This window comes from Aptenodytes patagonicus, chromosome 11, assembly GCF_965638725.1.
Source record: "Aptenodytes patagonicus chromosome 11, bAptPat1.pri.cur, whole genome shotgun sequence".
In the NCBI taxonomy this organism is placed as follows: domain Eukaryota; kingdom Metazoa; phylum Chordata; class Aves; order Sphenisciformes; family Spheniscidae; genus Aptenodytes; species Aptenodytes patagonicus.
This window is the reverse complement of record NC_134959.1, coordinates 1,685,763-1,807,658: the sequence shown is the minus strand read 5'-3', so window position 1 is coordinate 1,807,658 and position 121,896 is coordinate 1,685,763. Positions and strand designations below refer to the sequence as shown.

General features: G+C 56.7%; 4 protein-coding genes across 10 annotated transcripts in view; 2 read left to right on the top strand and 2 right to left on the bottom strand.

Moving 5' to 3' along the window:
- Positions 1–4,801: 4,801 nt before the first annotated feature.
- ACSF3 (acyl-CoA synthetase family member 3) lies at positions 4,802–73,362 on the top strand. 2 transcript variants are annotated; one of them, XM_076348910.1, is made up of 10 exons: positions 4,802–4,844; positions 8,256–8,987; positions 10,443–10,598; positions 20,646–20,800; positions 21,290–21,435; positions 27,006–27,118; positions 42,352–42,478; positions 68,261–68,395; positions 69,044–69,155; positions 72,326–73,362. In XM_076348910.1, the coding sequence occupies exons 2-10, from the start codon at positions 8,286–8,288 to the stop codon at positions 72,441–72,443; spliced, it is 1,764 nt and encodes a 587-aa protein (XP_076205025.1). In that variant the 5' UTR covers positions 4,802–4,844; positions 8,256–8,285; the 3' UTR covers positions 72,444–73,362. The 2 variants fall into 2 exon arrangements, with proteins under 2 accessions (XP_076205025.1, XP_076205026.1); XM_076348911.1 differs by lacking the exon at positions 4,802–4,844 and adding an exon at positions 5,183–5,313.
- A 5,026-nt stretch (positions 73,363–78,388) lies between these two features.
- On the top strand, positions 78,389–84,663 carry CDH15 (cadherin 15). The gene is made up of 14 exons (XM_076348904.1): positions 78,389–78,486; positions 80,269–80,421; positions 80,625–80,780; positions 80,862–81,006; positions 81,093–81,253; positions 81,457–81,585; positions 81,705–81,890; positions 81,966–82,219; positions 82,358–82,500; positions 82,574–82,810; positions 82,894–83,133; positions 83,590–83,726; positions 83,813–83,968; positions 84,055–84,663. The coding sequence occupies exons 1-14, from the start codon at positions 78,436–78,438 to the stop codon at positions 84,250–84,252; spliced, it is 2,346 nt and encodes a 781-aa protein (XP_076205019.1). The 5' UTR covers positions 78,389–78,435; the 3' UTR covers positions 84,253–84,663.
- Positions 84,658–88,248, bottom strand: SLC22A31 (solute carrier family 22 member 31). Of its 2 annotated transcripts, XM_076348905.1 has the most exons (9): positions 87,883–88,248; positions 87,136–87,239; positions 86,900–87,054; positions 86,605–86,773; positions 86,145–86,284; positions 85,921–86,029; positions 85,630–85,844; positions 85,384–85,495; positions 84,658–85,286 (listed from the first exon to the last, which is right to left on the bottom strand). In XM_076348905.1, exons 1-9 carry the CDS (start codon positions 88,246–88,248, stop codon positions 84,938–84,940), a joined length of 1,719 nt encoding a protein of 572 aa, XP_076205020.1. In that variant the 3' UTR covers positions 84,658–84,937. The 2 variants fall into 2 exon arrangements, with proteins under 2 accessions (XP_076205020.1, XP_076205022.1); XM_076348907.1 differs by lacking the exon at positions 87,883–88,248 and having other exon boundaries at positions 86,900–87,057; positions 87,136–87,304.
- A 3,886-nt stretch (positions 88,249–92,134) lies between these two features.
- Positions 92,135–121,896, bottom strand: part of ANKRD11 (ankyrin repeat domain containing 11) — a 160,878-nt gene continuing 131,116 nt past the window's right edge. For all 5 annotated transcript variants that reach the window (XM_076348900.1, XM_076348897.1, XM_076348898.1 and 2 more), the window contains 9 exons: positions 108,930–109,100; positions 107,505–107,708; positions 105,483–105,625; positions 104,888–105,035; positions 97,308–104,041; positions 95,968–96,066; positions 95,718–95,861; positions 94,323–94,415; positions 92,135–93,388 (listed from right to left, as the gene is read on the bottom strand). In XM_076348900.1, the coding sequence (XP_076205015.1) occupies positions 93,203–93,388; positions 94,323–94,415; positions 95,718–95,861; positions 95,968–96,066; positions 97,308–104,041; positions 104,888–105,035; positions 105,483–105,625; positions 107,505–107,708; positions 108,930–109,100 (7,922 nt within the window). In that variant the 3' untranslated portion in view covers positions 92,135–93,202. The remainder of the gene's footprint in view (positions 93,389–94,322; positions 94,416–95,717; positions 95,862–95,967; positions 96,067–97,307; positions 104,042–104,887; positions 105,036–105,482; positions 105,626–107,504; positions 107,709–108,929; positions 109,101–121,896) is intronic.

The window sequence follows — 121,896 nt, the reverse complement described above, 5'->3', positions numbered from 1 at the left end:
ACAGCCCAGTGGGACAGAGCACCGGGAGCACCGGCCGAGGCGCTGGCACACCGAGACACTCCTGCCATCACTGTTTAACAGGTTTACCCCCTAATCAGGGATGCGTTTAATGGGGTTGGCAGGAGACTCCAGGAGCCTTCTATGGGGCAGGACGGGGCCATGTGTGAGTCACACCGGCCCCATCCCAGACTCCTGCCATGCAGCACCCGGTGTCCCCATGCAGTGGCACGTCCCAGCCCGAGAGCCACCGGCCAGGGATGCAGCAGCTCCCGGGATGGCAGCGAGGGTCCACGCCATAGGAAGAGCCCCAGGAGCCGTCCCGGCGCGTCCCTCTGCCTGCACCCCCATCCCCCGGCGGCCGTCCCCCAGCCTGCCCGTGTCACATGTGCGCCTGCCATTTCCTCAAATAAGCAGCTAATCTCCATCAATCATAATTTCGCACAATTATCATAATAGGGCCATTTTGCACTTATCATCGCCACGTGATGCGGGAGGCACTTACGGCTCCACTTCATGCCGAGCGCCTCCGAGCTGCTCCCGTCCCTGGGGAGTCTCAATGGCAATCGCGGGCAGCCACGTCCCCCGTGAGCCCCTGGGGACAGACCCGTCCCCTGCCACCCCGGCATGGGTGGTGGCTCCGGCAGCGGATGCTCGTGCCGGTCTGGATGCAGGTGCGGGGGAACGGTAGCGGGACCCTGTCCCCTGGCTCGTGCCCTCCCACCGCAGCAGCAGCACAGGGGTTAAACCCCGAAACGGGACAGTTAAATCTGGTTTCTCCCACCATATGGCCCTGCCGGCCTGGCTCCCCGCACCGCGGCAGCCTCCCGGTTGTGCCAACGCCATGCGGCATGTGGCGGGGAGCACGGCCGGCAGCCCTGGCTCTGACCCTCCGCCGGCCAGCGGGGAGCAGATTAGGGGGGCCGGGAGGCGGTGAGGCACGAGGGCCGCGGGTGGGAGATTAGGTACCGGCAGATGGATGGAGATCAAATGTTTCGCTCCACCTTGTTTACTACTCCCTCCTCGGCAGAGTCGGGGACCCCAGCACGGGCTCTGGCTCTGTGGGCAGGATGGGGCTGGGGACACGGTGCCCACGGCCTTGGCGTGTCCCAGTGAGGATGGGTGGGCTCCACCCTCGCTGTGCTCCGTCCTCACCCCAAGAAGGGCCGCGGCGGCAGCCCCCGGTGCCCCCATCCCATCCCACCACGGAGCCCCGGGCTGGAGCTGCCGGCAGCCGCGGCGCTTGCCCTGAGCATTAAGCTCCCCGTAGCCCAGCAGTGTTTGTGGTGTTTACACCGCCGTAGTAATTACTTTCCTTTTTTTTTTTTTTTTTAATAAATACGGATGTTGCCACAAGTAAACTCTAATGTAATAAAAGCTTTCTGCTGGATCCATAATTAATCAGCGAGCTGTGCAAGGTGGGGGGGAGCAAGCGGAAAACCCTCCCGCCGGCGCGGGCTGCGGGGTTCACACCCGGCTGGGGGGGGAGGCGAGGAACCGCGGTGGCAGCCTGGGGTCGTCCCAGCGCCCTGGGGACCATTGCAGCAACCCCACGAGCCCCGGGGCCGGGGGGGGGGGGGTCTGTGGGCGGGCAGGGCTGCGGTGCAGCCGGGTCTCGGTTTTTGTGGTGCCCGGCTGCTCCGTGACAGCCGCAGGCACCGGGTGTTTTGCTGCCAGCTGTGGTGGCACATCTGGACTGACCCCCTCCCCCATATGGAGAACGGGGCCAGTGCACCGCGTGTCCCTCCCCGTGCAGCCAAACGCCAGCGCGGCACGAGCTGGCGCTGCCGCTTCTGACTAAACCATAACCCGCTCCCCCAGCGCTGGCAATGGCTGGGGCTGGCTCAGCACCACTGGGGAGCAGCTCCCTCCCTCCCGGCCCCGGGGAGCAGCATGCGGCCCCAGCAGCCCCCGGGATGGACGGCGGTGGCCGGGTGCTGCTCATGGCCAGGGCTGAGCATCATCTCCGGGGACATGGCCGACTCCAGATGGCCGGTGGGCACCAGGTGCCGGGGGACAGAGCGGCAGAGGGTGGCTCGGGGTGGACATCTGCTGCGCACGCGGCCAGCTGGCCCGGCAGCCCGCCGTGGTCAGGGGGGAGCACGGCCCCGTCACCCCCTCGGGGCGGGGGTCCTTGCACAACCTGGAGGGGCTGCGCGGTCGCAGAGGAGCATCCTGCCCGGCGCACGCATCCATGGCTGTCACAGCCCTGTCCCGTCCCCCCCACACACCCCCTGTCCCCGCCAGCCCCTGGACCACTGAAGGGATGATGGCACCCCACTGTCATCAGAGACCCCCCTGCGGGCATGTGTCCCTACTCCCCCCCCCCCGGGGGGGGGGGGTTAATCCCTGCAACCTGCAGGGACCAGGGGAGGCCGGTGACAGATGGCAAGTGCGAAAAGGAGAATGAAAGCGGCGGTGGCAGGGCCGGTGCGGGCGGTGGCAGGAGCCGGGCACATCTGCAGGGCAGCACGTGGGCACGGGGCGCGCTGAACCCTCCGGCGGGGAGATGGGCCCCCGCTGGTGCTGGGGGCCGGCCCGGAGCTGCTGGGTGTGAGGGGTCCCCCCTGCAGCAGCTCCGCACGGGGGAGCCATGCAATGGGGAGGCGTGCAACGGGGAGGGAGCCATGCAACGGGGAGGCGTGCAACAGCCGTGCAATGGGGAGGCGTGCAACAGCTGTGCAATGGGGAGGTGTGCAACGGGGAGGGAGCCGTGCAACAGACGTGCACTGGGGAAGCGTGCGATGGGGAGCCGTGCAACAGACACGCAATGGGGAGGTGTGCAACGGGGAGGCGTGCAACAGCCGTGCAGTGGGGAGGCGTGCAACGGGGAGGGCGCTGTACAACCGGGAAGGAGCCATGCAATGGGGAGGGAGCCTCGCGATGGGGAACCGTGCAGTGTGGGAGGGAGCCGTGCAATGGAGAGCCGTGCAACAGGGAGCCGTGCAACAGGGAGGGAGTTGTGCAATGGGGAGCTGTGCAATGGGAGGGAGCCGCGCAATGGGGAGCTGCGCCACGAAGAGGCGTGCAACGGGGAGGAGTGCACTGGGGCACCGTGCCGCATGGCTGGCACAGGGGTGGTGGGTGCACACCCTGCTGTGGCCGGGCTCTGCCCAAAGCTGGGCTCCTGTCCCCGCTTCCGCTCCCAGCCCTGCTGCGCCTCGCTGGGCTGCCGGCCGCCGGCCCCGGGTGGAAATGCACCTGAGGGAGGTGGGTGGGGGTCGCCCCAGCCGCCCCGCTTCACGCACCGCCGCGCACAGCCGGAAAAACAAAGCTCCAGCAGAGGAGCAGGCTGCGGGGCCTGGGAGGGGACAGCGCCAGGACACGTGCCGCCGGAGAAGGGCCAGCGCATGGCGGCTTGCATGGCACAAGGGCCATGTGCCTCTGCGCAAGGCGCTGCCCCGCTGCCTGCGCCGCGGAAGGACCGGCGGCATCCCCGCGCCGAGGCTGGCAGGGCCGCACGGGGAGACCTGCCCCATCCCACCATGGCTGCGCCCCTGTGCCCATCACCCACGGGTGCACCCCGGCTGTGTGCCAGGCTATGCCGGCGAGCTGCCGGGAGAGGGTCCGGCTGCCCCCGTGCCCCCGGGTGCTGCAGCACGTCCCCTGTTGCTGCAGCAGCGAATGCAAATCTGCCGTGGGACCGGCTAAAAGTAATAAACCGGGCTGGGTTTCCACTCGGTGCCGTGGGGCTGCGGTGGGGGTCGGTGCCGCCCGGCTGTCCCATGCTGCGGCCCCTTCCCGGCTCCCGCCGAGCCCCTGCCCGAGCCCTGTGTGGGGCTTCACTCCAGCCTGGCCGGAGGTGCTGGATACGGCCACGGGGCCGGGGCAGGAGGGGAACGCAGTGCTGCTGCCGCCGGGGAGCTCCCGCTCAGCCGCCATGTGCCACCACGGCGACCTCTGTGTGTCCCCGGGATGTCTGTGTGTCCCCGGGATGTCTGTGCGTCCCCAGGATGTCTGTGCGTCCCCGGGATGTCTGTGCGTCCCTGGGGATGTCTGTGTGTCCCCGGGATGTCTGTGTGTCCCTGGGATGTCTGTGCATCCCTGGGGATGTCTGTGTGTCCCCAGGATGTCTGTGTGTCCCTGGGGATGTCTGTGTGTCTCCGGGAGTGTCTGTGTGTCCCTGGGGATGTCTGTGTGTCCCTGGGATGTCTGTGTGTCCCTGGGGATGTCTGTGTGTCTCCGGGAGTGTCTGTGTGTCCCTGGGGATGTCTGTGTGTCCCTGGGATGTCTGTGTGTCTCCGGGAGTGTCTGTGTGTCCCTGGGGATGTCTGTGTGTCCCCGGGAGTGTCTGTGTGTCCCCGGGATGTCTGTGTGTCCCTGGGATGTCTGTGTGTCCCCGGGATGTCTGTGTCCCTGGGGATGTCTGTCTGTCCCCAGGATGTCTGTGTGTCCCCAGGAGTATCTGTGTGTCCCCGGGATGTCTGTGTGTCCCCAGGGCGTCTGTCCCCCCCGAGGAGGTGCCGCGGGGCCCGGCTCCGCGCGGGGGCCCAGGCCATTCCTCAGCCGTGCCGAGATCCAGCTGATCGGGCACGCGGGCCCCGGCACCCCCGGGCAGGGCTGCAGCTCCGTGACATCATGGACGCCCGCCGTGACATCAGAGGACGCCGTGGTGACACCGCAGGGGGATGCAGTGACATCAGAGGCACGCTGCGACGCCAGCGGGGGACGTCGGCGCCGCGGCGCGACGAGCCCCGCCCCCAGTGGGCGGTTTGGGGCCAAATCCCCATAAAACGGGTGTGAGGGGGGGAACGTTCGGGCGCGGAACGTGCGGGCCGCGGTGTCCGGTTTCCGCCGGAGCCCGTTCGCGGGCGGACCGGGTCCCCGGTGCGCGGTGCCGCCGCCAGGTGAGGCCCCGCCGGGGCTGCGGGAGGCGGCGGCGGGGCGCGGGGGCCCGGAGCGGGCCCAGCCTGTCCCTTAAGCCGGGGCGAGCCGTGGGCCGGTGCCCTTGGGCCCGGCTCTCCTTCCCTGCGCGGCCTGTGGCGGGGGCGCGTCGCCGCGGAGCGGGGTGTGTGTGTGTGGGGGTGGGGTGCGCCGCCGCCCGGTGCCGCGATTAACGATGGCTTTAATTAAAACGTAATAAACATCCCCCTCCCGTCAGGCTGCGCAGGAGCGGCGCTTGGGGTCAGCGGCGAGGCGAGGCTGCGGCTCCGGGCCGGCCCCGGCCCCTCGCTCCCGGGGCACGAGGGGACGCCGGCGCTTTCGGCGTGTGGCAGTGCCGTGCCTCGGCTCCGGCCCGGTGAGGCCAATCTTCGCCCTCCGTAGCTTGGAAATTACGGGGTGAAGGCTTTTCCTCCTGCTGCTGTGAGGTTTCATGTGAGTAGGGTGAGGGGCAGAGCGCTGGGGGGGTGGAAATCCTGTCTGGGGTGAAAGAAGAATAAAGCCCGTCCCGCTCAGGAGGGGTGCGGAGTGTGGGGTCCGCAGGGGTTCAGCCCCACGGCTTCCAGCTCCGCCGTGCTTTGCGGCGGTTCTGTCACGCCGGGAGCTGGTGCGAGCTCCCCAGCCGCTTTCGTTTCTTACTTTAGGAGGGTGGGGGTTGAGCCTCCTCTTTCAAGGCGGCCAACACTCATCTGCTGCGCTGCCACGATCTTCTGCCCAAGGCCCCCAGCAACGAACCTCTTATGCTCTGCCAGGGCGGGTTTGTGTTGCCAGTTATCCCTGGGCAACAGGCAGGGTCAAGGAAACAGCCTCCGCTGTTAATTTGCACGGTCCCAAGTGTCTGTAAGTCTGCACACACCCAGTCAACACTAGTTCTCCGAAGTCCATAAATGCCCGGGCCTGGCTAAAGGTGCTGCTGTTTATTGTTCCATTAAATCTGGACTGGCGCTGCGGTGAGAAGGGGATAATGTAATTTTTGGAAGTGGCTGTTCTGAAGCAGCAGCTAACACCTGCTCTGGAGCCCTGCGAGGAACAGCGAGGACGCCAAGTGCACTTAGCCGCGCTGGCCTGGAGCGCGGCATGATCCTGGCAAGTGGTCGCTTCCAGTTAACGCCCCTCTTAATGTCTGGGGCATTAACATCTCGCCAGCGAGCTGGCCTTGGGCGCAGGTTAGGAGGAGGTGATTTGGTTTAGGTTACGGATGGTATTTTCCTCTTTATTTTATATTTTAGTCTCTACAGAGAAATGGAAAGATGTCATGTGAGCTTTGTCATGACCTGTTTTGGTTTTTTTCCATCCTGATCGTATATGTCACGAGTGCACATGGTTACCACGCTCTGGGTTTAAAGCCTCTCCCCCTCCCAGATGTTTCCGCACTAAATCACAAGCTTCTTCTGCAGAAGCAGAAATTGAGGTCAATATGTAAAAGAAAATACATGCAAAGTCAATGTCTGGCTGGAGAAATACTCTGAAGGTGGATGGGAGAGACTGCGGGGCTCGCAGTGACGTCTGTGCAAAAATAAAGGCTTGCCGCTGTCAGCGGGTGCTGCCCGCAGACGTGTCTGAGCAGCCTGAGCCGGGTTAAGCCCTGTTCAGCTCATCCCTGAGTAGCTGCCGGCTCTCTGGATCCTTTTTGCTTCAGCTCCTCCCCATGGTGGGAAGCTGAGCTGGGAGGCTCTTTGAGTTGAGCCGCTCCACTAACAGGCATTTATAAAAAAAAATTGTAGGGAAAAAAAAAAATCAAGTCATTACTGCCAGCATCAAGGAAGTGTCGCGTACACTCTTACAGAGCGAGAACTTGTCACACTTTGGCTATCTCCTCTTGTCATTGTATCTCTCTGGGGATACCTCGGTGGTGGTGTTCAATAGCGGCCATTAGATAGGCCCTTTTTCTTCTGCCACAGCCCTGCTCTTTCCTCTCTGCTCCCCTCTTGGCGTCGGTGACGGTCTCTGTACAGAGGGGGTGCTTGTTCTTGCTGAGCTTCCAGCTGGTGCTCCAGGATCCATATGCAGAGGGGGGGGTCAGGATTCTTCTGAGGCATCTCCTCAGTCCTCCAAATTTATCGCTTCTTCCTCCCGCCTCTGGGGTACCAGCGGTCTCCCCTGCAAAGTGTTCCTGTAGTCCCATCTCCCCATTATATTCTTACAGGATTTTGCGTAACTGTGCGTTAACTTTTCGTCAGTGAGATGCTCTAAGCAGTGTCCACTACTATTACACAGGCCTTTCCCTTTGAAAGGGAGAGGATGATGAAAAGAGGGGTAAAGAGCAAACTTCAGGGACTTCTTACTGGTTACCACAAAAGCTTTTTTACTAACTTCTCCCATGAGCAGACAGGCTGATGTCATCGTGCTGTCTAAGCACAAAGGCAGAATGCGCAACATTTATGCCAGCCCGTGATCTTCCTGTAAAGCTTTTAATGGCACTGGTACGCCTCCCCGCTCCCTTTTGGAGGTTTTCTCTGTTGAAATGCCCCTGTGCATCGTGTCACCGCTGTGGCGGGGCGGCTGGGCCGGCGTGGTGGGGCGGCTGGGCCGGCGTGGCGGTTGGGCTGGGCTCAGATCGAGCCCTGGCTGCCCAGGTGGGGCCCTGGTGCCACGGCTGAGCTTGTCCCGATGCTCTGCCTGGCTCCGGGTGCTGCCGGGGTTGGTACTTTCAGAAGTAACAAACCCCACAGGTCAGCGTGTGCGGGGCTGCGCTTCCCTGCTGCTGTTTGCTGGGAAAACCAGCTGCTCGGCGTGGGGAGGGCTCCTGCTGCCTGTGGCTGTTTGGGAGCTGTTAACCGCTTGGTCTGTCACGTAAGAAAGCTTTTGAGCTGAAGCGGTGTTTGTGATGGATGACCTGTTAAGTGGGAGGGTTTGGGCACTTTCCTGTACTTAGATGTGCTATTGCTCGAAGGAAAGCTCACTCGGGAAACAATCCTCCGCTGGGCTAAACCTTAGGAGGCTTGGATTTCGTGTCTAGGTCCGTGGTGCCTAACTCGAAGCACAGAGCAAGGCAGTGGTTTACCCAAGTGGTGGAAACTGCAAATTGAGAGCTAGGTACTGTTGTCTTTAATTTCTTCAAATGCTGGTCCCACTGAGTTAGAATGGCACCTCAAGTAGCCACTACTTAGTGTCCTAATATTACCGATCGATGAAAACTATTTCATAATTTAAGTTAGACTGTTTTTTAGGGATGCGGAGGCTGCGTAGGGAAGGGTCTCTGTCTCCTGTTCCATCCGGGCAGGGCCAAGCGCTCTGGGGATGCAGCAGTCTGAAGCATAAACATTAATAATACAGTGGGTATTATTCAAATGAAGGCTGCCACTTTTCCTTTGTGGGAGTAAACCCCTGGGTAATCACTGCACGTACTTATCTGTTCCTATAATTGCTTTCTGCAGAATCACTTCAAAACAAGTGGTGCTGGCAGGATGCTGGTCTCCCTGCTCTTCCCCCAAGTGAGCCGGCCCCTTCGATGCCTCGTCCGGGACTTGCACCGTTGCAGATGGGGGTTGCGTGGGCAGAAGAGGTCTGGCTGTCCCCGCAGGGGTCTGCAAACCGCACGGGCAGCCTACAGCAGTGACGTTACCCCTGTCTTCACTAGGGCTTTGGCTTTCGGTGATAAAATCGCCATCGTTGACAAAAACGGTGAGCACACTTACAGGGCCCTTCTCAGCCAGAGCCTACACTTGTCCCAGGAGATCTGGAGAGCTCTGGAATGCTCCAGCAGGGACTTGAAGGAAGAGAGGATTTCGTTTTTGTGTCCCAATGATGCCTCGTATGTGGTGGCCCAGTGGGCTTCCTGGATGAGCGGGGGCATAGCAGTGCCCCTTTACAAGAAACACCCTGTGCAGGAACTGGAGTACGTGATTCAGGATTCGCAGAGTGCTCTAGTCATCGCAGCAGAGGAATATGTGGGGAAAATAGCCCCTAGCGCTGAGAAGCTGGGAGTCCCGGTTCTGCCGCTTCTTAGGTCTCATAGTGATGAACCCACAAGTCATGCAGCAGTGGAAGAGGGTCCCTTGACAACCTGCTCCTCATGGAAGGACAGAGGAGCGATGATAATCTACACTAGTGGGACGACGGGAAGACCGAAAGGTGTCCTCAGCACCCATGAGAACGTGCAAGCCGTGGTGAGTGCTGCTCTCCCTCTGCAAAGCTCGTGCCAAGTTACGGAGGTCTTGGCCTTCAGAGCTGATTTGGGGTTGCAAACCTCAAAGCACGACACGCCTTGCCACAGTCGAATTCCTGCACAGAGCTGTGGGGCTGTATCTTGAAAGTCCTCAACACTTTTAAGGTGAACACACAGAAGAGTGTTTGAGGCTCTAAAGCTTGTTCTTTTGGTGGTGGTGTGCTGTAGGTACAGCCAGGGGCAGATGGACTCTTCTTGCTTTCCTGGAAAGCAGAAGGGATGAGACCTGTTGCAAAAAGACTGCTTTCTTTGCAGTTTGCTTTTCTTCACTGTGACTAGGAAAGAATCTTTGCCCCTAATTGGAATATAACTTAGCCCAGCCCAGTACAGTACTGTGTGAAGTCTGTGCATTATTCAGCTATATATCCCCAAGGCAAAAAATCCATTAGCTCTCTGAGCCAAAAGGAATTAAAAGTTTGAATGAGCCTGCTGACTACCTCACCGGTTGGTTATCGCTGCCTGCAACTGATAGACTCATGCCATTAGGGAAAAAGGGCAGGGAATACATCGTGCCTTACGGACTCCTCCGAGAGCTTACGTTGTTCTGGGTGCTCAGATACTGCAATGTTGGGAGTGGTATGAAATCCTTGATGGATAGAGCCAGGGCTCGGCTATATTGAGCAAAGAATCTGTTCCCTTACAAATATGCTGATCATTTGGGAGGTGGCCTGAGCAGTCACCGTCTTTTGTGCTGTCTTGCAGAAAGCCTAAAACCTGCTCCCTGCCCTGTGGAAGAGGGTTGTGAATGACATGACTAAATTCCACTGTTCAAATGCTTTTTTATTTTTAGATGGCTGGAAATAAGCTTTCCAGTTGCTAGCGCTGGGCTCTGAAGGGCATTGTTCACCCAGAAGCCTGAGGTCTAACGCTTTAGATAATTATCCCTTCATAGCAGAGTATTTTGGAAGCTTGATATACTAATATTTTTTTACTAACACGAAGCCTACCTTCTCTTTATCAGACAGTGACTTTCTGCCCCTACTGACTATCCCCTCAGGTGCTAAAAGCCCAGTGTCATCGGTGTCCAAACTATGTCAACAGAGTTCTGGGAAAATTAGGTTTTTTGATTACTGTTTCTGCCAGCTCTGCATGTGCAGCAGCAGGCTAATAATTTTGTAGGTCCTACTTAAAATCATTGTTGACTATTTCTCAGTAACGAGGAAGGACTTTGCTGATACATATGAAGACACGTACTGACAAGATGCAGAAGGTGTTCCTCTTGTATTCTACTGTTGTGGTGGGAATTTTGCTCGCGCTGACCCTAAAGGGAAGATTTTTGTGCCCGGGCATCGTTCCGGGAGGTCTGGGATTTCTGGGGCCTGGAGACCTCGGGCTTTTCAAGCAGCAAGGGTCTTTCCTCCTGCCCTAACGCTGGGTTGTATGTTTTCTTCTGCAGACCACAGGGCTGGTTGAAAAATGGGAGTGGAAGAAGGAGGATGTTATTCTGCATGTGCTGCCTTTACATCATGTCCACGGGGTGATCAATAAGCTCCTCTGTCCTCTCTGGGTGGGAGCGACATGCATCATGTTACCCGAATTCAGCGCACAGATGGTAAGCCTGGAGGGATTGCGCGTTGTCTTTGAAATTCAGCAGCAAGACCCCATGCATTGTAATTAGAGCAACTCTGGAAATAAGTTCTGAAAGAATTCCAGCCTCTTTAGCTACTGGCTGCATGCGGTTCACAAAGTGTCTGTTAAAAAACGCTGTTACCCCACTCAGTCTGGGGTAAACGTGCTCTTCCGGAGGCTACAACTTGTTTAAGTGTGACGTACGTAATCGTAACGCTACACTGCCCCTCCTCGTGATGTTGAGGGTCTCTGACTGGAGGTGGGCCGTTCTAAGTACCCACTAAGAGGTTCTGCACCCAGAATAAGGGTGGTTAATTTTTTAGTACCAGGAAAGGTGGAAATACTGGATTTTTCTTTTGCACGTTAGCGGTGTGCTGCTTGAAGCTATGCTGCCTGTTGGATATTTCATTTTTAGTAGCTTGCGTTTCCCCTTCCAACCCTACGTCCTCGGTGTTTTGTATTACATTACATGACAGAACACAGGCTTTAGAGTTTCTTGCAGCCCAGGTAAGAGAAATACTGGTACTCAACACTTGCATGGAAACATTGCTCTTCCTCCGCAGAGAAACAAGTGTTAACAGATCTGTTGGTTTAGACTCGGTGATAAGAGAGAGTTTGCAAATCGAGAGCTTCTTGCAGCCTTGCAGGAAAGGTGGCAGGAGGGAGACCTTACTTGAATGCAGCAGAGACGCTTATAATGTTGTTTTCTAGCTGAGACAGGACATGCCAGTCCCAGTGCTCTGCTTCTCTTTTGTTCCTTGCTGCGGTGGCAGGCAGCCGACCGAAAGAGGGGAAGAAAAGGGACTAGAAAGAGGGCAACCAGCAGTAAGATAGGACAGTTTCTACAGTTACCGGCCCCTGGGATCCAGCACCGTTCATCTACGTCTCCCAGCGTTGGGGGTGGTGTGAGAGACGTTGGACTCTGCAGGGTCACTGTTAAGGGAGCAGCTGGGTTTGCAGGTGCTGGTGCCACCTCGTAGCAGAAAGGAAATGTGCGTTGTCGGTACAGAACTCCCTGGGAAAGTGAAAAGAGGCTGTCAAGCCTGTGCTTTGTAACTAAACAGGCTGCTTTACCTGTTTGTATTTATTCATATGCTGGGCAGCCTCGTCACGCTGAAAGGACAAAGTGCAAAGGTGTGGGATACACCCGGGAGCCTTTGACTGTGCTGCTGTCAGGCGAGGGTGAGCCTGGGCTCTGATCCGAGCGACTGCAGGACCATGTGATTCTTTGTTGCTTATTTCTGCTTCTCGGAGAAGCAACCACAGAGAATGCATGCTTCCTTTCTTGTTTCAAGATGGCCCTGACACCTGAACACCCAGTTGCTGCCCGAGCACTGATCCTTCGCGGGGGGAACAGCCCCAGAATCCCAGAGGGGCAGCTCTGCATTTGCATTTCCCGGGTAAATAAGTAGGATGCTGTGGTAGAAGGAGGCAGGAAGGTCCCCTGGCAGCTGTAGCCAGTGCTGTCTCCTCAATGGTCACTGCCAAATTGTCTTCCCCCGTGTTTAGGGTGTCGCCCCAAAAGCTCAGGGTGCAGCAGGGATGTGTGCCCCACCAAAGCTGGGGCTTGGAGTGTGCCCAGCCCTGGTGATGCTGGTGAGGTGGCAGAAGAGCGTGCTGGTAGCCTGGAAGCAAAGCCAAGCCCTCTGGAGGGCGCGTTTCTCCACGTCCTGTGCCACCGGTGATTGATTGTCCCTTATACCCTTGTGTTTTTCTCTTCTCTCTCCCGACATCTGCAAATCGATGAGCTGACATTGAAGGATGGGTTCAGGTGCGGGGGAGCGGGCCACCCCGCCTGCCTTCTCTGATCAAAGCTCTCCCCCAGACTTGACAACCAAGGGCAAGCGGGGACGGTGCTGGAGGGCATCTGCTTGACCCTGGAGGTTGAACTTGGGCAGGGAGGTCGGCGTGGCAAGCGTGCCTGCCACAGCGAGCGCCGTTCCGAGGGCTCTCGGGTGCATTCGGGCTCTGAAGAACATCATTTGCTTTTCTGTTTTTTTTTATTCCCTTTATTTTTCCGAGGTCCTCCCCTGGGAGCTGAAGGCGGTTTGATCGACACTACAAAGAAAGCACATGAGGGTAAATAAGGCTTTCTTGTGGAGTTTAATGCAAGCTGCCTTTCAGTTCCAGTCTATTTTCACCAGCTGTTTACAAAATGCCCTTTGCTACGGAAATCAGCTTTGAGAAAAGCAGCGGAGTTTCAGTGGAGGATTTTGCAAAAGGAGCCCGAGTTTTGCTGTGTGCTTTTTTTCCTTCGCTGCACCTTGAGAAAGCAGCCAATTATAGTGTGATATAAAGAAACTCGAATGGCAGCTAAAACACTTGACAGGCTGATCAAAACAAGGCTAGGAACTTACTCTCAACCTGCTGCAGACATATTTAGCCTTGAGTGATACTGGCAAGGGTTCAAGAGAAACCGCAGCAGCATGCCCAATGTGTGTTTGGTTTCTAATCACTAACACTTCATTATACAAAATAAATACTTTATTATTACAGTGTTTATTAAATTACGTAATTTGCGGCGTGCCTTATAGTCGTAGATACAGATGCCAGTCTGGTCTCGGTGGTGGTAATAATGCTCTTTTTTTTTTGGTTAGAAGATGTTTCAAGCCCCGGACCAAGGCTTGCTTGTCGTTCCCTGCAGTGCAGTGTTAGGAGGTGGCATCTTTCAGACCCTTCCGTCTGCTTTTGGTAGCTGTCCAAGGAAAGGTTAAAAATCAAGACTGTGGAATAACCCCAGTGTCCTGACCAACATCCGCTCTTTTACTAAAACAGCATCTGATGTCTGCGGCTGCATGCACGCTATCGCTGAGGCCACAAGGGCTCGTTAAAGTGTATTGAGATGCCTCAAGCGTGAAAGTTGCTGCGTAAAATCAGATTCTTCTTATTAAATGAGGACATCCATTACTTTGCACTAGCTACTGTACATGTTATAATTCACTTTATAGCACCATCTGTTAAGACTTGTCTCGCTTAAGCTTTTTGTAGCATCTTTTTATTGTAAGTTATTAAAAAATATGGCTGCATCTATTAATCATTTATTAATAACGGGTTTATAAATAGACCCTTAATTTCCAGCATTACAGTTCTCTCCTGTGGCATGTGAAGTCCTCTGGTGCTTGTACTCCTTGGGGTGCAGCATGCCTCCACAGGGAGCCCTTCTCGGGCCGCTGCCGCGGGCCGTGAGACCGTGGGAGCAGCACCCAGTGCTCCCGGGTGTGCTGCTGGTGCTTGGGAATGACAGCGCTGACGGCCGGGGGAGACGTTTCAGTGCTGCTGTGGGCATGTGGACTCGGAGCGGGCAGGAGAACAGCAGCGAGCCTGAAAGTGCGTTCCTCCCAGCAGCTGTGTGGGGCAAGGGTGGCTCTGATGTTGGTTGGTTTGGTGGTTTTTTTTTTCCAAGGGTGAGAATTGGGAGGGCAGAAACCTCCTTTGGAGCCAGAGCAGGCTGCAGCCTAAGCATCCCTATACGATCCTCCCATCATGACTTGCTTCCAAGCTGAGTTTACTTCTCCAGCTGCACTGTTCCTGTTTGCAGGCAGCCAGCATTTCTCAGCTGCTTCTGAACCTGTTTGAAATGCCTGCCTTTTTTCTTGTGCAGGAGTAGAAATTTTAAAGATGCTGGGTTTGTACAGTTTTTGTGCAAATTGGTGGCCAGAGGAGAAGAGATTAATGCCTCTGCTTAAGGAAGGAGTGCAAGGTGAGCCTTCTCCTTACTGGGCATCAGAGAAAGCCCATGAGCAAGTGCTTTTTTGAAGACCTCTGTGAGCATCGGGGTTTGCACCAAGCAGACACTAGAGCATCCGTTCCCCAGCGACTCCCTCTCTTCATCTCCCTTCCCCGCATCGATTCAGTGATGGCTGCTAAGGCTGAGCACACCCCGTGGTGTGACTGTTACTCGATGGAAATGTCAGCAAGTCTGGAGAGGCAGGCTCGGGGGAAGCCAGGCGTCTTCCATGCCAGCGCTCTTGCCTTGACAGTCGCGTGTCTGTGGCCCCGTTCTGGACCAGGACCCGGCTGTGCCGGGCACCCTGTGGACAGGAGCCTTTCGGAGCGAGTCGTGAGGTCCTGCTTTGCAGGATCCTCTGCTGAGGCTTTCGGCTGACGTGGGCCCACTCTGAGTTTGAATGATGGGAACTGCTTGTCTTTGCCTTGGACCACCTCTGATCTCTCCTTAAGGGAAAGATGTTCTAATAGCAAAAGTCTCCCTGTCAGCTCTTCGCATTGATAAACGTGAGATCGGATCCCAGGAGGTCTTTCAGTCTTAAGTGTGGAGTGGGAAATAAAAGTATTCAAAAGCATGAAGGAAAAAACTTGCTCTGATGAGTGATGGGGGAAGCTTATAGAAATCCCAACTCTGTGTGGCCTAGTTGTGGCGTGTGCTGCCCGCTTGGCTCTGCTGGGCAGGTTTCGAGCTGTGGTGTGCTGCCTGCAGAATGACAGCACTGTCTGTGCCCTGCAACTGCTTCCATGATAAATATGACGAGATGCAGATTTATTGCCCTAAAGTTCCAAAAGGAGCTGTTGTTTTGGTGCCAGCGTTACTGCTTGTCTGACTTAAAGTGCCTCCAAGGATCAAGCCCTCTAAAAATCATACCCGGTTTTACAATGTCACACACAAAGCCATCAAAATCGTTAATTTTATTTGGACCCTTCTTCCTAGGCGTTTGTCCTGATGGGAACGATGAGTGCCCAAAGCTAGTGTGTGATTTGGGTCTAATTCCCCCAACGTGCTGTGAGCGTGCTGTCACCCATGGCAGCTTTTTCCCCGTGGTGGGAGGGTGCCGCAGACCTGATGCTCGTCGAGGTTTTCCATGTGAGGCGTTGCTCCGGGGTCGTTGCTGCATCGTATAGTTACACCCCTGACTTCCTCGTGAAGACCAGCAGCCTGTGCTACACGTGCAAGCAAACTGTTTGTCCTTGCTGCTGCTGTTATCTGTGCGAACCAGGCTGGGCTGAGGCTGGGCGCTGATGCTTTATACCTTCGCTGGGCTGTGCAGGGAGATCTATGGCTCAGCAGTCACGGTTGCCTCCGGGAAGGAGAAGCGTGCACCGCAGTGAGCCTCTCCCCTGGATCTGTCGCTTCTGCAAACATCACTCTGGGCAGCCTTTTTAGTTTATTTTTAAAAGAAAAGCAAATCCAAGTGGAGGAGTCTGATCTCCGATAACCAAGCACGGCTAAGACACTGCTCGTAGCATGCTGGGGATTGCATCTCCCATCCAGTTTCAGCTGGAGAAAGGCAATTGTCTTTTCATGCGTTAATGGGAGGCTTCAGAGGAGTAATTTTATTTCAGACTCAAAGAGGAGTCGGTGGAGGGAGGAGCGGGTCACTAGTGAATGGATTATGTTTGATCACTTCTTGCAGACCTGGCTTTAAAAAGTTAGAGTTTTTCTTCCCGTCTCCCCAGATCTGCCGTCTGTCCTCAGCATCTGTTACGGAGTAATGTCTTTTGATATGTGTGGGGAAATATAAAAAATGGAACTAGAGCCTGTCATATTTACTTATATTACCAGGTCCTAGGGAAAGCACTTGCTCCTTTCAGTATGCCTACAGCATAGGAAGGGTTTAAAAGCTTCAGCCTGGAATGCAGAGGGGCCATCAAACTGCACTGATGAATAAATGATTAAAACCAGAGTCATGCCGAGCGCAAACAGTTTGGGGTTATAACAAACATGAGACGAAGCCACCAAGGGCCCGGTTTCCCTTTGAAGAGAAGAATGTTTCTCTCTCTGCATATTGCTCACGAAGCATCGGCGGCTCGGTCCTTAGCAGAGAGCACAGTTCCCCTTGATGCTCTCCCATCTCACGTCATGCCCATCTTGCCTTTGTCGGGGATAAACCAGCGTCGGGACGTGGGTGCGTGGTCCTGCCATCCCTTCGGTGCTTCTGTAGAGTTAGGGGAGCTTTCTGTCCTTGACGTTAGGCACAGGGTCTCGCCAAACGAGGAGCTGCAGTCGCGTTGCTGCCTGTTGCTCTCGCAGACGTTCCGAAATCGCAGGCAGCCCTCTTCCTCGCCGGCGGTGCTACCCGCACAGCAGCGATCGATGCAAAACACAAACCCATCTCCCCGATCAAAAGGGAAGTAAAGGGATGATTTAACCTTGCATTAGGGGTATTGTTACTTTTGAAAAGGTTTAAAAAAAAATCAGTAACAACTGAAAACGATACAATAATTTTACAGAAGAGAGGAGCTGTTGTATCCATCAATAGAGGCAGCAGCACGGGCTGTCTATTATCTGTTTGCGGGCTGGTGGGAAAATCCATGCTGATATTCGCTTCCTTTTCAGCTTTTAGGCATTTTTGCCTGCATCTCTTCTGGCTGTCTTTGGGAGTCCTGTATCAGGCAAAGTCTTGCAAGATTTAGCATACAAATGGTTGTGGCCGCCTTCTCTTCTTTGTTTGCATTAGAAGATGCCCAGATGTTGATAGATTCGGTGTTTTCTGTCCGGTTTACGGCATTGCGCATCTCCCTCTGAAAGTGAGGCCTCTGCAAAGGAAAAAAAAGTTACTGCCTTTTCTCCTCTGCGTTTGCATCTCTTGCTTCAGGTGATCTTTGCGGTTCTGGAGGCTGGTTGGGAAGGTGGCTGCGTGGAAGGACCATCCCTTGGAGCAGCTTGCACGTTCCTCCGTCCTCGGTCACCGTCATGCCATCTGTGTGCTGGAAGGAACATGTGGGAAAAATCTTACAGCTGTGTCTCACTGGGGTTGTTTTGTACCCACTGGTGTAACTTTCTCCTTTGTTTTTTTTCTTTTACTGATGGCAAAATTCCACTGGCCAGCAAATGGAATTGCCCAGATATGCTTTTGTGGAGTGGGAGGGGAAGAAAATCAGGAATGTCGGGCTGACGGGAAGGGTCTTGGGAACAGAAGGTCTTCCATTTCTTTGCTGGCTCAGGCAGCCCTGTCCTGTAAGGCTGCCCTGGGCTTTCGCTGCCGTTACTGCTGATAGGAAGCTGTTCCCACCGTTGCCTTCTTGCAGTTAGAAACTTTTTGTTTCTAGCCCTTGTTTACCTTAAAAGGAATCTTGGTCCATCTCCTGAACATCTTCCAGCGGAAGACTGCTTCTTCCCTTATGTCCGGTGAGCACTCGGTGCACACTCCGGCAGCCCTGGCACGCAGTGCCGTGTTTGCTTCCAGAATCCATGGCTTTTTAAAAGCACTTGGAAGTATCAGGTGAGCAAAATAAAATGAAATGATGGGCTGCCGATACCCTGTCCACAGGTAATTGATGTGGTGACGGTGACACATGGGATAACAGAGGGGGAGATTGATTGTACTGCTCTAAGCCTGACGGCGTTGGAGGATGCCGTGCACTGGAAGGGCAAAGCTGGCCTCTTGCTATGAGCCTGTCCAAGTCCCGGGTTTGATTGATTAGTCCCAGGTAACGAGACTTTCCCAGATCCTTCTCTCAAACCATGAAGTTGGAGTTATAAAACAGAAATGGCTGTTACAGCTGGCTGGGCAGTGACAAGCCCTCTGCACAGCTCGGGGTCTGCAGAGGGCTTGGGGCTGCCAGCTTTGTACCATGGCTTGGTGCTTAGTACCGTTAAAACACATGGGTAGGATCCAGATTTGGCTGAGCAGGAGCAGAGCAGGTGGAGATGTTTGGCTGTCAGCAGATCACCCCGGCAGCTGGTGGCACAAATCCAAAGGCAGCTGCTTATCTTCAGGAAAGGGGCTGTTGCTGGGGCGAGTCAGACTGACACAGAAAAAGCTGCTCCTGTGGCTGGAGTCGCGGTAGGGAGGATTTTATCTAGGGCAGGAGTTGAGCAGGCATGCGAGGACAGAGGACTCTGGGGTGCAAGAGAGATCTGCTGTGTTTTGGAATGATGGTTTTGTTTTTTTTCAAATCCAAATCCATGTGAAAATAATTCTGCTGCGTGGCCAGACTGGAAGTCTGCCTGCGCTCCCCACAGCTGCTCTGGACTTGTGAAGGCAAAAAAAAAAAATCACATAGCAAGGACTGAGCAGTCCCGAGCATCTGTCTCCCTTCAATTCTTTCAGCACAGTCCTGATCCCTGCTTGCCATCGCCCGTCTCTCCCTGCCCAAGGCAATGGCTCTCGGGAGCACCAGGCTGAGGAGAGCAGGTCCGTGCGTTCGGCCCCTGGCTTTGGAGAGATCCTTCTCCATCTTGCTGCCTCCAATGGGAAAGATATTGGGGGGGTTGAAGAGAAAAAGATCTTTGGGGAAAGAGGCTGGGAGGAGTGTGGTAGGGGTTAGATCCTTCTAAATGCAATTTTGCCTGTTCCGGCTTGTTTTAGGGGATCATGCTGGTAGGTGGGGTTTCTGCAAGGGAGTGCGATGTTCCCTCTCCGGGCATGTCACCCATCGGTCCGGGCAGGTCATGTTCCTCCTCTGCTTTCCCTGATGCCGAAGGGATCTTGCAGCGCTCATGTCCCAGCTCCCGAGATGTCCGGGGAGTTTCCACCGTGTGAAAGGCAGCGTGAACTCCCTTCTGTTTGGTGGGACGGTGCCTTTGTCGGATGTGTCCTGCTCTATTAAGAATAACAACATGGTGGTGGTGGGTTTTTTTTAGGAGCTGATTGTTCTGAAGCAGTGGAGTGAGAGACGCGGGGGGAGGCAGCGCTGAAGCAGCGAAGTAGAAAGTAATGAAATGGAGCCCAAGCAAGCAGGACGGAGGGGAAGGGGGCAGAGTGACAGCATGAAGGAGAATCACTTGTTCACCTTCAATCAATTCCTGCCTTTTCTCGCCGTCGCACGTGCCTGTGTGCAGCTGAGCGTGCGCGGGCAGGGAGGGGAGAGGCGGCGCGCATTGTCAGGAGCTGTTAGGAAATACATTTGTCAACAACGGGGTAGGGACCGGAGCGAAAGGAAAGAGGCGGCCGTCACCGTAGCCTTTTATTTATTGATGGCTTTGGATCGTTCCTGTCTTGGGAAGAGCTTACCTAGGGGGAAGAGTGGCAAGGTGTGGGAGGAATGGGCCCAATTGCAGTATTTATGGCTCCTACCCCTTGCTAACTGCTCCCGGGTAGGGCTGCTCGGCCAGGGCAGCAGCCGGGGGTCACTTGCTCTTCATCCCCCCCAGCAGAGCTGGGTCCTGGAATTTGCCCCCGTTTGTAGTTCCCACAGGTTAGCAGGCGTTACAGCTGAAGAACATCTGTCCCACAGGGACCGTTGCTCTCGGGAAGAGCGTGGTTGGTGAAGCTGCCCTCCTGGCTAGCTGCTGTCTCCTGGCTGCAGCTGTTTTACCTGCAGTTTCTGCTGGCTGATCTGGGCTCGCTGGGGCACATCTCTCTTCACCTGCTCACCAGAAGATGACCATTTCCACTGCAGTGGAGTCTCACAGTTCCAGTGCGTGATATCTCTCTTCCCAGCCCTGCCATCCATCTTAAAAGCATTTCTCCCTCAAAGGTTTGAGTCTGTGGGCTCCTACGTGTGTATCATGTTCTTCGGATGTGGCTTAGTGTCTTTCCAAAGAAGAGCTCCCATGCTTTGAAAAGTTGGTGGCTTTGTGTAGCCTTTGAAGAGCTGTGCATGATAAGGGAATTAACTGATTCTGCCACAAGCTTATGTCTTCATGAGCAAATTCTTGGCTGTAACATGACAGTACTAAAAAATGCCATTTCCATCATCTTGTGCTCATTGAGAGTGAAAGCAGGTGGGTGATCCACTGGTGGGATGAGAGAGTTGAATATTGTGCTTTGGGCATTAAGGGGCATGATGAGGGTTGGGAGCTGTTGTTCTGGACGTGGATGAGGTGCACGCAACAGGCTTCCAGTTGTTTGTACTTTCCAGAAGCCTTAGATAGCAGAGGTTTGACTGTTGTGAGCAACCCAGGGTGGCTTTGCTTTGGACAAGTCTGTTGCACTCCTGTACTTCAGTTTCCCCTTGCACCGTATGAAGGAGCGGTGGTGGGGCTTACTGCCCCACGAAGTGTTTGCAGACCCCTTGCTTGTGAACCTCTTCAAAGGTGCTGAGGAGTTAGCATGACGGCGCTGGCGATTGCTTCCCTCTACACTTTATATTGAGGTGTACTTTTATATGTATATGTTCCCTTCCTTTCTAGGTTTGGAAGAAGTTCCTAAGCTCCCAAGCTCCCCGTATCAGTGTATTCATGGCAGTGCCCACTATCTATGCCAAGTTGATAGAGTATTATGACAAGCATTTCTCTCAGCCGCAAGTCCAGGATTTTGTGCGTGCCTTTTGCCAGGAGAACATCAGGTAGGTGAGCAATGCCTCTCTGGGCAGGGGCTGCTGGTGGCTGGCTGTCCCCGCGGTGGATCTGCCAAGGTTTCTTTTCAGCGTCACCTCTTTGCAGTGCTGGTTGTTGTGCTTTAGTGTCTCTTTGACAAGAACCACGGTGACATTATTTAATTATGAGCCACTCTTGCATGGTAAAGCCAGAAGGGGTCTGCATGCTCATTATATGTGTCACCCTACATAACGCAAGACTAAGGACTCTGTCCTGCAACCCAAGTTTGTACTGCAGTATCTCTCTTAGGAGGCTGTCCCATCTTAACTTAAAACCCATATCAGACGGAGAATCTTCCGCATGTGAGGAACATCCTTGGTACTGGTTAAAAGGCTTGTGGGGCTTCTGTCTTAAGGTTTTACGTAGGAGCAGGCTTTGTGTAACCCTGTGTTAGACTGCAAATTCCCTGGAGCAAAGGTGATCTTGGATACTTTCTTATATGGGGTTTCCTTGTGCAGGTTGATGGTGTCAGGCTCAGCAGCCCTGCCTGTGCCTGTCCTGGAGAAATGGAAGAGCATCACTGGGCACACGTTGCTGGAGAGGTATGGAATGACTGAGATTGGGATGGCGCTTTCTAACCCTTTGCATGGAGTCCGTGTCCCAGGTAGGAGTCTTTAGAGGGTGCACGCTGTTTGGAGGTGTTTGGCTGTGAAGTGGGTTTTCTTGGGTTTCTGTCTCTTGGGTTTTCTCATCACAGAGAATATACATCTAATTGCCATTTGTCATATTTGAGGAGCAGGCTGTGGTAGGAACGACGATGCTGGTAGAAGAATTGGCATTGGGAAGCCAGGAGGGGGCATGGCTGCGTGGGAAGTGGCTGGTGGGTTTCCCTGGGATCATGAGCCATGGTGGATTGGCAAAGCTGTGTGTGTAGAGCCATGGTGGATTGGCAAAGCTCTGTGTGTAGAGCTCACAGTGGTGCATGCTGACCTGACCAGCCAGGCTGGTTCTGTCCAAGAGGCAGAGTACATCCTGATGCTTTATAATGTCCAAAGTCTTAGCGAGTTCAAGGCCGGTGATGGGACTGCATCTTCAGCTCCTGCTCTATGAAGTTGTATTCATGTGCGGTGTTGACACAGGATTCCCCACACAGCAGTTCACGTCCAGCCGATCGGTACTGAACATTTAAAGTAGGATGTCTGCTCACTCTTATTTTAGTACAAGTTTCTTGACTCTTCAGGAATTAGAAATTGTCACACCTCGTTATACACTCTCGTTCTGTTCTCTCCTTGTCTTCCCTCACTTCTCTTAGCTACACTTTGTGACTCCTCTCAATAGCTGTAGTTTATGTAACTTAGAAATAAATTGATCTGAAACATTAAAAATATGAAATGCCTCCATCCTCCCTTTGGTTAAAAACGTGGCCATCTGTCTGCCGAGCAACCCAGCCCACCACTACGCCACCTTCTCCTCCCTGCATGCTGTCTGCGCATGCATGGCACCATATGCACCGTCTTGGTCTCCGACGTCTTGGGGGACCGGTGTTACCTGGGGGGGCTGACCTGGGCGTCGTGGCTTCCCACAACACCCCAGTCCCACTCCAGTGCCCCGGCAGGGATCGCACAGGGAGAGGAGAAGCCACAGCTCCCCAGCACTGGCTCCTCAATCTGAGGACGGCTCAGGGACAGCACGAAATGTAAACTCTGGTTTACTTCTGCAGAGTAACTGTAGTTCCCCCACCACAGCTCAGCCAGTGTTCCCTTCCCCCAGAAGCCCCGTCCCTGCAGGCAGGAGAGGGAAGCAGGCAGGGAAACGAGATTCCCACCTGCACGAGCTCGAGCTCTCCTTGAGCCCCACTCCACAGGGTGACGGTGCAGAGATCATTTGAATGTCCTTGTGGCCTGGTTATATCTGCTTTTCATTCATCTTCAGGAGGGGAAATGAGTGGAGGCTCTAGAAATCTCCCAGGAGACAAAAGAAGAAAGGAAGTAAGACTGAAAGCAACGTGGGCAAGACAGACGTTGGCGCTCAGAAGGGCAGCTCCTATTCCAGAGCTGGATGGCCATGCTCCTGAACAGAGCTGGGGCAGGGTCCCTGAGGGTACGGGGGTCTGCAGGGGAGCTGGGGACAAATCCTACAAGCAGAGGGGCTGGGGTTAAAGGCCGGCTGACTGTCACTCCAGCCGCCGTCCAGGGGCTCGCTGCAGCCCCGAGGGGGGAGAGAAGCATCTCACAAAGGTGTGAATCAGCAAGAGACCTTACAGAAAGAGGGCTATAATTGAATAGGCTTGATTAATTTATTTCAGGAAGTGTCAGTTGGGAAGCAGATGGGTGAAGCTGAGGCATAATTTACTGGAGCTGTGAAAAAGCTTTTGATATAGTACCCCATTAGAGGCTGGGATGTAAGGTCACCAGGTACCACAGAGCATCCAGTGCGAGAGAATCAACTGAGAAATGGAGTGATGGGCTGGGAACAGAGGCTGGGCAGGAGGAGGAGTGAAGTATTCAGAGAAAAGACCTGAGACGGCACCGGTGTTACAGGGACAGATGCTAGGCAGTGGTGACCACAGACCCGTGTGCTGGCCAAAGCGATTACTAGCTTTATTTTGAAAAAGGAGCGCTGCAAGCGTGGCGCTTTACCCTGTGGGTAAGTCCAGGGATCCTCACACTTGCCAGGGGATTTCTCCTGGAGTGGAAGCAGCACACGTCCTTCTCTGCTGCTTCTTGAGCCTCTGAGGAGAGGTGCTGGGGCTTCCCTCACCCGCTTTCACCCTCTTGGTGTGGCTGGGGAAGGGTCGAGTCCATGTCACCCGTGTCACCACCGGTGTCTCTGGTGGTGTGGCACCGCTCTCCCCCCGCAGCACAGGTCTGAAGGGGCAGGGGCGGGTGAGGGCGCTTTAATTTCCAGAAGAAGAAACGATGAAAGATTTGAAAGATAAATGTTTGCTTGTATATGGTTAAAACCCTGCTTAAAATGCCTCTGTTTTCACCAGCTCTCATTCTAATCCCCCTGGTGCTGTTACTGTGAAGGGAGATGAATAATTCATGGATGGAGAATGCCTCACTGGGCCTAATCACCACTTTAATTGGAGGTTTAGATCAGAGGCGGCTAATAGCTCCTACAGCGGGGACTCCGTGTATTGTTGACAGTGAGATCGTTGAGTGCCTTATCGTTGGCCTGTTTCAATTCTCCCAGGACACCACCGCACATAACAGCATCGAGGTCCCCAGATACCGAAGGACACAGACCGCAGGGCCAATTAAATTTATCTGGGAAGAGCTGACAACTTTTTTAAACAGAGAGGAGAACCGGTGAAAGAATAATAGTGTCACTCCTTCCTGACTGCAGCCCGGCTGATGCCGGCTGAGCTGACACCGCGGGCATGTTGCCAGCATTTCTTAACATTCAGGAGTCTGCAAATTGGAGAGAGCTGGGAGGGAGCGAGAGGGGAAGGAGCAGGGATTTCTCCCCGGTTTCCCCTCGGGATTATGGCTGGGGACAAAAGGAAGCCAGTGCTGAGTGTCAACCCCCTTCTGTTCACCCCCGATTGCTGTCTCGGTGAAGCCAGGACCTCCGGTGCTGTTCCTTTGGGAACGGACTCAACCTTGCGCTGACCTGTTGGAGTCGGCACGGCGTGTATCTTGACACGGCAGATGGGCCTGAGAAGCTCTAGTCATTGTCTTTGCACAAATTTTATTAATACTGTCAGGTTTGTGTAGCTCTAATCAATGCTGTGAGTATTTTCAGCCTTTACAGATGTTGATTTCCAAGTTTGTCATTTTTCCTAAATACCAGAAAGCCTTTTCCAGACCGAATATAAGGAAACAGCTCTCCGTGAGGGACTTATTTTACGCGTTGGTTTTACTTTAGCCAAGTAGGAAATAATTTGTAATGGTGATCTGAAACACTGTATGGGAAACACGTTGCCTTCTCTGTGTCTTCAGATTTGTTTGACAGCACTGTGCTGATCTTTGGTATTCCATTCTCAAAGACTGGGACTAGAAGTGGGCACTAACCAGTTAGTCCTGCTGCCCATGAATCAGTCCGTTACATTTCTGCATTGAGGTCAGTAGCTTGCACACAGGGAAGAAGCATCTTCCAGGAAGGCATCCATCTGATCTTGATTTGAAGGTCTCCAGAGACGGCAAATCTGTGAGAGCCCGTGGCAGTTCATCGCACTGGTTGCTGCTCCCTCCATGAGCTTTGCAAGACTGACTTTGCAGTGTCTGCCTGCCGTCCCCTGCCACGTCTCGCAGGCAGGTTTGGAGGCTGTTCACACACAGCATTTTTCACACTGGAGAAAATGTTCCCATAGAAGTCTAGAAGGTGGCTTCAAGCAAGCTTGATGTGCAAACACTTGGTGTGTTTTCCATGACTTGTAACTTGCTTTTTGAGTCCTCCTGGAGTCTACAATGGCAGGTACCAGACTGTTTAAAATACGTAAGTACATGGCACCTCAGGGCACTTCTCCCGGTGACTTCTCCTGGCACATACCCTGGAGGTATTTAAAAGACGAGTAGATGAGGCGCTTAGGGACATGGTTTAGTGGGCATGGTGGTGTTGGGTCGACGGTTGGACTCGATGATCTTAGAGGTCTTTTCCAACCTCAATGATTCTATGATTCTATGATTCTATGTTTCTCCCTCCTTACCCTGCTGCAGTGCTCTGTCTCCGACTCCTGGCAGTGTCTGGCCATGAGATGAGAGCAGCCCAAGCGATGCTTGTGGTAAGAGGAGGACCTGGCTGCGTGTTGGCTGACCTGAATGCCGAAGGCAATTTCAGGCTGAACAGATACACATCACAGAACTGCTGCGTCGCTTTCTGTTTATTTCTTGCCAGATTTGCTAATTGTTCGGGTAGTTTCGCTGCAATAAAATCTCACTCCCTCATAGCCCATCTGCTCTTAGCTGATCCTGCAGGGATGCCATAAATCTGGGCTACGACGACATACCGATTTCCATGGCAACTGACCAATGTAGCAAATAAAATCATGATGTCACAGATATCGGATCTCCAGGACTTGAACAGGAGAACAAGACTAGGATAGGGAAAATGCCACTTGAACCCAAATGCCTGAAATACAGACGACAAGGAGAAGACAGCACTGGGCTCCAGGTCCTGCACGCCCTGCTCTAAGGACTTTCCAATGTCGGGCTGCTCCTGCTGCCTGACCAGCAGAGCTAGAAAGCCCCACCAACTGGAGACTCTGCAGGGGGGGGGGGGGGAAAATCATCTCTTAAAATAAAGAACAGACTTACCAGTTTAAGCCTTGACCCGTCCAGTCCTCCTGAGCCACAGGTTGCTCTGTGCTGATGTCCCTCTGCACCCTGTGCAGGTTTGCGTGCTCACTGTTCCCGGCTTGCAGGGGATGAAAGTCACGGGCTTCATCTTGCAACGAGAGCCGTCTCGTGCCATTGAGATGCAGAGCGAAACCTGCTGAGCCAGCAGATGCCCACAACTCCTGGTTGCTGCCGAGCCTGGAGCCCCCCATCAGACAGAGGTCGCAGGAACAAAGCTGCCCTTTCTTCTGTGCTTTCAGACGCTCATCAAGAAGAGCATGCACTAAACCAAGGGGTGGGAATGCTGCAGGCTGCAGGTTGGGGAGCTCTGGGTCGCAGGACCATCTTGGTGCTTAATAGCAGTCGTTCGTGACACTGTCAGATTCCCTGGCTTTGAAAATTGAAACCCGTGCTTTTCTCCTGTGATGTTTTATGTACAGTGTATTGATGTCTCATAAAACTGAGATAATCCCTTGCAATTCTTACACTGTTAAGCCTTTGCCTTCTCTGTCAGGTCCAGGCTATAGAGAAGCAGTGAGCCACTCTAGTAATCATCGTGCTCTTTCTTTTCACATCTTTGTGTAGGTTTCATGGTGCGTTTTTTGGTTTTTGTTTTTTTTTAAAAGACAGCTTCATTACTGAGCTACGAAGCTGTGCTGATGTCTTCAAAGACTGGCCAAGAGAGGCTGTTCAGGGCTGGAGTCACGTTTGTTTTCCTAGGCATTTCCAACACTGCCTGCTCAGCGAACAACGGCGTATTGCACCACAGTGACATTTGCTTGCAGACGTACGATGTGATCGAAGCCTTCCTGAAGGGTAACCCCCTGCTAGGAAGTTCTTTACTGCCAGCACAGTCTGCAGATGCCATTGATAGACGAGCAGCTGCTCTTCTGCATCCTTGGTTTTGTTGTTTCCCCGAGGCTGTCCACTGTTTCAGTCTTGTTTTCCTTTGCAGGTTCCGTGGGCACCCCGCTTCCAGGGGTGGAAGTGCGCATTGCCACTGAGACCTTGAAAAACGGTGGTCGTTCCTATACCATCCATGCTGAGGGAGATGAAGACAACACACAGGTAGTGCTCAGCCATGTTCTCTGCTGCTTCACTTTGTCTCATGAAAAGTTCTTTCCTCCCCAGCGCTTTGAAGCCCCAAGGATTGAGGCTTGCTCTGCTGTTATTCCCAGGAACTCAGTGACGCTATTTAGAGTTTTCTCTTTCTTGTATTCATTTATGGCTTACTATAGCCGTGGTACTTTATGGACCGCACAAGCGTTGTCCTTGCCTGCAAAGACGAACAACATCTGTGAGAGAACGCCCCCCTGCACGGGGGTGGGAGGGGAAGGCTATGGTATAAGAAGATGATATTATGTCTGCTGAGGCTGTTGATGGCCCAGAGCAAGGTGATAGGTGAAGCAGTGCCTGGCCTTTGAAAGCCAGGTCAGAAAGTAGAAGTCTACTGCAGAAGGTAAGAACGAGGCATTGACAGGAATTCAGATGGAGCCTACTCTGGTCTAAAGAGTCAATAAATAGTCTGGAGGAGAGGATGAGTGCTGGAAAATCTAGAAATGGGGTCTGTGTTTATTTCACTGGGTTTGATCAGGGTTTTAGCAGTGAGGATTGGAAGGGCGGGACTGGTGGCCTTGGGGGTTGCATTCGTTTCAAAACGGCACAGGGGGAAACCCATCAGGTTTCCATGAAAGTCCAGCTCCATGCCGAGCTCCAACTGCCGAGTGATATCTGCACCAGCAGTTCTCATGCCTCAGAAGTCGGATATCCTTGATGGTGAAGCGATTGGGCCCCTTTCTCCGTGAGCTGTCCCCGTGTTGGGGTGCGGTGTGGTCCCCGCTGCAGAAGTAGCCCCCAGCCTGAGGTCCAGGGTGTCCTGCTGCCTCAGCCCCTTTCTCTCCCGCAGAAATGGCTAACCAGGGTCTGCATTCCTGCCACATCTCCTTTGCACCCTCATTGTGGGTGCAGGTCACGTCGCCTCCGGCAGATCAATAGCCAGGTGATGTACAGGCTCGGCTGAGTAGATGGATGCTGTATGTGCAAGAGAAATTACGCCAGCAGTCGTGTGCTGTGTGGGTGGGAGACAGGCAGGCATGAGATCCAACCTGAAATACATGGCTTCACCCGTTCCTCTGGGGAAACAGCTTCTCATCTAGCCACGTACATGCCAAGGGTTCGAAAGGAGCTTCCCGGTCTGTGGCAGGGTATACTAGAGACGCTGCTAGTGTAAGTACTGGTGAAAGCCTCGAGAAAGCCTTTTTTTTTTCTCTAGATTACCTGTGCTGGCAGCTGGAGGAGCCAGTGGGACCACGGGCAGCCCTGCGTGTGGGTTGTGGTCAGGCTGCAGCAGGTTGTGTTCTGCCTTTTGATGCCGTAACGGGGTGCTGGATCCCACCCCAGACGTGCAAAACGAGCCCAGGGGAGAGCTGCGAGGGACCGCTCTGGCCAGGGATTGTGGCTTTTATTAAAAAAAAAAAGGTTTGCTGCTCTTTTTCTCTGTGTCACTGCTCTTGCGTGGCTGGGCGGTGGGCAAAGCAGGAGACCTGGAGCGGCTGCTCCAGTGCAGCACTCAACACGTAGGAAGCCACGTCTCGTTTTTATCACTTCACTGGATGAGCGTTATGTTTCATGGTTTTGTCCCCTCATCCCAGAATTAGATCTTGGCCTTTTTTTCCCCAGTTGTGTGGAACTGAGACATGAAATATAATGTGTCCATTTTAATAATGATCTTATAATGCTTTTTTTACCCTAAGGGATCCCTAGGCACTTTACAAATTAGGTCTCGGGCACAAGAATCCCCAAAGTGCAGCTACTTCCAGGATGAAACGTGGACGTTTCTCTTCTGAACTATGAGAGGAAAAAATACGTGATCTTTTTTTTTTCTGCTCAGTACTCCTTCCCCTTCCTTCTGGTTGTATGGAGTGACCGGAGAAGAAGGGGAGCCCAGATGACCGACCTGTGTCTGGTGCTGGAAGCCCACCACCTCCCAGGGCTTCAGAGTGCTGAGACTCACACAAACTCTTCTCTTTTCTCTGACTGCAGGCTGCTTGAGTTTATATTTGGGGCAGAGGAATTGCCCTTTTATCCCAGCCATTTCTCACATACACCCTTCAGCCCCCAGCGCGGGTGGCTGAGGTCCATACCGATATCTCATGGTGCTCCCAGGAGCTCCCACCAGCGCTGGCGTTGGCCCCGTGCCCCTTGCTGATGGCTGGCTTTCCATCAGGCTCTCCCTTGGGTTTTTTTTTTTAAATGTTCTGGTGAATTCTCAAGACATGAGCCCGGGAGGGCGTGGGGAGGTGGTAGAATTTGCCTCTGGGTGTTGGCTGATGGGTTGGTCCCTCTCTGAAAGGCTGTCCCCATCTCAGTTAAGCTGTCCCAGCTTAACTGGGAGTTTCTTCAGGCTGAAGGGAGAGAAATGGTCCCATCTGCTTTGGGCCACCCTAGGAGACAGCGGCTGGCTGGGTCCCGCCAGGACATCCACAGCATTTCCAGGAGCAGAGCGGAGCTGGCTGCCTCTGTCCCTGGGACTGTCAGAAGGGCCGTGGCAAGGTGGGAAAAACGGTCCCTGCTCTCAGCGTGTCTTGGCACAGACAGACGCGAGGAGATGCCAGGCGTTTGGTTTTTATATGTCCTGGGTATGGAGTGTGACTTCCCATCGCGTGGCCGCGCCGGCGGGCAGGTAGCAGCCGTGGTGGCACACCTCTTCCCCCAGTGACGGTGTAATTTAACTGCTTCACACCTGCGGTCGCAGGCAGAAAGCCTGACCTGCTGCCTGTTCCTGCCCTGAGATGCTGCTGCTGGCACGCTGTGTGCATCATGCTTGGTTAATAATTTATGTCAGAAGAGAGTACGTCAGTGGAATTTATTTAAAACAAGGACGATCTGACAGACTGAGTGCTCATCACACTCCACCAGTCAAAGAAAGGTCTGGCTTTGTTTAAAATCAGCTCCTCCGTGGCGGAGGGGCTGTCCCCGGGATGAGAAGACCCGGTCGGTGTCACCCTCCCTGCCTGTGCCACCAGACAACCCTGGCGTGGCCTTTTCCTTGCCTCTTACGAGAGAGGATAAACACATAGTTCCTCACCTCCCTCGCAGGAGGGCTCTGAGGCTTACAGCACGTTGGTTGACTGAGGGCTGGGAGGTCTGTGGTGGGAAGCCAGCAAAGGCAGAAGGGTCCTGGTGGAAGGACAGCAGTGGTGGGGCCGGTGGCAGGAGGCACGCAGCCCTCCCAGTGCCCGCTTTGCCCAGGATTGATACGAGCATCCCCGGCCCCATCCCTGCTCCGGGCATTTCTCTCTGGTTTGGCATTGACACTATGAAAAATTACCAAATGTCACGTAGTGGATTGCTGGAAATAAACACCTCCCGGCAGCTGGGCCGGCACAGGGAGCGCCTGCCGTCTGCTTCAATGATACGACTTTCAGGGCAGGGATCTCTCTCTGTACACAGAAAGCACGGCGCACATCTGTGCCGCTGCACAGATAATAATGAAACTGCCAAGCCGGAGCCAGTCCTGGCCGCAGTGGGGACATGGGGCTGTGCTGCGAGGCAGCTGTGCCGTGGGGCAGCAGTGCCTGGCAGCATCGAGGGCTAAGGGCGAGCACGGTGGGGCAGATCTGGTGGGATGCTGAGCACCCTGGTAGGAGTTGGGCTCCAAGCTGTCTCTTCTCACCAGCCTCTCGGCTCCTGCGAGCAGGTGATCTTCGTGCCGGGGGTTAGGCGCATTGTCAGGGCAATCTGTGAGGCGTTCACACCTCTGCTCCGCTGTGCAGAAACCTTCCTGACTGCGAGCAGAAAGAGCGCCTGCCTTTGCCAAAGAAATTATTTGCTTAGCTGTACAGAGCCTCGCAAGGTCACCGCCTTCCCTGCTCGTGTTGGGCTGAGGTTTCTGCCTTCTGCTGCCTCTTGTCAACAGAAGACAACAGACTTTCTCCGAGCTGTTTCTTCCCCGCTAACACTGTCTCTCCCATTAGATGCTGGGGGATCGCGCCGTTTCCTTTCACGTTGTCAGCCTTTGGACAAGTTTGCGTGTCCTCCCGCAGTGAGATGCAAACAGGAGCTCGGTGGCATCGTGGCGGTGGCAGAGGAAGGTGTGTGGGTGGCGGGAGCGGGGAGGTGGAGAGTGTTTCTGCTTTGCCATCCGGTAACTGCCTGAGCTTGCAGCAGGGGACTACTGTAATTTGCAAAGCTGGTTTCTGGCGCACCCCGAAGATCAATAATCTACTTAGCTGAAAGTTTGCTGGATCTGTGTTCTTCCCTTCATTTTCTCCCATCCCTTGATTAGAGCGCTGGATTCCTTTCATGCACGTGCTCCAGCCTTCCGATCTCCTTGCAGCTCTCATGAGCCTTGTGGTCCATTGCATACAGTTTGCTCGGGTTTTCTAGCTGGCTCTCGTGCCGCTTCCTTACTAATTATTCCTGCACCTTGGGCTGTGAGCTGGTTTCCTGAGCTGACCCGGAGCCGTGTGCGATCAGGCTGTTGGCCGTGCCCTGCACTGCTTTCTCCCTTGTCTTGTTCGCTGCCCAGGCTTGGCTTTACGTTTCCCCTTGGGTGACAGCAGAAGGATGAACCTGCACCGTCACTGCCAACACCGAAACAATGTGCTCCAGCCTGACACAGTCGCTGCACGGTCTGTTCCCAGCTGAGGATGCTCTGCAACCTGGTGTGAGACAGGACCACCCGTGGTGGAGCAGCATGGGCAGGAGGTGGCACTCCCCAGCAGAGTCATGGTGGCTCCAGGCTGGGTGCCTGCACCCTGACACAGTGTCCCCCACCTCCTCCCCGCACAGGAGCGTGGCGATGCGGAGCGTGGTCCCCCGGAGAGATGCTGTCCTTCGAGTGCTCGGAGAAGTGCTCCTCCTCCGATACACCCCTGGGGAGCAGAGGTGTGGAAGTGAACGTCAGGGAACAGCAGCAGCTTTCTCTGCTTTAAGCCATCCCAGCTATTGCTCCTATAGCCGCTCACGTCCAAAGCAGTTCCCAAACATTTAACCTGCATTAAGCAGCTGCCTGTTGAGCTCATCTAATCCTATAGGATCAGGCTCTTTACCCAAAGAGCCTGGGTGTTGTTGTAGGGGAAGCTGTCAGCGCTTCTCCTTACCCATGGCCCTGGGTGCTTTTTCTCCTGGTCTTTTTTTCCCTTAACTTTCTGGCAGCCCGGGGATCTCGCTCTCCCCATGCCTGGCTCCGGCGCACAGGAAAGGGTTACAGCTTTCCAGCGCCGAACGTTTCAGTTTGCTTTGTTCAGTGCGATGCATATTTCATACGCTTAGCTTCCCAGCTGGCAGAGGCCTGGAAACCCTGCGAGCTGTCGGGTATTGTCTCTCTCCTTCTTTATTTGTTTGTTTGTTGGTTGGTAGGTTTTTTGGGTTGTCATTTTTGTTGATTTTTTTTCTTTTTTTTCCCCTTTTCCAAATTGCTTGCTTGCACGAAAGCCAAACCCCAGTCCCTGACAATAGGGGTCTATCAATAGATAAATGGTTTCACAGCTGTATCTAATGCAGTGCTCTAGCCAGGGCTTTTATGGTGAGTAATTTTCTCATGATGAGTCTGCGAAGGGAGCCGTGCGGGACGTATGGGTTGCAGGAGCTGGCAGCAGGAGGACGCTGCAGCCATGGGCTTTTCTCCCCCCGCCAAGTTTGTAATTATCTCGTTGTTTATCCATATGCAAGCTGTCGTCCTGGACGGGAACCGTCTCGGCTGCGGCCGTCCCTCCCGAAAGCCACCAGCATCTCCTGGCCCCTCCTCCCTGTGCCCCCTGCGTCTCTGCCATCTGCTAGCAGCTTGCCTCTGGTTGTCAGCACCTCCGCGGGGCTGCGGGCATTGGGGGCAGCTGGCACCGTCACCCTTTGTTAAGGCTGGAGGTCTTGGCCGTTGATGCCCCTGTGGAGGGGACCAGGAATGGCTCCACCTCGCTCACGTTCATCCCAGATCTCCGGAGAACCGGCGGGGAGGTGCTCGGTCACCACTGAGCTGCCAGGGTTCTCTTGGAGGCTTCCTCCAAGGTCTGGGCACCCCCGTGGCTGCTGCCAGGGGTGGGTGTGGACACCGTGGACTTCGGTAGTTGGCACCTCTCTGGGCCAGGTCCCATGTGGATGTGCTGTTGCACGTGCACCTCTTGTGTGGTGTCTCCTCTGTCTCATTCATCTAGGTATTTTGAAACATCTGGTGCGAGTGTACCTGGCTCTTCTCCTGCGTGTAGCTCCTGAGGCTAGAGATAGGCGTGTGCCAGCCGTGACTGGCATTCCTGAAAATGGACAGGTACGGACATGCTGGTGGGGATGTGACCGCCTGGCCCAGGGAGTCCTGTCTCTGGCTGACCCAGGCAGGCACCCTGATTTATTCCTTTCCTATCCTGATCAGACCTCAGCCTAAAACAGTTTGCTCTTTGTCCTCAGTGCTCCTACACTTCCAGAACATCTCTCCTCCCAATGGTACAATTTTTCATCTGTTTTCTTGTCCCTACTGCATCCCATCCTCCTGTACTGGTACCTCCCGCAGGTCTCTCGATGGTGAACCTTACCTCCGGCATCCCAGTTCCATCTCCCATCAGCAGCTCCCTGCTGTAGGTGCAGGATGTGCCGTATGGTGCTGAAGCCTCGTAGGATGCCTTCACCAGGACAGCAAGTCGCTGATTCAGGGTCGAACTGTTACTTGGGACTTGGGGTGAAATTCAAGTTGAGCTACGGAGAGCCGAAGGCTGGCTGACGACGCTGCCTGGCTGACGAGGCTGCCTGGCTACCACAGGGGCTCGTGGGATGCTTTGGGCTTTGTCTCCGCTGCCTGGGTCTTTGCCCACCTCATGAATCTTGCCCTCAACCCCGTGATCTCTCCCATCAGTAGCCACCTCCCAGGCCGGCAGCGTGGGGATTATGTTGTTGAAGGCAGCCTGGATTAGATCTGCTGCTTTTCTTCTATCTGGAACATCAGTCCTCAGGTTTTCTGGCACAATCCACCCTTGGTAAACTCATGTTGCATTTTTTCCCATTTTCCGTTTGCCTCTGCTTCTTCCAAAAACTCCTTCCAAAGGCCCCGCAGCGTTGGACACTGCAGTTGTGTATCTTCCAGTTACAATTTCTGTTTCACCATGTTCCTCTCATCTCCTCCGTATCCTGTTTTGTGTCCTGCCCAAGTAATTCAAGTTTCTCCGCTTTGTTGCCCAGGCTGCTTTCATTACTGTATAAACATTTGGGCTGCTTCTCATTGATCACATCCAGTGCCTTAGTCAACTCGGTCAGTAATTGCATTCTCATATGTATTTATATCTCCTTTCTTCTTTCTGTCTGTCCTCTGATTTTTTTTTTAATTTGTGGCCATAGCTGTATTTTATTTCTTCCTGGTAGTAAAAGTGGAGGCAGAGATTATGTTAGCATCATGTCCCCTTGTTTTTCAGATGAAAACTTTTCTTACCACAGGAGGAGCCTTGATGCCAGAAGACTATTTCCTTCACATTCAAATTGAATCCATCTGTCAAGAAGAACCGTCTTTCCACAAGTGTTTCCTTTGAACTAACCTCTGTCATAGCACCCTCAAAATCTCTGTTAATCTCTTTGTTATTGTTTTATGCTTTCATTCCTCCTTGTAGGGAGAGGAAGACTTGAGATATGTGTCCTTGGTCCCCTTCGCCAGGCTGACAGTCTTGGTTCTCCCAACGTGAGGGACAAGGGGTGGATTCCTCTCCGGTCCCATCGTGGCTGGTTTCGGTCTTCAACCCTTTTCTGTATCCTTGCCTGTGCCAGGGGAGCCTGGGACGCTGGGGTGTTCGTGTTTGGTGTTGTGAGGCATGGATGAAAGCAGATCTCCTGCCCACACAGTTGCTGGTGCTTGTTTCTACTCAATTTTTGCAACCTCACACCTGAGTCCTTCTGAGCTGTGGGTTCAGCCCACATACTTACAACCTGCCTCCTCCCGTGATATGCTTGTTGGACCTCCATCGGGTCGTGGAGGCTGTTGCTGCTGTAGCATGTCTCGGAGATGTTTGCCAAAGAGCCCTGGCCGTGGTGGGGGAGATGCGGAAGCAGAGACCAGAAGAAAATGGGACAGCCTCTGCCCCAGAGTGCTTCCAGCCAAAGGGAGGAGGCACCGGCCGCCGCGGGACGGCTTAGCACAAGGAAGCAATTAGAGGTTCTCGGGCAGCGCGATCGTCTGTAGTCACAGCACATCACAGCCTCCCTGACCTCAACTTTTAAGTGAGGCTTATGAAAAATGAGCCGAAGGTGGGCCACTAATTGAATCCTTGCCTGGTCCTCTGCCTGCCCCCGAGCACAAAATCGGAGCGGGCATTGTGAGGGCACGTCAGGAGCCTTTCTCTAATGAAGAGAGCTGAGGGAGCGGGAAGATGTGCTGACATCTTGCCTCGTTTATTATCTTCTGAAGCCTGCAAACAAGAGGCATGAGAACAGCAGCGTGGAGAGCTGTTGGCGTTTCTGGAATAGTGTTACACATCTAATTTATGGTGTTAATATAGATCAAGAAGATTTGGGTCCGTGGAACAACTGCGGGGAGGACTGACCTTTCCCAAACTTGGGTTGTTTTCTGTGGTTCTTTTGGGATCATCTGGAGTTAATCAGTCTGGTAACTTTTAAAAATCAGTATTGCCTAAAAATATATACGAACACTTTTGTTTTCAGTGGAGCAACATTTGCTGTAAGTAGAGGGTTGGGTTTTTTTGAAAATAAGTTTCAGTGTTCCAGCTCCACTGTGCACCAGCCTTGCTTTTAAATTTATAACCCTTCAAAATGAAAAGTAAATTGATTGTGTTATTCCCAGCCCTTTTATAAAAGTTAACATTGCAGAAACAGATGTGAAATGTGGCCTCGTAGATTACAGTCTGGGCTTGGGGTTTTTTGGTTGGGGTTTTTTTTCTTTTTCTTTCTCTGTACTGTGTCCCCAAGGAGCAGAAACCTGCCTTTTTCCAGCAGGAGGAAAATTATTCTGTGTCTAAATTGCCTCCTGCTTGCCTTCTGCAGGATGCTGCAGGACACGTAGCTCAGAGGAACGATAATGCTTTTACAAAACCACGCAACTTAGCAGGGAATTTTTAATTATGAATGTGCATGAGAGTTCAGATTGCCTGGGAATTTGGTAATGCTCTAGCAAGCCTCGCACCTCTAGGACATCCATTCAAATATGGCCCGGGGAGACGGTGACTAAAAGGCACTGTCAAGCGGATTATTGGTCTCCAGCTTCCTTTTAGGAGGCAGGAGAGCATCTCCTCACCTCCCTCGTCACCCACCACACCAGTCCTGGATGTAGCGTGATCCCCCGGTCTGGAAAAGGAGGGTCTGGGCAAAGCCTGGAGCTCCCGTGCTTTCTCCAGGTCGGCCGGGGCTGAGCTGTTGGACGCGGCGTTGGGGCAAGGCTTTGCTGCATCGCAGCGCTCTCCGGGCCACCAGAATCTTGAAGGGGTGAGTGAGTGGTCTCATGAGGGACAGGGAGCGTGTCTGGAAGCGCTGGTGGCAGGTAAGCTTCTGCAGCAGCGTGGTGGTGAGCGCGGCAGGGCATTCGTGCTCCGCAGCTCGACCCTGGGGGTGCAGGGGGCAGGTGGGGCAGTTCTTCAGGCTTCGTTATATTATTTTCCGTGCTCTGGCATGTTTAAAAAAAAAAAAAGAAAGAAGTTACTACTCTGTGAGAATTGCTAAACGGGCTCCATCACTTCCATAAACCTCACACATATAAATTATTTTCTTCTATTAGTCACTTAAAAGGCTAGGTTGCTTAATTATTTTGATCACAGTAATCACTTATTTACAAGGTGGGGAAAAGTGCCAAGCACTTCCAAGCTGAGCAGCACGGTAGGGCTGTGGCAGAGGAGGCAGGGCTGCAGAAACATTCCCTTCCTCCCCACAAATGTAAATGCATTTGCTTTTCTTGGTTGCATCAGTGATGGTGCCCAGCCCGTGCGCGCCCCGGGCTTTTCTCTCCTGCTCTGGCAGCAGTGGTGGTGAAGGAAGCTGGGCTGCTCGGAGCCCAGGGTGGTGGGAGCTGCAGGAGTGGGGTTGGCTGCGGGGAACTGGTCCTTCACGGAGCAAGGGCTGCGGAGGAGTCGGAAAGCAGGCTGTGGCTGGGTGGGAGGGTGGAACAGGGAGTGGGGACCCAAGGATAGAAGCGTAAGTAGGGAAGAGCAAAAGGAAAGTGATACGAGTTCTGCAGGCCCTTGCACTGCCCTCCTCCCTGCTCCACTTCACCCCATCCCGGGAAACCACTCATCTGCAAATGCACTGCCTCACGCTTCTGGGGTGCAAGAGTTGCAAGGTCCCGTTGGACTCGATGATCTTAGAGGTCTTTTCCAACCTCAATGATTCTTTGATTCTTTGATTCTTTTAAGGTCCCTCCTGAGGGAAGATGCTCTGATCCGCAGCCTTCGGTACTCACCCAGGGGAGAGGTTCAGATTGTTATTTTTTGGGGGGCAGGGGGAAGGAGGGGTCTGGTAGAAGTGAAATGTGTCCCCCTGAAACCTACTGTTTGCAACCTGAAGAAGGTGTTTCGGTCTTTTTCCTAAAAGCTTGTCTGCCTTCCTCCCGATCCTATCAGCCCGATAAGAAGTTATTACCTCCCCGTACAAGCCTCGCCTTCCAACTTTCACTCTGTGTCTTCCACATGTTTCTGCTCAGGAATCCGCAGTGCCTCCTCTGCTTCCCAGCGAAAGACATGCCGCTCTGAGCCTACCTCCATAAAAGTCCCTAATTCCATTAAAGTCCATTACAAGCTCCTCTCCCGCAGTTCCCGGAGGAGCGCGGGGCAGCGTATATCAGAGACCGCAAGAAAACAAATGGCCACTTTGAACAAATCCCAGGGCCGCTTGCCAAGCGGGGATTCCCAGCTACTTACAAACCGCCCTCGCTTCCTCCTAATAAAGAGGTAGAATGGAAGCAGGGAAAATATGCGTTTTATAATCACCCAGATTTGGTCCTTCAAAGGATTTATTACAACCTTTTATTTTCATGCGTGGAAAATGTAATCTTATCTAGTATGCCGGCTGGCCCAGCTCAACTCGCCGAATCGGTTTTACAGCGGAAAGCTTTCAAACAGCAACCTTCAGGGGCACGCTGTGCCTGGGTGTTAAAGTTGCTCGAATGCATTAAAGCAGTTGAAACGTGCATTAAAATATGGCACTAGGAGAGGAGGATATCTGTGCAATTAGCAATCTGATGCTTTCAGCAGCTGCTTGCAACGTCGATCCAGTGTATCAACAACGGGTGCCACTGAGATTTGACGGAGAAGGGAAACAAACACACTAGCCATGCTGCTGCCGCCAAAATCCCGCTCTCAGAGTGGGTCAGCAGCCAGCTAGCTTGGGGTCCGTGGGAGTTTAGCAGGGATCAGATGCAAGGGGTTGTAGGAGATAAGCACCTTGAACCTTGAATTTTAATTTATGCTGTTTGCAAGCAGCAGAAGCTGCTGGCGCTGGGGTGGTTTGCGTCCCCTCTGCTACACTGGGGAGCAGTGCCAGTGACATTCGGAGTTCAGCAAGCAAAATCCTATTAAGATAACGTCACGGCCTTTCTGTTTTACTGTTTGCAAGCCAGCCATAACATCATTAAATTACACAACAGGGAGGTGCCTGCTGCCAAGGAGCTCTTCTCGAGATAAGATGTGGGTTGAGCCGCTGCCAAAATTTGAGTTGATATGACAAGAAATTTGGAGCTGGTTCAAGGCTTGATTCACGCAAGACATCGCAGCGTGCAGGTAAACACTGTGCAGGATTGGTCCCTGGGGCAGCTCTGCTGCTCTGAGCCGGGGCACGGCACGGGTTGTGCAGGTGGGGCAGTATCTGGCGCTGCCGGCTGGCACCGTGCAACGCCTGTGCAGGGCAGGGCTCAGCCGGGCAGGCTGGGCCTGAAGACGTTTGTCGCAGCCAAATTTACACCCGTTCTTGCGTTCAGCGCCGACAAGTAGAAAACAAAAGCTGGCAGGATCTGTAGATGAAGCTCAGGCAGCTGTTAGCAGGTCCTTGCCGTCCTGACCTCCGCCACCCCCTCCCCAACCCTTTCGGGGGAGTTGGAGGCACCCCAACAGCCAAAGGGATTGACTTCGGGGGCTCGCGCTAGTAATTAAAAGGCCTGTAATGTGAGGGCAATTTCGATAGTCCGCTATCGCTAGCTGAGATGGGGCGGATGGGATCCAGCGGGGTTTGCAGGGAGGTGAGCGGGGTGGAGTTGCCCCCCGGGAGAAGAGGTGTCGCTGGCAGGGTTGTAAGGGCTGCGTTACCCGATGGGCAAAACTGGAACCAGGAACACTGGGGGGACTGAGGTGCTCAGGGAAGTTGCCTGTTTTGTGACGCCACGGCTGGACCAGCAGGAAAAGGAGCGAGAAGAAAGAGCTGCGTCATAAAACTACACGCAGCCTCTGTAACAGCACTGAAACCCTGCCTTGCCAGTCCCTCTGCATCACCCACCACGTCCCTGCCACGCTTGCCCACGCGGGCTTTTTGCCTCTTGCCCTTCTGCTGCTGCAGGTACGGAGGTTCGGTCCTGGGCTCTCCTGGATCCCAGGTTTCTCTGTGCTGTCCTGCTTGTGGATAGTCTGGTCCTCGGGTTCCCTCTTTCAGATCCCCAGGGGAGAACTCATCCAGCACCCTCCTCACCTTGCCATCATTCAGCTAAACTCCCGTCATCAGCATTAGGGACCTTTTTCTCCTGCAGTATCTTCCAGGCAGTGGAGATGATGCACAGCCAGGGCTCTGGGGGCATTTAGGTGATTCTGTAGAAGTGCCTGGGCTGTATGTGCACAGAGCCCCGTGTCACCCCACCCTCCGAGACAGGACATCAGGAAGAAATGACTTAAAACAAAAATTGTGTCTTAAAAGCAGCTTTCCAAGCATTTCCCATTAGAGAAGCTTTGTGTTGTGGTTTAACCCGGCAGGCAGCTAAACACCACGCAGCCGTTCGCTCGCTGCCCCCCACAGTGGGATGGGGGAGAGAACCGAGGGGAAAAAAAAAAAGGTAAAATTTGTGGGTTGAGATACAGACAGATTAATAGGACAGAAAAGGAAGGGGGAAAATAATAATAATAATAATGATAAAAGAATATACAAAATAAGTGATGCACAATGCAATTGCTCACCACCCGCCGACCGATGCCCAGCCCATTCCCGAGCAGTGGTCACCCCCCCCGGCCAACTCCCCCCAGTTTATGTACTGCGCATGACGTCCCATGGTGTGGAATGTCCCTTTGGCCAGTTTGTCTTGGCTGTGCCCCCTCCCAGCTTCTTGTGCACCCCCAGCCTTCCCAGTCGGTAGAGCACGGGAAGCTGAAAAGTCCTTGACTGGTGTAAGCACTACTTAGCCACAACTAAAACATTGGTGTGTTATCAACATTGTTCTCACCCTAAATCCAAAACACAGCACTGTACCAGCTACTAGGAAGGAAATTAACTCTTTCCCAGCCAAAACCAGGACACGCTGTTTCCATCAAAGGCTGCACGAAGCCTCCCCTGCCCTGGTATTCTGCCTGGCGCTCCAGTACTGCTATTACTGCTCTCCCTCACGGCTGTGTTCCTGGCATTGCTGGCTTTCGGGGTCCCAGGTGTATCTCATCCGTGTTGCAGCAGCTCAAGTACAAAGTGGCTCAGAGTTCCCGTTACCGGAATGTTCTCTGTGAAGGGGTGGAGCGATGTGCACAGGCACATCTCGCAGTGACCTTCCATCACGGCAGTGGCTTTGCACATCTTCCCTGCAAAGGACTTGAGGTTAACACAGTCCAACGAGTGGTGCGACGTTCGTGCCTCTCCAGTGCCTCATCTCTTAGCCTGCCTGCATCCTCATAATTACAGAGCCGTGTATGTTCAGGGGAGATGAGGTACCGTGCCGTGTCAGGCAAGTCTGTGACCTTCCTGCAATTCTCCAGTTTCCATAACAGCAGGATATTTGTTTTGTTGCCATAGAAAACCTCCCCGTGCAGGTTTGCAGGGTACCGAGTTGTCACTACAACCGTTGCCTTCCAGTGAGTCTGAAAGGAGCCGCGTGTCCCCGAGAACAAATCAGATGGTGTTTCCTGCCACCTCCTCAGGAAAAAAAAAGTGTTAGATTGACAGTTTTGGAAAGTGAAGTTTTCTGTCTATCAACAGAGCAGACAGCAGCGTGGCACAGTCACGGGAGCGCATCATCTCCTGCCTCCCCCCGCCTCGCAGCGGCTGCCCTCCTGGCCGCATCGCCCGGCTGCGGCGGGCAGGAGGATGGTCCTCATCCCCGAGGACACTGCACATCTAGTACGTCTAGGGTGAGTGGTGGTGGTGCCTTCAACATCAGACCAGGATCCGATCTCCCAGCTGCTGTGGGACAGGCGTCCACCCTTCCCTTCCCCGGGGAGGGCAGGGCTTCGCCGCTGCCGGCCCAGCGACAGGTTGCTGCAAGTGCCAAGAGGTGCAGCTGGTGGCTGGTGTCCCCGGCGGCTGCTATTTCCATGGCTGAGCCATCCACTCACCCCTTCAGCTTGCTGCTGTCACGGCGAGATATACAGGCCTGGAGGGCAGCAGCACTCCGGGGACCGACACAGAGTTGTCAGGGATGCGTAGGTCTTTCAGGAGGCAGCCTCTGTGACCTGCTTTCATCCATCCCCCAAGAGCCTCCGCTGCGGGGAAGGGCAGTCTTGCCAAGGAGAGATGGGTGATGGGCTCCCTGGGCGGGTGGGTGCCCCGATCAGGGCGCCTGGAGATCGCAAAGCACGACACGCTGTCTCTGCTGATGCCACCCCCGCAACACCTCCCCCCGGACCGTGCTGAGGCTCCGGGGGCAGCGAGTGGGGACTGGGGGGGTTTCCCGAATGGTTTCCTGGGGGACAACCTGACCCTGGCAGAGGCGGATGGGTGCTGCGGTGGGAGCAGGTCGCAGAGAGCTCTTGTGAAGCCTGTCTGCATCAGGCCGTCCAGGGGTCAGAAAGGACCATCCCTTTCCCAAGAATATTTCCCGACCCTTTTCCAAGAGTATTTCCCGCATGTTTACATGCGAGACCGCTCCTCTCCTTTGCCAGCAGCTGGAAGGCGTCAGCCTGCCTGGACTGCTGTTCCAGGATGGCAGTTCTTGTTTTCATATAACACGGATGTGTATTTTCGGTGCTTTTGAATATCGAAGGCACTTAGGTGAGCCCTTCCACCTGAGGAAAGAGGTCCTGCAGGTGGGCAGGCTGCGTCGGAGGTCGGTAAAGGCTGGGAGGGCACACGGCATGGGTCCTGCTTGTCCCCCACCGCGCTGCTTAGCAAGCCCCGGTGCTGGGGGACAGGCGGTGGAGGCGATGCGGCTGCAGGGACGACTGCTCGCTGCTGCTCCCCGGGATGCATTCACTGTGTGCTTGTCCTAGGTGACACCGGGTCTCGAGGGCCAAGAAGGGGAGCTGCTCGTGAAGGGACCCTCCGTCTTCCGCGAGTACTGGAACAGACCCAGAGAAACAGCAGATGCCTTCACGCCTGACGGCTGGTTCAAAACAGGTACCGCGATGGCTTCCCCACGGCGTCTGGCAGGGGACAGCGAGGGGAGGGGGGGGGGGCAGCAGCTCCCTTTCGGCTCCCAAGGTTCTCCGGCTGCTGGGGGGGGTTTGGAGATGGGGGGTCGCAGCCTGGCTGGGAGCGCGGGCTGGACATGCTTCCAAATGCCGGGCTTCGCTTGCGTTGGCCATAATTAGTCCACCGAGTGATGGGGTATGTTTGGGGTTGCTTGCTTGTAAGCATAATATACAGGTGCTTGATGTTTTCTGGGGACTTAAACATTGCAGGCGGGTGGGATTTAGCTTAACTTACATGGGGACCGTGTCAGTGGAAAACCCCCCCACTAAGCTCCGAGGTGCTGGATCCGTCCTGCCTCCCCTCTCGCCGCCGGCGTGGTGTCTGCGGGGGAGTTCGCTCTCCTGGTCAGGGCTGAGTGTTTAAAGGCAAGGTGTGTAGGGTTGAAGCCACGAGCATGGGCAGCGCGGCCGCGTGGGGTGGGCTGGGGTCGTGGGCTTGGCCACCGGCGTCGCGTGGGAGCTTTTCAAGGAACCGTCATTTGTCAGTCAGAAAATACTAATTGATGGAAAGCTGAACTTTCTGGGGAGAAATCACAGCGGGTGTCTTCAGTGTGGGAGCAGTTCGGGAAGGGGTTTTGAAATTGCCAGAACATTTTTTTAAAGTGAAAAGTCTGAGTCTTCCAAATAAAGAGACCTTTTAATTTGAAACCAAGGCTCATTTTATTTTTACATAATACCTTGTGGAAATGCAAAGGAAATGTTTCTTTTTCTGCGTTTTCTCAGGATTTGCCTTTCCCTTTCAACTAAAAGAAATGTTTCTGAAACATGAAACGTTTCCAGGGATGGGAACACCTCTGGTATTTGCTTCTTTCAAATCAAATTTCACCAGAAGATCATACCCTAATAATAATAATACCTACTGCAGGTGGGTCCTGTGTGCGCCTTGGTAGGTTTTATCAAATATTTGCAAACAGAGAAAGGATCCCGTTATCCCGTGATAGCAGCGGATGCCGTCGGGACCGTCCCTACCTGAAGCTGCTGTGGCTGGGATGGCAAGTTCTCGGAGGAGAACTCTTACGGCTAATCCTGCCCATCACGTGGGATAACAAATTCAAGAGGGTACCAGGCTGAAGACCTTTCCCAAACAGAATAGATGTGACAGGCCATGAATAAGTTATGTGCTTCAAATTAATACCCCTGCTCTACGCGTGGCGTGGCGAGCGGTCCGAGACCTCCTCGGTCTGAGTTTCCCGTCGCCCGGCGCCGTTCTGCAATATAGATTAAATACTAAACCAGCCGCGGGACGGGTTGGCAGGCTCTGGCCCCGGCTGCCGGTTGGTATCTCGACGTGCCCACCTTTCTGCCGCCGCCGCCGGCGGCCGGGAACCGTTTGGGCAGGGGGGTAAATACAGGCAGCGCGTTTGTCTGCCTGCGCCGAGCCCGACCGCTGATTAATCTTGCCAGTGCAGAAGGGTGGGATGGCTCATTTCTGCCTAACCTTAACGTGTACGCAGCTCTGACTTTCCCATTCCCCTCTTTTACTGTGTGTTAGCAGTGCCGTCGAGTCAGGAGTCAGGCTGGATTTCGGATGCCTTCTGTGTAATCTTATTTATTTACGGTTCTTGAAGAAGCTGTGATTTATTATTATTGTTATCCCGAAGCAGACGTGGAGCTGCCCTGCCGGCAGTGTCACCACGGGTCCCCATCCCGGGCGGGTACCGTGGGCTGGGACTGGAGCATCATCAAGCGAAGTGCAGGGTGCAGGGCAATCAGCTTTAAAAATTTTTTTAGTCAACGCTCCTGATGAATATTTCAGATGCAAAGGAATAGCATGCATTAATTATTGCAAAGAGATGTCTTTAGGAGAAAATGATTTTGAAATTCAGTTTAATTTCATTGTAATGCGCTGCAAACAGGAAGGGAGTATGTGTGTTTAATTGGCTCTCGGGGGTAAGGCCGGGAAGATGGCATGCCTTTGTCACAGGCCATTAGTGATACAGACTGCATAATGAGAGAGTACAATCAGCTCACAGCTGCCGGCTCCTACGGGGAGAGAATGATATTAAATAGAAATCAGTATAAATTAAACTTAACCCTTTCGCTCGCTGAGCAAAGCTCAGAGCTAGAAATAAGGGGGGGGAGTGGAGACAGGCGTGGGGGGGTTCGGGCTGGGTCGGGGGGTGCCTGGCCGACCCCCCTAGAGGCAGACCCCCGGCCGGGCTGCCTCCCCGACGTCCCCCGCAGCTGCCTAGGGAGGACAGCAGGCTTTTCTCTCTCTTCCCCATCCCGTTCCGCCACTCTGCCTTTCCTTCCTTTCGCTCCTCTCCTGACCACTTGCTCCATCTCTCGCGGCTGTCGTGTCGATGGGGCTATTTTTCTCCCAAGCCTCATTTAGCTGGCAGTGCCACGAGCGAGCCCCGTCGCCCCTTGCTCGCCCTGCCTGCCCCTGCCGCGGTGACAGCCTTTGGAGATCCCTCGGAGATGGCAAACGTCCCTGTGGTGGTAAAAAAACCGCTTCAGGGAACCGAGGAGGTTGTGTCCCATCACAGTGACTGGGCTCTGGAGGGTGAATTACCCCTCATTAAGCAGCGGTGGGTAACTTTGGAGTGGAGACCGTACTGGCAGAATCCGAAAGAGGCAAACCCTGGCCGCTGCTCGGCTATAGTCTGCTATATCTGCCATTTGCAGGTCATATCGGTCAGTGTTTTAAAGCTGAGGCTGTGTGCGCGCACATGGTGCTCCCGAAACCCAGGCGATGGTATTTCTGACTCCGTGCTAGCATTCCCCTCGCTGCCGGACCCTCGTGTGGATTCCCACCAAGTGACCTACGGGTCACCTAAAGCAGATGATGGTGTGATTGCAGGCGGTGGCCGGGTCCCCCATGTCCCCCAAGGACACGGGGAATGTGCACTCAGCTGCGGCAGGGACGAGGTTTGGAGAGGGTAAACTTGGAGACAGTGCGGATAACTCCTCAGCTGTCATTGTTAATGGCAATCCGAAAAAGCAGCGGGTCAGCAAATGAAGAATAATTACTGCAAGGGGAACCCCGGCGCGTTGCACCTCATCGGGAGTCCGTCTCTGGAAGGGCACTGCTCTGGGGTGGCACCGCATGGAGACGGGGAACGTGGGGAGGGGTGTCCCGCGGTTGGCACTCGCCGTACTATGAAGCAGAAAGTGGTGTGATGTCTCCGCGTGCTGAGCACCGAACGCGGGCTCTGTGCATACCCTTCCCATGCGTTGCTGCCGTCTCACGAGGTGGTGTGTCCTACTGGCTTTGCGGAGTATAATCAGTTTGGGGCTCTACCTGGGTATCGATCCTCAGAGTTTACACACACAAAGCCAAGAGTCGCCGCAGCTCGTTCCCTCCTTTCGTTTCGTGACTGGAGTTAACCTGGAACTGCTGCACGGGGCTCGCGTGGTCTGAGCGCCGATTGCCTTCCATACCTGCCCCCAGGGTGAGCGATGACGCTCGGACCTTGCAAGGCGCCCGCTGAAGTGTTCCATCGGGTGCTTTTCTGGGCTGCCTCCTGAAATGCAAGGCTCACAAAGGAATCTTGAATTTTTAAGTCTTTTCTGGCTGCGGGTCATTTATTTCCCCAGTACCTTCCTCAGGCCAGTTCCCTGTTTCTGGTTGTTGTTCCTGTAATTTGAGTTGTCATGGGGTTTTTTTTTTCAGAAAGTATAGGAACCAAAAAAAAAAGAGCCAACATGTACATGGCAGCAGTCATTTTCCTTTCTGATTGACAGCTCCTTTATTAAAATCACCTTTTCTCCCATGAAACTGTCTTCCCCAAGAAAACAACCTGATGTTGAGGATGGTCGTTCCCTCCACGATAGGAGGTAAAAATAGCAATGCAGACTGCGGCCACCAGCCCTCTCTCCGCAGTGTGCTCCTGCAGCTCCCTGCTCGGTTTCTAGGGAAATCTCGGAAAGACGAGGCATTTAGTGCAACAACTGCAAACCTGTGTTTCTTCCCCCCGGGATGAGAGGCAGACACCGTGTGTGCGCCGTGCGGGAAGCCTGTGCAGGCATCCCTCTGCAAACGTGCCTGTTTTGTGCCTCCAGTTACAGAAGGAACAAGTACGTGTGTATGTGTTGTAGGAAGAAAAAAAGCGGACAAAAAGGCATGATGCTGCAGTGACTTTTTGATGAATTCAAGATCGTGGCCCTTTTGAGAAGCAGCTGAATTCGTGGTGTTGCGTAGGTGATTTACTGTTGGTCCTGTCCTCTTTATTCCCTCCGATTTGCACCATTGTCTGCCTGTCTCTCCATCTCTCTCATTTCCATCTGAGTGAATTTGATTATTTTTATTGTATTAATGCTGTTGACAGAGCTGCTTAGATCAAAGACCCCTCCAGCCATTTCCAGGGAGACTGCTGGGTATCCACCTGCTGTCATACATCCAAGCGGCACCGAGCCCTCGGAGACCGAGACAAACCCAAAGGAAAAATGCCTACGGCCGTCTGTCTCCTGTCGCTGCGATACCTTCCCAGCTGTCCCGTGCTCTGCGAGACGAGAGGCAATCTCCGAGCACACTCACATGCCCGCTGAGCAGGAAGGATGGAAGAAAGAAATAAGGAAGGAGGAAATGTTTTACGCTGAGGGTGGTGAAGCACTGGCCCAGGTTGCCCAGAGAGGTGGTGGATGCCCCATCCCCGGAAACATTCCAGGTCAGGTTGGAGGGGGCTCTGAGCGACCTGATCTAGTTGAAGATGTCCCTGCCCACGGCAGGGGGGTTGATGATGACCTTTAAACGTCCCTTCCAACCCAAACCATTCTATGATTCTATGAGCAATCGCTGAGCAAAGCCCCGGAGCTGGAGGAAAGCAGCAGACAAACACCAGCTTCTCTGGTCATCCCGCTCCCTGATCTTTATTCATCCATCCCAGCTTTGCGATGCTCGTGTTGCTCAGGCTCTGGCACTGTCAGATTGTGTTATCTCTGCCTGGGAGGCAGCCATCGTCAGGCAGAGAGCAGCTCTGGAATCATGAGCAAGGGGACAGAGGGTTTGGGAGCGCGATGGAGTTGCACAGCACGGTGCCCAGGCGCTGCCCGTTTGCCTGTGTGTTTTCCTGCCTGCGCAGGGCCGGGCAGGGTGCTTTCTCCGGAGGAATCTGGCAATACAGTGGTGTGCACAGGGGGAGTGATACAATCAGAAAGCAGACTTCTCCCCGAGGGAAAGCTGGCTTCCATTCACATTTGCCCATACATCCAGAAAATTAGAATCTGGTGTATTCAGGGAGATTTATTTTCAATTACAGGTTAAGGCTGAGACATGAAATAGCACCGGGTTTGAAAGTAGTGCATAAATCCTGCAACAAATCCATGTATCTCAGCTCCATATAATAAGATTTTATTGATTGCTATATTGTATCTGTCAGAATAAAACTCTCTTAATGCATGCATCAGGATGGAGAAGATAGAAAGCTTGTTGGTAGTAGAATCTGGTTCAAGAATCAATGCACTTTGATTAATATGTCGTTAAGAAAGTAAGAGTTATTTAACTTGTTTGATGCGCATTTCAGAATGATGACTCACATCTTTTAAGTTTCTTTCTTTAAGCTGCATTTAAAAAAACAACCTTGTAGCTGGTTTTCACATTGCTAAGTCCTGGTTTATCAGTGAATTTTTGCTAGATCCTCTTACGCAGGTCACAAACCCCCCAGACTCCCACTAACAATAATTCCTATGGCCCAAAAGACTTCCCACATGCCATTGGTGAAGGCTTTAGAGGAAAAGGAGAACGGGGTGGACCTGCTGTCTCTTTATTCCTTCTGGATGTTCTGCAGTACAAGAGGGAGCTCCAGGGGAAAGAAAAAAAAAAGATAAATTAATCTGGAATAAGACATGATCAGGAGAAATGAGAAGCAGCCATCAGTTCTGGCAGGCTTTCGGATGCTGCCAAGCTTGGGCAGTCGGCAGCACGCTGGGCGTCTGCCTGTGCTTGCTGAACATGCCATCCTCTCGGCTCAGGCCTTTCCACCTGTGATCTACAAACTTGGGCACCAAGGACAAGCCTTGGCTTAGTTGGGAGCATCCTGCTCAGCACTGCAGTTCCCAGGTTGCTCCAGAGACGGGACCTGCCCTTGCAGCAGCCCTGAATCCCCAGTCAAGGGAAGAAGCCCGGTGACTCTCTCAGGCTGGTTTCAGGGACCTCCTCGTGTCCATCTAGCGTCTCCAGACTGAGCTCTCCAGTCCATAGCTGGACAGCTCTGCTGGCACCAGCTGCCGATCCTTGCCATTCCCAGCCCCGGCTCTTTGGAGATTTCCACCCCACCACTTCTAATGGAAAAGGCAAAGCTGCCTGCAAGTTTTCCAGCCCGGAGAAATCTGGCGTTTGTAGGAAACGCCCTGGGCAGGTCATCCTTGGCCAGACACAACCCATTCCTCCTCTCAGGCTGGTCTCCGAGGAGAAGGGGCAGGAGAAGCAGCGAGCGGTGCACACCCCATCCCTCCAGCACAGGCTTTTTCCCTGGCACTTGCCTGTCCCCAGAGACAAGCAGGTGTTTCCCTGCCAAGGGAATTGCTTACTTTCGTGGGTGTAGCACTGACACCTGAAACAGAAAATACTTTAGCCTGATCAAGGCAGATTATAAATAGAAATGCATCTCATTAGCATCCTAATCTGCAGGTTTTGTGTTTGTTTGCAGTGTCTTTCCTATCGCAAATCCAGTTAATGCAAATTCTATTTTTAAAGAAACGATTCCTTAATTATAATGTGTTGCAGATGATGTGACTTACTGGTTCAGTAAGCCCACCAGATGAAGCGTTGCCTCCCTCCGAGGCTGGGCTGAAGGAGCTTCTTTTTGAGTCTGTCATAGCTTAAGCTCATGAGTCGGGCGGGATGGCAGCGAGCGTTGTGCAAGGCTCCATCTCCGCTTTCCAGGTACGTGATCAAGCGTTAGAGCTGAAAAGCAGTGGGAGCGAGAGGCAGGGAGGAGGTACGCTCACCTGCTTCGTTAGTGGCTTATAATTTGGACCTGCGTTCCCACAAATGACGTGAAAGGACACCCCAAGAAATGCCCCAAACGCAGCTCCGTGTGCTGCTTTAGGAAGGCTATCCCACCGGATCTTCATGGGACAGGAACGGAGGCTGCAGGCGCCTGCCGGGCAGCCTCTCCAGTGAAGCCGGAGCAGCCGTCCGCTGGGCTCACGTTTCCACCCAGCCCTCATTTAGGAGGTGTTTCTAGAAGTAAAAACACGAAGATGGCATGGTGTCTAAATCAGCCATGTGTAAAGATTCCTTTAGAATCTCAGAATGTTCCTTACACACGCTCACACACTTCTAACACCGTGGAGAGAGAATTCGCTTTTTCTGCTTCCTGCCTCAGTGTTTATACTTTCTCCTTGAGCAGTAAGGAGACAATATCATCAGGTTTTCCCGACAGCTGGAAGTCTTAGTGTCATCAGGACACAGCGAAATGAAACCCGCTGTGTTTCCCTGACTGGTCGTGAGACGGATGTTTTCAGCAGTTCAGAGAGTGACTTGGGATTTTGGTAGCTGTAAGTGAGAGCAGCTTTTGGCACGGAATCTGTTTACTCTCTGCAAAGCTCTGCTCTAGTTGTATCAAACATCTTGGATGCCAACCGTTTACTTGTTTGAGAACCTCTGCTGCACGGAGTCCAGTTTTCAGAGGCGTGGAGCAATTGCACCCCAGCTGAGAGTCAGTGGGCACGGCAGGCACCCGCATCTCCGAAATCCAGGCTGTTCCCTCTCAGTCTCCATTTGCTTTTACCTTTCAAGCTGTGCTGCGGCAGCGCTGCTCTTGCAGCCTGAAGGGAGAGGGGCTCGCTCAGGTTCTGACTGCCAGGAGTGACTCTTCCCTTCCCATCCCAGGGATTAACGCAAGGAGTCCCATCCGCAGCTCCAGCCGGGTTATGTTGTAGAGACGTCAAGCTGAGCTCTGCAAGCCTGTCAGAAGATCTAGCAGGAGAATTGCAAGCCGGCAAGTGGGTTAAGAGGGGAAGTGCAGGACTGAGCTCAGGGTGTGGTGAAGAAACGGGCTGAACAATCATCTTTCTCGTGGTACTTGGCAGAGCCCGTTGGATCATTGGCAAGGCTTTCTTTCAAGTGGCTACTTACCACTATATAAATAGCATGTCTCCTCCCGTGCAGAATTAAAAACCCCATAGGGAAAGGTCAGTACCAAATCATCTGAGTGAGATCCCTGAGCAGTCGTGCAGAGGACAGGACCGTGGTCCCATCGCAGGCGCTGTCAAAGCACCTATTCTACGGGTGGGAAAGGCGGCTTCGCTGGCTGGGGGGGGGACGCCTGTTCTTCAAGCTTGGGTGGTGATGGGGGTTATCTTCAGTCCTGACACCTGCCTGTCACCAGAGATGCCCAGCTCAAGAGGAAATATGTTGAAACTAGACCTTCCTTCCGCCTTTGCCCATCTATCATTTTTTCTGCCTTGTTTTGTGTCCTCAGCTTTCCCTTCCTCCTCGTTTGCCGGGTTTCCCGTTGCTTGAGGCACTCTGCTGGTGCCCACACAATCTGTTTAGCGTGCTGAACAGTTTTCAGCGTTTGATTTACATAACCCAACACAGCCGTAAGTGGAGCACGGAGCAGGGTCGGGGAATTGCACAAATTGATTACAGCTCGTAGGACGAGCCGAGAAGCCGCTGGCCTGATTTCCTTCCTTCCCCAGCACAGGAAAGCGAGGGATCGCTTTTAGCAGGCGTGATCCAAGACCAAGCGCCGTGAAGCGGTGAGGTTTTTGTTGGGTATTTTATTGGGCTGGTAATAGTGCTTGACGAAGAGCTGAACGTCTCTGGCTTTGAGAGGCTCTTTAGTTTCAACAAGAGTCATCCCTCTGGGTTTCGCTCAAGACAATTGAGAACATATTTACTTACAACTAATGGTATTATGCTGTAAGCAAAAGTATAGGCTTCTGTATATTTAAGCAAACAATTTAAGGCAGATATCTTTCCTCATATCCCACCGCTGCCTCTCTTAGTCAACAACCTCCCATCGTTATCTCTGCTTTATTTAATAATTTGTCTCACCCGAGACTGCGACAGGTCACGGCACGGAAAAGAAGAGGTAGTGCTCTCTTTAGCGAAGGTGTAATTGATCCCTCAGCTGTTCTGCAGAGGGAAGCCAAAGCAGAGGGGTTTAGTCTAATGTTTTTATTATTACAGTTATTATTTTTAGCCGTGCACACATGGTTACCATGCTCTTCAAAGTTTTGCAGGCTGAGTGGCAGCCGCGTTCAGCTGGGCTGCCACACCTTGGAGCATTTACTTATTTATTAGTCTTTGAGTTTTCTTTTTCATCTTGTTGTCTGCAGGGATTTCTATAAATATTTAAATGCTAATGTGGAAAAAAACGTTTTTCATTTTTACTTACCCATTTTCTTTTCTGGCTTGTCCTCCGGGCAAACCCATCTGCAGTAATTCTGGCTGTAGGCAGCAGGGGGGCTCCCTCCGCCCAGCCTACTTGTGTCATATCAGTCACCCATGAGTTCCTGCTAATGACGAGTGAACCGACAAAGTCTTGGCCACCTGGCTTGCAGAAACGTTCAAAGCCTCGGCTGGTTTATCCGCTATTTTCCATTAGAGGAGTATGGCGCCCTTGGAGCAGGGGCTGCAGCCTCCCCAGGCTGGGGAGGCTTCACCTGCTGCTTGTCCTTCAGGTCTGTGATGTGCTGAAGGCTTGGAGAGGCTCCTGGTCATGCTGAGCTACCCAGAAATGAGGTACAGCACCTCTGCCAAGGGCAGGCAGGAGCCAGGATGCTGCCAGACTCTGCCGAGGTCTGAGTTTCTGTTAATCCCTTTGGTGCTGTCCTCTCCTGGCTGAAAGCTGGTGCCCAGGACTTTGTCTGCTGGCATATGTCATGTAAGGGGGTCTAACGCCAACCCAAGCCAAGGCTGGAGCAGGGACCATATGCGGCAATCCCTGAGGCTCTGAAACAATAGTACGGAGATGGGCCTTTGTATTTGCTAGCCAAAACCTGCTGGCCATTTGGGCATGCTGGGAAGCCCGTCTCACAGGGGTGGGAGAAGGTTTGGAGGGGCTGCGGTGGATGATGCTTTCCAAGCTCCCCTAATGTGTCTGCAGATGAAGCTGAAGCTGCTAGCTCTGTTCATCCGTGAGTTTTAGAGAGCTGCCAACCCCACTGCCAGCCTTAAACCAGCCCTTCGCGTTCACCTAGAGTCCTCTATGTCTGTGAAGGAACATGAAATGGTGCCGAGGGTGGGGTGAGCTTCGCAGTTCACAAAGAAGGAAGCCACCAGATGCGTGTACGTTCTGCGCCCATCTCCTGCGCATCCCAATCAGCGTGGGCATGAGGAGCAGGCATCAGAAATGAGGCTGAGGGAGATCCCTCAGCCTCGACTTTGTGTGCAGAACCCAAAGCTCCAGACTTTGGTACACAACCAAGAGCCCACCTCATACATCCACCACAACTTCACTGGTGCAGTCCCATGGCTGGGGTTATAGCCTATTTTCATGAAAATTGGACCGAAAATAACCTACACCTTTCCTGTCCTGTAGTTTCCTGTGCTTTTTTCTCTTTGGAACATCAGTTCTTTAAGACCAGAGTGACCAGAAGGTGCACCCTTGGGATGAATCCCACGTGAAGGCATGGTGCAGCAGGACTAAGTGTCACAAGAGGTTAACCTGCCCCTGCCTAAATTCTGCCTTGCCTTCTCTCCTGTGCTAGGCAGAGCACTCTGATGGAGCAAGGTGCCCCAGGAGAAGAGTCCTCCTGAGAGCAGAGCCAGGTCTGTGTGGTGGCATGAGCCCACTCACAGCGGTCGGGTCGGGGTTGTAGAGCAGAGCACGGACGGGGGGGATTTGCACCGAACAGGTTCAGGATGGCGAAGGACATAGGACGTGCAGGCAAGCCGTGAAGGTACAGCACGGGGTCAGCGAGCATCATCCTGGCTTCTCACCCTGCTGCCTGAGAGGTACAGTAAGCTCGAGGAGCCTTTAAAAAATACGGCTGTGAGAAGAAGGTATCACTGATTTATTAGCCGAGACAGCGGGTAGCTGCACTCCTCGTCGGTCCAGCAGCAAGACCCCAGCTCCCCCTGTTCCCTAGCTGGAAGCAGAGTCGGGGAGAGCGCAGCTCAGGATTACTGGGTTGAAATCAGACTTGTCTTACCTGCAGCTTTCGCCTCCCAGGTACCTGGAGATACTGCCAGCGCTCCCTGCACCGCTCCCTCTCCCGCTCCACCGGCACAGCCACACAGCGTGGGGAGGAGAGCCTTATTAGCACAGCTCTTTGTGAGATGCCCTTGAGTGATTTTTATTTTTTTTTCCCCAGGTGTAAATGCCAGGGGAGGCTGTACCAGTGCTTCACATTCTTTCATCTCGGCAGGGTTTTGCCCTTTCTCCCAGCGTGGCTCTGACAGCAGGCTCAGCACTGCTGCCTGTGGAATACAAACTTCCCCGTTGCAAGAGCATGACAGGAATTCATTCCAGGCTGGATTTTTTTTTTTCCCCCCCTGCTTTCTTTTTTCCCTCGTGCTGGATGCTCCAGGGGTCTCTGGAGAAGTTTTGAGAGTAGGGAGTCAGTTGCTTAACCCCCTCTCTCCCGGGAACAGGCAGCTCGCAGCAAACCCGACAGCTCTCGCAGATGGGGAGGACTGCAAAGCAGCGTGAAGCTGCAATGCAATTCCTGTCCCCTGACCAAGTCGGGGGAGAGAAACCAACACATCGAGACGTCTGCATCCCTACATCTCTTAGTACCAGCCATCAGGGCAGTTGGAGGGTCTGTTCCCTGCTTGCTGAGCGCACAGTGCCTGCCATTAGTGCTAATGGGAGTTAGGCACACGCATGGAGAGGCAAGGATGCCCCTGAGCTACAAATCTACTTGGCAATTTTATTATGTAAATAAATGGTGCTTGCACATACACCTGCTGCTGCTGCTGCTCGTGGTGATGTTCATGGCAAGATACGTAAACAAACAGCGATTCCATTCTAATAGATTTATTTCCTTTCTTGTGAGCCATTAAATTACCTCCAGATTTCACGCAGGTAGAAATCTGTAACAGCGTCGAAATCTTGCTCTGCCTCAGTGGACGGTGGCCCACAAAGCGTGACAGCCACCTATTACTCTCGGATATTGTTTTGGGGGGAGGCATGGGAGCAACCAGTACCATCCTCGGTGTATCGGTGTCTTTGGATGTCTTCACCTCCACCCAGGGCTCCCACCACTGCCAGGCAGTTTGCAGTGAAGGCAACGGCAAACCTCCCCGTGCTGGGCTGAGCTTGGTGGCTGCACAGCCCGTGTCTGGAGAACAAGAGTCCTCGTCCAGACCCCTCGGGGCAGCTCCTCCGTCCGACCAGAGGGTGAAGGGCTCTTCCCTTCCAGGGGGGTTGAAGCAGAGCTTGCTCTGGACCTTGAGGAGACTCTGGGCTGGGGTTTGCTAGGAAATCCATTCCCCCTCCCCCTCTGCGGAGCATCAGCACCGGGGCTCGGCAGGCTCTCTGACACTGATGGGACCTGCAAGGAGAGCAGCCGGCTCCTCTCCGAGCTGACCTGCCTGTTCGCAGCCACAGGAACGTATCTCTGGGCTGCAGCTCCTCTCCTCCGCTCCCTGGCTCCGCTGGAGGGTTTTGGCAGCAAAGACGGGTAGCAGATAGGTAGGGCTGCTGCCAGCGAGAGCGCTGAGGCGCTGTGCCAGAGCTGCCGGTGCCAGGATAGCTGCTGGTTCGAGAAACGCGGTGCCGGCACTTCTCCCGGCGGAGAGCTGGTGCCAGTGGCTCTGCTGGGCAGGGCTGGGTTGCTGGGAAGGGCTTTTGCACTGCACCCAGGCAGGACCTGAGCAAACAGGAGCCCTGGAAGTTGCTGGGGAGGGGAGATGGTTTCCTCATGAATAATTGGTGCGTTATTAATATGCATGTGTTTTCTGAAGAAGTTTCAAACTCTCCCCCTCAGGAGCCTTTGATGCTTTATTAATGATTGCGGTGCACACCAAACCCTTGGTACACCACAACGGCAGCGGTGCCTTGGAGCAGCCCCATGCCCCTGCAGAAGCAGCCCATTTATTTTTTTGGTCATCGTCTTTCGTGAGCCCAGGGAAGGCATTTTGCTTGTCCAAGCGACCAGGTGAGGGTGGATGGACTTGAGTAGCCCTGAAGAGCCGCTCCGCTGCTGTGACAGGCTCCAGAGGCAGCAGCAAGCCGGTCTTTGGGAGCTCGGCAGGTCTCACCATTGCGGTCTGCGCAGGGTGGAAAAGGTGTGCAAAAGCAGAAGCTCAAGATTTCAACTTTACACCCTGGATCAGGATTAACAGGAGCTTTTTTGGGTCCCCTTGTAACTCAAAAGAGGACGCAAGAACCTGCGGAAGGGACGGGGAGCACAGCGTCAGGGGTTGGCTCTGGTTAACTTTGATGCCGGGAGGCTGCCAGAAGAGCCCGGGGTTTTCCTGCCACATTTCCCTGCTGAAGCGGTCAGGGACACGAGGCAGCAGCGGGGGAGCGGAGGAGGAACGGAGCAAGCCCTGGGAAAGCAGCGTGATTTCAGAGAACGTGTGTGCTGAAGTGCAGGAGTGGACGGGGGGCGACGGGGAGAGGCGACGAGCCTTCGGCAGCCCAGGCAGGCGACCTGTACGAGCTGGGACACGCGCTGCTGCACAACCGGCCTCTGCGAAGGAGCCAAAATCCAGAATTTCAGAAGTGCTAATTACTGTTAATTAGCTACAATTCCTGTTCGTAACCTCTGTTCTTAGCCAAGATGGCTGACAGCAGTGACAAACATTATTCATTTCCATGCAATAAATCAAGCTAAAGTTGCTTCTGTTATTTAGCCTATCATTTAGCATTTCATTAAATAGATATGTACACATACATCATCGCTGCCGAGGCTGTGTCAATCCCCTTCAGGAGCAAGGCTGCCTCTAATCAAACCCAGCAGCGCAGCGCGCTGCGGAGAGGCTCTGGATTACCGTGTGCCAGGTTAGCATCTTGCTGAGCATCCATCAGGCGTTGGGAACTCATCGGCCGGTTGCACGCCCACTATTTGACCAGAGTTACTAACAGCGACGCTGCTGTTGCTCCGAAAGGGAGATGTGGCTTGGAGAGACGAGGTCTCTCTTGGATGGATGAGGTCGGATTCCCGAGCTGGGGGCTGACCTGCGACCATCTGCAAGGTCCCCGTCGGAGGAAGCACGCTTCTGCCGGGCTGGTGCTGGGCTTTCCGTCAGCTCCAGCATGGAAAGAGCAGCAGCTGAGGGGCTGAGAGTGCCGAGCTCGGGCTCAGGGCTGCTCCGCGTCACCCTCGGTCAATCGCTTAATATTTGCACCTCTGACGGAGGGGAGATAACGACAGTTCGTGGGAGCATTGCTGCCGTGCGCAATAGCAATAAGGTTGTAAGGGTGAAGCACGGGTGGCAGTGCCCCACACGATAGGACGTGGTGGCGGTGGAGGCTGAGGAGCAGTGCTCTGGTTGCACCGTGCACTGGAAACGTCCCCTCTGTTTGCTGCTGGCCTCTGCTGAGCTGGAGAACGTGTTCATTTTCACGATGGGCAGAAGTAAAGGAGGTGTGGCATTAAAGTGAGCCTGGAGCTTCAAAAAGTAGCAAAATGCTGTCACTACAGTAAGTATTTCTGGGCACACTCAGCTCTCGGAGCGCTGAGGAACCTGTTCACCAGCGCGGAACAGCAGCTACTGCTCTCGTGCAGCCACAGCAGCGCTGGGCTCTCTGTGCCGATGAGTGTGGGGTTGCTGAGCCGGGCAGAGGTGGGAGCTTTCTGCTGGAGCTCCGCCAATCCATCCGTCTGGTCCAGCCTGGAGTGGGAGCTCCCCTTCCTTGCACAGGACCCCGGGGTCCTGCACTCGGACCTGGGCACCCCGGGGTTCAGCCCGGGCCCTGCTTTGCCACAGCATCTTCTTACCTCGCACCGTGCTCAGGGGAGGACTCTGCCTCTCGCTGCTCCGGGGCTTTCTGGTTGGGCTGCCTGGTCCAAGGGGCTAACGGGAGCAGCTCCGATTCGCCAGTGCGGCACCACGCTTTCGGTGCCGTCCCTCTCCCAGCGCTCCATAAATAAATTCCCCTAGTTCATCCTAGCACACTGTATCAATCTTGTTTAATAGACTGGAAAGCTTATTGCATGGCAGCAGGTCGCAAGGAGTGTCGAGGTGATGGATTGCGCCTTCCTGGAGTCGAGCGTCGTTGATGTATAATGAAATATTTATGATTTATTCCAGCTAATAAACTGGAGTGAAGTGTGTGATGTATGTGAGCAGATGGGGGATCTATTGATGCAGTTTTCATTGCGTGGGGGGAGGGAAAGGTTTATGTCCATAACGGAGACATATCGCAGAGCCTCCCGTCCCTCTGCCCGTCAAGGTGGGCACTCGGCCGCAGAGAGGACAGATTATCTAATTCCTACGGACGTCCTTTAGCACTCGCCTTCTAATCGTTTGTCCACCCCACGTCTCCTCCCGCGGCTTTTTGTCAAGCACAGGAACCGCTGGCAGTGGCTTCTTTGCGCATTGGGCCTGGGGCTGGGAGCTGCGCAGGGAGCTTGTGCCAAGAGGGATGGGAAAACCGTTCCTCTCCCTGGCCGTGGGCAGAGCGGCTGCAGGATTGTCACTGCCACGCCACGCTCTGCAGCTTCCCGGTCCCGCTGGGTCTGCGTTACCGACGAAAAAATAACTTCCATGGATTTAGGAGAGCAGTGAGACACTGAACTGCCCCGGAAAGAGCAGGGGAACTTGAAACCCGTGAAAAGAAGTGCTCGTCCCTGTGAGGCGCGATGGGCACGTGGAGCTCGTTGCTGCAGGATGCTCCCAAAGCCGAAAGCTTGGCGTTCAGAGCAGGAAGGAGCATTTCTGTGGTCTGCCGCTGGGCTGTGTGTAACAGCCCGGGATGGACCTAATCTGCAGGCAGGAACCTGATCCTGCCCAGCTTCTCCGGAAAAGCTGTGCCCAAAGGCAGGACGTGCCTGCCAGCTCTGGTCCCGCGGCTGCCTTTGAGTGGGCAGGGCGGCCATCACAATTGAGTGGGCAGGGTGGCCGTCGCAAGCCTCGGCTGGGCCCCTGTGTGCCCCCGTTCAGCTGTGCGTGCGGGTGAAATCTGGCCCGGGGACTGAGACTCGCTCCCGCAAAGCCCTGTTCAGGCAAAGGGGGTTTGAGCCCCCAGATTTTTGCTCTGCTCTCCGAATCGATGAGGGCTGATCAGGGCTCAGGCTCCTCACCGCCTGCCCAGACTGTCGGACCAATCCTGCCTGGAAAATAAATCATCATCTTAATCACCGATGTGTGTCTCTTTGCCAGAGGGTGAGCTCTGCCTCAGCCAGGGATGGACCAGGAGCATCAACAACCATTTTAGGGAAGCGGGAGACAGGTGAGAGTTAATCCCAGGGTAGAGCAGAGACGGATGCACAACCTCCTGCCCACTGCTCTGCGGTGTGAGCAGCGATCCGGGCTGCTTCGCATCCCACATCCCACCGCTGTCCTGCCAGCTGTTCCCGTTTCTGCCTAATTAGCCTCCGGATCAGCGTGCTTTGAGATCCTCGGCTGAAAGGCACCGGAGAAGGGCAAAGACTGATTATTCTGACTGCCTCCCTGCAAGCTTCCCGGGGGTCTGCCAGCTGGGAGCCTGCCGGTCCCCCCGACACGCGTTTGGCAAGAGCAGCAATTCTCCAGGTACAGGCAGTGCAGAGGAATGCAGGAGGGCAAGCGCCTCACTGTGTCTCTTATCTCTGGAAATGAGGGATCGTCGTGCCAGGAGAGCAGCTGACAGCAGGGGATTCCTCCTGGAGTTTGGGGAAAAATAAAAAGCTTAAAGGCTCCCAAAAGAGCAGGTGTCGAGCCCGGCAGGAGCGGAGCATCGGCAGCCTCGCAGCAGGGCCGGGAGCTCGCTGCAGCCGGCGGCACGGAGCTGGGAGCAGCGGTGCCGGTGGGGCAGGGGGAGCCCGGGCTCCGGTTTGGGTGGGGAGCAGCACCCTGCTCCCCCCGCCACCCCCTGAGAGCCCGTCAGCAGCTGCCCATCAAGGGGAACGGGGCTGGCTTGGGGTTGTTTTTCCGCTCGGCGCAGCTGGAGCAGCTGGTGCTGATTTCTCACGGTGGTTATAGGGCTGACCTGGCCCCAGCCCCTACAACAGCAGGGCTGGTCCTGAGCAGGGCCTGGGGCACGGCCGCGGGCCAGGATCCATGCTGCGGCAGGGGAGCGTGACCGATCAAAATGCTTTTTCAGGGACCGTCCAGGCTGGGCCATCAACGGAGACCCTCCGGGGCACACTGGGGGGGGTCTGAGGGAGGTCTGCTGGCTGTCCCCTGCCATCCTGCCCTGTCCATGGGCCGCACGGGAGGACTGTCCCCAAAGGAGCAGCCATATGGGTCTCTTCTGTGTCCCTGCGGGTCAGTGTCTCCTGGAAAAGTGGCTGCGAGACATCCCCGCTCTCCAGCCCAGCTCTCTGAGGAGCACTGGGCTGGGCTCTGCATGAAGCATTCGGAAGCCAAGACTTAATTTGCAAAATCTGGAATGATTCATTAACAGCAAAAGGTCTAATTAATATTAGAAAGTGCTCAAACCACATTCTGCTGCTGGCAGGGAAGAGCCCACCAGCATCCCCCGCGCCGCTCCGGCTTCGGAGACCCGGCTTGCCTCCCTGGGCTCCTCACCTTCGTGTTTGTCTGCAGGCACTTCTGGAACCTGGAAAAGCCACTCCAGCAGCCAGGAAACTGTTAAACGAGCAGCTCCAGCCTGCTGGGTCAGCAAGCACTTTCCACCAGGAGCAAATCACTTAGCCAGTACCGTGGGGCGGGCGAAGGCAGCACACCGAGCCCGGCCTTGCCCGAGAGCACCATTTACTTGGGGCGAGGGCTGTGTCCCACCCAGGGGGATGTTTTGCAGCATCCGATCAAGACTCTGGAGCTCCCCGTGAGAGCATTAGCTGCCACAATGGCAGGAGGGTAAAAATAATCCACTTTTTTCTTCTCAACAAAACAGATTCCCTTTCAAAGGAATGTTTTGCTGTTTCCCAGTATTTTCTGCTGTGCCATACTTGGTCTGCAGACCAAAGCACCATGTAATTGTGAAGAAGGGTGGCAGGGATGTTCGCAGACCCTTCTGCCGTGGGATGCCCTGGGGAGGCAGTCATGAGTGTCCCAGCTCTCCTGTCCTTCAGGGGCCACATCCTCAAGCTGGACTAGGTTTGATAATACACAAAGCAGGGCTGAGGCTTTCTCCTCTGGCACCACAGCTGTGCACGATGCTTCTTCTAATGCCTCCTGTGTGCTTCCAGCAAAGCAGTCGTACACTGTCTGCTTCTATCTTCATCTTTTCCAAGTGCCCCTGTGAAGGCTGGACCTGGCCTGAGCCCAGGCTGTCCTCGCCACGCTGCCAGTGCCTGGCCGGGACCCGGGGAAGGGCTGTGCTTGAGGCTGGACTCAAGTCCAGGGCATTGACATCCCTTCCCTGCTGCTTTTCCCTGCTGCTGCCGTGCACGAATGCTGCCACGCCAAGCATTACCAGGGCCGGATCTGCCCGGCTTCAATCCTGCCCAGCAACGCAGCCGGGGAGGTCCTGAGCGAGTCTTTCATATTGCAGCTGCAAACAGCAAAATCCGCTCGGTCTGATGCTCCCGGGCCAGGCTCCGTTCGTGGCGTTGGTAGACTGCGTGGCTTTGGTTTGCAAACTTTGCAGCGTGCGTCCTTGGGTGCCTGTGCTGTCCTGCCTCCCATCTGCTGGGGCGGCACGGCGAGCCCCGTGGGAAACGCCTGGCGCTTCTCTTCTGAGGAGCTTTATACCCAAAGGAATAGGTGTATAAATAATGTGGGGATGGTGAAAAACCTCCCAGAAGTCAGGAAAGGCCGTGTGACAATTTGCAAGTCAGCGTGGTGCCGCGTTGCTCTCGTGTCGTCGCGGCGCGCCAGTTTTCGGCTCGCAGAGCCGCAGCTGAAGCTCGCACGTTGCAGCGCAGCCGACACTGTCATTGCCGCAAAGCTGGCGACACGTGTTACCAAACAATCTTTCGTCTCGCCATCCTTCCAGGCATCCGAGTGACATCTGTCCCTGGTGAGCGGGGACGTTGTGTCGGCACCGGCTGTGTCTAGGGTGGGCTCCTCCTGGGGTGCAGCTCCCGGGTGCCAACCCCTCCTCAACACCCGTTTGCAGGGCTGAGATTTTTGCTTCAAGAAGCCCGGTGGGCCAGACCCATCACGAGGGCAACACTACCACTGTTCGTTGGGTTTTTGCAGCAGATCTTAAGACAGCCCCGGCTCTGCATCTGGACTGGGCTGAGGTCACTGTTCCTCGTGATTTACCTGAAAAGTCTCATTTTTTTCCTGTGCACTTCTGCTCTCTCAGAGCTTCTCCAAGCCGCTCAGCGTTTCCTTTCTCCAGCCAAAGTGTTCTCTTGGGCAATAGTTGGTTCAAATATTTGCTCGTGACACCTTTGATGTAGAAACGTTGCAGTGTTTGCCAGGAACAAGCTGACCCATGGGCGAGGGTGTTGGCACAGGAGCTCCAGGGAGGGTTTGCGCCTGTAGCTCTGCTCCTGGGAGGAAAGAGGCTCTTGTTCAGCACGTCCTGGGAGAGCGGCTCAGGCACCGTGTCGGTCGCTGGGAGATCTCTCCGCTCTGCGAAGGAGGGGCACAAGCTACAGACCATAGTGGCAGAATCACAAGGGCCCTTTCATCTTTGCAACAAGTATTTTGCAACTTGAAGAACCTCATTGCAGAAATCTCTGGGGTTTGAGTTTGGAAATAGGGTCTCCATTGCAGCGTGTCTGCTTCTTAGAGTTCGTTTGAGCAAGGCATGCGTCTACGGTCCAGCAGCCATTGCCAACTATCTATAGACAACCCTTCCCTCTAAATAGATCTTACCAAAAAGCCTCATTTTTAAAACAAAGGTCACCTGGAAAAGGTCTTTTATGCCTTTCACTCAGCGCCTGATGGTTCATGGCGTGGTTCATGCCAGCCTGTGGTCTCCACAGGCTGAGCCGTGGGTCAGCGTGGCGTGCTACCCGCTGAGCCCGCAGGCTGATGGAGATGTCCACGGCTTGCTTTAAGGTGCTGAACGGGCAGCCCTTGGCAGCTTGATGGGGAGGCCTGGCCCAGCCGCATCCCCCCCTTGCTGCTCAGAGCTGTGCCGCTCAAGCCAGCCTGCTGCCTGTTTTTTATATCTGTATCTATATCTATATCTATATCTATATCTATATCTATATCTATATAGATTGAGGAAATGGCCTCAAGTTGCGCCAGGGGAGGTTTAGATTGGATGTGAGGAAAAATGTCTTTACTGAAAGAGTGGTTAAACATTGGAACAGGCTGCCCAGGGAAGTGGTGGAGTCACCATCCCTGGAGGTATTTAAAAGACGTGTAGATGAGGCGCTGAGGGACATGGTTTAGTGGGCATGGTGGTGTTGGGTCGATGGTTGGACTCGATGATCTTAGAGGTCTTTTCCAACCTCAATGATTCTATGATTCTATTCTATGATTCTATATCCAGGTTGGATGAGGCTTTGAGCAACCTGATCTAGTGGAAGGTGTCCCTGCCCATGGCAGGGAGGTTGGAACTAGATGGTCTTTAAGATCCCTTCCAACCCAAACCATTCTATGATTCGATGATTTTTTTTAGAAATAGATAGATAGATAGATAGATAGATAGATAGATAGATAGATAGATAAAAAATTGTCTGAAACTCCAGCAAAGTGCAGCCCACCCCCAGCTCAACCAGCGCAGGAGCCTGTTCAGTATGCAGCTCAGCAGAGCCTTTAACATTTCGCAGAACAGATGCCTACTGAGCATCTTGAAACAAATCCAAAGGTAGCAGTGACGGCTGCTGTCAGGGAAACAATAATCCCATGGCCTCGCCAGCGTCAGCTGCGCCGCAGCGCCGGAGCTGAGCCACGTGCGATGGAGGCTTCTGCCGCTGGCTGCTTTGTCTGATGAAAGGAGCCCGGTCGGAGGTGGCCCGGGCAAGCAGAGGCGGAGATGTAGTGTCAGAGACCGTAATCTTCTCATCAGCCAAAATCCCCTTCCCCGCGCAGCTGGCTGCGAGGAAGGAAATACTGTTCCTGGCTCCGTGCTGAGCATCTGAGCACGGGCACGGCTGTCCTGACCCTGCTGTTGCGTGCTGCCGGGGTGATTCCTGTGCCGGAGGGAGGAGGAAGGGAGAGGCTTTGGGCGCGAGGGTGGAGAGGTGATGTGGTGCTGTTGGGGGTTCACCGTTCCCAAGCTGATTGTCTCACTGCCGCGAGCTCACGTCAGTCCTCCCGAAACCAGAGTAGCACCGGGCAGCTCCAGAGGCAGAACGGGTGCGAGGCTGGTGTAGCAGGAGGACGAGGTGTATCTTTGGGCTGGCTGGGCTCCTCTCCGGCCGCAGCAGCCCTGGGGCTCGTGGCCAGGCTGGACATGTGGGAGCCCTGCCCTGAGGCATGTGAAGGCTTGCACAGGGAGGAGAGATGGCCGGGCGATAGCAAGGGCAGTTGTCCCCATTTCGCACAAGAATAGATGGTGGTTCAGGAGCAGGATCACACAGGTATTGAACCCACTGTTTGAGGAACCGCTTCCACGGCATCCCTCCTGTCCCTGCGCTGATGCGCTGGGTGCTCCCTGGGAGCACCCGGGAGCCACGGGCACGGCTGGCTGGAAAGGAGGGTCAGCAGAAACGTGGTTTGGAAAGTGGTGACGTCTCATAGGGGGAGAGTTCTGTTCCCTGCTCAGAAATCCCCCCCCGTCGCCTCTGTTGCCCCTGCCAGCCGGGGGGGGGAGGTACCCACACTGGCAAAACACTCAGAGGCTGCTGGGCGAGGAGCACCGTGGTCTGCAGCCCGCTGGAGGTGGCAGCCTGCATAACGGAGCAGAAAAAGCCGGGGCAGCCGGGGTGGATGGAGCACAACGCCGGCAGCAGGGCTGCCTGTGGGGGCTGGGTGGGCTCATGCACCACCGGGCACAGGGACCCATGTCGGGAGCCCCGGGGAGGAGGGCACAACCCTTGCCACGGGCCCTTGGTGCAGTGCCAGGTTCGGAAATGACGCTTTTAGCACTGTTTAACGGCAGCACGTGGGGATAGTCATTAAGCAAACGACAGCATCCTTTTAACTAGTCTCACTGGCCCAGGAAATCCCTGCTGGCCTGGGAGGCAGCGAGCGCTTTGCTGCACTGGATGTGCCAGCGCACACGCCGTCTTGATGTGCTCGGCTGGTAGCAGATGGCGCGGGGCAGAGGGTAATGTGGCTGTCCTCGGCGGACGGCGGTCCCCCGGAGCGTGCTCCATCCTGTCAGCATGGGAAGTGACAGCAAGGCCCTGATGCTCGGCTTATGGGAGAGAGGAGACAGAAAGAAAGAGACGGGGGGGGGGGGGGGGGGGGGGGGGGGGGGAATTACAGAGCTCACAATAATCACAATAATAATGCTAACCACCCGCCGTGCCATGCTGCTGATGGGGCTGCAGGAATCCGTGTGAGAAGCAGCGACGGCGTTTGTGGGGAGCACGGGGATGGAAGGTGAGCAGCGAGGAGGGGGTCTCCCCTCCCTCTCCATGCCCAATCTGAAATGACTCTTCCTCCTCTCCCTGGCTGTGTGGGGAACATCTGGGAGAGCGACAGCTTGGGGAGCGCGTCTCCTTCAAAAAGCACATTTCACAGTTGGCAGTGGCACTTCTCTGAGCGTGGGGCACGTCTCCACGGGCAGGTGTGAGCAGACCCTGCCCGTGCTCCTGCCAGAGCCGGGAAGGCAGGGGACGGCCGTGCAGGGATGCTGGTGATGGCCGCGCAGGGATGCTCACGCGGGCTAGCCATCAGCCAGCCTGGCTCCAGCTGCCACCCAGCTGAGCCAGCCGGGCACGGCGCCCAGCCTAACGAGCCTGCTCCGGCGCCCAGCCTAACGAGCCTGCCACGGTGCCGGGCTCCCGCGCAGTGCCCGCGTCGCCTCGGCACGGCTCGCGGGGCCGGGACAGGTAGTCCACGTGGCGCTGGGAGCTCAGGCTGCTGCCAGCTCAGGTGTTTCGTTACGGTACAGCCATGCCCTCAAATCCCTCTGCTGCAAGCAAAGCACAGAGACTTCCCTCGCTGGAAATGGGATCTGAGGCCAGGTAACGCTGGGGCTTGAGTGTCCCACTCTGCCCGGGCCCCGTGCACGGGGAGACGGGAGCGGGGCAGAGATGAGACCCCGTGACAGGCCAGACCCCTGGCAGTTTGCTTTGCAAACGTGCTCCAGAGAAATCAGCCGTGGCCGACACCTCCCCGACAGACTCAAGGGCACACAGGGACGTGAATTCAGTCCTCGCTTATTGTAAGGCAAGATAAGGGGTGTGAGTCGTTTGGGCAGGCGCAGAGCACTTCGGCTTTCACATCAGGAGACCTTGGTGCAGAGAAATCTCCTGCCCCCACCCAGGTCCGTCTCATGGACCCAACTGTCCCTTGGACCTGTCCCTGGGACCGTTCTCCTCATCGCAGAGCAGGGGAAAATGCAACTGTGGCAGCTTTCGTGTGCTTAAATCCTGAAGAGCAACATGGGAACTGTGTGTCATTGAACCGGGTCTGAATTCCCTCTCCTCTCCCTGTCTTCTCTGTATGAATAAGCAGCTCCTGCTCTCCCTGCCGAAAGCTCGTGGCTCTCCGGTCCCCCAGTGCCACGTTTTAATTAATGTTCACTCTCCAGTCCTGTGTCAGTCACACATGCCACAGTGATACCGGGCGCAGAAGGTAGTTTATCACAGCAGTCATGAATTCCTTTCAACCCCGAGCAGCCAAACACCCAGAGAGCCCGAGTTTAAAACTCTCCCACAACTTTAAAATATTCCAGACAGCCTTCAACATCCAGGAGAGTGCCAAGAGGCAGGCAGACAAATACAGGAACAATTAATCATTCCCTGGCTGAACCGAGCAAGATGAGCTGCTCAGGATTTTGGCATCTGCCAGCTGAGTGGGGACACAGCTCTTTTGGGGAGCAGCCCGAATTTCAGAACTGATTCTGATATTTCATTGCTCTGACACCATAAATCTCTGGGCGTTCGCTGCCTTTGCACACACCGCGTGCGAACTCCGTGGTGTGCCAGAGGTGAGCTGGAAACGGGGTTTTGCAAAGCTGCGTAGCCGGTGGACATATCCTACGGTACCCGGGCTGTGAAGCGTGCCGGGAGCGCTGCAAAGCAGCGCTGGCGGGGCCAGAAGGAGCACTGGGAAGGAGGGGAGCGAGGCGGAGGTGGGGTTCAGCGACGTGAACGGTGGGGTGTGCTCACCTCTGCGGGGTGACACCGTGAGTCCCCCGGAGGAGAGGGGACTTCATCTCTGAAGGAGAGGACTGGGGTCCTCGCAGTCCTTGGCAGCGGGGAGGCTCTTCCCTGGGCCACCCAACAAAGTCCCCAGGTCTCCACCCATAGCAGAGCCCATGTGCTCCTTGCACAGCTTTCACCCAAACCAGAGGTTTAGCAGGTCCTCCTGGCTCAGAGGGCTGCCGGCCGCAGGGATGCTGGGATCCAGGACCCCGGGCTGTCCTCGTTCCCCACGTTTGGGACACGCGTCTGGACAGAGGGCAAGGCAAGCGAGCGCGTGAACTCCTGCAGCCCCAGCGGTGCCGGTTCACCCTGCTTTGTTAGAAGCTGCTTTTTCCCGCTGCCAATCTCCGTCTCATCTCCACATTTGAGCTTTCCAGCCGGCAGTGAAATGAGGTCTGCGAGCGAAGCCGCAGCAGGGAGCGGGCCGGGTGTGTGGACACAATGGCAGCGCGTATCATTAAGGAGAGGATGGAGACTGACGTGTGGGGGGGAGTGCTAAGGGCCCCCCTGGTGCTGCCATCAAGGCTCTGAAATGGAAACGCGAGGTCCCGAGCCCCCCCCCCCTCGCCCACCGGTTGGCAAAGGCCCTATTAGCAGGATGTGAGTAATCATCTTAAGTAGCTATCAAACTACACCAGCTTGTTAAGCATTTAGCCAGGTTGTGCTGACATGACCTCTCTCTTCAATCTTCCCAGCCTCGGCGCGAGCGGCTAATTACCGGATCACACCTGCCACACGCCTTCTCCCCCTGCAGAAAGGACAGGTCAGATCCAACATGTTGCTTAGGACAGTCTTGTCTTCCCGACGTTGTCCCCCACCTTTTTTTTTGTTAGTAGTAGCCACGCAGGAGTGGGGGAAAGCCCCCCTCGCGAGCAGTGGCATTGACAGCTGGAAGTCCCCAGAGCAAGGGCTGCTCCAGGGGATGGCGGGGGCTGGTGGCTGTGGTCGGGGCACGCACACGGCACTGGAGCTGCTAGGAAAGACCCGCCGTGGCTTCTGCAGGCTGCTGGAGGAGGGTGTCTCATCGCTGGCAAGGGCGAGCGGGGAGGAAGAGGAGGCTGGGGACTATGCGATGGGGGCTGAGCAGCCCCAGTGATGGCAGAGGTCCAGGAGGAGTCACGTCCTACCGGGACGGAACAACCGAGGTCTTTGTGACTGGTGATCGCCAGGAAGGCGAGGAAGGGGCTGAGCTGGAGCCTGCTTGTCTTGTGGTCCACGTCGAGAGTGCACTGGGGAACATATCCACCTGCAGCGATGGCTCCTATTTTCATTGCTGCCATATTAAAGGACTTCTGGGTGCATAGCCTTATTCTTCCCTTTCCCTCCACGGAAAAGCAATGGCTGTCTCCCCTCTGCGTGACCCCGGGAGCAGGCTGTCATGTGGAAAAGGCTGACACCCCATCCCTGGGGTCTCTGCAGAGATGCTCGTGACCGTCAGGCTGAGCGTGGCTCTCCCCATGTGCCAGTACGGGGAGCCGGGCTCAGCGCCTGCCCGGGGCATCGCCCGAGTGTCACATCTGCATGTCAGGAAAGGCAGAGGAGAAGCAAGGGGACGGCCTCTGATGGAGCCTGCTTTGCTTTTCAGGAGACACGGCAGTGTACAAAGACGGCGTTTACTGGATCAAGGGCCGCACCTCGGTAGACATCATCAAAAATGGGGGGTTCAAAATCAGTGCTCTGGAGGTGGAGCGTCATCTGCTCGCGCACCCGCACATCACAGGTACGCTGCTCCCCCCGGTCCCCCGTGCCGTGCCATGCCGTGCCGAGAAGGGACAGTGCGTGGGAGCCTGGCTCTAGCCACAGCCCTGGCTCAGCGGGTGCAGACGAGAGGCTGCCCAAGGGCTTGTGCCTGGAGGCTCTTTCCCAGCCTTCCCATTAGCGAGGCTGGGTCCAAGCAAAGAGCAGGCTGCATTTAAAGCTCGCTGTTACTTGTCTCCCGGGGCTGAAGCCGTGAAGCCTGCGGCCGAGTGCCGAGTCAGCAGCAGCTCTCATCTGATTTTGGAAATGAGACTATAATTAAATCTGTCCTGCCCTTGTGCGTGACCCTGTATGAGGGGATGGAAGCGGTGTCCCCGGCTCCACACCACTCTGTACATCATATTCCTCCCCATTGACTCTAAATTGCTCAAACCATGGGGCTTCCTGCCTTTTCCTTGGCAAAAAGCTCTGTTCTTGGAAATTGTGCTGGCACAAAAGTCCCGTTGTTTTCCTGTACTAACATCCCATGGCATCTTCCTCCAGGCACTGCTCTTCCCCGCACACTGCTGCTGCTGGCACCTACCAGCAGTGCTGAGCCCCTCTTCTACCCCACTCCTGACCCCAGAAATGGCTCGGGTTTCTCAGGCCGAGTCCTCTGCTCTCTCTGCAGACGTGGCCGTGATCGGGCCTCCAGACATGGTCTGGGGCCAGCGGGTCAGTGCTGTCGTGCAGCTGCGCAAAGGCAAGATGCTCTCCGTGAAGGACCTAAAGGACTGGGCCAGGTAAGATGCCATGGGGCAGCGCCCGGCGGGTGGCACAGCATGGGGAAAGCAGGCTCAAAGCCTGCAGCACCCTCATTAGGGACATGTCAGAGGAGGGGTGAAGGGGTGGCCAGCAGCAGCATTGTGCCTCAGGCTCTGGGGATGGAGAAAAGACCACAGCTCCAACCAGGAGGTCGCCAAGCAGGCGGGATAATGGAAATAAATGGGCCTCTCACCCCAAAAGTGCCTTTGATAAACGACCTGCACAGTGTGGCCAAGTGGCTCTTACCCCGCAGCCCCGAGCCCAGCCGCCGGCAGAAAGCACAGAGCAAGCACCAGGGCAGGGGAAGCTTCATGTTTTCTCAGCAGCAAGAACATTTGCTCAGCTTTTCCCCGGTGCTGCTGCAGTCGCTCCTTGCTTGCCTTCCTACCCGCTGGAAGCTGGCCCAGCCGGGTCCCCAGTTAACCCCCCCCCCCCCCGAGACCTCTCCCATGGGGTTTGGAGAGGGGGGAGACACCAGAGCTCATGGACCTTGCTCAGCATCACCGCACTACTAATGATCTGTGCCTTTCTGGAGGCACAGAGCAGCCACCTGCCATCCTGCAAGGTTTCAGCGTGGAAACCCGCGCCTCCTCATTCAAATTGGTCGGAGAGTGGCCAGTGCCGAGGTTTCGGGCATCAGCCATGTGAACGTAAGCAGGCGGGAGCCAGAAAGCAGAATCACCAGGTTTATCGCTAATATTCCATTAGCAAAATATTTAATAGCAGATTCTTTCTTTTCCTGGCAACTCCCTCCTTCAGGCTGCAGATATTTTTGGCGAGGCTGGCGCTATTTTGTAAGCGGCAGGAGCCCTTGTTTCATCAGGGGCTGCGCAGCAGCCAATTAAAGATTTCCCCTGGATCTGCAAAAATCGCAGTTGGGGGAACTGCGATTTAGCAAATGCAAGGAAGACGCTAGCTGGCCGGCTGCTGCTCTGATTAAACAGTTACGTAGTGGGGGAAGAGAAGAAAACAAAGAAACCAAACCCACACCAGGTTGCTGCTCAGGCAGAGGGGCCAAGACCGTGCCAGGGTGTCCCTCCTGCTGCTGTGCGCGTGTTAACCCTCTGGCTGCTGGTCGCCTGGGAGTCCTGCTCCTCCCAGGGCAGCCCACGGCCACCAGCAGCTTTTGCTTGATTTTACTGATGTCCTCTTGCAAGCTGAGATGCCCCTTCCTGGCCTGACACAGCCTGTCCTGGTCGGTACGGGGTCTGGTGCTCCGGACTTCTCCATCCGGGACCCTTCGTGGCCTCAGAACGGGGCAGGAGCAATGGAGAGCAGGAAAGAGATCTTCACCATGCCGTGCGGTGGCTGCTCATCCCTAAGCCTCCTGGCAGGGACATCGGTGACCCCAGCAGATCCCTTCTTCCGCCGTCCACGGCTGCGCTTTGCGGATCACCCGGGTGTTGCTCTGGGGGTCCCTGGCACAGGGCAGGGGGCTGCGCTCAGCCCCCCGTGTGCTCCCCCGCCTGCCCAGGGTAGTCCCCCTTGTCCCTGCACGTCTCTTCCCATCGCCGTCCCCAGCTCTGTGGGCAGACACGACGCTGTGCTGCCCGCACAGAGCAAAGGCAGGAGCCCTTGAAACAAAAGCCCCCAGAGGGTCGGAGGGGCTGGCCGCCCACCCGGGCTCCTCCAGGGCTGCTGCTCCCTGTCCAGCGCTGGCTCCAGGCGCAGCTCCAGCTCCCCCCGCCTGCCTCTCCCTCTCGCCCTGTCTCTCCCCTTTATTTTTTATGTCACTTACATTCGTTTGGCCCTTTTTCTCACACTCCCTGGCAGGAGACACATGTCCCTCTTCAGAGTGATTCATTTTGCCGCTTTCGCCTCCAGTCGTGCTTCCCGGCAACAGGCGCCGTCCCGAGTTCGAGGCATCCATATGGCAGGGGGTGCTGGTGGCGGGCGGGGGGAAGAGGGCCAGGCGATGGTTGAAGGGCTCAGCAGACTTGGCACCTCGCATTAGAGTCAGTGCCAGGATGCTGCCGGAGCTGGGCACGGCCCCAGGTTGGTGACACGCAGGCAGCAGAAGGCAGGAGAGCCCCCTCCCTCCGCACTCATCAAAGGGCACGGGGACAGTACTCGGCGCTCAGACTCCCTCCTGCAGCGGGAAGACCCCCCCGTGGGCCGGAGCACGTGGCTGGAAGTCGCTGGCAAGTCACCGGCACGCGCCGGGGAGGTGGCTCACCTATGGTCTCGGTCCTCAGGGACTGGCACCAGGACACATGGGGGTTCAGCATCCGTCACGCCGCTGCACCGTTTTCCCGTGCCGTCTCTAACGAGGAGGATCAATGAGACCACACCAGGGGCTCTGCCTCCGACTCGCTTGCTGAAGGCTCTCTGTGCCCCTTTCCCAAGGGGCGGGTGGGTGATGTTGTACTCACGGGGTGCTGCGTGGCAGGGCTGGCAGCGAGGGCAGCTGCTCCCGAAGGGCAGGGAAGCGGGCAGCCAAGGGTGACCCAGCGCAGCCAGCGCCCTCACCGAGGGGGCTGAGCACGGCGTGCAGAGCTGGCTACCGGTAACGGGGTCCAACGCCAGCCCAAAACACAGCAAGCGATGAGCCAGGTCCAGGGTGCAACCAGGGAGCACAGGCAGGAGCAAAACATGGCCAGAGATGAGCTACAGCGTGGGGCCAAAGTCCTCCCAGGAGACAGCGGCAAGGACAGAACTGGAGATGAGCTCTGCACCTCTGAGGGGCCCCTCCAGGGATGAGCCGATGGCAACACAGCTCTCTGCGGAGACAGGCTGGGAGCAGGCACCCCACAGCACAGCTCAGGAGGGGGCTAGGGCCCAGGGCTGAGGCTAAATGGGCTCCTGGGGCGTGGGTGGGGGCCCCAGGTGGGGCTGCTCACGGCTGTGGGTGCTCCCAGGACAGTTGTCCTGCAGAGGGGCTGCTCTCCAGCCCACCTCTTCTGCAGCACAGAAATGCGTGAACGGTGCGACCGCCCGGGGTCTGTGCTGAGCCCTTAGGAGAGAGCCAGGGCATGGTCTGCATTCAACCAAAGCCGCTTGCCTGCGGCCCCGCTGCCTGCAGAGCCACGGCTGGGAGCAAACGCCCGGATTCGGCAGCGTTTGCGAGGTCTCAGGACGGGCTCTGTAGGACGGAGGGGCTGGAAGCACTGGTCTGTCAGCCGTAACAGACTGGGCTTCTGCGTTGCAGGGAGACCATGGCACCGTACACCATCCCGACCGAGCTGATCGTGGTGGAGGAGATCCCGCGCAATCAGATGGGAAAAGTCAACAAGAAGGAGCTTCTGCAGCGCTTTTACCCAGCCTAGGGCATGGCCTTGGGCCAGGACCGGGAGCCCAGGGGTGTTTGATCCTCCACCACATCCATTCTCCCTCTACAACGGCCCTGACAAGGTACCAGCGGTGATTAGCAGTGGCAGGTCTGGGCTCACTGCAGTCCGGTCCATGAATAAAGTCCAGTAAAAGTAGGATTCATCCCACGTGGTCTCTTTGGCTGAACTGAGCCAGAGCTGCAGGGCCACTTTCCTTGGGCAGGAGCCATTTGCAGGGGGCTCGGGGCAGTCCTGGGTCTAGAAGCAAAGCGTGGGATGAACACTTGGGGGTCCCGGGCCAGGACTGCCCCCTACGCCAGCACTGGCAGCAGGCATGTGCTGGCAAGGTTGCTCTATTTAGCTGCCACACAGGCGGTGGGAGGCAGGTGAAAAGCAGACACCACGAACACATCCGCATCCACCCCGAGCTGGTCCCAGCAGCAGCTGCTCGGGGGCAGACAAATTCCACTGGCCCTCGGTGGGTCCTGCCAGCCCACCAGAGCCGCTCTGCCTGGGTGAGAAGGGCTGTCCGGGCTCCCCCGCTTTGCCTTCATCTGCCTCTGGATGTTCACCCCCGTTCCCTTTATAGCTCTGCCTCAGGCCACGTGAAACTCATCGCCAGATGAAATTACTCTTTAGATTAAACTCCTGTCTTCAGCCAGCTGCGGTGATGGCTGGTAATTTTGCCTCCTCTCTGCCCTTTCCCACCGACTCGGCAACTTTCCCCATAGTTTGGTTTGTAGAAAGGGGGAGTCTGAGAGAGCGAGTGGATCCCCTCACCGGTGGGATCCAGCTCGCCGTGGGATGCCCCATAACCTGCTGTGAATCGGTACAATCCACCTCCCTGCTCCACCAAGCGCCGCCTCCCATTTCCCAGCAGAAGTGACGAATAAATAAAAAATCACAAATAAATAAATACCGGCTGTGCTTACCAACCCAGTGCATCTCCCCCACCCAGGTGCTCCCGCGCCAGCTGGGCCCTGGCATGGAGCGATGGCAGGGGTGCCGGCACCACCGGGACAGAGCCCCGCCACCCTGGCTGGTGCCGGGGAGCGCTCCTCTGCCTGCGACGACCGTCCCATAACGGAGGGGGGAGGATGGGGGGAGGAAGGGGCAGGGACGGCTGCCAGGGCCTTGCAGTGACTTCAGTGTGATAGGAGAGCCATGAAGCATTGAATAATGTGTAGAGAGCCCAGGGAGATGGGTTCTCTCCCTGGAGGAATGGCGCGGCCGGGCAGGAGTTGGAGATGGGCTCAGTTTTTGGCTAGGGCGAGCGCACGGCGTGGCCGCAGCGTGGCGAGGGGTGCAAGCCACCGTGGGCACACGGTCCGGCGTGGGGTGGAGGCAGAGCCAAGCAGGGTGTTGGAGGCACCGGGGAGCAGATGCAGCATGAATTATACTGCATGTGCGCTCCCGTGCCTGTGCGTGTGTGTGTGTGCGTGTGTGTGTGCGCTGACACCAGCGCCCACGTCTGAAGGTCATCGATTTCCTGGAGGACAGGCGGTATCAATAAACCCTACCTTTATAAATGGATTTTTGTCCCTGTTTGACTTCAAGTGTGAGCTGCCGGCTACGCAGCAGTGGGCGATGGGGATCGATAACACCGTGGGGGGGATGGCGGTCGTGCCCTGCAGCTCCCTGACCAGTGGGTCCATCCCCGGTGCGGGGACAGTGCACTGGGGGGGCAGCGTGGCAGAGGGATGCTGGTCCGGTCCTGTCCAGTGCCAAGGGGGTGACAGGGAGCCCCAGATTTCCCTGCCAGCTGATGGGATCCTGGGAGCACCAGGGAGGGCAAGAGGACTGGGGAGCACAAGTAATTATATTGAATACTGTTGTTGGGGTCAGTGGAGCCCCGAACATCTGGGAGGACAATTAGTGAACATGGAGAGGACATGGAGGGGACATGGAGGGGACAGCTGGCAGACACGTGGCGCTGGGCAGAGGGAGCAGGGATGGGACGGGGACAAGAGAGGACGGGAAAGGGGAAGGCTATACGGATGGGGACAGGCTTCCTCCGCTGCAGCCCCTCCATCCCACCCCACCCTGCCCGCACTGACAGGTCCAGCCGTGCGCCCGCTCTGTCCATCCCTGCACCCTGCCCACGGCAGCATCTCCCAGGGCAGTGCCAGCACTTGGATTTTGGTACTTCGGGCTCAGGAGGGGTTGGGATGGGGCCCCCCCAGGGACACCAGGGACACACAGAGCTCACGCAGCCACCCCTCACCGTCCCACGCCGGGCAAGCACAGCGCTCTGGCACACGGACGCAGCGGCACGGTGCCCAGCTTGCCCCCTTCGCTGCGGCGTGCAGAGCCGAGCACCAGTGGCTCTCATCGGTCTGCAGGAGGGACCGAGCGGATCCTTTGTTAAAACATCAACGATGCAGTAAATTTTTTAACTTACCAAATAGATCAATATCAAATTATCATGTCTCACATTCATAACTCTTAAGCAAGCAACAATGGAGAAAGACAAGGTCACTGGAGAATAAAGAGCAGCAAAAGCTCTTAATGATCTATCATTCTCGACAACCCCAGGCACCCAGCACCAGCCCGGTGACAAGATCATTAATAAAACTCTGCAGGAACGCTATCGATTGCTTTGATGGATGATCACAGGTAGCAAATACTGTAAAACACCTGGCTGTCACACACTAAAATGAGTAGTTTGACTCACACCTCGGCGTGGGGACCCGGCTGCGACTCTGCCGGGTTTTCTCCTCGGTGGCGGCTTTCGCAGGGAGGGTGGTCGGCGGCACAGGCCTCGGGTGCCGGCGGCCGCAGCCCCCAGTTTGGGGCTGCCGCCCATGCTAGACCCCCATGGCTCCCACCTCCACTCCCCCACTGCTGTTCATCCCTATAGATGGGACCTGTTAATTAAAAGCCTCATTAAAGCACCCTGGTCTGGGTGCCCCAGAGCCCAGGTTGGGAGCTGAGCCTGCCGGAGATGGGTTTCAGTGACCCGGTGCCACTGGATGAACCTGGAGACCTGCTCCATCCCCTCACCACTGGATGTGGCCCCAGGACACCTACACAGCCCAGACATCGGGGACGGACAGGGGTCCCCAAGGCCATGGGCTTTGTCACCCCTGCACTGTATCTGTCTGGGGTGCAGGGAGGGGGTTGCACGTGTCCCCCCCCGCAGCTCCAGGTGCTTCGCTTGCGAGCCACGTCCGCATTGACGGTCTGATCATATGTACACAACCATTCAATTACCCCGTAATGGCTACTGGCTATTAAGCCATCAATCTCCTTCATTAAGGCCTGCCAGGCCCGTCCCCGGCATCGCACAATAAAACCATTAAAACAACAACAACCCAAAGTAGCATCTTTAATGCGTCGGATGTAACGCCGGCCCCACTGCTCATGCTGGCCATCCCGCAGCATCCCCCGCCCCGCCGCAGCCCACCCTGGGGTACCCAGGGACCTGCTCGCCCTGAGCAAGGTATCACCTTGCCGGGGTGTCCCCAGGGAGCGGGGGGCTGCCCACACCTCCGTGCCTCCCCAGCTGCTCCCAGCAAGCTCGCCCCTGCCCCGGGCGCAGCGGGCGGCTCAGCACGCTGGGACCTGCTCTCGCGCTTTATAGCTGACATTATCTTTTATTGCCATATAAAAGCCAAAGCTCCAGTGGCTTTATGGCTGCTGCACCGGCATTTGGCACTTCGCTGCTCGGCTCTGCGCTCCCGGCTGCTCGCTCTCCCCATCGCTGGGCATGGTGGGGATGGGGCACTGCCCCAGACCCCCCCCCAGTCCCTGCACTGGGGCCACAACTGGTCCCACTGCACCCACATTAGGGACACGGCCGGTCCCATCACCCACAGTGGGGGCACAACTGGTCCCAAAACCAGCTCTTGCACTGGCCTGGGTAGATCAGAGGGTGTCAGCTGGGAGGGGAGGGACCTGGCCCCTCCAAAATAGGGTGACCCCTTCTCCGACCTGGCACGGCAAGGGGAGTCGTAGGCCTGGGCTGGCTCCATTAGGACCCAGCATCTGTGGGACCCCAAGTCCCTGCACCCCAGTGGGAACCCCAGTTTGCAGGGGGAGAGGGGCAAGGGGTGGCAGTGCAGGGTCAGAGGTTGGGGGGGGGGGGAGGGGCGGCAGTCCTGCTGCCATGCCACAGCCAGAGCCATGCCACGGGCACCAGGTAGCTCCCGTGGCCGGCAGCACTGGCACCACGACCAGGGACTGGCGCCTTGTCAGAGCCCATCACATCCGCCGCCCCCGCGCCACGGTGCCGGTGGCAGGGAACATCTGCTCGGCCGCCCCGCTGCCATGGCGCGTTAGGGTCAGGGGCAGCCGCCAGGACCCCCCGGCCAGCGCTACCGGGGCAGCTCCTCGCCGTGACACTGATGCAGGGTGGCAGGGCGAGCGGGGCGGACGGATGGGATCAGACAGACAGACGGGCAAGTGAGCGCCGCTGCCCGCGCCAGGGCCCAGCCACGCCGCAGGTCAGCGGTGCCCGACGTTCCATGGCGCGGCTCCATGTCCCCTCCCGCTGTCCCTGGGGACACCGACAGCCCTGCCACCACCTCTCAGCTTCTGCAGATGGACAGAAGACATCCTGCATCCCGCCTCCTGCATCCCGTGTCCCTTTTCCCACACCTTGTGCCTTACCCCCGTGCCAGTGCCCCACGCTCCAAACGATGCCCCGCACCGGGAGGGCACCAAGGGCACTTTTTTCCCAAGAAGAGGAGCGGTGCTGGCCGGGCAGGGGTCCCCGCAGCGGCCGAGCGGGACGCGGCGAGGCCACCAGCGCCACCGAAACGCCGCACCTTCCCTTGCCAGGCCCAGGGCTTGGTTCCCCGGGAGGGCGAGGAGCCTCCCCGGCCCCCCTCCGCCCTGCCCGGGGCGGCGTGGCGGCTTTCTACCCCTGCTGCAGCCGGGACCCCCGGGACCCCGCGCCGGCGGGCGGAGGGCGGTCCCCGCTGCGGCACCCCGGGCGGCGGGGACCGCCGGTGTCGGGGCCGGTGGCCGGGACGCTGCTGCCACCTGGTGCCGCGGCCTCGCGGCGCCGCCGGGACCGACACCGGCACCGGGGGTCGGGGGGCAGCGCCGGGACCGGCCCGGGGGTCGGGGGGGAAGCGCCGGCACCGGCAGCGGGGGTCGGGGGGCAACGCCGGGGCCGGCCCGGGGGTCAGGGGGCAGCACCGGCACCGGCAGCGGGGGTCGTGGGGCAGTGCCGGGACCGGCCCGGGGGTCGGGGGGGCAGCACCGGCACCGGCAGCGGGGGTCGGGGGTCAGCGCCGGGACCGGCACCGGGGACCGGGAGCAGCGGGGGGGCCGGGGGCCTTGCCGGGACTTCAGGAGCAGCCGGGGGCCGCTCCGCCCCGTGGGAACCCGCCGGGGCCGGGACACCGCGGGACGCTGCCGTCCCTCTCCCGAGGCCTCGCTGGCCCCGGCCCCGCCACCAGCGCAAGCGGCACCGGCACCGGGAGCGGCCGGGGGGCCCGGGGCGGGCTCGCCTCGACGGGGGGCGCGGCGGAGCCGGGCGGGCAGAATCGGTCCCGGTGCCGGTCTCGGTGCCGGTGCCGGTGCCGATCCCTGTCCCGGTGCCGGTGCCGGTCCCGGTCCCGGTGCCGGACCAGCCGTGGCGGGGCGGCGGGGCCGGGTCTCTCCCTCCCCGCCCGCCCCGTCACGGCATCCCCGAGTCGCGCCCGGCGACAGCTGCCGCGTTCCCACCCGCCCTGCCCCGGGGGCCGCGCACCCCCGGCCCCCCGCCCTGGGCAGCGGGGACCCCCCCCGCGCCCCTCCGCACCCCCCCGAGCCCCCCGGGCCCCCCCCGCCGCCCGCCCCGCCGGGCCCCCGCCGGGCCCCCGCCGGGCAGGGGGTGCGGGCTCCCGGGCCGGGGGGGCGGCGGGGACAGCTGCCCGGCCGGGGGGGGCCCGGCCCGCTCGGCAGCACATGTGCTGTCACTCAGCCAGCCCCGCGGTTATTTTAGCTCGGGGCCGGCGAGCAGCTCGGGGCTGGCGGCCGGACTGCGCCCCGCTCCGCCATGGGCCCCCCGCTCCTCCTCGCCTGCCTGCTCGCCCCCCTCTGCGCTCGGGTAAGGGGCGCGGGGAGATGGGGAAGGGGTGGGGATGGGGATGGGGACCCCCCGGCTCCGTTCCCTGGGAGGGCCGGCTGCGATGGGGAGCCCGGATGCGGTGCCGGGGAGCAGCCGGACCCCAGACCCCACGGAGGCACATCCCTGGGGCTGGTGGGGATGGGGATGGGGGTGACGGGGGCTTGGTGCCCCTCTTGGGGCATTTCCCACCCCACAGATGGCGGCGGCAGGGGGGAGCCTGCGGCTCCGGCGCACTGCCTGCGTTTGTGAACCGGCAGATGGGATTTGGGGGAGGGTTAGGCACTCAGAAACACCCTGCTCCCCCCTTTCCCACCCCAGCTGCAGTCCCAGACCCCTCTGTACCCCCCTGTCCATGCATGTTCCCCCAGAGCCCCTCACCGCGGTCTCAGGCCTGAGCCACATGGGGCTGTTGGGGTTCTGGCCTGGGCCCCACAGCCGGGTGCTCAGGGTAGCGGAAGGAAAGGGGACCTGCAGGGCAGGCCCCTCCAACAGCAGGGCCCCCATCGCCCCACCACCACCCTCCCCATCCGCCCCGAGCTCCAGCAGCCTCCCAGGGAAGGGGGGGTCTCTCCTGGGGAGGGCAGAGGGACAGCTGGAGGCCGCAGGCAGCTCCCGTCACAACCTCAAAACAAGCCCCTTGTCCTGCCCATCCCGTGGGACCGGCACACAGCCCCCTCCCCTGCACAGCCCCGCACCATCCCCAGGGACCCCCAGCACAGCCATCCCCACTGCCCCGCTCCCCCACCCCGGGCAGGGTGCACACGCGGGGACCTGGGGCACCCCAGGGCACCCCGGCACCCAGCAGTGCAGCCAGATGGGTGCAGACATGAATGGGTGCAGACGCAGCTGCACGGCCTGGCACTGCCCAGATGTGCTCCCTCCCTGGGGAGGGGACAGCGCGTGTCCCCAGGGCCCAGGACGAGGGTGAGCCCTGAGGAACGTGGCATAGAGCCGAGGGGTGGGGGGGGCTGCGTGGAGCTGCAGCCCCACACCACAGCCCCCTGCCCCCTCCCAACCCCCATCTCCCAGCCCCCACGCCTGCTACCCACAGCTCCGGACCCCCACGCCACCCCCCCAATTCCCTGATCCCCCAGCCGCTCACGGCCCCGAAACCCATCTTAGCCCCCACAGCTCCCCGACCCCCACTGCAGCCCCCCCATAACTCGTGCTCCCCCAGTCTCCGTTCCTAATCCCCCCCCTCCCAGCCCCCAGCTCCATCCCAGCCCCCCCCAGCTCCCTGTTCCCCCCGAGCACCCCGGCTCTGTGCCCCAGCCGGGCCACCCATGCAGCCTAAACTGATTCTTGACCCTTCCGCCCTCGCTGCCACATCCATGCGGTGACGGTGACGTGGGCTGGGGCCACGCCAGGCGCTGCCAGCCCGGGGTAACCCCTTCGTCCCCACCGCGGGGATCCCGCGGGGCACAGCCTGGCCGTGAGGTGGGGCCATGCGTGGGGCACCACCGGGGTCGTTTGTGGGGCACCCCTTCCCGGCGAGCCCGGCGGCACACCCGTCACCATCACAGCAGGATGTCAGGGGACCACCGACACGAAGCTCCTGGGGGAGCTACGTGGCCTCTCCGCTCCCCCAGACCCAACCCCATCAGGGGGTGCCAGCACCGTGCACCCCGGCACCGTGCACCCCGGCACCGTGCATCCTGACACCGCACACCCAGCCGGGGTGCAAGGCCCTGCCCACTTCCCCAGCATTGCACCCCACTCCGGAGGTTTTGGGGTCACCAGCAGCACTGTGTCTCCCCACAGGGTGCCAGCCCAGCCCAGCCAGGTGCTGCAGCCCCGGGCAGCCCCCAGGCCTGGCGGCAGCACGAGGGTCCGCGGCGGGTGAAGAGGGCCTGGGTGATCCCCCCCATCAGCGTCTCAGAGAACCACAAGCGCATCCCCCACCTTCTGGTGCAGGTAGGCAGGGAGCCCCCCACCCTGCTGCCTGGAAGAGAGGGTGGGGGGCACCCTGGGTGAGGGGCACCCTGGGTAGGGGGATTGCACGGGGGCACCCCAGGAGGGGGACATGGCATGGGGGGAGACTCAGGGCAGAGGGGGACCCCAGGTGGGGGACAGACCCCCCAGCCCTGGGACCACCAGCCCTGCTTTCCCCGGGGCAGATCAAGTCGGACAAGCAGCAGCCCGGGGGGGTGATCTACAGCATCAAGGGGCCGGGAGTGGACGAGGAGCCCCTGGGCATCTTCTCCATTGACAAGTTCACTGGGAAGGTCTTCCTCAACGCCATGCTGGACCGGGAGGAGAACGACCGCTTCCGGGTAAGGATGCTGCCCAGCCGCCCACAGCCCCCTCCCCAGCCCCCCCAGCCAGGCCTCGACCCACCCGCTCTGCGCCCACAGCTGAAAGCCTTCGCGCTGGACCTGGGCGGCGTGACGCTGGAGGACCCCACTGACCTGGAGATCATCGTGGTGGACCAGAATGACAACCGGCCGCTCTTCCGGCAGGACGTCTTCACCGGGCGAGTGGTGGAGGGGGCTGAGCCAGGTGGGTCCAGCTGGGGGACCGGGGCTGGGGGGGTGCTGAGCCAGCCCCCCACGCCGGCACCCACTGGGGCGCTCCTGTGGCCGCAGGGACCTGCGTGATGACGGCAGACGCCACCGACGCCGATGACCCCGACACAGACAACGCGGTGCTGCGGTACTCCATCCTGGAGCAGGGCGCTGCCGGCATGTTCAGTATCAACGCCACCACCGGCGAGATCTGCACTGCGCGGCCCGGCCTTGACCGCGAGGTAGCGGGCATGGGGGGCGCGGGTGGCACCGGAGCGGCACTGGGACTGGGGGCAGCCAGAGCCCCCCAGCTGGTGAAACCACATCTCCAGCCATGAGCAGACCCAGGCGTGGGGACAGGGTGGGTGGCCAGCAGCTGGGGGACCTCTGGGCTCCTGGATGGGCTGGAGGGTCTCAGCACCGCCCCCCCCCTCCTTCCCCGCAGACCGTGGGGGTATACAACCTGACGGTGCAGGCAGCCGACATGTCCGGGGATGGGCTCACCACCACTGCCACGGCCGTCATCTACCTGGAGGACATCAATGACAACCCTCCCGAGTTCACCAAGGAGGAGGTAGTGGCCAGGGATGGGTGGGGGGATGTGTGGGGGTCAGCGGGGTGGGAGTCCCCCCCGCCCCGGGGGCAGCAGCATCCCAAGGGGGCAGACACCAGCCCCATGCCGCTCTCCCCCAGTTCTCCATGGAGGTGGAGGAGCAGGCGGCCGGCGTGGATGTGGGCAAGGTCTTTGTGCACGACAAGGACCTGGCCGGCTCGCTCAACTGGCTGGCCAAATTCACCATCCTGGAGGGCGACCCCGAGGGCGCCTTCACCATCCGCACCGACCCCTACACCAATGACGGCGTGCTCTCTGTGGCCAAGGTGGGCACGGGGCAGCTGGGGGACCATGGGGGGGGCGGTCCCATGGCTCGGCTGACCCGTGGCCCCTCTCGGCAGCCGCTGGACCACGAGGTGCGGGACCGCTTCGAGCTGACGGTGTCGGTGCAGAACGAGCGGCCGCTGGAGCCCATGGCCCCCACCAGCCCCCGGGCGCTGGCTACCGTGTGGGTGCGGGTGCGGGACGTGAACGAGGCGCCCGTCTTCCGTGAGAACCCGCGGCGGGTCAGCGTGCTGGAGGGGGTCCCCCCGGGCACCCCTGTCACCACCTACACCGCCAGCGACCCTGACACCCGCCAGCTCCAGACCCTCACGTGAGTCCCAGGCCACAGGTTTCGGCACCCGGTCCCCTTGCATCGCCTCCCAGCACCCACCGCCTTTGGGCCCCTGCATGTGCAGCCCGCGGCGGGTGTTTCAGGGGGTGATGGCATGCACCCCCCCTGCGCCCACAGCTACGCGCTGCTCTACGACCCAGCGGACTGGCTGCAGCTGGACCCCCATGCCGGCACTGTCCGCACCAAGCGGGAGCTGCTGCACCCCTCCGCCTTCCTGCAGGGCGGCTGGTACATCGCCCTGGTCCTCGCCCGCGATGACGGTGAGTGGCCCCCCCCTGCTGTGGCCCCCCCATCCCGCTGTCCCCCCCTGACCCCTCTGCTCTGTGCCTCCAGCTGAGCCCCCGCTCTCTGCCACCGGCACCCTCTCCATCGAGATCCTGGAGGTGAACGACCATGCGCCCCTGCTGCAGCCGCTGGCCGGGGTGGTCTGTGGCCGGCCGGGCCGTGGGGGGAGCCTGCTCCTGGGGGCTACGGATGATGACCGACCCCCCCACGGTGCCCCCTTCCACTTCCAGCTCAGCCCCCAGCACCCCCAGCTCGCTCGCAACTGGAGCATCACTCGCTTCAATGGTGAGGGCTGGCCAGGGGGGGGGTGCTGCATGGGGGAGCCGGGGGGGGACCCCGCTCACCCCCTGCCCGCGCCCCTCCTGCAGTGACCCACGCGGTGCTGGCCGTGCTGGTGGAGCTGCCTGAGGGGCCCTACTCGCTCCCGCTGCTGCTCCGGGACTCGGGGACCCCCCTGCGGGAGCGGCAGCAGCTGCTGAACCTCTCGATATGCCACTGCGGCCGGGACGGCACCTGCGAGGACGGTGTCCTGGCCGCAGCCACTGCCGGGGCCGGCATCACCCTCGGGGCCCTCATGATCATCCTCGGCAGCAGCATCCTCCTCCTTGGTGAGTGAGACCCCCGACCATCCTCACCCCCACCCCTCCCGGCCCCTCCATCCTGCCCCCACCCGGCACCCCAGTCCCGTGCCCTACCACGCAGTGCCGGCCCTGGCCACCCATCCCGAACCCCACCAGCACGCTCCGTCACCTCGTTCCCCACCCCACCCATCACCCCATCCTGGTCCTGGCCACCCCATCCAGTCCCTACCCATGACCCTCAACAAACACCCCCCCCCCCAGCAACCCCTTCTGACCCCTACCAAGACCCCCCCTAACCATTTCCCTCATCGCCTGTCCCCCCCCCCCCCAAATCCCTACCTCCATCCCCATCCCACTCTCCCAGCCCCACCAACTGCATCCCAACCCAACCAGCACCCCCATCGCCCCATGCCCAGACACCCCAGCCCCGTGTGCCCCAGGCCCCCGTACCCCACCCCGTGCCCACCCGCCCTCTGCCTGCAGTGCTGGCGGGGCTGGGGGCGGCGCGGGCCCGCGGGCGCCGGCGGGCTCTGCGCAAGGGGCTGCTGCAGCGCTCACGGGACGACATGCGCGACAACATCCTCAACTACGACGAGCAGGGCGGGGGCGAGGAGGACCAGGTCAGCAGGACCCGGAGGGGGGTCCTGGGGAGGGGTGGGGGGGTCCGCCCCAGCCCCGCACCCCTGACCCCCTCCCGTCCCCGCAGGATGCATATGACATCAACCAGCTCCGGCACCCCGAGCTCTTCCCGCCCCGGGCCAAGCCGCCGGTGCGCAGGGACGCCCCGCTCAGCTCCGCCACCCCCCTAGCCCCCCGCAAGCTGCCCAGCAGCCCCTCCGACATCGAGGACTTCATCAACGAGGTGGGGATGGGGCCCGGCACCCCCCTTGCACCCTGCCCCCCCCCCCCAACCCCAGCCGGGCTGACGGTGCCCCCCTGTCCCCACAGGGGCTGGAGGCGGCCGACAGCGACCCCAGCGTGCCCCCCTACGACACGGCCCTCATCTACGACTACGAGGGCTCGGGCTCCGTTGCCAGCCCCCTCAGCTCCATCGTCTCCAGCCTGACGGACGAGGACCAGGACTACGACTACCTGAGCGAGTGGGGGCCGCGCTTCCGGCGCCTGGCCGACCTCTACGGGCAGTAGTGGGGACGGGGCGGGGGCGGCGGGGGGCTTGCACACGCGTGTGCATGAGATGCCCAGATGCAGCGGCTTTGCACATGGACACGCACAAGATGCCCGGCTGCAGGGGCATCGCACACGCGTGTGCACCAGGTACCCAGATGCAGAGGCTTTGCACACACGTGTGCACCCAGAGAGATCCCAGTGCAGGGGTTTGCACGCCTGCACACCCCCGCGGACCCGGCGCCCAGCAAACCGCGGGAAGGCAGAGGCCGAGTGCACGGGCAGCCCTGGGGGGGACACCCCGGGGAAAGACCCTGCAGAGCCAGGGGGGTGAGGAGTCCCCCAGGTCTCCCATAATAAAGACCCCAGAGAAGGGGGCCGGTGGCAGGGGTGCCGTGCGGGGCCCCCGACCGCGCCAGCCGCCCATAGAAACAAGGCACTTTTATTGGCAGCCCGCGAGCGCCCTCCACAAACACCCCGGGGGGGCATCACCCCTGCCCCAGGACTCCCAGCACAGCTCCTCCTGGGGCAGGATCCGGCCCCGCCGTGGGGTGGGTGCGCTGCCCCCCACACCAGCTATCGCACATGTCCCGGGTGCACCCCGCCGTCCCCACAAGCACCCGTGGATGTGGGTCCTGGTGCTCCGTGGGGGTCCTGGCACTGTGCTCAGCCCCCCAGCAGCAGGGAGACCCTGGGGGAGGCACAGCTACGTCTCACGGGGAACAGCCGGGGAGCCCAGCATCCTCTTGGTGGAGGCGGCGAGGCGGGAGTAGTCATGGGGGATGCCGTGGGGGGCAAGCAGGGGCAGGTGGTCCTCGCGGGGGGGCCGGTGGAAGAGGGGGGGCCGGCGCTGGCTCTCACCGTCCTGCAGGGACTGGGGCAGGCTGCGGCCCTGGCTCTCTGGCAGCAGCATGATGCTGAGGACAGCGAGGATGGCGAAGGAGGCGAACACCACGTGGTGCAGGAAGAAGCCGCGGCTGTTGGGGATGGCGGTGATGGGGGCGGCCGCCTTGCCCACGAAGCTGGCCCCCACGACGAGGCCCAGCCCGGCACCCCTGCAGGGGAAATGCGCTCAGAGTGGACCCGGGGGACCCTGCCCGGGTGTCCCCCCACCCCAGCGTGGCACAGGGAGGGTGGCAGCTCCCCCCCTACCTGACCACGGTGGGGAGGACCTCGCTGGCGAAGAAGATGCTGAGCATGGCGACGGCGTGGGAGGCGGTGATGCCCACCACAGACAGGGTCAGGACAATGAGGTCCAGCAGGTCTGATGGGAGGGGGGGAAAGCACCATCGGGGGTCAAATCCTGCATACACACCCCCCCAAGCATCCCGTTCCCACCCCCAGCCGGGGGCCACATCCCACCGCAGGGCGGGCGGGGGTTCCCCCATCCACCCTTACACTGGGTGAGGGCCAGCAGCAGGAGGGAGGAGATGCCGGTGAGGACGGTGCAGAGCAGGAGGATGGCGCGGCGCCCGAAGCGCTCGGCCGTTAGGCAGACGAAGAGGCAGGCAGCCGCCTCGGTGCCCACCAGCACGAAGTAGGAGGAGAAGAAGCGGGGCAGGTGGGGGGCCAGGTTGCGGGTGAAGCAGTGGCGGATGCCGGAGCCAATGAACCTGCGGGAGAGGGGGGTCAGGGGGCCGTGAGCGGGGACCCCACCCCCCAACTGCCGCCGCCCCCCCGCCTGCTCACGCCGCGAAGCCAAGGATGACGCTGTTCTTCCAGATGACCCTGGTGCCGAAGATCTCGCAGACGGCGTGGTACCGGGGCTGCGGGGACCCCTCAGACAGGGACTCCAGCTCTGCCGGGACAGGGGGACCCGGGTTAGAGCCGGCACCGTCCCACCGCCCCTGGCACTGCAGGTTTGGGGAGGGGGCCCGGCAGCCGCGTTGCCCTCAGCAGCCCCTGCCAGGCACCTGCGAGGAGGCTCTCCTGGTGGCAGGAGCTGTCGTCGGAGCCGCTGCTTTCGGCCAGCGCCTGCAGGGTCTTCCTGGCCCTCTCCAGCTGCCGCGTCGCCAGCAGCCAGCGCGGTGACTCCAGCAGCAGCGCAGGGCACCTGGGCCGCAAGTGTCGGTGTCACGGGGCTCCCCAGGGGCCTGGCCCCCCTCCAGCACTGACCCCCCCTTCCCAGCTTCAAAGTGACACTGCCCAGAAACCCTCAACTTCAAACCTGAGCAAACATTTACCCAGGGCGGGGGGAGTCCCCACACTCCACCTGGAGAGCCCCGGCCAATCTTTGATCCCCACCGCAGCGCCGGGCAGGGTGTGCCGGGCTGGGATGTTGCCCTGGCGCTCCCTGAGCACAGCTCAGCCCCGCCGCGGGTGGCAGCCCCCTCCCTGCACACGCAGCCCCCCGGCCCGGGGGGGGGTCCTTACCACCAGCAGGCAGCCAGCAGAGCCAGGATCATGGTGACGGCACCCTGCAGCACCCGCCAGTCCCGACACAGCACGGCCAGCCCCGGCAGCAGCAGCTCCCCGGCGATCCAGAAGAAGCCGGCCACCATCGTCACCCCCAGCCGGTGCGGGGGGTCACATAGCTCCAGCCCTGGCATGGGGGGCGAGGGGTGCACCGTGGGTGCCACGGCCGCGGGGCATCCTGCACCCTGGAGCATCCTGCATCCCAGAGCGTCCTCAGTCCCCACGCCACCGCAGACCCCGCCAGCACACTCACGTGCCACATAGAGGGAGAGGAAGGCGCCTGCCAGCGCCGCCCCGAAGAGCAGCCGTGCGACCAGGACCATGACGTAGTCCGCGGCCAGCGCCACGCCGAGGCCCAGGGGCACCGCCAGCACCAGGGACACCACGAAGGCAGGCCGGCGGCCGAACCTGCTGGGGGATGGGCTGTGAGCAGGGCTGGGCACGGTGTCCCCCTGCCCGGGGGGAGCTGCCCCGGGGACCCCCGATTACCTGTCGCAGGCCAGGCCGGCAGCGACGCTGCCCAGTGTCCAGCCCAGCAAGTGCGTGGTCTGCTCCAGGGGCACCTTCCAGCGCGAGGCGCACACCAGGTCCCACTGCGTGTGAGGGGGGACGTGGCGGGGAGATGTCTGCATGGGCGTCCCAGCAGACACCCCCCCCCCTGCCGCTGCCCGCAGGGCTGGGGCAGAGGGGGTCAGGAGCCCTGTGAGTTGCCTGGGGGGCTTCTGGCCAGCCCCCACCCCACAAGCAGAAATGTGGGGCTGGATGTGGAGGGACAGTGCTGACAGAGCTCTGTCCCCTGTCCCCCCTCAACACCCCTTCCCCCCAGGGCTCTTCCCAGCCACCCCCAAAGTCCCTCCACGGGGGTCTCCCACCTTCTCCCCCCGAGGACCCCTCTCCCTTCCCCAGGACCCCTGGTCCCCCCCAAGCAAGCTCCCTCTCCCCCCAGACACCCCCCCCCCGCGGTGCTCCCCCTGCACATCCAGGGCTTTCCCGTAGGACTCTTGCTGGGGTCCCCAGCCCCCTTTCCCCCCTCCCCAGGCATCCACCCCCCTAACCTCCCCCCCACCCCTCGACCCCTCCTGTATCCAGGGGACCCCCCCAGCCCCCTCCAGAACGACAGGACACCCCCCCCAGGCCCCAGGGGTGTGTGTGTGTGTGTGTCCCCTCCTCCAGCCTCCCCCGACCCTGAGACCCCCCCGAAACCACACGCCTCCCTTCCTCCCCCCCCCCCGCGACCTGGGTGACGAGGTTGGAGCGGAGGCCGGCGGCGGGCAGGGCGTAGTGCCAGCCGCGGGTGCAGGGCCCGGTGCTGTTGGGCCGGGCGCTGCCGGTGCCGGTGCCGGTGCCGGTGCCGGTGGGGCGGTAGCGGTAGAGCTGGCAGGGGCTCCAGCCGCCGCCGAGGCGCGGGACGGCGGCGCGGAGCAGCGCGGCCCCCGCCAGGCGGCGCAGCGGCGGCGGCAGGAGCGCGGCGTCGGGGCGGCAGCGGTGGGGCGGCGCCGCGCCCAGCGCCCACCCCAGCGCCCACCCCAGCGCCAGCGCCGCGCACGGCGCCCACCCCCCCGCCGCCCGGCGGCCCCGCGGACGCGACCCCCCCGCCGCCATCGCCGCCTTCCTCCTCCTCCTCCTCCTCCGCCGCCGCCGCCGCCGGGGATCGCTCGGCGCGGGCAGGTGGGGGCGGCACCGGCGCGGACCGGCCCCCGCGGGGACCGCCCCCGCCCGGCCCCCGCCCCGCCCGGCCTGGACCCCCCCCCCCCCCCCCAGCCCGGGCTCTACCCTCCTTAAGCTCCGGGTCCCCCCCGACCGGTTCAGCCCCCCGCAAGCCTAGTCCAGCCCCCAAGCCCGGCTCGCCCCCCCCAGCCCCGATTCGGTCCCCCCAGCCCCGGTTAGCCGCCCCCCCCAGCCCGGTTCGGCCCCCCCCCCCAGCCCCGGTTCGGTCCCCCCAAGCCCGGTTCAGCCCCCCTCTCCACGGTGCTCCAGGCCAAGGCACCCTCTTGGTACCGGGGGACCCCAGGGTCCAGGTGGTGCCGGGGGTCCCAGGGGCGCAACCGGGACTCCCGGGACCACCCACAAATGCACCCAGGTCCCCCTAAACCTCAAAGGGGGCCGGTGGGGTCTGGGCCCCCCCGGGAAGGGAACTGGTCAGAGCCCCACTCGCACCCAGCGCCACGGTGAGCCCGCGGGAAGAGCCAACGAAGCAGCCGAGTCGCAAACAAGTTGGGGTTTTTTCTCTTCTTTTTAAAATTTATTTACAAACACGATCTCTGAGGGACAACAGCATCGCTCCGGCGCTCAGCTCTGTACATGCAACGGTAGAAAATCGCATCTGGATTCGCTTTTTGCCTCCCTCCGCGGGAAGTGGTACAGCCAAAAGGAGGGGGTGCCGCCGCGGCGCAGGGCCCTCGGTGCCCAGCACCGTGTACAGAAACGATGGCGTAAAAAAGACACGGGTGCGTTACAGACCAGGCAGCCTCGACACGCCGCTCAGCCCACGCGCCGCCACGCAAGTCGGACCGGCACCAAGAGAAGGTGGGACCCGGCCTGGGAGGTACCTGCACCGACGTACGTGGCCGGGAGGAGTGGCACCGGGAGGAAAACTTGCCCCGGCGGACTCCCGAGCCTCCCAGCACTGGGGTTAGAAGAGAGTACGGGACTTTTCTTGCTTTACGCAGCTAATTAAAGGTCTCTCCGTGCTTACAGGGATTAATTTAAGGTTATTTAACAAAAGAAAGAGCAGGGCTGGAAATTAGTTAAAAATATAGGTGTTACTTGTGGCCGCTTTCTTGTGCTGTCGAATGAAGGCCCCGAAGCCCCGTCTCATCCCCATGGAGCCGAAGCAGCCCCCCCGGCCCCGGCCCCGGCCCCGGTCGCCCACCCTGACCCGGTGGCCCCAGGCAGGGATGAGGGAAAAACCGCTCTGGCTCCGGCCGGGGCACGGCCGCTGCGACAAACTGCCCATCCTGCTCTGCCTGCGGTGAGCCCCGGTCCCCGCCGCTGCTGCGGGTCCAGCAACGGGCCACGGTGCCAAGGCAGGAGCTGGGGGTCGGGCAGGGGGAGGCAGGACCCCCCCCCAGCTCTTATGAAGCCACTGCGACGTGGTGGAGCGAAACCCTCGAGGTCCCTGGTGCAAGGACCGTGGAAAATTCCTCAACCAGCTGCAAAGCTGGCGGCAGCGAGGGGGGAGCCGGGTGCGGAGGTGTCCCGGCACGGCGGGTGCTCTCCCGCTGGGGACCCGCGTGGCTGCCTAGATGCCGGCAGGGTGAGCCTGTGCTGCCTGCTTCTGCCTGCACCCTGCCGAGGGCTTGGTGCTCCACGTGCTCCCAGACCTCCTCGGCTGCAGAGCGCCGCATGAGCAAGAGCCGGTGCTGCAGAAAGAGGCGAAGGGGGCTGAAAAGCGGTCGTGAATTCAGCAGGTCCCCTCCGCCCCCCCCAGCCACGCCACGCCAGCAGAGGAAGAGGAGCCAAATCGCATTTACATCTCCACTTCCAAAAGCAGCAGCTGAGACATCCAACCAGCACGTGTACCCGGCAAGACTGAAGAGAAAAAGCAGAACCAGGCGCCGACAGCGGGCGTCCATGGGGGCCAGCCCCTCACCCCGGCCGCGCCAGCCCGGGGTCGGCAGCTGCGGGCAGAGAGGCGGCGCGTGGGCGCGGGCAGCCGGGCTTCCCGCCTGCTGGGAAAGGTCGGGGCAGCAGGTGCAAGCAAGGCACAGAGGTCTTGGAAGAGGCACTTGAATCTCTCTCCAGCCACGTCCCTGCGAGCTTGTGCTCGAGGATCGACTTTGCCAACTGCATTAAGCCCGGGCTGGCTTACGGCTCTGCCATGAGCTGCACGTCAAACGCAATCCCCCGCAGAAGAGGCCGCGGTGCCGGCAGGCAGCAGCAGGATGGCGGCAGGAAGAGCCGGCACCCAACCCAAAAGCAAGTCAGGCATCGCCGAACCAGCGGCTCCTTCCCACCACGGAGCAGCCCCAGCAGAGACCAGTCCTGCGAACCCGTGCAGCGTGCGTCCCCAGCCCCAGACCCGCACAGCTGTGTGTCCCCAGCCCCGGACCTGCGCAGCATGCGTCCCCAGCCCCGGACCCACGCAGCTGTGTGTCCCCAGCCAGGAGACGAAGCCTCTCCGAGCTTCCCCCCGTTTCTCCCAGGCTGTGGAGGAGAGGGGCACGCTGGGGGCTGGGGGCTGAGCACAGCACTGTCCAACTCCTCCTGCCTGACCCAGGCACGATCTTTCCATGGGATTACAGACTTCTCTGATCTCCGCATGGGTGCAAACACCGGGGCCAGCCCCAGGGGGGCTGGGCTCCCACCGGGCGCCACACGAGCCAAGGCCTCGGTCCTCTGCAAGAGGCAGGGCTGCCCCTTCCTCTCCGGCCGAGCCCGCCGAGCTGGCAGCAGCACCCTGCTGGCTCCATCTAGGTTTTACAGCTCAGAAAAGCAATTTGAGCCAGGCTGGTGCTTGCAAACAAGGGAGCGCACATGCAGGGCGCACGGAGCGAACGCGGAGAGCGTGTGGAGCGCACACGGAGCATGCATGGCAGGGCTGCCCCCAGCCAGGCATAGGGCTGGCATCAGGCGGCACAGCCGGGAGCACCGCGTGCCGTGCGGCGCTATCCTCACCAGCCGCATCCAGCGAGGTCCCACGAGCAAGAATGAATTTGGCCAACAGGGCAGCCGTGATCCACGCAACCAATTTCTGAGGTTCAGTATTAGAAAGAAGGGAAGAGGAGAAAAGGAGGCGGCTGGGAGCGCGGCGGTAGCTGGTGCAGCACCCTGGGCACCCGGCAGGCACCTGTGCCCAAGCACACGGGGCGGCAGCACCCCAGCACGAAGCACCGCTGGCCGCAAGCTCTGCCGCAGGGCTCCTGGGCTCCAGCTCACCCCGACAGCACCGTCCCAGCTGCCAGGAAGCCATCTCCCTGCCTGCCCTACCAGCAACCGGCCTCTGGATCCAGAAAGCACCAAGCGCCGACGCCCCAGCACGACAACCTGCAACCCTGGGGCAGCGCTGGGCTCCACCCGTCCTTCTCCAAGCTTTGCAGCCCCAAAACACCAGCTCCTCGACTCGCAGCCGCTACGGCTACACAGGGTCCGTAAAACTCACCAGCCCGAGCCCAAACGTCATTCGTCACGTCACTCTGTGCCCCCGTTGGCAAGTGGCACAGGGGGGCTCGGGCTCCCCTCTCTCCACGGTCCACCCTGCCACAACCGGCTGCGCGGCCGCAGGGTCGGCACAGCCGCAGGGTCGGCACCGCCGGGTTTCCAACTGCACCGAAGGCAAAAGGGCAGGGGAAAGAGGAGAAAAACGACGCGGTGTTAAAAATGAGATCAGCATCCGGAGATCTCTGCAACACGGACCGCGGGTCGGACTACCTGTGTGTACCCGAGCGCATCAGGCAGGCTTCCAAGCAACACCGCGCAACGCCTCGGCCCTTATTTTTTCCTTGACAGGGAAAGTGCTGCCTGGTGTGAACTATACATACAAAGGTAATTTTAATTAATTTATTTATTTCTTTACACATAACTGAAAGTGATGTTACAGTACATAAGTTATTTACAACTGTGCAGTAATGTGTTGCAAAATAAATTATCTAGAAGGCAGCAAAAGTACATTGTTAATGTATATAAAAACTGTACAGCATTTATGGGATACAATTTTTTTTATATGAGTATTGGCTCTGTAGTGTTTTCAAGTTATGTTCTCAGAAAGAGAAACGAAATGCCCAAGATTAAAGGAAAAAATATATAAACCACATGGATTTTACTCCATTAAAAACACAGTTGGCAAAGTCCTTTCTCTGCATCACCATTTCCCCGCCCGCCGCCGGCCGTGCCGCCCCGGCGCACGGCGCGCAGGCGGCTCCTCCGCTCTTCCGAAATGGTGGCGAGCGGCTGCTGCGGGGCGCCGCGGGCGCACCCCGCCTCCGCAGCCCGGAGCCGTCCACACCTTCAGAGCCGCGTCTGCCCAACTTGGACGCTGTCTTTTTGTTTCTAATTGTTTTTGTTTGTTTTTTGTTTTTTGTTTTTTTTAGACATACCCAGGATGGAACGAGAAACTCAAAACACCCCCCCCTCCCCCCATGGTTTCCTACTGCAGCTTCTCCGAGAGGAGATCCGCGACCGGTGGAAAACAGAGAGCTGGAAATCACGGTGTTCACAAGTACATGAATCACGTGGTTGCTGGCCCCGCTCAGCAGCTTCTGCAACACACAAATGGTGTCCTTGGCCTCCTCCCTCCACGCCTCTGCCAGTCTCTTGGCCGGTGAGTGCTCGCTGCCAGCGCAGACCGGCTGCCTCCCTGCCGCAGCAGCCGGTTGGAAAGGAGATGCGCCCCGGCCCGCTGCCCGGCGGAGCTGCCGTCAGTCCGGAAGCGAGGGACGCGTTGTGAAGAAAGTGCAATTATTTTTCTTATTGTTTTGTTTTCTGCCGATAGCTGCTTCCTCCTCCTCTGACCAGGGATTCATCAGCAAGCGGTAAGGGTGAATGTGAGCTCGACCGCCCGACCTCGGAGGGCTCCCGTCCTTGCCAGTTTTCAGTGATGTCTCCTGGTTTTGAACTGTCATGCCGGCAAGAGCACAAAGTCATCGTTCACGTCGACCATTGGCACATAGAACGAGGGCACCTCGTTCACGCAGAGGGATTTGTGCCCCGCGGGGTCCAGCTCCTGCACCTTCAGCTGCCACTCCATCCTTTGCACCGCGTTCAAGGCGGCAGCTTCGTGTTGCTGTCGCATGAGCAGGCACGTCTGGATCAGGGGGAAAAAAAAAACCAAGCAGAGATGAGGGGTGAGCGAGAGAGGGCAGGAAAGGCTCCTGCTGCCCGTCCCACCCGGCAAAGGCAGGGGACCTGCAGCCATCGCGGCGGGCAGAGCAGCAAACGGAGCGAGGGACGCCACACACAGCCTCGAGGGAATGAAACCTGGACTTGGGACGTCTGCTGAGCCCAGTTCCAGCAGGAGCAGGGGCAAGCCCAGAAGGGCCTTGTGGGGCGGCTTTTAAAGGCTCATAAGCACTCAGAGCACTGACCCCGCTGGTGACAGCCCCGGCAGACAGTCCCCATCAGTGGCCCTCGGCTGCCCGAGAGCAGGGTCCCGCTCCCTTCGTGGGAGCTGCCAACTCCCTCTGTGTCACCAGCTGAAAGCACAGTCGTCCCTGCTCCCTACCGTGCCCGGGTTTGCCACCCAGTGCTCTGCACGGCACTCCGGAAAATCATCGCGTGGGCTTCTGCCGCCTTATAGTTTGCCATAGGTTTTGAGCTTGCTGCAGCATGTGTTGCTGGCGAAGAGCGGGGCCTGAGGGTTTAACTGACCGAAAAAACTCCAGACCATATGGCGCAAAGCAGAGTAACAGCCAGCCAGACAACCCTAAGCGGAACGTGTCTCCCTTCCCCCTTTTTGGAACCAGCAGAGGCAACTGTGCTCCCCTAGTCCCCGCAGAGGCTCCCACCTCTCAGCCGCGCCGTGCGCAGAAGCGTCCCCCATCACCTAACGCTGCCCGGACCACCTCGGGACACCTGCTCCCAGCAGATTTTTGGAAACCACAAAGGCAGCTTCCAGGCTACAGCAACAGCCGGGACCCCTCTCAGGGAAACCCTCCCTGGGGGAGGCAGAGCAGCAGGACCTGCTGCTGCCCAGGCGCCGCGGCGGCGGCCCGGAGCACCGGGGCTCCTGCACCTCTCACCTTCATTCGATCGTACTTGTCATCCACGTCTTGCAACCAGGAAATGAACTGTCGCGCGTTGAAACGGTCTCTGACCGATTTATTTTCGTCTCCCTAAGCGAAAGACAGCAAAAGGGAATTACATGGTAGATTTTTTTTTTTTTCCCCTTCACTTTCAGCAGTCCCAGGTCTAACAGGCCACGTTCAAATCCCTCTTAGGGCACACACTCATCACAGAATCATTAAGGTTGGAAAAGACCTCTAAGATCATCGAGTCCAACCGTCAACCCAACACCACCACCATGCCCACTAAACCATGTCCCTAAGCGCCTCATCTACACGTCTTTTAAATACCTCCAGGGATGGGGACTCAACCACTGCCCTGGGCAGCCTGTTCCAATGTTTCACCACTCTTTCAGTAAAGAAATTCTGATTAAAGAAATCAGAAACAAGAGAGGTGCCTGCAGGGAGGGGGAACAGAGCACGCTGCTCCCAGCTGCTCTTGCAGACCCTTGCCAGGGGCTTCAGCCTCAGAGAGAGATGCACGCACGCATGCGTGCACGCACCCCCCATTTTTGCTTGCTTTGCAGAGAATCTGCCTGTGCCAGCCTGTCACAGCACCCGCACCTCTCTGCCTCCTTCAACTCATGCCCAAGACCGTAACGTCTTCGCTGTAGAAGCACAGATCCCTGCACAGGATCCCTCCTGCAATGCACCAGCGTGCTTCTCCGAGCAGCCGGGCTGGCGGCAGCTGCAGCGTGCGGGCTGCAGAGGGTGCTGGCGGGATGGCGCAGGACCACCGCAGCCGCACGGCCACCGGCTGCAGAAACCGGACACGATTCCCCCTTCTCCGGCACAGAACGACATGAAATCGAAAGAAGAAATGACTGCTTTTTGTGGGCTGCGAGATGGAGTCTGGCTCTTTCAAAGCCACTATTCAGACACAAATCAATTTAATGGCTCTCCCCCCTTCCTTCAACAGGAAAAGACATCCCAGAGTGTAGTAAAATAAACCTTTCAAGTGTGCGGATGATCCTGACCAAGAAGAAAGGCAGAGGGTCCTGAGACTCATTGATAAACCCGAGTCATCTCTGCTCCTAAAGAGACATGATGCTCCCTGCATCCCCGTGTTCCCGGCTGTATTTCCTTCCCCGGCACGCACGTGGAGTATCCCAGAACATGCGACACCAGAAACTGAGTCAGATTAGGCAACCTGGGCACGTGCTGGGGAGGGCTCCTGCAGGGTGTCCTGCATCCGTGTGCCGCGGTGGGCGACAGGCACCTGAGCAGGGAGAGCATTAGTAACTCCTGCCTACATCCCTCTCCTCCCTCCCTCCGTCCAGAAAAGCACCGTCTCCCTCGGGGTCTTGCACAGCACCTCTGAGACACTTCTTCACCACCAAGACAGGCACTGACCTGATTTTCTAGAGGCATGTTATAGACCTCGGAGTCCAGCAGCATGGTGCAGGCACTGAAGGGCACAGCCTGGTTGGCAATAGTCCTTGCTGCCCGACAATGAACTCTCAAAATCTCCTGCTCACAGGAGACGATGAGCTTCTCCTGAGGAAGAGCAAACGAAGCAGTGAGCGTGGCAGCCTCAGTTTCCCCAGCAGAGGAAATCCGGGACCTCTTCCCCAGCCGGAGTCTCCCCGGTGCGCTCCCTTACCCGCTCTATGCTGTGCTGGAGCCGCAGCTTCCCCCGGACGGCTTCCTGCTGCTTGAAGAGCTCCTTCAGAGGCTCCGCGAGCGACGGCGGCGGGGCGATCTGCGGGCACACGGCAGCGGAGGGTTAGAGCCTGCGGCACGGCCACGTAGGTGAAATGCACCTTGGCCAAGGGCTCGGAGAGGGAGTCGGTGCCACCCCGCGGGGTGCTGTACGGAGCTCACCGGAGGAGAAAGTCTGCCTATTTCCTCAGCAGGCAGGCGGCAAAGGACAACGTCCCGCCAGTGCTCAGACCACAGCAAGGAGTGAGACACCAGGGCAAGAGGTGTCCAGTGCCGAGAGACGAGCTCAGCCTGCAGAACCAGAGCCTAAATCACCCCATGTGCTGCAAGGGCAGTTTGCAAAGGGGCCTGAGCGCATCTGACAAAGGGGATGATACTGTTGGAGAAATACTGCCGTGAGCAGCCCAGTCTGCGCACCGGGAAGGGTGCCTGTGTCCTGATCTGTCCTGCGCCTTCCTGGGGAGCAAGGCGCTCCTCAAGCACAGCCCGAATTGCAGAGCAGAGGAGCAGGTGGCTCTGCGTTAGTCTAGGAAGGAACAAGCAGATGCGAACACAGGCTACGACCACCGCGGTGCTGGGGCAGACAAAGCGCGCACTAAGTCATGCAAACAGTAACTCATGCACGGACTACACTGCAACAGAAATACCCGCAGACGGGGGCGTTTCGCCCTGCCTGCAGCAGGGAATGAAGCTTGACGTGGTCGGTCGTATCGACCCCCCTCCTCCAGGCTGGATCCTGGATTTACTGCCTGCAGCATTAAGTTTATTGATGCATTTGTATTAGCAAGTCCATTCATGCAGCACAGCAGTGAAATGCAGATCCCATTGCCAAGGAGCGAGTGCTATCGGCAAGTCAAGTATCAGAGCTTGGGAAAATGAAGGCAGGAGTTAAGAGCCATCTTTCTCCTCCAGTCTTCTAAGTTCATTATCCAATTACTATACTGCTTGTAAAAGCAGTTTTGCCTCCCAGCCTCAAATCCAGTGGATTCATACAAACTTGCTCTAAAGCCTGAGCAAATCTCAGGGTCCTAAGCACAGCCCAAGGTCGTCTCTGCAAACATACAGCATCTCAGAAGATGCATTTGTCATGCAGCCATCCACTTACCGAGGCTTAGATTTGTCGTCATGAGCATGTTCTAAAAGTAGGCTAAAGCAACGGCCGGGGTGCCATCGGCACTGCAAGGGCGCTCGCGGTGCGTAGGGGACAATCTGGTTGTGCTTGTAGCAGCAAGGGAGGGGACAGTCCCTGATGCCGCGGTTTAAAGAGAGAAGGTGACTCACCACTGGAATATGGAGCTTGCTTAGAGGCTTGCCATCCAACAGGTAGGAGCCTGTGTAGGTGACATATTCAGCGTAGCACTGCGGAGCTTGGGGAGTAATATAGCAGAGGATTTTCCGCTTCTCTTCAATCTTTTTCCTGATCTGGAGGTACTCAAAGTAGGGGTTGGACCTGTCACTGTGATAAGGTTCAATGTCGTCCAGTTTTATAGCATCGACGATAGCTGCCAATGTTTGCTGTATCATCTCCCTCGTCTGCTGGGTGGACGTGTTGATCTGCTGCTGCAGCTGCTGGTTGGAGCGCTGGAACCGGCGCTTGCGCGGGTGCTGGGCCTGGGAATCATCCTCCTCCGTAATGCGGCCTTTGGCACGTGTGGCGGGCGCAGAAACAGGAGGAAATTCCTTCTCAGAGGAGGCGGCGTTCTGCTTGTTTTGGTTGGCGAGCATCTGAGCCCGGTTCCTGGTAATCCGCTGAGGAATCTCCTCTATTTTGGGTGGTTTGGGAGCTTCTGCTACTGGTTTTTGTACTGGTTCAACGATTTCTGCTTGAGCGTTGCCCGGAGGTGCATCTGCCTGGGAGGAAGGGACTTGGCTCCCACCACGTGCCGCAGCACCCTCCTGTGAAATGCTGCCCTCGGCGGTGGCCACGGGTGGGGTACAGGTCTGGGAGCTGCTCTCTGCCACCCCACCAGAAGAAGACAGGTCTTCGTGCACAGCCTCCACCTCTTTGCTCTCCGGCTGAGCAGACTCAGACTGGGTCTGCTGGAAAATCTGTGCTTCCGAGTCCTCTGCTCCTTTTTCCTCAGCTACGTTCAGTGCTTCTGAGGTGGCTTCTTGTGCAGCCACTTCTGGTTTCTGCTCCTCTGCTTGTGGCTCCGTCTCCACGGGCAGGACAGCAGCTGCCTGGCCGGCTGGCGGCTCCTCCGGCTCACCGGACGCTATTACGGATGCGCTCGCTTTAATGATCCCAGCGCTTGTTTCTGAAGCTGCTGCTGGGCTTTCTTCTACCGCTTCTGCCTCCGCCATCTCCGTCTCTGCAACATCCTTAGGTTGGAGCGGCAGCTCTGGTAGCGAGAAGGGGCCAAGGTCCAAGTCATCTTCTGTATTGGTGAAGGGATCAGGCCACGTTACCGCCTCCTCTGTATTGGCAGGCGCAGCGTTATTGTTTTCCAAATAGTTGTTTTCTGGCGCGCTAACAACTTCTGCCTGAGGTTCTGCTGGCATACAAGGGGGCTCTGGAGGTATCTCAGGTGCTTCTTCTGGAAGAGGCTTGCAGTTATTGAAGAACGTGTCTAACCTAGTAGGGGACATGTAGGGAGCTTGCTCTTCGGCATTCGCTATTTCTCCTGGAACTGCTTCCTCAGCATCCTCCTTGACTTCATCGAGTCCCGGTTCAGACACTGACAGAGGGTAAGATATGGGAGAAACGGGGTAGGAAGTATCAGTGGGAATGAAGGCGACCGGTGTAGGATGAATCGGCTCTAGGGAACAGAGCGGAGGTTTAGGGGACTCGGAAAACCTCTGGGGAGATTTCATCAGAAGCTCTGAGCCCATGGACCAGCTGACAGGGTGCTCTGCTGGGTTACCCATCAGGCTGGGAGCAATGGCGGTGTCAGGGTTTCTGGAAGGAGGGTTATCCCAGTCTATATTGTTTTGTTCTGGCATACCCGAACTAAAATGGTTTTCTTCAATTGGTGGTAAGTAGGTAGGTTCTGGTGGCATAATGGAGGCAGTAGCTTGCTGCTCTTCCGTGGTATCCAAGGGCATGCCGAGGTCGGGGGGAAGAGCGCTTTCTACCGAAGGAGCCAGCAGTTCATCTCTGTGCGAAGGGGAGGATTTTGCTTGTAAACCAGAAAAGACACTTTCAGGCGACTGGGCGACTCCGCTGACAGCTCCTGGCGCGCAGTGCAAAGCTTCCACTTTCGGCGATGAAACCCCATAATCTGGTGAGTAATACCCAGGAGATAAACACTGGAACTTCTCAGCAGGAACAGAAGGAAGGGGAACTTTCTCCTCCATTAGGTGCTGCACTGGAGAGTCATAATTTGATGTCGCCGGGACACTTTGCTGTCTGAAAAATTTATCTCCGACACTGAATTCTTCTTCAGGTGCCCTTCTGATATCCACCGAGATGGAACGATAAAGGTTCGTGGAGGGTATGGTCCGAGTCGGGGTCTGACTCGGATTCTCGGGGAGCCCACTGGAAACATTCGCGTATCTGTCGAAGAAGGATGGAGAACAGGCGTTCATGGACATCGTGGATATGGGCAGCGAGTGCTGCGAGTCCGCGCATTCAAACATCAGGTCCGTGTAGTCTTCGTTGCTGCACGAAGGGGTCCTGGGCGTCTGCATCACCTCCTCGTAGCTCGGACAAGAGACGACGGATGCCGGGGTCGGGACTCCCGTCGGCCGGTTCTGATCTGGCCTGGGAGACGCCGGGAGGATCTCCTTCAGCTGAGGACCCGTTATCCAGTCCTTAGAGTCTGTCCCAACAGCAGGCTGCGCCTTGTTTTCCGGTGACAGTATAGGAGTCAGTGGACCCAGTTCTTTAAGTTTCTTGTCCTTGAGCTGAGTATCCAGCGCTAACGGCTTCTTTGTTGCCAGATCCAGACTCCTCTTGCGCACGTCTTCCGAGCTTTTAAGTTTGTCCTTTAATTTGGGGTCTCCGGACCTGTGCCTCATTTTCTCCATTTGCTTCATTCTCTCTTTGTGCCTTTTGTGGCGCTCCTCGATTTCCAGGTCTTTCTGGCTCAGCATCCTCTCAAAGCTGGTCATCATCAGATCACCGTCTCCCAGAAGTTTCTCCCTTGGCCTGGTATCTTTCTTGCTGCTGTCTTTGGAAAGGGTTATTTTTTCATTCCCATTGCTTATTTTTATTGACTCTGATTTGTCTTTCTCTTGGTTCTCCTTGAGCTTCTCCTTCAGTTTGGTCTCGCCGAATTTGAGGTTGTCCTCCTTTGATTTATCTTTAAAGGTGGTAACTTGAGGACTGTCCTTGTCTTTAAGTGTTGACTTTGGCTCGTCTTTGTGATGTTTAAAGAAACCATCTGCATGTTTGTCTCTATGCTTTTCCTTTTCCTCCTTCCATTTTTCCTTGTGTTTATCTCGCTTCTTTTTCTCTTTAACTGTGCTGATGGCGCTGGAACCATAAGTCTTTTCTTTTTCCGCCTTCTTTGACAGCTCTCTTTCAGAATCGTTTTTATCTTTCTTTTCAGAAAATAAGTAATCAATGCTTTTCTCTGGTTCCTCATCAGGCTCTGCCTTCATGTTGTAGGAAGTGCTAAAAGCCTCCCCATCCACAGAGAAATCTTTTTCATAATGAGCGGAATCCTTTCTGCTGCTGGAGTCTTTGAATTCTTCTGTTTTTTCCTTTTTCTCTGTCTTCTCCTTCTTTGCTTTTTCTTTCTCGTGACTTTTCTTTGACGAAGATGAGGAATGCCTGTGTCTCTCCTTCTCCTTGAGTTTGTCCTGCAAGCAGGGTAAAGGGAGGGAGTCCTTAAACTTTTCTTCAGCGGCATCAGTAAGAGAGAGGTTAGAAGACTCGAAGAGGCTGGTCAGTCCTGGATCTTGTCCTCTATCTGTGAAGCTGTCAGAAGAGATCTCGCTGATTTTGTCATTGGAGTCATCTCTATAGTCATTCAGAGCCTCCTCCTCCAATTTCTCCAGCAGGCTCTTCTCCGACTCCCCTCCTTTCGAAGATTTTTTCTCTTTGGAATGCTCTTTATCCGGCTTCTCCTTATGCTTGCTCTTCACCTTGTCATCATTGGCGTGTTTCTTTTCAACCTTCTCTGGGAGCTTTTGCTTGTTTTTCTTCTCTTGAGTGGAATCTATGGACGTTCTGTCTTTCCTGTCCTTATACTTCTCGGTAGAGTCTTTCTCTTTCTTCTCTTTGTGTTTTTCAAAGGAACTCTTCTCCTTCTTCTCTTTTCCCCCTTCCGATGTTCCTTTGTCCTTTTTCTTCTCCTTGGAGTCCTTATCTTTCTGCTTCTCCCCTGAATGTTGCCGGTCGGAGGAGTACTTGCGGTGCTTGTCAGGGTAGAGCTCCTTCTCAGCAGCTGCGCTGTCGTCCTTCTCCTGCAGACTGTCCAGCCGATGCATTTCGCTCCCAGCGGAGTCGCTGACTTTGAACCCAGTCAAGCTGTAGTCATCCCTCTCGTCTTCGCTTTCATCTGTGAAGATGTCTGCAATGCTGTACCAGCTTTTCTCCTTGCCTTTCTTCTCATCCTTTTTCTCGGAGAAGTCCTCTCGATCCGCAGAGAAGTTTTTCTCTTTCTTCTCTTTAACCTGGTCGAAAGAACTCTTCCTTTCTTTGTCTTTGCTGTGCAGGTCTTTGTATTTCTCTTTAGTTTCTTTTTTCTCTTTGAAACTCTTGTCTAGTTCTTTGTCCTTCAGGATTTTCTCAGGAGCAGCTTTTTCATTTTTCTCCTTGTCACCTTCTTTGGATTTCTCCTTGTATTTTTCTGGCTTCACCTTTTCTTTTTTTTCTTTATCGGGAGCATCCTTCTTCTCCTTTTCCTTCCCAGAATGGTGCCTCTCCCAACTCTCCAGAGTTTTACCACTGAATTCGGGGTCAGACTTATCCTTGAAGAACGTTTCGCAGCCGTATTCTTTAAAGTCATCTCGATAGGGCTCCTCCTGCTTCATTTTGGTGTCTTTTCGATCTTTAGAGCCATCAGAGGAATCTTTTCTGTCTTTGTTGGTTTCACCCGTATCTTTTTCTTTCCTCTCCTTGACACTCTCTGCAGAATCCTTCCTTTTCTTATCCTTCTCAGGCAAATAACTAGGAGTAATTTTGTGTCTATCCGTTTGGTCCTTTTTCTTCTCGGAGCTTTTGTCCACATAGTCCCTCTCTTTCTTCTTTAAGAAAGTGTCCTTTTCATTACGTTTCTCGTTGTATTCCTTCTTCTCTTTCGTTTTATTTTCCTTTTTCTTGTCTTTAATTTCCTCTTTCACAGGTTCTATGATTAGTTTTGCCACGGTGTCATTTTTAATCTCCCTGAAATCTGTTACTGGAGAATCCCAACTATCTTCACCTTTGAAATCGAAGGATGAATCAGAAGACAAGTCTGAAAACCACCTCTCCTGCTGATCATCCGAAAGGCTGAACTTCGTGTCCTCGCTTTCGGGAAATTGGTTTTTGTTATTAAACTCATCAAACCCAGACTCATCCCTGTAAAGTTTTTCTTTTTTGCATTTTTCTTTCTCTTCCTTGAAGGATTTTTCCTTCTCTAGTTTAGAAACCTTCTCCTCCTTCAGCTCATTCTTCTTTTCAGATTTTGACTGCTTGTCCTTTGACTTCTTCTTTCTCTCCTCCTTGTGTATTCTCGGCTTCTCTTCTTTGGGAGACTTCTCCTTTACAGGTTTCTCTTTTTCTGATTTACTTAATCCTTCTCTGAAGGATTTGCTCATGTCTTTACTACCATCTTTGACTTTTCTTAATGATTTCTCCTCTTTCGAGGATTTTCCAGTCTCCTCTTTAAACAACCACTCCTTCTCCTCTGCTTTACCTTTGGGGAGCTTTTCCTCCTTCTTACCGTGTTCTCGCTCATGCTTTAACACTTTCAATTTGTTTTCGACTGGATTTTCTGTCTCTACTATCAAGCCTTTCTCAGGCTTTTGTTTAGAGTCCTCAAACTCAAAAGAAAACGTTTTGATTATTTTAATGTCTTGGCTGATGGGACACTGCCCCTTCTCCTTGTTTTTATGTTTGTGTTTCGTTTTATGCTTTTTAACAACCTTCCCCTCCTTGTCCAGCTTTGGAATTGCTCCATCCACATTGCTATGGAATGAATTCTTTTTCTCAGAAACAGTGTTGTGTGGGGTGTTTTTCTTTTTGTGCTCTGGTTTCTTCCTGACTGGCTTTAGCGACTCTAAGCTCGAGTCCTCGGACGAGTAGTCTGACTCGCTCGTCAGTCTCGTCCTGGTGGAGTCCGATAAGGAACTGACATCTGACCAAGCTGGAGAAGATATGGTTTTCCAATTGTCCGTCCTCCAGTGCTTGGAGTGCTGTTCTGTAAGATTAGGATTATGTTTCTGGGATGCTAAACTCCCATGAGAAGAGGTCGATGAGGCAGACAGAGAGTTAAACAAGGAGGATTCCTTTAGCACTAGCCTGGAGTCCTTTACACAGCTAGAGCTCTGAAGAGAGTCTCTATCATCCTCCTCACTCTCCACGTTTTCACTCTCTGATTCAGAGGAACAAAATTTGTCATTTTTTTTGCCAAACCGAACCTCTTTGCTTTTCGTCTCCTTCTTCCGCTTCTTTTTTACTTTGCTTTTCTCCTTCTGCGGCTTTGTGCTGGCGGGCTCCCGAATCTTGCTGCTGGGCAATATCGAGTGGGTCGAAAGTCGCAGCTTCTCCCCCGTCCCCACAGCAACGCTGGTCTCCTCCTCGTCCGAGCTGTCCGACAGGATGCGGTGGGCAGCTTTCTTTGGTGTAATTGTGTTATTTTTAGTATATGTTTTCACTTCCATTTTGGGTATGGAAATGAAACTGTTTGCTTTAGTCTCTTTTCTGTAATCCTTTTTCAGCAAGTGTTTGTCATCAACTGGCGGGACCCGGTCCTGCTCGTCGTCCTCATCAAATTCATACTCATCCTTCACCGGGGTGATGGTTTTGGGGGGCTCCTGGGCCTTGGGCTTGTGCTTCAAACCCTTCTCAAACTCTGAGTCTGTGTTATTGCCATCAACAGAGCTGGAGGGAGCGAAGGAAGGAGCATCCTCCTCTTCTGAGGTCTCTGCAGAGAGAGAACAACAACGCGTTAAGGACTGCGAGGGGCTTCACGGAGGGAACATCATCAGTCTGCTGCAGACATGAACCCCTGCAAACGGCCCTGCTGCCCCTCTGCCTCACCCAGCCTTTGCTAAGTTTGCGGCTGAAAGCTCGAACCGCCAGGTTGCGAGATCTTTTAGGATGGGATAGCTATCCAGTCTCAAACCTGCACGGGGTGTTCCTCAAAACAACGTCCAGGGTCTATCAAGAGAAGAACTTTTTAACAGGGTTATGACTGCAAACAGCATAGGCCAAGACTCCCCATAAGACTGGAACTCCAATTAGCACTAATTAAAACCTGCAGCGTGTCCCACCTGGCACAGCCACAATGGTGGCACTCGCGGGACAGGCCCTAGCAGGGCGCTCTGCTGAGGGACAGCCCGGGAGCACAACCTGAAACGCCAGCACTGGTACAGCCGCGCGCCGTGCCCCCCTGACCGGGGAGGGATGGGAATACATGACGTGCACGCAAACCTCCTCCTCTCTACGCACAAGCTGGAATATTACCCACATTTCAAAGGTAAGACATCCATTTACCTGCAATTGGCTTCCAATCCTACATCTCGATTGCACCAGGCAAGTGATCTCAACGTAGGCTTCCAGGGCAAACAGCTAGAGCTCCCGGAGCTAAAGGCTGGTAGTTATGTTGTCTGAATTTGGGTTACAGCTACAGATGGACTCCTGACCGTGGCAGCAGCGTGCAGATATTCTGACAAGAGTCTAACTTCACTGTCCTCTTAACGTCTCTGTATTAACAGACAGCTGCAGGCCACAAACATCACTCCCATGTTCACATAAAGGTCAATCTCACCTGTTGAGCTCTCTTCGCTAGAGGGATACGTGGTCTTTCCCAGGAGCAGATTCACCATGGTGGGAGAATTAGCTACTTTTAAAGGTGTCTCGCCCTTCCTGTTGCTTTGATGAGGATTCCCTCCATAATGTAACAACAATTTCACCACCTGAAAACAGAAATTGAGACTTGAAGATGCTCATGATGTTTCGATTCCAGGCTTTTTGTACAACTTTCATATATAACTAAAAGGGGGATGTCCTCAAGCAGTCTGTCCTCAGGACACGCCTTATGGTACTAACAGTCATCAATACGAAAGGAGACAAAAACCAGCAACACGAACCAACCTGGGCAGGAAAGAAGGGAGAAGAACAAGACACAAAGCCATGTTCCCTCCCCTAAACCAGAAGAAGAACGAACTATCCCTCTGCACAGGGGAACACCAAGTAAAACACTCAACAGCACTGGGGCAGGGAAATCCTTGCCCACTACACGGCTATCAGCAGCAAATGATAATAAAATAACCAGAATCTCTGTATTTGCACAGTTGGCCGCTTGAAGCACAAGGAAAAAAAAGTCATGAAAAACACAGCTATGAAATCCAGCAAAAACCTACCTTGAAGTGCCCGTTATTCGCTGCATCGTGCAGCGGGGTGTCGTCATCCAACCCCTTTGTGTTGACTTCGGCGCCCGCAGCAAGCAACTGCTTTGCAACGTCGTAGTAACCCCGGTTGCATGCCTCGTGCAATGCCGTCCAGCCTGCAAGCAAAGGGACACTCAGAACACGGACATCACCTTCGTGGAGAAAGTCAGAGACAGTGAAAAGTAACCTCCATCCACAGGCGCTGCAGGTGCTGGTGTGTCAAGGCGTCTGCGGCTCTGATGGCCGAGAAGGCGGCCTCGTTTGCCCAGCTCCCCATGGCACAGCAGGAAGAAACCTGCAGCTCTGCCTTGCTACTCCAACCAGGCGGCAGTTGAATGAATCCCTCTTTTCCCTCTGGTCACGCAATGTGCTACAGACAGATCATCTGCCAGAACGGACACAGCCCCGCGAAATGGAAAGGCAAAGCTTTGTGTAAGGAAATTAAGAGAACTGCTGATGCCGTGTGGAAGGCAGGTCTCAAATCCTTTCCCCTTCCAACTCCTCTGTAAGGGAAACACTGCCGCCCAGATCAGGACTGAGCTCTGAACTGCAGACATCGCTCTGAAACATCCCCCACACAGACCTCACAAATATTTTCTCTGTGCTCTCCAAAGCAAGCGGCCGTGCCGCCGCAAGATAGGCCCCCGGCTCGGGGAGAAACCAAACAGCAGGTCTCCACAGTAACAGTGGCTCTAGTTCTCAAACAAACCTCCGAAGAGCACAGAATGAAATATTTTATCACGTTCAAACAGACTATTTTTAAGCAGAAACTGTTTTGAAGTTTCCCAGCAAATGTGCGTGGCTCCTTCGGTATTTTGCTGATAGCGTCGTGGGAGCTCATTCCGTTACCTTCGCTTGGAGCATTAAAAAGGGGCACCTGTGACCAGAATTAATCACAACTGATACTTCAGTCTAGCACTGATATTAATCATGCAGGTGGAGGAACACACATATCTATTTATAACCCCAAAATCGTGTGAAGAGAACAGCAAAGAGCAAAGTCAAGCTCTCGGACGTGCTGGAAGGAAGGCCGCCTCACGCTAACTCAGCCCCATCGTTGGTACGGGTGCGCACGAACGGCACCGTTCATCATCTCACGGCCACCTTCTCGCCGCAGCACTCGTGGCCGTTCCCATGCCAGGCTCGGCCGCAGCCGCAGCCCCGCACCCAGGCTCCTTTCCCCATTCCCACCACCAGAAGCAGGAGCTTTCACAGCACTGCCGAGGAGGAGGAGGAGGTGGTATTACACCCAGGCAACGAGCTGAGGCTCAGGACGGTCACCGTCTCCTCTAATTCGGATGCCCGGCTGGGAGCCTGACCTTGCCCTTCACATGCGCACTGCTCCCCGTCAGCGGCACCCCCGCGTTCGGTACTTAAAAACAAACCCCAGAACGCTGTAGGCATCGGCCATTCAACTCTGGAGCGATGACTTTACAAACCCACTCTTTTTAGTATTTTTGTGCACACCATTTCTTATATTTTAAATTAAAAAAGAGCTAGAACAGCCCACCTGCCTTTGCAAATCCCCCTCCAGACTTCCAAGACGGCACCCATGTGGAAGGGCACAAGAAAACGAACCAGAGGGTCCCGGTCACAGTTTCAGAGCGTGGAGCCACGGCAGCCCCAGGGATAGCTACGGATCAAGCCCAGCCCCACATCCCCTCCCCGAGCGGGAGCATGTTCAGAGCAGACAGGACAGCCTGAGAATTTAGCTGCCGAACTCCAACAAGGGAATCGATGTTTTTCAGGGATTTATTATTTTGACAAATCTGTAGCAGTTTCTTTTTTTTTTTTTTAAAAGGACAGCAAGGCTTTTTCCTCCCCAAAGGGCAAAATCATTATTTTTGGTTGATCCCCTCTTTACAAGCAGCAAACCCGTGTTATAAAGAAACTACTTTCTCTGGTGGGAGCCATTCTCGGAGGTGGAACATGCAAGCAGGTGGGAAAAGGTACGGATCGTGGGCTGCCTCGGCAGTACTGCCACGGGCTGCTTACCTGCAAAGTCTTTCACATTGACATCCGCACCCTCGATAATGAGCTCCTTGATGCGCCGGGCATCTCCTCGGATGGCAGCTCGATGCAGCCGAGTCTCTCCTCGCTCGTTTCTCTTATTTACTTTATCTTTGGTTTTGGAGGCAGAGTTAGGAGTTCCCTTCTGACAAACTGTAGACTGAGAGGGATGCTTTGGTGTTGTGTCAACTGCATGGAGGAGAGAAACAGTCAAGAACCGCAATTCAAAGGAAGCCCTAAACCCTTAGAGGGAGCTCTTGCAACACGTTTCATCTCGCCTCTCCCCAAAACGCTCACCACAAGACACCGAGAGGCAACTGAACCTCTGAAGTCGATGTGAAGACAGAGGAAAGCCTGTGTGTGTATAATGCAGATATTAATTGCAGGCTGCCAAAGCCCACTGGAGAGAACTGCAGTCCTTGCAAAGACTGTAGGCAATCCCATGATTCAGGAGCAGACAATGCAGCTCCTTACCCTAAAACCTCATTTCCTAAGGGGAGCGGCCTTTTACCAAGTACATGTGAGGTCTGACAGCCTCGGGAGGAGACTGCACATTTCCTGGGAGAACGTCTGAATGCTCTGAAGACTACACAGCTTTTTGCCTCCCCCCCCCAAGTAACAGCAACATAAGCAGCTAGATCGGTGTTAAGAACAACAAAATATGTGGCTAAAAGCTGCAACGGTTGTGTGTAGGATGCAGTTGGGCGCATACAGATAGCACAGTGCCTCTAAAAACCCTGAGGGGTCATGTATGCAACAGATAAAAATTACTAAAATACAAAATCCGTGGTAAACACATTCCAGCTGCTCCGCATCTCAAGTTACAGTCGCAGTGGTTACATGTCTTATCCCTCTCCACAAGAAGAAACATTAAAAAGCCCACAGAGGATGGTATTTTAACTTTATTCACAATGCTCCTTTACTGAGTTAGCCTGAGATACCAGTGGAAAACGCGAAGCTCTGATGTGGAGGAGGCTCCCGTGGAACCGAAGCTCTAGTTAAGCAGCCAGGGCAGGCTCAGTGGTGGCCCGGATTCGGCCCAGGGGATACCTCCTGCTACTGCCTTATACTGGAAGAAGAAGGAAGGGCAGCCGCAGCCGTGTGTGAACCCCAGTGGCAGCCCATGCCTGGAGTCACCTGCAGAGCCCCGTGGGAGCGGGTATCCCGCTGCCCCTGCTCCAGCATCCCATCTACGGTGCTGAGAGCGGGGAGACCCCATGGAGCAGCATACCAGCCCCCCTGCACCATGCCGGGGGTGGCAGCTCACCTCTGCTGCTGGCGAGGAGCTACCTGAACCGCCTGGTGACGCCGGGGCCGGGCACTGAGAAGCCCAGGTATTCGTGAGCCTCTCGCTGCAAGCTCACACCCGTCTGCTCACACCTCTGAGCAAAACCACCCTCTGGATCTCACCTGGGCTGTTTGCAGACTCTTCTGCTGTCATCTGCATAAGGAGAGCGACTTGCTGGCGCTCGGAGAGCGGGTAGCCTGCCCGGATCCCCGAAAGGCCCATTCCGAAGAGCAAGCCAGGCTTTCTGGTGGCGGGCTCCTTTTTAATCCTCTTCCGCTCTGGACCCTGCTTTTCTGTGGTGCAAGGAGACACAGAAACACAAGCCGTGAATGCTGCTGTAACTGAAAACCACGTTCATTTCTGAGCAAAACGCTAACAGCTCTCCAACTCCGTTTCTGCATCTCACAAATTGAAAAGCCTACGGTGAAGGATGCATCCCTGCAGTGGGAGCACCGGTACCTGGGGCAGCCGCCCGGGCTCACACCGCTGCGGTTGCAGCCAGGACACGCACCGCTCCTGCTGCCCACCGGCTCCTGCGACAGCCTCTCCCGGCACAGGCTTCTACCAGTTCTTCCGCCACCATCAAACAGCAGCACAAGAGGGAGGAAGCGGGTCCTTCGTGGGGCCGCTGCCGGTACTGTACCTTCCATCTTGCTTCTAGGAGCCTCCATTTCATGCCATGGTGCTTCGAGGAGCGTACGCAGCCTTACACCACCACAGCATGGACTGAACTGGAGGCATCTAAAAGCATCAACAAAGAGTGCTAACAAGATACAGGCTGACAGCTCAGAAACGTTGCCATCTCACCCCCTCATCATCATCAAACCAAGGACTCCGCAGCCAAACGGGTGTGCTGCCCCGGGGAGCAGCGGGCTGGCCCTCTCCTCCCAAAGTGGCTGCTTCCAGCCTAGCGCAGAGCACCCACCTGCAGTCAGGCCGATGGCTGCTTAGCCACATCTACTCCTGCATCCCTCTAAAAAAATCCCAAACAGGAGGGGAGGAAGAAACCCCTGTGCCCGGCTTGTCATCCCCCAAAATCCCAGCCTGACACTCAGTCTCTTAAATCATCCAGCTACAAAGACAGCTCCTGCTGAGGGACTGAGCGCAACCGCCCCGAAGCCGGTATTTGCTGCTGGCATGCCATGTGCACAAGAATGAGACAAAACCCCAGCCTCTCCCTGCACCTTCAGCCTTGCTCCCAGCGACCCACACAGCAGCCTGCTGCAAGCTGGTGAGAACTGGACCCTGCTGAGCATTGTGCAACTTGCTGCCTCCCTCCCCGCTGCCCAGCTCAGCCCAGCTCGCACACCTAACCTCTGCGAGAAGCCTGACTCTACAGCTTTTTTTAAGTATTTTTCCGGTTTTCTTTATGGGAGTATTGATCCTTTTCCCACTCAAGGAGAGTTAGCAGCCCTTCCTCTGCGCTTCTGGCGTGCTTGCTTGTTGCTGCTGTCCGGTGAAAGCACAAATCCTGCTGCATGCTCTCCAGTGGGTCTGCAGAGCCGCAGCCACACCCGAGTCCCACTGCAGGGACGCATTCGGTGAACGAAGTTTTCAAGGTGCCAGTTCAGGAAACAAAAACTAAGTTTCCTTTCACGGAGCCAGCCAAGCAAGAGAGACAGAATATCTATCTGCAGAGCAGCACGGCGATTCCTTGCCAGCAGCCAAGCTGCATCCCTCCTACCAGGCAACTGTCCTAAACCCACGAAGAAGCATAAGGAAGATAGGGTGCGTGCGAGTGGAAAATCCAACTTTGCTCACATCTATTTCTAAGCACTGATATAGTTTGTTTATAACCAGGCTAACTGCAGGGCTCCCACTGCGTGCAGAGGGCTGGTAACGACATTCTTAGCAGCCACAGCTATAAAAGTTATCAAACGCAGGTGAGTGGCTCCTTGCCCTCACATCGCATGCTCGAGCGCCAGTTCGAATCAAGGCCGGTTCGATGCTGCTCGAGAAACCGGAGCAGTAAAACACCTCGCTGCATCCCTGACGTAATGAAAAGACTGCGTACAGACGAGCTGTTCAAAACCTCCCGCATAAACAGAAACTCTGTTCTCAAACTGATCGCGCTTGCTTTCAAGAGAGCAAATCCCGCCCGTGACTTTGAAGCACAAAGTAAAAATCTTTTTAATGAAAAGGAGTTTTGACTCGCACAGCCACCAGCCCCCGGGGCCTGCCGGGCTCAGCCCCAGCAGGGACTGGTACTCACCAGGATGCTGCCAGAAGACACAGAGGAATCGAGGGGGTTATTTATCACAGCAAGCCTGCAAGTACCTGCTCCCCCTGAAGAGGAACGCTGTGACCTGGAGCACTTTCACGTGGGCTGACTACGCTGCCGACATGCTACACCAACTCTTCCAGGTAGCACAGGCAAGGGTTCTCTTCTACTCAAATGTTTGACTCTAAACATCTTATTATTTTGCTGAAGGTATTTTGAGAATCCCAGAAAGCGTTAGAGGGATGATACAAGGAGGTTTGCAAACAAGTAAATGTCTGATAACGCTCTCCAAGAAACAGGGCTTCAACTCCCAGCAGCCAGGGAGGGGAAACCCCACCAAGTAACCACCCAGTGTCTGCCCAGGCCCAGCTCCAGCGTCCTGAAACCCGGAGTCAAAAGCGTGTGGGGAGATGTAGAGGTCCAAGAGGATTTGCCACGGATCGCATAGACGCAAGCTTAACGGACTAACGGACTAGCTGCATCCAGTCTCTTCCCTACCACCATCCCTGAGCCAGGGCAGGGTCTGGCAGCCCGGGGAAAGGCAAACCCTGCAACCTGCAAGCTCTAACCCAGCTCTGCTCATCCAGTCCTATTTGTCATTCTGTCAAATTCAATGCGGGTCACCGGCACGCGCCCACCAGCAGGACAGAGCCGCGCAAAGTCCAGCAGGTCAGGCGAAACCGCCAACGGACAGGTTTAAACTCAATCACCAGACTTTGCGCCGAAGCACAGGTTTCCTCGTTCATTCACCAAACTGCCAGCAGATTAAAAGTCTCCGGCAGACGAGGGCAGCAGCGTGTGGGGACGTCTCCACCACTCCAGCTCGATTCATGCCGCTTGCATCTCCCACATTCCCTCAGCTGACGAGCAGGCAGCTCCGAAAACCTTTTCCCTGCACCATGCACAAAGGTGCCATCCTCTGCTGCTCTCCCGCTGCAAAGGTCTCATGCAGAGCAGACGATTTCCATCGACCCCCTGCACCTGGGATCCTGTGCATTTAAGAAGTAACAACTCCGTACCAGGGAACCTCTCCAACCAGACAGCACGGGCCACCCCTCTTCAAATATAAGTCCTGGAAACACGTCTGTGCATTGAAGGAGAATCCCGGTCTAATTCTCCGAAGCCACATTTCGGTCACCCTGGCAGCCGTCACAGAGCTAGAAGATGAAATCAGATCACGGGAAAGTGGATAGTTTTTTAATGGCTTGAAATAAAATTAAACTCAATGTGCTTACGGTAAGAAAACAATTTAGCCTGGGCAGTTCCAGGAGCCACGCTGCCAAGCAGCGCATCCCGCCAGGCACGCTCGCCCCAAGCACAGGGACACCTGATCTGCATACGCAGCACCTTCCTGCTCCTCGTTAGGCTCCGGAGCTGCTGTTCAAAGCAGGCTTGTTAAATCCCGTTCCGCCAGGCCTGGCTTCTCCGCATGCCTTGGCTCAGCAGGCAGCTCCTGGCCACATCCAGCCGTGCCGCAAAGTGAGGCACAAAGATGCTCGAGGGGGTCACACCTCAGCCAGTGCCACTGGGCACTGTCTTTTAAGTACAAGCGACGCACAAGGGTTGTACGTGGTAGAGGGCTGCTCCGTGCGTACGTGCAGAGGGAGCCACAATTAGAATGGGAACATTTTCATTAATATTACTCGGCTGCTGCAGGTTGTCAGCATGAGCCTGTGATTTGCAAAAATTGATTACCAAGTTCAGCTGAAACCCCCTAAACTCCTATTAATTCTGCAGTTGCAGAAATTTCCTCCTCCACAGAACATTTAACATTAAAAAGCATGTGATCAACAAGATAAAAATAAATTGGAAAGCGACTGCCGCGTTCTCGCTCGCTGTGGTGAGGCAGCGAGGGCCGGCGGAGGCAGCCGAGGACTCGGGCTCGCACGTGCTTCCCTGTGGGAAGGCGGCATCGCCCGGCGCTGCCCAGATCCCTGGCGCTGGAGGATCGCATCTACTCCTGCTCACGCGCTGCGTGACCATAGCACTTCGCTCCTCGGCGCCTCCTTCTGCCCAGCAGCAAAGGGATTTCTCCCTCCAGTGCCAGGGCCTCGCTCACCCGTTCCCCCGAGGCCTCCCTGGTGGAAGGCAGCAGAGAAACGCAGTACTATCCCCTCTGCAATTAGATGCTTGTCTGCCGGCTGCTGCAGCGCAGAGGTTAATCCGACTTCTTTAGGCGTTCGGGGGGGAAGTAGGTCGCCTGCTGCACTTGCTGCGCCAGTTGCATAAGGAGCGGGGCAGGGCTGGGCTGTGCCCGGCATCCGATGGCTCCCAGCGCCGGCACCCGGGTGCAGGCAGCGTGGCAACCCCAGGCTCCCTGCGTGGCATGACGTTCGGGCAGAAGCGAAGCCTCTAAGAGGATCTGAAACATGAGCAGGAAGGATGGAGAAGGAGCTGCTCCCAGCAGATGCGCGCCGTGCCATGCCACCAGCAGCTCTGCTTTCCATCCTCAGCAGAAGCAGCCGGCAGGGTCCTGCTCAGCCTGGCGTGAGTGGAGTGCCGGGAAGGCTCTGGGCTGGCTTTCCCGGCCCTGGCCCGTCCCAGGCTAACAGAGCTGCAAATGTGTTTTATTTCAGTCTGGAAGACTTTAGTCAGAATCCTATTTTCAGCAGATTTAGAAGGGGCACCTGCACAAAGATCTCCGCTCAGCAGCTTCAAGTGCCACTGGCTCCTGCAGGCTGCTCCTTCTCCTCTAATTAAATGCTTTTCTGTAACACCTTGCAGCAACATGGAGCAAATCAAGAGAAATGCTCACAGTGGGTATATACCTCAGCAAACAGGAATAAAGGTTATTTTACACTAAAACCCCTTTAGCAAGGCTGTACGCATGCCAGTCCCTGCATGGAAGCACAAAAACCAGAGGTACAAGGGGGTGTGCAGGCAAGGAGCCCCTCGCCACGGTTATCTCACTGCAGATCACCAGAGATGGTGGCTGGATCAGTGCATGCTGATCCCAGCGGGAAGGAAGACCACAGCAACCCAGCCATGCGCCCGCCCGGGGATGAGCCACACCTCCATTTAGCTCTTTTTAAAGCAGCTCGTTTGCTGCTTGCTTCAGCCTTCTGCAAACCTACAGAGCAAAGCTTCCGCCTGGCGCTGCCGTGGTTTAATTTGGGGATCCTGCTCGGCTCTTCCCTCACACTGACGCCAGCAGGAACTGCGTGCACAAGCTTAAAGGGGAAAGCAGGATCTGAGCAGAGCTGCGGCTGCCGAACGCAGCCGGGGAACCGTTTCTCCTTCCTTTCATCACACTAAACCCGAGAGGCTTGCGAAAGGCAGAACAGGAGCAGGTTCCCAGGACAAAGGGGTTTGAGCATTAGCCCGCAGGTGGTTCTTGTGCCCAAATTAGACTCCAGGTCATGCGGCGCTCGCGCTGCTGCAACGGGGAGCACAAATCCGGGGCTGCTGGAAGCCTGTTGGTGGCTCCGTGGAGGTCCCAGAGCAGGCGCTGCTTCGCATTCAGTTGGGCTGGCTCTGTGTGCAGGGCAGCACCACGCAGGCCGAACCCCTGGCCCTAGCCGAAACGGGAGAGAGAAGAGAGGCAGGGAAGGAAAGAGAAAAGGGCGGTGATGGAGAATCTTTCAGGGATTTCTCGAACACACACTGTGAGATGCTGGCAGGTTGTGGGGATGGGAGCTCGAACCCGGAGCTGTGGCTGAGCAGCACAGCTCCTTGCTCCCCACGAACGCGTCGTACCCTGTAATGCAAAAAGCATCTGTTTAAACTGCTCCGACATGACAACACACGCATATAAGGTGGTACCCTGAGGAAAAATACCATTTCCAAATAAGCAGCTCGCACTGAACATCTCAGCACTGCATGGAGAAACTGACTGTTGGCTCGCCGATGAGTCGGGATTTTCAACAGTTTGTTTGCCGAGCAAGCACACAAACAAAAGATCAATAAGAATAAATTAGAACAGCACAGACAGCAATAGAGACTGCATTGCACCCCCGAGAGACCGCACAAGCCTCTGCTTTTCCCATCCACAGCCTAGCATGCGTAAGAGTGACTCATTTTTACTGCAGAAGTTGTAGGGCATAAAACGTTTCGGAGCATGTCACCTCAAACCAGGGGAAAAGCAGGTTTAACCTGAGCAGGGGCAGCTCGCAGCCCCAGCGCGCGGATGCTTACACGTGCTCGCAGGGCATCTGCAGACGTGGACCAACACGTGCTGAAGAAGACTGATCACGAGTCAAAAGGTTTACAGCAGCATGATACAACCACGTCCCAAGGCTCCGCGGGCACCCCAGAATTTAAGGACAAGCACACAGGACGGTGCCGAGGGGAAGGCTTCGAGGCGGCAGCGCTGCAGGGGCGCGGGGAGGACAGCAGCAGGTTATGCACAGCAGCGGCGTGAAATGGGAAGCAGCACAACGGCACGGGCAGATAAACAAGAGAGGGCAGCAGGGGAGCAGGACAGAAGCCAGGCGAACGCGAGGCTGCGAAGAGCGCGGCGAGAAGGGCAAACAGGGCTGGCATGACTGCACGGAGACCACCGTAAAGCAGAGGAACGGGGCACTCGGGCTGGAGAGCTGCACCTGAGGGCCAGTGCAGGGAGGAGGCACGCTTTGCACCAGGAGTTCATGGACACGCTGCAGAGCCTGCAGTACAAATGGACTGGGGGACAGAGACGGGAGATGATGTCTGGCTAATCAGCCAAATGAAAGCGGGAGCCAAAAAGGAAACCGAGGAGGAAGACGAGAGGAGAAGCTGTAGCAGGGTGTGCTTCGGCAGAACGGCAAGGAAGGCGCCCTGAGCTGCTCCTGTACAGCAGTGAGCTGTTTCCTAATCTGAAGGATGGAGAGGGTCCAGAGCCAGAGACTCATCCTGCACAGCTAAGCTGAAAGGATGGAGGAGACGTTGGCTCTGACAGTCAGGAGCGGAGGAGAGGTGCCGGTGGGAAGAACAAACCCGTTTATATCCATGTCAGGTCACTGTGCGTGGAGCTGAGCCCACCGTCCTCACCGCTCACCCCGGCTCCCGGGGACAGAGGATCCGCAGGCCCTGACCCCAGTGGTTGCAGTATTTTTAAAAGCATAATTCGGCTAGAGAGGTTTAATGCTGCATGATAGCCTGCGATCCAAATACAGGCGTTTTCCCTAGACTTGTAGGATAGACAACACAGCTGTGCAGAAATGTGTAAATGCATATTCTCATCAGTGGCCACTGGCTAACAAACCGCTGTGAGAGGAACCGAGAGGCTTATATCAGAAACAACAATCTCCATATTAAATGCAAATAATTCCGAGAGAGACCAATTTTCAGGTCCAGACCTTTCATTTCCTACGAAACAGAAAGAGCTGGAGGAGGGAGGATGGGGGAGGAAGGCTCCGCACAGCCACCCGGCCAGCCCTCCCCTCCCGGGGCTGGGGGCAGGACGCTCTGCAGACAGCGCTGATAAAAGCTCTTGTATTAAGGAAAAAGCCATCATTGATAGATTTTTGGTTCACAGAGACACAGCACACTGCAACCTCTCACTCTGCATGTTAAGGAGGTGATGCGGGGGGAGGAGGGAGATTTATGGCAGCTCCCGTCATAAAACGACCTGCTTTTCCGCACAGCACTTCCCAGATGGCTGATGCACACGGGGAGTTTCTAAGGGTGATCTGAAGGCTGGTGTTTGCCAGTCTATCCACACTGTACCGGCATTATGGAGCCCAGCTAGAAACGGAGAAGCTCTGACATTCACTCTCTCCCTGGTTGCTAGGTGAGAACAGTTTCTTGACTATTTTAGTACAAGGACTGAAATTATACAACCAAAGAAAGACCCAATGCAGCACAGCCCCAGCTGCACACATCAGACCGAGGCCAGCGACAGAAAACACGCACAAATAACAGTTTCGTACGCAGATGCCTTTTTTAATAAGCCAGCAATTTGCTTCTCACGGATTCCCTCGCCAGCCTCGCAACTTGTGACTAACGAGCCCGTTCCCATGCGATGTCGCTCAAAACACTCGCAGGCATTAGGCAACCCAACAGCCGGCTCCAGGAGAGGACGATGGTTTAGGTCATCTGATTCATCAAGCATTTTCTAACCTAGTAATTAGCGTCACATAACATACTCGGGGGATTAGCACGAAGGAGGCTGCGAAGCAGCAGAAGTTTTAAGCTCCGAGGCCAGCTCCTGCTGACCGCACTCACACTAAGCCGGGTCCACCAGCAGCACCTCCCCAGCCGGCTACGAGCCCCTGGGCTCAGCCCTGGGCTCCCGGACAGCCCTCCGGAGCCAGGGAAAAGTCGGTATGCACAGATCAGCTCGGAGGGCTGGCTGGGGTTTTGTCTCTCCCCTCTCCCCCCAAAAAGCAAAACCCTCCTGTGCCAAGGTGGAGCCTCGGAGCGACCGCTCATGTGCTCTGCAGAGGGGCAGGGGCACCCACGGTAGCTGCTCCGGGGGTGCGGCTGCTTGCTAAATAAATACATCATGGGGTCTAAATAAATCGTGGGGACTGCCAACACAAAACCTCAGAAACCTGCTGCCTGACCAGGAAGGGAGCTCAGGCTGGGGGCAAGGAAGCTGCCAGACATCCCAAGTCAGAGGGGAGCTGGACGGATGGACACGGCTCCGGCCCCGCGGCAGTGCCAGCCCACGGCCAGGGGGTCACCAACACCCCCTCTGCAGAGCGCGATGGGCAGCCGGGAGGGGTGGCAAGAGAGGGCAAGGGGCTGGGGACGCAGGAGGGCTGGGGATGTGGAGCAGTTCCACCAGCTTCTTATTCCCAGCTTACACCTACTTTATTATTCAAGAACTTAAAAGCATGGTATTGCTTTTATTTCTTTTTTTCAAAACAGGAGACAGAAACAGTTTAAGGACTTTCACATCTCAGCAGCGGGGCCTGCCGGGCTCTCAGGCCACATTTTCCAGTTTTCCTCCCCATCCACCCATCCAGTCTAGCCACCTCTCCCCATACCCCCGAGTACAGATGACCATTAAATGCCACGAGACCACAACAGATGCAGATGATGCCATTGTTATTTCTGTCAGCACGGGAAGCTGCTGTTTTCCATCTCCAGATGGAAGGAGCCTCCTCCTGCTCTGTGCCCTGCGCCGTGGCGGGTCCCCCACCTCTGCCGGCCCCCGGTGTGCACGGCATCGGCATCACCACTGCTGCCTGCCCCGCCGCCGCAGCACAGCCTGCCGTGACATTTGGTTCAACTCAAACGACTATAGCAACAACAACAACAAAAATATCAAGCGATGCTGAGAAATCCCATGACCCGAAGCCACAACGCTGCTAAACCACACGCCGATCACCCTTCCCACCCCGGCCGGGGACTGGAAGCGGCAATGCTTGGGTCGGAGGCAGCGCCGCCGGGGCGGCAGGGGGAGAACCGGGCTCCTGCTCAGCCGCGAGCCGCTGCCGGGCTGATGGAGGAAGAGGCAGCTTGCCATCACTGCCGGACCCGAGGGCTCCAGCTTTCAGGTTACCACCCACCGGGTTTAAATGGCATCCAACCCACTGAAGACACCCTTCTGCAGCACTTCCAGGTGAATACAAACCCTTCCTGCCTCCTCCTGCTCCCCTTGCTCCCTCCTCGGCGAGGCTGTAGGGACAGTTCAGGTTTGCAAAGCACTCGGCTCAAGAGCTGCCAGAGACACAAAAGTCTGAGTGACAAAACGCTTCAAAATTAGGATTTCTCTGTTGTTTGGGGAACTTTACACAAGCGAGGCGTTTGGTTGTGGACTAAAGCTGCTGAGGCGAGGGCTGGGCACCCCATCTGCAGCTCTCGCCGACCAAGGGCAGCAGACGCTGCGCTAGCTCTACACGGCCATGGCAGTGAGCAGGAGCACCGGATGGCTCCAGTGCCTCTGCTTTTAAGAGTACATCTATTTAAGCCTGGGTATTATTTAGCAATGGCAGGGTTTGGACATGATCTGGACAGAACTGAGCTTCTCTCTTACATGCACTGATTTTGCCACCAAACACACACAAAACCAGTCCTCGAGATTTCACACAAACCCAAGGAGCAGCAGTAGAAGTTGAGGGGCTAGAGGCACAAAACTCCAGCAGCAACCCTGCAAAGGCAAAATAAACTCCAGCTTATTCCTCACTTCTCCCAAGTGAATCATCAGAGGAGACAGACCTGCACCCAGGGAGGTAACGGGGCACCCAGCACTGCTGTGGACCTGCAGTTTTGACCCAGCCTTGCTCGGGCCTTTCCAGCTCCCAGGGAGAGGTCTTGGAGGCCAGAATTAACTCACGGTGCTCGGAGATTTGTATTAAGTCCTAACTCTCCCCGATGATGACTAAAGGCCTGGAAACCACAGCTCCACCTCGAGCCGAGGGACTCAAGTGACAGCCTTACATCCAGCTAAAGAAACTGTCCGCAGTATGAGTGGATATAATGAATTTTGCACTCTGGACTGTGCATCTCACAGCTGACCTTCAAGCAGCGTTACCTGATCCAGCATGCACGACACAGAACAGTAAAAATCCCGTCCGTGCGAAGCCACCGCGCTGCCGTCCGCTCTGCAGCCTGCGCGGGAGGCGGGGAGCGCCCGGCCCCGTGCCGGCAGTCTGGTGCCGTTGAGTCAGCCCATGACTCAGCCGCGGCTCGGCGCCGCAGGCACCAGCACCGGGAGGAGCGCCGCTGCGACCCGCTCTGTGCCAGTCGCCCGTGCCCACCTCTCCCGCCACCTCCCCGCAGGTGGCTTCCCGGCAGGACTGTCCCCTTCTCCCCGCCGTCTCCGCAGGACGCTCCTCTGCGTGCTTCTTAATATTACAATTTTGTAATATTTCTTTTTTTAAATGCCTAACCTCCTTTAAGCACAGTGCACAAACAAGGAGCTGCACGAAGCCTCACAAGCTGCTGAAATCGCTAGGGAAAAAAGCTGGCTTTACTCGTTCGGCGGCTGCCAGGCAGCACATAGGCTCTCGGCAAGGTCTGTGGATGTGGGGAGATGCTGCACGAGTGAAAGGAGAAGGAAGGAGGAGAAGTCTCAGGCAGAGAGCTGCTGCTCCCGCAGTGCTGGATCTGTAACATGCACAGTCTGGAGGCTCACAGCTTTATGCAATTTTTCCCCCCCCTAAAGACAGTTTATTTAGTTAACTCTGAGGAACCCGAGAGCCAGAATTGTTGCTCTAGAAACCATTTTGAAGGATTAGCACTGAACCCACTGTACCCAAACCATACATTTTAAAACAGTGCTGGCCAGCAGCACCTCCCGCAGCCTGTGCCAAGCCCATCTCCGTACGGGAACAAACCCCAAGCGGCGCTGGGAGCGCTTGCTCAGGATCAGGGCGCAGTAAAGGCACGCTGCGCTGGAGGCGGGTGCTGCAAATAAAAACAGATCAAGAACGAAATCGCTTACTTGCTCGCTTCCTGAACACATCAGCACTCTGCCAGCAGCGCACGCTCATAAAGCAACTCAAGGAGTGAGCTGCAAGAGCAGGGTTAAAGGAAGGGCAGGTGAGCTGCCCCACTCCAGCATGAGCAAAGGACCGGGGCAGACCTCTGCCCCCAAACACACACCTCCCCTGGGAACACCTGGGTGCAAATGGAAAAGCCATCCAGGGAGGCACCGGTGCTCAGGGTAAGCACTGTGAGCACACAGGAGACGTGGGTTAGTATTTGCAACCTGCCGGCGAGGTGGCGGTGCCACCTGCGCACCGAGGAGGCAAACAGAGGCAATAACGCACGTGGGCTCTCACCGGCTGTCCCGGCGCAGGCTGGCACACCAACAGCCCACACCCTCTGCTCGCACCACGTCTTGCAAACACAGGAAGGCTCCAACAGGCAACCGCGCTGCAGCACCTGGCTGCTGCCGAACACCCAGCCAGGGTGGGCTTCGCCGCCCTTCGACGGCGAGGCAAACCCATCACCGATGCTTTCTTGCACCACGTACAGTGTGCATACGTCAAAGCTGAGCCAGAGCTGTTCGGGGAAAAAAGGCAACAGATAGGATGTGCTACTAAGGAATATGAGCCGCTGCAACAAATCAGGACAAGGATTTGTGTTATTGTTTATATTTTAGAGGAAAAAAATATCCCACTACAGGCAAAAAGAGAGCTCTCCTAGCTCCCAGCTCCCACATCCTTACAGCTAAATTCCACGTGGCTGTGGAATACCCTAGCAAAACTACCCGCAAACAAACACGACAGCCTGTGTACAGCAGCCCAGGAAGCACGATGGTGTTACATAAATCATCTAAGGTCAACTCCGCAACTGGCACGGTGAACACCAATGTTGCAATCCCACTTCTCACAAGAGCTGAAATCAAAGCTTAGGAACAGAACAAGAAAAAGCAGCCTCCCTTTCCTCCGGGGATGCGGGCAAGCGGCGTTTCTGCCCGGGCAGCAGGGAGATAGAGGGGGCTGCGGGGTGGGTGTGCTGCAGCCCCTTTGTTCGAGACAAAAGCCTGTCCTCCGGCAGCCTGCAAGCCACGCACGCTTGAGCGTGCGCTGCCAGATGTGTGCCGTTAAGAGGAGTGCCACTCTCATTACACGCGCACAGGCTCGGGGGCACCCCTCCGTCCCCATATGACGTGGGCAACTTTTTGTGCACCTACAAACAGGCCTCTACCTGCTAAACGAAAGCCGGCCTCGAGCCCGGCCAAGGAACAGAAGGGCCTGAAACACCCCACGGTTGCAACGGGGTGGTGCAAGAGGGGAGCAAGGTGCCAGGAAGTCTTTTCCCATCTCAAACATTTGATTCCTGGAGTAGAAGGCCTCGGAGAAGAGAAACAGGCTCCTGCTAAGTATCGGTCTGCCTCTCTGCGCGTTGATCTGCAGCTCCCTGCTGCTATCTCCTCCCCAGCGGCTGAGTCACTTCCTCTCCTCAGTCTCCACCAAACAGGTTGCTAGAGACTCGCCTACACCTCTGCAGCGTTTGTCAAGCCCAGTTTGTCTTTAAAGGCGTCTCTGAGC

Coding starts and splice junctions, on each gene's coding strand:
- CDH15 (XM_076348904.1), top strand. CDS start 78,436: ATGGGCCCCCCGCTCCTCCTCGCCTGCCTGCTCGCCCCCCTCTGCGCT. Junction 81,007..81,092: donor GGTGGAGGGGGCTGAGCCAG/GTGGGTCCAGCT, acceptor CTGTGGCCGCAG/GGACCTGCGTGATGACGGCA. Junction 83,134..83,589: donor CAGCAGCATCCTCCTCCTTG/GTGAGTGAGACC, acceptor CTCTGCCTGCAG/TGCTGGCGGGGCTGGGGGCG.
- SLC22A31 (XM_076348905.1), bottom strand. CDS start 88,248: ATGGCGGCGGGGGGGTCGCGTCCGCGGGGCCGCCGGGCGGCGGGGGGG. Junction 86,285..86,604: donor CTGCTGGCTGCCTGCTGGTG/GTAAGGACCCCC, acceptor CTTGCGGCCCAG/GTGCCCTGCGCTGCTGCTGG. Junction 85,845..85,920: donor GTCATCCTTGGCTTCGCGGC/GTGAGCAGGCGG, acceptor CCTCTCCCGCAG/GTTCATTGGCTCCGGCATCC.
- ACSF3 (XM_076348910.1), top strand. CDS start 8,286: ATGCTGGTCTCCCTGCTCTTCCCCCAAGTGAGCCGGCCCCTTCGATGC. Junction 27,119..42,351: donor GAGATGAAGACAACACACAG/GTAGTGCTCAGC, acceptor TGCTTGTCCTAG/GTGACACCGGGTCTCGAGGG. Junction 69,156..72,325: donor GACCTAAAGGACTGGGCCAG/GTAAGATGCCAT, acceptor TCTGCGTTGCAG/GGAGACCATGGCACCGTACA.